A 133,247-nucleotide genomic window follows, 5' to 3' on the forward strand; every position below is an offset into this window, starting at 1 on the left:
GAGCGGTTGGGTTAATCAGAGCGGTTGGGTTAATCAGAGCGGTTGGGTTTATCAGAGCGGTTGGGTTTATCAGAGCGGTTGGGTTAATCAGAGCGGTTGGGTTTATCAGAGCGGTTGGGTTTATCAGAGCGGTTGGGTTTATCAGAGCGCTTGGGTTAATCAGAGCGGTTGGGTTAATCAGAGCGGTTGGGTTTATCAGAGCGGTTGGGTTTATCAGAGCGGTTGGGTTAATCAGAGCGGTTGGGTTTATCAGAGCGGTTGGGTTAATCAGAGCGGTTGGGTTTATCAGAGCGGTTGGGTTAATCAGAGCGGTTGGGTTAAATGCGGAAGACACATTTCGGTTGAATGCATTAGTTATAAAAAATCTTTGATTCAGTTGTGCAACTGATTAGATATCCCCTTTCCCTTTAACTCTGAACTTGGTTTCTTTCTTCATTCAGGCTCCTCTCCGGTCGTCACTAGTTACCACAGCCACAACGTCATAATTATGGCTAAACCTATTTCTACAATTGCTCTTCTTAAAATCTGATTAAAACCTGACCATAACCACACTGATAACCTTATTCCTAACCTTAAATTAAGACAAAGAAGCAATTTTAAGTTATCATGACTTTTTAAGATAGCCAATTTTGCACTTTGTGACTGTGGTTACTAGTGACAACCCTCTCCTCATTGCTTGCCTCGTGAGAGAGAGAACCCACATTTTCATGGAAAACAAGGTTATGTGTTAATAAAAGCAGTTTAGTTGTCCTATAAATCTAGCTAGAAGGATCCATTCTATAGCTAGCTAACAAAACTACTAACGTTAGCTGTAGTAGCCTAGCTAGCTAACGTTAAAAATGTAGACTCCCTGAATAAATATATTTGGCACAGGATAAAGATTAAAACGATCTGCTGAGGCTACGTGAGGCCAAGTAATGTTGGCACATTATTTTATTTCCACTGCTGGTGATTGTTCACAAATGTTTGTGGCGCAAATGTCAGTCTCAAAGTCCCAGTTCAGTCAAACTATTATGTATGTGTTTTATATATACAGTATATATATTTCCACACTATGAGTTAGGAATAATACTGTGAAAATTATGATAATGCCTTTTTAGTGTAAGAGGTGTTTGAAAGGCCTGAAATTTCAGCTTTTTCTTCTTGATCTGGTTGGCGGATCGCATCCAACTTTTAGGCACATACACTGCCACCTACTGTACTGGTATGTGAGGCCATTCATGGCCTACCTACATTACATTATTTGATACCAGTCTAAACTCTAACATAATCTCTACTCACATCAGTTACCTGCTTCTTGTTTATCTAATTGATTTGCTCAAACAGCGCAATTAGCCATGTGCTCACCTTCCTTTCACCAACCGTGAGGCCATTCACGGCATACCTACAATACATACTTTGATACGATACTAGTCTAAATTCCAACATAACTTCTACCCGCATCTCAACATTCTAAACTCTAATGTAACCTCAACCCACGTCTCAATGTACTTAAACCAACCTCAGCCTCCCAGTGACTTGGATTACAGGCACGCGCCACCGCAGCCGTCTGTTTCAGCCTGTTTTGGTGGGATGGAGTTTTGGCCTGCCAGGTGGTAAATTAATTAATAGACTCATAAGAAAGATTTCCAGAACTCTCTGCCAATAACAGCTACACTGAACAAAACTATAATCTCAACATGTAAAGTGTTGGTCCCATGTTTCATGAGCTGAAATAAAAGATCCCAGAAATTTTCCATATGCACAAAAAGCTTATTTCTCAAAAATTGTGCACAAATGAGTTTATATCCCTGTTAGTGAGCATTTATCCGTTGCAAATATAATCCATCCACCTAACAGGTGTGGCATATCAAGAAGCTGATTTAACAGCATGATCATTACACAGGTGCAACTTGCGCTGGGGACAATAAAAGGCCATTCTAAAATGTGTGGTTTTGTCACACAACACAATGTCACAGAAGTCTCAAGTTGAGGGAGCATGCAATTGGCTTGCTGACTGCAGGAATTTCCACAAGAGCTATTGCCAATAGAATGTTCTGAAACAAAGCTGAAAATTCCAAAGTTCTTTCATGGCCTGCATGTTCACCAGACATGTCACCACCCATTGAACCGTTTCGAATACTCTGGATCAATGTGTCAGCATGTTCCAGTTCCCGCCAATATCCAGGAACTTCGTACAGCCATTGAAAAAGAGTGGGACAACATTTCACAGGCCACATTCAACAGCCTGATCAACTCTATGCAAAGGAGATGTGTTGCGCTGCATGAGGCAAATGGTGGTCACACCAGATACTGACTGGTTTTCTGATCCACACCCATACTTTATTTTAAAGGTTTATGACCAACGGATGCATATCTGTATTCCCAGTCATGTGAAATCCATAGATTAGGGCTTAATGAATTAATTTAAATTGACTGATTTCCTCATATGAACTGCAACTCAGTAAAATCTTTGAAATTGTTTCATGTTGCATTTATATATTTTTGTTCAGTTTACATTGAAACCTGTCTGTCTTTTTTATTGTTCTAAGTCCACTGCTTAACATTGTGTGTGTATAGAGTGAAATTCATATTTAAAGATATTGTAACCATTCTTTGCAGAACGCTCAGCCCTGCTATAGTAGTTCACTAAACTACAGAGTATGTTGTCCATTGAAGTTGTTGTCTCTGGCTTTAAAAAAATATATTTTCAGAATGAATAATAAAGTTTGTGGTCGATTGAAATGGTCTAATCCACTTTAGGCCAGGAGTGTTTCCAATTCACATGACCCGACAAGAAAACCCCCAGCCCTATAATCATAGCACAGGTAATAATATTTTGTCATAGCCTACGAATAGGACACAGAGTTTTACCTGACCAGGTCATGAGGCCATGCTCCTTATAGGACACATCACTGCACTCTATACTCCTCTGTAAACTGGTCATCTCTGTATACCTGCCGCAAGACCCACTGGTTGATGCTTATTTATAAAACCCTCTTAGGCCTCACTCCACCCTATCTGAGATGTCTACTGCAGCCCTCATCCTCCACATACAACACTCGTTCTGCCAGTCACATTCTGTTAAAGGTCCCCAAAGCACACACATCCCTGGGTCGCTCACCTTTTCAGTTCACTGCAGCTAGCGACTGGAACGAGCTGCAACAAACACTCAAACTGGACAGTTTTATCTTAATCTCTTAATTCAAAGACTCAGTCATGGACACTCTTACTGACAGTTGTGGCTCCTTTGCGTGATGTATTGTTGTCTCTACCTTCTTACCCTTTGTGCTGTTGTCTGTGCCCAATAATGTTTGTACCATGTTTTGTTCTGCTACCATGTTGTTTTTCTACCATGTTGTTGTCATGTTGTGTTGCAACCATGCTGTGTTGTCATGTGTTGCTGCCTTGCTATGTTGTCTTACGTCTCTCTTTATGTAGGGTTGTTTATGTAGGGTTGTGTTGTCTCTCTTGTCTTGATGTGTGTTTTGTCCTATATTAATATTTTATATATATTTTTATTTTTAATCCCAGCCCCGTAGGAGGCCATTTGCCTTTTGGATGGCCATCATTGTAAATAGGAGTTTTTGTTCTTAACTGATTTGCCTAGTTAAATAAAGGTTAAATACTTTTAAAAAAATTAAACATGAAATCAGGAAAAACTCAAGCCCATTGAAAATAAAATATACATTTTGCCACACCACTTCTGAACCTGTGGTGTCACCTCTGCTAAGTACAAGTGGGGGGTGGGCCTTTTCTCTTTTGAGACAGAGTCCACAGGCAGCCGCGCCCGACCATGCAGGGAACGTGGGGGCCTTCCGCCGAGGTCGGAAGGGAAAGGAAGAGCGCACGGGGGAGAGGAGAGAGAGCCGAGGCTCCCTCTCAACACTCCCACCGAGCCGTCCTGCTCTGCACTTAGGTGCACGAAGGCGGCCTGCGACGCCCCATTCGCGGAAACCCGGGGATTCCGATTGATGGCAAAGCGACCCTCAGAAAGGCGTAGCCCCAGGAGGAACCTGGGCCGCAAGGTGCGTTCGAAGTGTCGATGATCAATGTGTCCTGCAATTCACATTAGTTCTCGCAGCTAGCTACGTTCTTCATCGACATACGAGCCAAGTGATCCACCGCTAAGAGTTGTACTCTTTTGTTTTGTTGTTTTATGCAGAGGCTAGTGGCTAGGCGGGGTTGGGGAGGTTGCCCTCCTTTCCCTCGTCCGCCCGCCCTTCGCCAGAGGCCACAGTTCACGGAGCAAAAAGGTTTGAGGTTGAACGAAAAGCATCCGGGTGCTCCGCCGCCGCCGTCGGAGGGGAGACATTAATCCTGCGCCGGGGCGCAGAGCGGTTGGCTAGGTTCCCGGAGCTGTGCGAGGGTCCTGGGCGAGACACAAGCAGCTTAATGTTGTAGACCGAGGCGGGGAGACCCGATTCACCGGCAACCCCCAAGCCCACAGGTGCGCTATGCAGCCGTGCCTAACGGGGAAAGGGGGGGTGGGCCTTTCCTTTTTTGTTCTCTATTGTTAATTTATTGTTCCTCAAGCAAGGCGGGAGGCCGATGACATCCGGATTCCCATCAGACCAACTTCTTGAATGCATCTTACTTGAAGTTCGCAGTTGTGTCTAAAAAACACTGTTTTGCTCAACCCTACTTTACTGTATTTACACTTGGGATATCGCTTTTCAACAGGGAAAGTTAAACAGTTTCTTGTGGATGGTAGGTGTTCAAGGAAGTAGCTTCACACTAGAAACTTATTTTCAGACCATTAAATTATAGGTAACGAGAATGATTCATCCTCTTCCACCATGCCTTCTTCCCCATAGAGAACTGGCAGGCATTCAAGGAAGTATCATCAAACTGGTAATTCCTTATTTTCAGACCATAACATTCAAGTTAACTAGACCGATTCATCCTCTCCCTCCACACCCCACCTCTCCTTCCTCCAAGCCATCCCACCCTTCCTTCTTTGTTATAGTATTTTTATCATCCTGACCAATGATGAAAATCTCTTTTGTTTTGGCTCTGGCTCGAAGGATCACAACAACCTCACTTCCACAATGTGTGACTAAGGTTTCTGGCAGAGCAGTCAGAGGTATTGTTTTTAAAATTATTATGATGACAACATGGAATTTCCTGATGACCAGAAAGGAAGGTGTGTATTTCTTGTGTATTGCAGTATCTCCAGTACAATAGGGATATTCTGAGGTGAGATCAGGCTGTTAGGACAGCTCTATGAGGTGAAAAGGAGACTGGAGTACCACTTTAAATGCACCTTTTTCTAGCAGACACATTGACAGGTGACAGCAGAGTTCAGTGGGATTGAGGCACATGCTAATTAATATGGCCACAATATTTTTAAACAGTGCCAGTGGGAACACACTAATGTCAGCGAGCTAGTAAGGATGCAAAGACTACAGAGTTACACATAGTATGTGAATGTGGTCAGGCACTGAACAATAAAACAACACGAAAGAAGAACATTTCTGCAGACTGAACAATAAAACACGAAATAAGATTATTTCTGCAGACTGAACAATAAAACAACATGAAAGAAGGACATTTCTGCAGACTGAACAATAAAACAACACGAAAGAAGAACATTTCTGCAGACTGAACAATAAAACAACACGAAAGAAGAACATTTCTGCAGACTGAACAATAAAACAACACGAAAGAAGGACATTTCTGCAGACTGAACAATAAAACAACACGAAAGAAGGACATTTCTGCAAACTGAACAATAAAACAACACGAAAGAAGGACATTTCTGCAAACTGAACAATAAAACAACACAAAAGAAGGACATTTCTGCAGACTGAACAATAAAACAACACGAAAGAAAGACATTTCTGCAGACTGAACAATAAAACAACACGAAAGAAGAACATTTCTGCAGACTGAACAATAAAACAACACGAAAGAAGGACATTTCTGCAAACTGAACAATAAAACAACACGAAAGAAGGACATTTCTGCAAACTGAACAATAAAACAACACGAAAGAAGGACATTTCTGCAGACTGAATAATAAAACAACACGAAAGAAGGACATTTCTGCAGACTGAATAATAAAACAACACGAAAGAAGGACATTTCTGCAGACTGAACAATAAAACAACACGAAAGAAAGACATTTCTGCAGACTGAACAATAAAACAACACGAAAGAAGAACATTTCTGCAGACTGAACAATAAAACAACACGAAAGAAGGACATTTCTGCAAACTGAACAATAAAACAACACGAAAGAAGGACATTTCTGCAAACTGAACAATAAAACAACACGAAAGAAGGACATTTCTGCAGACTGAATAATAAAACAACACGAAAGAAGGACATTTCTGCAGACTGAATAATAAAACAACACGAAAGAAGGACATTTCTGCAAACTGAATAATAAAACAACACGAAAGAAGGACATTTCTGCAGACTGAATAATAAAACAACACGAAAGAAGGACATTTCTGCAAACTGAATAATAAAACAACACGAAAGAAGTACATTTCTGCAAACTGAACAATAAAACAACACAAAAGAAGGACATTTCTGCAGACTGAACAATAAAACAACACGAAAGAAAGACATTTCTGCAGACTGAACAATAAAACAACACGAAAGAAGAACATTTCTGCAGACTGAATAATAAAACAACACGAAAGAAGGACATTTCTGCAGACTGAACAATAAAACAACACGAAAGAAGGACATTTCTGCAGACTGAATAATAAAACAACACGAAAGAAGAACATTTCTGCAGACTGAACAATAAAACAACACGAAAGAAGGACATTTCTGCAGACTGAACAATAAAACAACACGAAAGAAGAACATTTCTGCAGACTGAACAATACGGCAATTATTTCTTTCATTTATTGTTTCGTTTAGATTTTTGATCTGTGTACATTGAAACCTGTCTTTTAATTTTTTTCAAGTTCACTGCTTGACATTGTGTGTGTAGAGTGGAATTAATATTTAAAGTCATTGTAACCATTCTTTGCATAACGCTGGGAGGTGGGCCTTTCCTCTTTTGTTCTCTATTGTTAATTTATTGTTCCTCAAGCAAGGCGGGAGGCCGATGACATCCGGATTCCCATCAGACCAACTCCTTGAATGCATCTTACTTGAAGTTTCCAGTTGTCTAAAAAACACTGTTTTGCTCAACCCTCTACTTTACTGTATTTATACTTGGGATATCGCTTTTCAACAGGAAAAGTGAAACAGTTTCTTGAGAACGGTAGGCGTTCAAGGAAGTAGCTCCACACTGGAAAATTCTTAAATTCGAGAATGATTCATCATCTTCCACCACACCCCATGCCTTCTTCCCCATAGAGAACTGGTAGGCATTCAAGGAAGCAGGAAATTACTTATTTTCAGACCGTATAATTTGAGTCAACGAGTGTGATTCATCCTCTCCTTCCACACCCCACACCCCACCCCTCCTTCCCCCATCAAATCAAATCAAATGTTATTAGTCACATGCGCTGAATACAACAGGTGTAGTAGACCTTACAGTGAAATACTTACTTACGAGCCCCTAACCGACAGTGCAGTTTCAAAAAATACGGATAAGAATAAGAGATAAAAGTAATTAAAGAGGAGCAGTAAAAAGTAACAATATATACAGGGGTGTACCGGTACAGAGTCAATGTGTGGGGGCACCGGTTAGTTGAGGTAGTATGTAGATGTAGGTAGAGTTAATTAAAGTGACTATGCATAGATGACAACAGAGAGTGGGTGTGGAGAGGGGAGGGGGGGGGGCAATGTGAATAGTGGGTAGCCATTTGACTAGATGTTCAGGAGTCTTATGGCTTGGGGGTAGAAGCTGTTTAGAAGCCTCTTGGACCTAGACTTGGCGCTCCGGAACCGCTTTCCGTGTGGTAGCAGAGACAACAGTCTATGTCTAGGGTGGCTGGAGTTTTTGACAATTTTCATGGCCTTCCTCTGACACCGCCTGGTATAGAGGTCCTGGATGACAGGAAGCGTGGCCCGAGTGATGTACTGGGCCGTTCGAACTACCCTCTGTAGTGTCTTGCGGTCGGAGGCCGAGCTGTTGCCATACCAGGCAGTGATGCAACCAGTCAGGATGCTCTCGATGGTGCAGCTGTAGAACCTTTTGAGGATCTGAGGACCCATGCCAAATCTTTTCATTCCCCCTCCTGAGGGGGAATAGGTTTTGTTGTGCCTGCTTCACAACTGCCATGGTGTGCTTGACCCATGTTAGTTTGTTGGTGATGTGGACACCAAGGAACCTGAAGCTCTCAACCTGCTCCACTGCAGCCCCGTCGATGAGAATGGGGGCGTGCTCGGTCCTCTTTTTCCTGTAGTCCACAATAATCTCCTTTGTCTTGATCACGTTGAGGGAGAGGTTGTTGTCCTGGCACCACATGGCCAGGTCTCTGACCTCCTCCCTATAGGCTGTCTCGTTGTTGTCGGTGATCAGGCCTACCACTGTTGTGTTATCGACAAATGTAATGATGGTGTTGGAGTCGTGCCTAGCCGTGCAGTCATCCCATCCTTCCTTCTTTGTGATAGTCTTTTTATCATCCTGACCAACGAGGAAGACATCTCTTCTTTTGGCTCTGGCTCTAAGGATCACAACAACCTCACTTCCACAATGTGTGACTAAGGTTTCTGGCAGAGCAGTCAGAGGTATTGTTTTTAAAATTATTATGATGACAACATGGAATTCCATGATGACCAGAGAGGAAAGGTGTGTGTTTCTTGTATAATGCAGTATGTCAAGTACACTAGGGATATTCTGAGATGAGATCAGGCTGTTAGGATGGCTATTTTTTCAAAACATTAACATAGCATATTTTTGATGTCATGAAATTACAGGTGCCTCAGTCAGTCACATTGTATGGCCTCAAGTAAACAGAATTCTGTCAGTAATAAAGTTGCTTTTTTGGCTTGATTTTTCCTCCAGTTTGTCCTCCAGTGATTTTGGAACTTTTCCTGTTGAAAAGCAATATCCTAAGTATAAATACAGTAATGTACACACTCTAAAGGTAAACAAAATATGTTTTGAGCAAAATAGTGTTTTATAGACACATCTGCAAACTTCAAGTAGGACAGCATTCAAGCAGTTGGTTTGTTGGGAAGTCGTGATGTCATTGGCCTCCCCCCTTGCGTGAGGAACAATAGAGGAACAATAGAGAACAAAAGAGGAAAGCCACCCCCCCCCACACACACTTGTGCTATGTCATGACTTACTGTACCTGAACCACCTATTGAGATGTGCCCTTTGTTGAGTTAAACCGGTCGTTAAATGAGGTGAAAGGAGACTGGAGTGCCACTTTAATTGCACCTTTTTCTAGCAGATACATCAAATCTAATTGTATTGGTCACATACACATGGTTAGCAGATGTTATTGCGAGTGTAGCGAAATGCTTCTGCTTCTAGATTTGACAGTGCAGCAGTATCTAGCAGGTAATATCTAACAATTCCACAACAAAACCTAATACACACAATCTAGTAAAGGAATGGGATGAGAATATATAAGTATAAAATATATGGATGAGCAGTGACAGAGCGGCTAAGATGCAATAGATAGTAAAGAATAGATAGTGAAGGATACAGTATACAGTATATACATATGAGATGAGTAATGCTGTCACGCCCTGACCATAGTAAGCTGTTTTTTCTCTGTGTTGGTTGGGGCGTGATGGTGACTTGGGTGGGTCATCTATGGTTTTTGTATGTCTATGTTGGCCTGATATGGTTCCCAATCAGAGACAGCTGTTTATCGTTGTCTCTGATTGGGGATCATATTTAGGTAGCCATTTCCCTTCTGTGTTTGTGGGATCTTGACTATGTTTACTTGCCCGTCTGCACTATTTTGTATAGCGTCACGGTTCGTTTGTGCTTTAGTGTTTTGTTTTAGTGAGTTTTCAGTTTATTAAAAATATGTGGAACTCTACTCACTCTACGCCTTGGTCTCACTCATACAACGATCGTGACAAATGCAAGATATGTAAACATTCTTAAAGTGGCATTATTAAAGTGACTAGTGTTCCATTTATTAAAGTGGCCAATGATATCAAGTCTGTATGTAGGCAGCCGCCTCTCTGTGCTAGTGGTGGCTGTTTAACAATCTGATGGCCTGTCACATTGACAGGTGACAGCAGAGTTAAGTGGGATTGATGCACATGCTAATTAATATAGCCGCAATATTTGCAACCAGTGCCAGAGGGAACACACTGTGTGTTGCCAAAACTATACAGAGTTACTCATAATATGTGAATGTGGTCAGGAAGGACATTTCTGCAGACTGAACAATAAAACAACATGAAAGGACTTCCCTGTCTTCACTGATATTTTCAACCTCTCCCTAACCGAGTCTGTAATACCTACATGTTTCAAGCAGACCAAGAAAGCAAAGGTAACCTGCCTAAATGACTACCGACCCGTAGCACTCACGTCGGTAGCCATGAAGTGCTTTGAAAGGCTGGTCAGGACTCACATCAACACCATCGTCCCGTAAACCCTAGACTCACTCCAATTCGAATACCGCCCCAACAGATCCACAGATGAAGCAATCTCAATCGCACTCCACACTGCCCTTTCTCACCTGGACAAAAGGAACACCTATGTGAGAATGTTGTTCATTGACTACAGCTCAGCGTTCAACACCATAGAGTCCACAAAGCTCATCACTAAGCTAAAGACCCTAGGACTAAACACCTCCCTGTAACGGTTGTCCTCCTCCTCCTCTTCCGAAGAGGAGGAGTAGGGATTGGACCAAAGCGCAGCGTATGTTGAATCCATATAGATTTATTTACAGACGAAGACGAAACACGAAAAACACTTGAATAAACTACAAAACAAATAAACGATGTAGACAGACCTGAACTAGAGAACTTACATAAACACGAAGAACGCATGAACAGGTACAGACTACACAAACGAACAAACGAAACAGTCCCGTGTGGTGCACAGACACAAACACGGAAGACAATCACCCACAAACAAACAGTGTGAACAGCCTACCTTTATATGGTTCTCAATCAGAGGAAACGTCAAACACCTGTCCCTGATTGAGAACCATATAAGGCTAATTACCAATGAACCTAAACATAGAAACACATAACATAGAATGCCCACCCCAACTCACGCCCTGACCAACTAAACACATACAAAACAACAGAAAACAGGTCAGGAACGTGACACTCCCTCTGCAACTGGACCCTGGACTTCCTGACGGGCCGCCCCCAGGTGGTGAGGGTAGGTAGCAACACATCTGCCACGCTGATCCTCAACAACGGGGCCCCTCAGGGGTGCGTGCTTACTCCTGTACTCCCTGTTCACCCACAACTGCGTGGCCAAGCATGACTCCAACGCCATCATTAAGTTTGTCTGCAGACCGAACAACAAAACAACACAAAAGAAGAACAATTCTGGAGACTGAATAATAAAACAACACAAAAGAAGGACATTTTTGCAGACTTTAGCCTTTTTTGGGCTAGGAAACACAAAGGTCATGAACCCTAGTCTGTCAGAAAGGAGCTCTCCCATTGGCCTGTTTTTCCCCCCCTAACAATCTTTATGTGTCTATGACCCCACACTGGGGCTGCGTTCCAAATGGCATCCTATTCCCTACATAGTGCACTACCATATGGGCCCTGGTCAACAGTAGTTCCCTATATAGGGAATAGGGTGCCATTTTGAACAGACACATAGTCACACGGCTCAATTTGACAATGGAGGAGATGGTTAGGTCAGGTGCACTACCAGGAAGACAAACAAGGACTTGGGAAATCCACAGATTCAACAGTACTGTACATGTCCCTTCCTATAGAAGAGACAATGCTATCTCCCCATGGATCAGCATCTGACTTAGAATATGTGGACAACTACAAATACCTAGGTCTCTGGTTAGACTGTAAACTCTCCTTCCAGACTCATATTAAACATCTCCAATCCACAATTAAATCCATAATCGGCTTCCTACTTCCCAACAAAGCATCCTTCACTCATACTGCCAAACATACCCTCGTAAAACTGACTATCCTACCGATCCTCGACTTCGGCGATGTCATTTACAAAATAGCCTCCAACACTCTACTCAGCAAAATGGATGCAGTCTATCACAGTACCATCCGTTTTGTCACCAAGGCCCCATATACTACCCACCACTGCGACCTGTATGCTCTCATTGGCTGGCCCTCGCCTCATATTCGTTGCCAAACCCACTGGCTCCAGGTCATCTATAAGTCTCTGCTAGGTTAAGCCCCGCCTTATCTCAGCTCACTGGTCACCATAGCAGCATCCACCCGTAGCACGCGCTCCAGCAGGCATATTTCACTGGTCACCCCCAAAGCCAATTCCTCCTTTGGTCGTCTTTTCTTCCAGTTCTCTGCTGCCAATGACTGGAACGAATTGCAAAAATCACTGAAGCTGGAGACTCATATCTCCCTCACTAACTTTAACATCAGCTGTCAAAGCAGCTCACAGATCATTGCACCTGTACATAGCCCATCTGTAAATAGCTCAACCAACTACCTGATCCCCATATTGTTATTTATTTTTTTGCTCCTTTGCAACCCAGTCTCTCTACTTGCACATTCATCTTCTGCACATCTATCACTCCAGTGTTTAATTGCTAAATTGTAATTACTTCGCCACTACGGCCTATTTATTGCCTTACCTCCCTTATATTACCTCATTTGCACACACTGTATATAGATTTTTTCTATTGTGTTATTGACTGTACGTTTGTTTATTCCATGTGTAACTCTGTGTTGTTGTTTGTGTCGCACTGCTTTGCTTTATCTTGGCCAGGTCGCAGTTGTAAATGAGAACGTGTTCTCAACTGGCCTACCTGGTTAAATAAAGGTTAAATAAATACAAATAAAAAATAATAAAAATGGGGGAATTTGTCCCCAAATTTATCAGTCTGGCTCCCTACTGGCTCCTTTCTCTTTTGTCTCTTCTCAGGGAAGGACTAGGACCATACATTGTCCCGGGCATTGCTAATGCATCGTAAACATTTTTCCTAGAGGCCCCCACATCAGTCCATGTTTTGCTTGAGGCAACCATTATTAGCCCAATAATGATCATTCTGCACCAAAAAACGAATTAAGACAGACACACTGAGCTAAATATGGACTAGCCCATCTGGCTTTTTTTCTGAACTGCCCTATGGTCAGTCCGTTTCTGCTGTACACCAAATACACAGGCGGCTGGTGGCACCTTAATTGGGGAGAATGGGCTCATAGTAATGGCTGGAAAATATTAAATGGAGTGGTATCAAACACATCAAACACATTGTTTCCATTTGATTCATATCATTCCATTTACTCCATTCCAACCGTTATTATGAGTCGTTCTCCCATCAACAGCCTCCTGTGACCAAATACCTTCCTCACTCATACAGCTGTAAAGCTCTCTACTGGACCTTTTGGTACTTTGGGTAATTAGAATCATTGGGGTATTGAGACGTTCTTGTCATCATGAGTACAGAGCCTGGTGTCTGTGGAAGGAGAGAGAAAGACAGTATCATTTATCAGTGGAAAAGTCCAACCTCTCAATAAATTCACAATGGTCTTGTATTTCTCATAAGATAAAACACATGAGAGATGTTGAACCAAAGAGTCTGTTCTTGGATCAGCTCTCCTTACCTTTAATCAGTAAAACAAACAACAGCAAAACAAGTGTGGAATATATGTGTTTTTCTCACAGTAAAGACACCTCAAAGAATACATCAGCTAACAATAATCATGTTTTCATATATTTCATTGGAGTTTTTCCTTTTTTAGTGTAAGACAGAACAAAACATGCCTCCTGGTGGCAGACAAGCAGACACACATCCATAATAGACTAATAATAGTTCTACGGTTAGTTGGGGTCCTTTACCACACCACATCATTGGGTGCATCATGTCAGACCTATATAGGCTGTCGGAGATGCACCCAGAAAAAGAAAATATACAAATAATAATTCACCTGCTCACACCTAAGTGGCCCTGTTTGAATATCTGATTTTGTGATGGCATTATGCATAATATGAATACATAGAATACATTTCCTTGCCATCAAAAGTAGTTTTACACTGTTTACAGTTATTCTCCTAAATCCAATGACATGTGGATTTTTTAAATGTTTATTTCATGTTGAATTCGCCTTAGTTGACAACTCAACCAAATGTAAATCAAAACTAGACGTTGACTGATGTCTGTGACCAGTGGGGTATTTCAATAGTGAAAATAGGCTTATTCTCCTCCTCTCTTCTCCTTCATCTGCTATGCTGGTCTAAAAAGACAAGATTAGTGAAATCATTATGGAGGACTGATTTCAGCAGAATGAATAATCATACCTTGGTGGGTGCTTATTCGTTCTGTTTCACACATGTACAAGTGTTTATTATATGTATGTGTGAATTGGAAATGTGTTTTCTGCATATCCCAACTCCTCCTGAGACACACTCGGAGAGTGAGGTCACAGCCAGGGTCAGACATTATCAACAGCAACCCTGGAGCAATTAGGGTTAAGTGCCTTTCTCAAGGGAACATCAACAGATTTTTCACCTGTCAGCTCGGGGATTCAAATCAGCGACTTTTTGGCTACTGGCATAACGCTCTAACAGCTAGGCTTCCTGCTGCCCGGAAAGGAGTCAAATGAACCACAGTTCAAAATTAGCTACAGTGCATTTGGAACGTATTCAGAGCCCTTGACTATTTCCACATTTTGTTACATTACGGCATTATTCTAAAAAGAATTACATTGTTTTCCCCCCTCATCAATCTACACACAATACCCCATAATGACAATGTATTACAAATAAAAACTGAAATATTACATTTACATAATTATTCAGACCCTTTACTCAGTACTTTGTTGAAGCACCTTTGGTAGTAATTACAGCCTCGAGTCTTCTTGGGTATGACGCTACAAGCTTGGCAGACCTGTATTTGGGAAGTTTCTCCCATTCTTCTCTGCAGATCCTCTCAAGCTCTGACAGGTTGGATGGGGAGCTTCACTGCACAGCTATTTTCAGGTCTCTCTAGAGATGTTAGATCGGGTTCAAGTCTGGGCTCTGGCTGGGCCACTCAAGCACATTTAGAGACTTGTCCCGAAGCCCCCCCTACGTTGCCATGGCTGTGTGCTTATGGTCGTTGTACTGTTGGAAGGTGAACCTTCGCCCCCAGTCTGAGGTCATGAACACTCTGGAGCACGTTTTCATCAAGGAACACCTGTTCAACTTTCCCTCGATCCTGACGAGTCTGATGGTGCCACCACCGTGCTTCACCGTAGGGATGGTGCCAGGTTTCCTCCAGATGTGACACTTGGCATTCAGGCCAAAGAGTTTAATCTTGGTTTCATCAGACCAGAGAATCTTGTCTAGTATCACTGCTCTTGCTAGTATCACTGCTCTTGTTAGTATCACTGCTCTTGCTAGTATCACTGCTCTTGTTAGTATCACATTTTGACGGAAAGGAAATATAACCAATTTTCAGTGCGGCCCTACAGACCTCGTTTTAGACCAGGGCAAAATTAGTTCGACACCCCTGGGGAATAGCGGCTATGGGGATTTATTTTAAATAAAACACTTGTGCTGGACACTTCTGTGGTTAAGATGTATTCTAGGGTTCTTTTCATATACCTACTGAGTGTGGTGGTGATATGAGTGGGCTTTTCAGTACGAAATGATCAGGTACATATCTAATACTCATAAATCATCTGATATAGGACTGCAATTATTTTCTTCATAAACCCCACCTCAAATTTGTACCTCAAACAGACCATTTAAAAAATGCTTGTTATTTCTTCAGAGTATGACATCATACTCCTGAGGAGGATGAGCTGGCCAATCTACTCGTATGAATATTTTGAATGACTGGTACAGTATATCACAAAAGTGAGTACATCCCTCACATTTTTGTAAATATTTGAGTATATCTTTTCATGTGACAACACTGAAGAAATGACACTTTGCTACAATGTAAAGTAGTGAGTGTACAGCTTGTATAACAGTGTAAATTTGCTGTCCCCTCAAAATAACTCAACACACAGCCATTAATGTCTAAACCGCTGGCAACAAAAGTGAGTACACCCCTAAGTGAAAATGTCCAAATTGGGCCCAAAGTGTCAATATTTTGTGTGGCCACCATCATTTTCCAGCACTGCCTTAACCCTCGAGTTCACCAGAGCTTCACAGGTTGCCACTGGAGTCCTCTTCCACTCCCCCATGACAACATCATGGAGCTGGTGGATGTTAGAGACCTTGCACTCCTCCACCTTCCGTTTGAGGATGCCCCACAGATGCTCAATAGGGTTTAGGTCTGGAGACATGCTTGGCCAGTCCATCAGCTTCTTTAGCAAGGCAGTGGTCGTCTTGGAGGTGTGATTGGGGTCGTTATCATGTTGGAATACTGCTCTGCGGCCCAGTCTCCGAAGGGAGGGGATCATGCTCTGCTTCAGTATGTCACAGTACATGTTGGCATTCATGGTTCCCTCAATGAACTGTAGCTCCCCAGTGCCGGCAGCACTCATGCAGCCCCAGACCATGACACTCCCACCACCATGCTTGACTGTAGGCAAGACACACTTGTCTTTGTACTCCTCACCTGGTTGCCGCCACACACGCTTGACACCATCTGAACCAAATAAGTTTATCTTGGTCTCATCAGACCACAGGACATGGTTCCAGTAATCCATGTCCTTAGTCTGCTTGTCTTCAGCAAACTGTTTGCGGGCTTTCTTGTGCATCATCTTTAGAAGAGGCTTCCTTCTGGGACGACAGCCATGCAGACCAATTTGATGCAGTGTACGGCGTATGGTCTGAGCACTGACTGGCTGACCCCCCACCCCTTCAACCTCTGCAGCAATGCTGGCAGCACTCATACGTCTATTTCCAAAAGACAACCTCTGGATATGACGCTGAGCACGTGCACTCAACTTCTTTGGTCGACCATGGCGAGGCCTGTTCTGAGTGGAACCTGTCCAGTTAAACCGCTGTATGGTCTTGGCCACCGTGCTGCAGCTCAGTTTCAGGGTCTTGGCAATCTTCTTATAGCCCAGGCCATATTTATGTAGAGCAACAATTATTTTTTTCAGATCCTCAGAGAGTTCTTTGCCATGAGGTGCCATGTTGAACTTCCAGTGACCAGTCAGTATGAGGGAGTGTGAGAGCGATGACACCAAATTTAACACACCTACTCCCCATTCACACCTGAGACCTTGTAACACTAACGAGTCATATGACACCGGGGAGGGAAAATGGCTAATTGGGCCCAATTTGGACATTTTCACTTAAGGGTGTATTCACTTTTGTTGCCAGCCGTTTAGACATTAATGGCTGTGTGTTGAGTTATTTTGAGGGGACAGCAAATTTACACTGTTATACAAGCTGTACACTCACTACTTTACATTGTAGCAAAGTGTCATTTCTTCAGTGTGGTCACATGAAAAGATATACTCAAATATTTACAAAAATGTGAGGGGTGTACTCACTTTTGTGATATACTGTATATGCGCACACAATTCTGTTGTTGGGGTACGAGTACGACCACACCATTCCAATACAGAAAAGTTGCTTTTTGACGTACTTAATTACCCTTTTTTGGACAGAAAACTATTTCAATCATGAAAAAGGTTTCCATCCAACCTTTTTATGCGAGTAAAGTACATAGAACATGTCACGACAGGCCTGATGGAAACAGCACCTTTTTCAGGTAACTTTCCAAATGTCAACAAAACAAAATATGGTAGAAGAGGTGGGATCTTCATGTGACTGTAAAATTAATGATGTGAGAAATGGTGGTGGGAATGCCTTTTATGCGCAAATATTGATATAATAACCATCATATCGAAGTAAACCTGGAGTCACTTGATGATATTGTGTGGTCCTCCCACTACGACTCGGGAAAGCATACAGTTTATTAGGATACAGATGAAATAAGTTATGATGAGCTTCACAGGGTGGTGAAAGTGCACGGTGATGAGATTGATGCTCCTTTCTAATAAATCGATGGTCTTATTCTGGAGACATGATGATCGATGCTTGGCTGCCGTTTGATAAATACAAATAATCTTGCGTTTATCCATAATAAACTCATGGCTAAACCCGCAATCTATCTGCGAGCCGTTGGCTAGAGCGCATGTGCAAAGACCAGAGTGGGCACATTTGCTATATAACAGTTTTTGTGAAAAAAAAACGTCAGCAGAGTTGAAAATGCGATGGAAAATCCTTTCATCTGTCTTTTTTTAACCCCTTATTTTTGTTTGCACAAAACGACCTTTTTACTTCTATTTATTTGAATGGGTTACCTTCAGACCGTGACACTTGTGGGGGTTGTAGAGCAAAACGGAGAACACCAGTGTTCGTGTGAGTCCCATATTAGTTTGACATAGGCAGATGCAGTAGGTTGACATTTTGATCGTTTTTTTTTTATTATGTTACATAGACTCAAGGATTATAGATTGTATTCTTTATTCGGTACATGGGAATGTAACCGCAAAAGTTATTTTTATGTGCACTACCTCATCACGCACAGCCTTTCATTGTTTTATGCATATTTTAGAATATTAACATGAAAATCTGTCCCCAATTGGATGGAAACCTAGCTATTGTAAGTAATTATGTCATATTTCATAGAAATCTGGAAACACTGGACAGTTACTTAAGACTATAGTTCTCAACTATCACTCAGAAGTATTAGAAACAAACACCCAATTCATCACAAAATAATGGATAACTATAATATTGTAACGACCCTGGGTTTATAAGCGCGGAAATCGACTCTGCCGCTGGAGCATGCTTTTGCGGCACAGTCGATAGCGCGCCGGACCTCGGGCTAGGAGGTCGAGGGTTCGAGACCTGCTCCCTGCTGTTTCATTACATTGGTGTCGGAAGTGATCGGACCTCGCATCCACGACAGTGCGTGTGCTTGGCCGGTGAGCGCGTTCCTGTAAGACGTAAAGTCGCAAGCTAGCGCGAGGACGCGCTCTTTGAAAGGAGGGAGTAGTGTAACGACCCTGGGTTTATAAGCGCGGAAATCGACTCTGCCGCTGGAGCATGCTTTTGCGGCACAGTCGATAGCGCGCCGGACCTCGGGCTAGAAGGTTGAGGGTTCGAGACCTGCTCCCTGCCTGTTTCATTACAATATAAACAATGACAGAAACATCCAATTCATCACTAAATAACTGTAAACTATAATATAAACATGACAAACACCCACAGAAGAAAAGAAAGACAGTATCTTGGGAATAGTTTTATTGCAATGTTGATGGAACCTCATTCTTTAATTTCCTCCATCCATAAACTTTCTCATAAAATATCTCTATGTAGAAGTGCCATGATTTCAGACAGTCAGTCACCAGTAAAAACAGCCACCATAGTGAACAACACACCAACTCTTCCTCCTGTATCATACAATCCAATGCATTTATTGACTTAATTGAACTCAACTGACACAACTAACTTATCAATCAAAGCTTAATTTGCATTTTTAACTAGCTTTTTTGTCCATTCTTGTAGCTTGATCATTAACAAAGGAAATAATGTATGTCACACTCTTTGTTACCTGGAGAATGGAGCTGGCGAATGGCCACGGAAACACAAGTCAGTTCATAGTGCAGTCCAGACAGCAACACAAGTCAGTTCATAGTGCAGTCCAGACAGCAACACAAGTCAGTTCATAGTGCAGTCCAGACAGCAACACAAGTCAGTTCATAGTGCAGTCCAGACAGCAACACAAGTCAGTTCATAGTGCAGTCCAGACAGCAACACAAGTCAGTTCATAGTGCAGTCCAGACAGCAACACAAGTCAGTTCATAGTGCAGTCCAGACAGCAACACAAGTCAGTTCATAGTGCAGTCCAGACAGCAACACAAGTCAGTTCATAGTGCAGTCCAGACAGCAACACACGTCAGTTCATAGTGCAGTCCAGACAGCAACACAAGTCAGTTCATAGTGCAGTCCAGACAGCAACACAAGTCAGTTCATAGTGCAGCCCAGACAGCAACACAAGTCAGTTCATAGTGCAGTCCAGACAGCAACACAAGTCAGTTCATAGTGCAGTCCAGACAGCAACACAAGTCAGTTCATAGTGCAGTCCAGACAGCAACACAAGTCAGTTCATAGTGCAGTCCAGACAGCAACACAAGTCAGTTCATAGTGCAGCCCAGACAGCAACACAAGTCAGTTCATAGTGCAGTCCAGACAGCAACACAAGTCAGTTCATAGTGCAGTCCAGACAGCAACACAAGTCAGTTCATAGTGCAGTCCAGACAGCAACACAAGTCAGTTCATAGTGCAGCCCAGACAGCAACACAAGTCAGTTCATAGTGCAGCTCAGACAGCAACACAAGTCAGTTCATAGTGCAGCCCAGACAGCAACACAAGTCAGTTCATAGTGCAGTCCAGACAGCAACACAAGTCAGTTCATAGTGCAGCCCAGACAGCAACACAAGTCAGTTCATAGTGCAGTCCAGACAGCAACACAAGTCAGTTCATAGTGCAGTCCAGACAGCAACACAAGTCAGTTCATAGTGCAGCCCAGACAGCAACACAAGTCAGTTCATAGTGCAGTCCAGACAGCAACACACGTCAGTTCATAGTGCAGTCCAGACAGCAACACAAGTCAGTTCATAGTGCAGTCCAGACAGCAACACAAGTCAGTTCATAGTGCAGCCCAGACAGCAACACAAGTCAGTTCATAGTGCAGTCCAGACAGCAACACAAGTCAGTTCATAGTGCAGTCCAGACAGCAACACAAGTCAGTTCATAGTGCAGTCCAGACAGCAACACAAGTCAGTTCATAGTGCAGTCCAGACAGCAACACAAGTCAGTTCATAGTGCAGTCCAGACAGCAACACAAGTCAGTTCATAGTGCAGTCCAGACAGCAACACAAGTCAGTTCATAGTGCAGTCCAGACAGCAACACAAGTCAGTTCATAGTGCAGTCCAGACAGCAACACAAGTCAGTTCATAGTGCAGCCCAGACAGCAACACAAGTCAGTTCATAGTGCAGCCCAGACAGCAACACAAGTCAGTTCATAGTGCAGCCCAGACAGCAACACAAGTCAGTTCATAGTGCAGTCCAGACAGCAACACAAGTCAGTTCATAGTGCAGCCCAGACAGCAACACAAGTCAGTTCATAGTGCAGTCCAGACAGCAACACAAGTCAGTTCATAGTGCAGCCCAGACAGCAACACAAGTCAGTTCATAGTGCAGCCCAGACAGCAACACAAGTCAGTTCATAGTGCAGTCCAGACAGCAACAAGTCAGTTCATAGTGCAGTCCAGACAGCAACACAAGTCAGTTCATAGTGCAGTCCAGACAGCAACACAAGTCAGTTCATAGTGCAGTCCAGACAGCAACACAAGTCAGTTCATAGTGCAGTCCAGACAGCAACACAAGCCAGTTCATAGTGCAGTCCAGACAGCAACACAAGTCAGTTCATAGTGCAGCCCAGACAGCAACACAAGTCAGTTCATAGTGCAGTCCAGACAGCAACACAAGTCAATTCATAGTGCAGCCCAGACAGCAACACAAGTCAGTTCATAGTGCAGCCCAGACAGCAACACAAGTCAGTTCATAGTGCAGTCCAGACAGCAACACAAGTCAGTTCATAGTGCAGTCCAGACAGCAACACAAGTCAGTTCATAGTGCAGTCCAGACAGCAACACAAGCCAGTTCATAGTGCAGTCCAGACAGCAACACAAGTCAGTTCATAGTGCAGTCCAGACAGCAACACAAGTCAGTTCATAGTGCAGTCCAGACAGCAACACAAGTCAGTTCATAGTGCAGTCCAGACAGCAACACAAGTCAGTTCATAGTGCAGTCCAGACAGCAACACAAGTCAGTTCATAGTGCAGCCCAGACAGCAACACAAGTCAGTTCATAGTGCAGTCCAGACAGCAACACAAGTCAGTTCATAGTGCAGTCCAGACAGCAACACAAGTCAGTTCATAGTGCAGTCCAGACAGCAACACAAGTCAGTTCATAGTGCAGTCCAGACAGCAACACAAGTCAGTTCATAGTGCAGTCCAGACAGCAACACAAGTCAGTTCATAGTGCAGTCCAGACAGCAACACAAGTCAGTTCATAGTGCAGTCCAGACAGCAACTCCTAACACATTTTGAAATCAGATGTAATTTGTGAAAAGAAACAACTTCCACAGAGCAATGTCTTGAAAGTATACTTACTCTCAAATGTCTTTGAGGACATTCTTAAATAGCATATTCCTATAAAATCTTATTCATTTGCCATTCTTTATGTCCAAACCAGCTTTTTAGTGTAGTAATGTTATTTATGCTGGCTCAGGCAACATTAAACTGACCAGAGGTAGGCTAAGTAGTTTCACTTCCTGGTTGATACCTGTCATGTGATGTCACCTAATTCAGGGTCATATTCATTAGGGAACACCATAGTGAAACGTTTTAAAACATTAACAGAAATTGAAAACAAGTCCAGGTAGTCCCTTCACGTTTCAGTCTTTTCTCCCATTTGGTGTCTAATGAACACAACTCAGGAGACTCACTGGCATTCAAAGGTCTTTTGAGGGCTGATGTGGCATTTCTCTCCAACTGAAATCACACAAACATGCTTTAACAATTCACAGTCGTGACTCAACTCCAACGTTGTTATAAAACAGTGCTCTGTACAAACATATTACAGTTAAGGCATAAGGTTTTTCAAAAGCTTTGACGAGAGATGTTCTTGTCAGTTTATTTTATACTCTCCCAGAAAACACATCTCTTCACATGTCATCAAGGTTTTGTAACAACGCCACTATTTCTCATTCTGTGAATGGAAAAGACGTCAAAATGATACAGGAGAGACACACCGGTTGTGCGTTGGTATAATTAGGGGCAAAGTGAAGAATGCAGAGGAGACAGTTCAGTTAGCTGCCTGCCACATTCAATACATCAGAAACGTAGAAATAAAATTAACAGAATGGGTCGACCTCGTTAAAATCGTTGACTGTCAGCAATACTGTACATGTGTTGAGTCGGTACTGTGCAGTATGCTGCTTTAGGACCTAACACAAAATCCATATCTAGTTTGGTCATCAACGTCTTACGAAATACTTACGTGTCCATTCTAATCATTGTATTTCTATGCCTCATCTTTTCCTCCTCCAGCCAAAACTCTATACTAGCTCACTCTCATCTGTACCATGGCATTTAGTCCACTGCACACACTTTGATTTGTAGCGCTCTAGCATTATTCCAGCTTCACCACACAGACAACTCATTGGCTACGTTTAGACAGGCAGCCAAATTCTGATATGTTTCACTCATGTATTTTGACCAGATCAGCTCTGAAAAAGATCTGATTGGTCCAAAGAGCAATTAGTGAAAAACAGATCAGAATTGGGCTGCCTGTCTATCTGCACTACACCCTCTCTTCCATTAGTACTTCAGAGCCACCACACATAACGCATGACACCAGAGCATTACACTCAAATAGCTGTGTGTCAAATCAGTTTAAAAGCCTGGTGAATAAAAACTCTTTATTATATATATATATATTTATCTATACACATGTAAATTAACAACAATATTCATTTTCAATAAATACTCTGGTGGCTGTGTGATCACTCACGTACGTCATCATAATACCCTTTAAAAGTCCTTTCTGAAAATAAAATGGAAAGTAGGTAAGCGCCAGATGAGACATTTTTTTTGTAAATTGCATAGAAAAATGAGTGAAGCATAAACCACTTTATCAGTTCACTTGGTTGAGGCAGGGAACGGTAGGAGGCTTTTCAAAAAGCAGCAGTAACAGCAGCCTGGAAATACGTCCGCCAATATGAACTAGGGCACGGGGACTCCCTCTATAGGTCACACGATGTCGACTCCACCATCTCAGAGAGAGGACAGATTTAAAGTAGCCATCGGTGTGGTATTATTTGTTTCAATAGCCCACAACACACATCTGATTATGCCCTGCCTTCAAATATCAACCTTCACCAAGACGTCATCCGACTAAGCCGTCAGAACTTGCATCATGGCAGATCATTGACCATCAATCTTCTGTTGAGCCCACCCTTGATGATGTCACACCTCAAGACCTTATGGAGATCCATCTTTTCAGGATTGCTTGCTCACTCTGTAGCTCGGTCAATCTCAATCAGGCCTCAATTCATTGAGACAAATTAAAATGCAATATCAAACGTTGTACTTAAATCTTAGACTGCTGCACCCCCCCACCCATTTTCATAGGGGCTGGGGGGGATTCCCAACTGAAAAGTGGAAAGCGTTTTCAACATGGTGGAAAGAGGAGGAAAGGTAGCTTCAGAAACAGGAAGCTGAATGGAGAAAGAGTGTGGAAGAGAAAACAACCAGAGAAAGTGCTGTTGATCCCAGCTGATGTAAAGTCCAGAAAGGCAGGCTGGGAAAAACTGTCAGTCGGTGGCTTTGTTCTTCGTCTATCCCTCCCTCCTTCCATCGTTCTCTCCCTTTCGGCAGAGAATACTGGTAGGTACATCCTTGGCATGATTGGTCAGTTCATCTCCCCCTCCATGAGTGAGTCTCTAGGGCAGTGCCAATCAAAGTCCCCTCTGCCAGCAGGCGGGTATCACCGGAACTCATAGATGGGCATACTGTGTTCCCGGACGTGGGTGAGGTTTAACGACTGGTACCTGAAAGAGAACAAGGGGACCAAGAATGAGCAGCTAGCCAGTAGCCACATCCCTGTATGTTCACATCAGATCAGCATGCAAAACAACAACTGGTACAGAACCTAACTATCTATCTACTAAAGATGTATTAACATGACCTAGTATGCTTAGTACTAGCAACTATCAAAATATGTAATCAATCTGAATATCCCAAAGAGCCAAACTGTACAGTGCATCTATCAGATTTGAACAAGCCATCTAAAATATTGACACTCCACAGTGTGTCTGCATCCCAAATTGCACCCTATATAGTGCACTACTTTGACCAGGGCCCATAGGGTACCATTTGGAACACAAACTGTGTACCATTCAGAGCTTCTGTGGTAGTAGTAGCCCTCGATGGTGGCTGTGGACTTCTGGAAGCAGATATAGTAGAAACCAGCGAAGGACGCCCCGCTGATGTCTTTAATGGTGTGGTCCGGGACCAGGAACTGCTCCTGTAAGGTAGAGAACAATAAACAAACAGTCACTAGATGGCCATGTTAGAAAGGACAAAAGAGACAGCGGAAGGGTTCAAGTACATACAGGGAGAGAGAAAGAGAGATCAATGGAACGTCAGGTGATATTGGACTCACCTTCCACCTCATAAAGACAAAGTCACTGTTCTTCAGCTCTTCGTAATCAAAGTCGTCCAAGTTGAAGCTCTTTGCATACTGATAAAAAGCCTGAAACTTACCCTGGAAAGAAACAAAACAAGTGTTGTTTTAGTTGTACTTTTTCCTCAAAGACAATTAAAAACAGAAGTACTACGCTGCATCCAAGAAGTGTTTGTTAAAAAGAAGAACACCAGACAAATGACTACGCTTTAATGGGAATATGAAATGAAAGACATCGAGAGCTTCAAATAAATACCCAGTGCTTGCGGTCCACATCTTCGTCTGCATCCCACTTCCTGGTTAAAAAGGGCCTCTTTCTACTGATGATCTCTCCTGCGAAGAACGTGGTGAGAGTGGGATACTCCTGCGAGGAACAGAAACAGAACGTGGTGAGAGTGGGATACTCCTGCGAGGATCAGAAACAGAACGTGGTGAGAGTGGGATACTCCTGCGAGGATCAGAAACAGAACGTGGTGAGAGTGGGATACTCCTGCGAGGATCAGAAACAGAACGTGGTGAGAGTGGGATACTCCTGCGAGGATCAGAAACAGAACGTGGTGAGAGTGGGATACTCCTGCGAGGATCAGAAACAGAACGTGGTGAGAGTGGAATACTCCTGCGAGGATCAGAAACAGAACGTGGTGAGAGTGGGATACTCCTGCGAGGATCAGAAACAGAACGTGGTGAGAGTGGGATACTCCTGCGAGGATCAGAAACAGAACGTGGTGAGAGTGGGATACTCCTGCGAGGATCAGAAACAGAACGTGGTGAGAGTGGGATACTCCTGCGAGGATCAGAAACAGAACGTGGTGAGAGTGGGATACTCCTGCGAGGATCAGAAACAGAACGTGGTGAGAGTGGGATACTCCTGCGAGGATCAGAAACAGAACGTGGTGAGAGTGGGATACTCCTGCGAGGATCAGAAACAGAACGTGGTGAGAGTGGGATACTCCTGCGAGGATCAGAAACAGAACGTGGTGAGAGTGGGATACTCCTGCGAGGATCAGAAACAGAACGTGGTGAGAGTGGGATACTCCTGCGAGGATCAGAAACAGAACGTGGTGAGAGTGGGATACTCCTGCGAGGATCAGAAACAGAACGTGGTGAGAGTGGGATACTCCTGCGAGGATCAGAAACAGAACGTGGTGAGAGTGGGATACTCCTGCGAGGATCAGAAACAGAACGTGGTGAGAGTGGGATACTCCTGCGAGGATCAGAAACAGAACGTGGTGAGAGTGGGATACTCCTGCGAGGATCAGAAACAGAACGTGGTGAGAGTGGGATACTCCTGCGAGGATCAGAAACAGAACGTGGTGAGAGTGGGATACTCCTGCGAGGATCAGAAACAGAACGTGGTGAGAGTGGGATACTCCTGCGAGGATCAGAAACAGAACGTGGTGAGAGTGGGATACTCCTGCGAGGATCAGAAACAGAACGTGGTGAGAGTGGGATACTCCTGCGAGGATCAGAAACAGAACGTGGTGAGAGTGGGATACTCCTGCGAGGATCAGAAACAGAACGTGGTGAGAGTGGGATACTCCTGCGAGGATCAGAAACAGAACGTGGTGAGAGTGGGATACTCCTGCGAGGATCAGAAACAGAACGTGGTGAGAGTGGGATACTCCTGCGAGGATCAGAAACAGAACGTGGTGAGAGTGGGATACTCCTGCGAGGATCAGAAACAGAACGTGGTGAGAGTGGGATACTCCTGCGAGGATCAGAAACAGAACGTGGTGAGAGTGGGATACTCCTGCGAGGATCAGAAACAGAACGTGGTGAGAGTGGGATACTCCTGCGAGGATCAGAAACAGAACGTGGTGAGAGTGGGATACTCCTGCGAGGATCAGAAACAGAACGTGGTGAGAGTGGGATACTCCTGCGAGGATCAGAAACAGAACGTGGTGAGAGTGGGATACTCCTGCGAGGATCAGAAACAGAACGTGGTGAGAGTGGGATACTCCTGCGAGGATCAGAAACAGAACGTGGTGAGAGTGGGATACTCCTGCGAGGATCAGAAACAGAACGTGGTGAGAGTGGGATACTCCTGCGAGGATCAGAAACAGAACGTGGTGAGAGTGGGATACTCCTGCGAGGATCAGAAACAGAACGTGGTGAGAGTGGGATACTCCTGCGAGGATCAGAAACAGAACGTGGTGAGAGTGGGATACTCCTGCGAGGATCAGAAACAGAACGTGGTGAGAGTGGGATACTCCTGCGAGGATCAGAAACAGAACGTGGTGAGAGTGGGATACTCCTGCGAGGATCAGAAACAGAACGTGGTGAGAGTGGGATACTCCTGCGAGGATCAGAAACAGAACGTGGTGAGAGTGGGATACTCCTGCGAGGATCAGAAACAGAACGTGGTGAGAGTGGGATACTCCTGCGAGGATCAGAAACAGAACGTGGTGAGAGTGGGATACTCCTGCGAGGATCAGAAACAGAACGTGGTGAGAGTGGGATACTCCTGCGAGGATCAGAAACAGAACGTGGTGAGAGTGGGATACTCCTGCGAGGAACAGAAACACAGTAGCTAATCTTTTTGTTTATTGAACAAGTTCAGGTAAGACCCTTGCCGTTTGCTTTGGTTCCTAGAGAATTAGAGACTACGACCATGTTTCCTTCTCCGTAAGGACTTTCACTAACAAAAGAGTGTTTTAGTTATACACGGCACACTCACTTTATTTTTTTATTTAAATAGGCAAGTCAGTTAAGAACAAATTCTTATTTACAATGACGGCCTACCCCGGCCAAACCCTAACGATGCTGGGGCAATTGTGTGCCGCCCTATGGGACTCCCAATCACGGACGGTTGTGAAACAGCCTTTCTTACAGTCACACACATAAGTTGTCCAACAAAGTAGGTAAATATTACCAACTATTTTCTGGGTATAGACCTGAATACATGGATCTAGCTGTGCTCCCACTTACTATTATCATAATCTGACTCTACAGTCATGGTTACCAAGGTTCCTTTAGGAAGGGTTTCTGGCTAGAACACATGCTGGTGCAGTGACAAATTAAGTGTCACACACAAACAGCAATGCCTTTAGGCAACAAACGGAAGAACAGAAAAACTAAAACTGGGACAGACAACCTCAACGTATTCTCTTTTTCCGTTGCAAAATAATTTGCTGCGCTGTGTCCGATTGAATACGACCCAACTCACTGTAACACTATGCCAAGGTGCCAGATCAGTGGTAGGTAGCACCTTGTTAAGTAAACTAAGTGCACCATTTCCCTGAGCACTCCCTTTGAGTCACTCACAACTAATTCTCTAGGAAAACAGGTGAACAGGGCCAGAGAAGGAATCTGTGTAATTTACAAGGAGAGAGTGGGAAGAGCCCTGATATTTAGTGTTGCCAGTGAGAGAAAGTGCACAGCAATCACATTTTGTACCACACACCCTCTGAATTGTAGACATTGCTGTAAACAGACAATGCAGGCAGAGAGCTGCAGCACACAGGCCTGTTCTATGACTGTCTGTGTCTGTACCATTTTAGAGGCAGTCAGTCAGGCAATACATCCATGTAAGACTAAACATCCAAATACGGTATACAATGCTCAGACAAGACACTTTTGCAACGTAACAGATAGGCCTTCATACTGGTGTTGCAAATTGGTCAATAGATGGCTCTGGCTTGTTGTTTAGCATGTTGTCATAATGTATGCCATTATGTTTCACATTGGTTGGTTGTACCAGTATACATTTCAATTGGGGTTGGTAAGCTGCATTGCACTTGGCTTACACTGACCCCTGCCCTGATAAGTTCCCAAAAGGGGCTTAAAGACCCATGACAACATAATCACTCATTGCATGTGAGGGGTAAGGTAGAAATACACTGTATCTGACCCAGTTCTGCTCCACTTTACCTCGGTTAGGCCTTTGATCTTCAGGTAACCACACAGATAAGAGTCCTCCATGGTCACATGCTGCAGGAGACAAACAATCGCACAATGAGTGGTATTCAAGTGCAGTGGTCACAATGTCGGTTTGTGTGTGTACAACAACAACCCATCAGGTGCCTTCACAAATGACAACCAAGCTATTAACGAGTTCAGATATTTTCTGCGGTTTTGTCAAATGAATGAGCAGGCCTATTCAATAGTCAGCTGTCTGTCAATCTGGGCAAACACCAATGAAAATGCTGAATGCTAGCCACCTATGTAATTTAGCAGCTAGGCCATATGTTAACATAAATCATGCATGTGTATGCCTTTATTCATGTATCCAAATGTTTGCATAAACAAATGTTAATCTCACTGCCAGTTAGCTGGCTGTTCTCTCTTGACAACCCTAGGGGGCCCAAGAGGGCTTACTAACATTTACAGTCGATTTGAATGGGCCATCTAGCTGCTAACTACAGATTGCTTGCTGTCAAGCTTGTTAAACTAGTTTGTTTGCTAACTAGCTAGTTCACCTGGCTAGTTTGTTTGCTAACTAGCTAGTTCACCTGGCTCGTTTGCTAAATCGGTTGCTTGTCAGTGGTGGTTGGCAGTCAGTAACGTTAGCAGCAGCGACAAGACAACCTTACATGGTCAGCTAGTAAACATGCTATCCATTTTATCAAGCTTCTTAAAAGCAAGAGAATTTACCTGCAAAACGACCTCAACGTCATACGAGTTTCCTTTGCTCTTCTGATGTCCTCGAAACTGTGAACCGCTGTACAGCAGCGAAGTCGCTACCCCGGGCTGGTGCGTGTTGATCGGCGGGGGAGGGATAAGAGAGGCCGAGGATGTACGGGCCGCAGCGGTGCTGCTGCAGCACTCCGCTCGAACAGGCATGATGAGCGCTAATGCGTGCGTATCCCCGACTGCAACAGTCATGAACCACAGACTGAGGAAGCTCTTAATATGGATAGGGGCTACTGACCAGCAGTATCTAGAAGCCTGACAATTTACTATACTCCTCCCCGGCACTAGGATAGCTCACTCTGGACGTGTACTGGCTTTAAGAGAACTTCAACGTTTCTTTAGACAACTCAGAATCACCCTATTTGATTGGCTGGACATGTGCACTCCTCCTTTGAACGGAAACGTAATTGGATAGTCTTTCGAAGTGCATTCTGGGACATGAAGTTGCACATTTGTACGCTACTTTCCACTAGAAAAATCCATATGAATGATCAGCGTTCTTGCAGTTTTGTACTAAGGTTGAAAACGTATATATTTGGGCCCTACTTTCTATTCGTTCTTAAATGTATTGTAGAATACAACGATTATAATTAAAACATAACAACATGTTTAGTTGAATGGTTTTGGTTGGGTAGTGTATCACGCACGCACCCACACGCACAAACACGTAACACACACACAGTAGATGGCAGAGTTGTCCTAGAGAGTTGAAATATGAACCAGTTAGGAATAGGCAAACATTCCTGCCTGTTTCTGGAAATGAACACAAGGGAAATAACACTGAGGATTCATTAAAATAATGAACTTCATTTTGACACAATTCAATGTTCTTATAACCAAGGTTCATGGAAATAAGTAAGTATGAAAATAAGGGCATTTGCTGTATGCCTGAGGCTTGTGAATCAGTGTTAGGATGGTTTCTTCTGCTATATTTCCTTTCCCCTCTTCTTAATCAATGGTGCTCATGTTGCATCTCATCCAGCTGATCCCTTACGTAGTCAATGTAGTTGTGAATCTCTGAGATGCGCTTGCGATTCCGCTTCACCTCTTCATCTTGTACCTGCACGGACAGGTGAATAAGAGACAAAACAACAACAAATGAAAACACCCCAAGGTTAGAATATTCTTCATGGTGGAAAACTGGAAACTGTCATACTGAGTGTTTGTGGCAGTGCCTTGCCTTCCCCATAGAAATACAATGTATGTCATCCTATTTCAACGCATTCCCCATAGAAATAAAATCTATGTCATCCTATTTCCATGCATTCCCCTGCCTACCGATTTCATCAGAGCACTCATCCAGCTGTTGCAGCGCGTCATCAGCTCGTCCTCACGGTTGTCGATCTTCAGCAGGTGGTTGTCGTGGGAGGCGCTGACTGCATTGATCACTGTGTCCTTGTCTACAAACAGCTGCATGGGGGGACAGACAGACACTGTGTAATACAGATGAATGATGCAGGGTGAAATTACCCCAAGACACTGGGTCAGTTTTTCATTCTCAACATAATGGGTAATGTTAGGATTGAGGGAGGGAAAGCTGATCCGAAATCTGTACCTAGGGGAAACTTCACCACCAGTGGGATCAAGATACTGCTGAGTGCCACTGGGGACAGTGTTGCTGAGGTGCTACAGATCTTAATTTGACCCTGTTTCTCACAACAAGAAAATAATCCTGCAAAAACAGGAAATATTCATTATAATTTGGATTATAATTAATTTAAATGTTTTGTTTTAGTTGACATTTTTTTGTTAGGGCAATTACAAACTTTAGAAGACCTTTTAAACCTTGAATACACTACAATTTGCATTTCATGCTGCGCCGGTAAATTGTCTGTGACAACAGACTGATTAAATTAAGATAGCAGATCTCTAGTTTCAATAGCAGTGACAGTGGAAATGTTGTCAGAGAAGTGAGGGTGGAAAAGCAGTAAGAACAGAATACAGTTGGACTGTGCAGTGTGTTTGAGTGCAATATGGATGAGCATGTACACATACAATATTCAATCAAATTTTAATTGTCACATGCTTCGTAAAGGACAGTGAAATGCTTCCCAACAATGCAGAATACAATATGATGAGTGTGGAAGTGTGTGTGTGGCAAATGTGTGCTTGTGTGGAAGTGTTATGTGCAAGTGAGTGTGTTCAGTGCATTCGGAAAGTATTCAGAACCCTTGACTTTATCCATATTTTGTTATGTTACTTAATCCATTTTAGAATAAGGCTGTAAATAAAAAATCCTCATTAATCTACACGCGATACCCCATAATGACAAAGCAAACATTTAGCAAATTTATAAAAAATAAAACACAGAAATACCTATTTACATAAGTATTCAGACCCTTTAATATGAGACTCGAAATTGAGCTCAGGTGCATCCTGTTTCCATTGATCATCCTTGAGATGTTTCTTCAACTTGATTGGAGTCCACCTGTGGTAAATTCAATTGATTGGACTTGATTTGGAAAGGCACATACCTGTCTATATAAGGTCCCACAGTTGACAGTGCATGTCACAGCAAAAACCAAGCCATGAGGTCAAAGGAATTGTCTGTAGAGTGCAGAGACAGGATTTTGTCGAGGCACAGATCTGGGGTGCGTACCAATTTTTTTGGCCAGCATTGAAGGTCCCCAAGAACAGAGCTGCCTCCATCATTTTTAAATGGAAGAAATTTGGAACCACCAAGACTCTTTCTAGAGCTGGCCGCCTGGCCAAACTGAGCAATCAGGGGAGAAGGGCCTTGGTCAGGGAGGTGACCAAGAACCCGATGGTCACTCTGGCAGAGCTCCAGAGTTTCTCTGTGGAGATGGGAGAACCTTCCGGAAGGACAACCATCTCTGCAGCACTCCATCAATCAGGCCTTTATGGTAAAGAGGCCAGACGGAAGCCACTCCTCAGTAAAAGGCACATGACAGCCCACTTGGAGTTTGCCAAAAGGCACCTAAAGGACTCTCAGACCATGAGAAACAAGAACTCTTTGACCTGAAAGCCAAGCATCATGTCTGGAGGAAACCTGGCACCATCCCTACGGTGAAACATGGTGGTGGCAGCATCATGCTGTGGGGATGTTTTTCAGCGGAAGGGACTGGTAGACTAGTCAGGATTGAGGAAAAGATGAACGGAGCAAAGTACAGAGAGATCCTTGATGAAAACCTGCTCCAGTGCGCTAAGGACCTCAGACTGGGAGAAGGCTTCTCCTGGGGAGAAGGCCAAGACAACGCAGGAGTGGCTTCGGGACAAGTCTCTGAATGTCCCAGCCAGAGCCCGGATTTGAACCCGATCAAAGATCTCTGGAAAGACCTGAAAATAGCTCCCCATCCAACCTGACAGAGCTTGAGAGGATCTGTCTAAAAAACAGTTTTTGCTTTGTCATTATGGAATATTGTGTGAGGGACAAAAATAATTGAATCAATTTTAGAATAAGGCTGTAACATAACGAAATGTGGAAAAAGTCAAGCGGTCTGAATACTTTCTGAATGCACTGTATGTTTTGGAGTGTCAGTGTAAGTATGTGTGAGTGTGTGGGTAGAGTCCAGTGTGTGTGCATAGAGTTAAAAAGAGTTAGTGCAAAAAGGGTCAATGCAGATAGTCCAGGTAGCTATTTAGTTAACTATTTAGCAGTCTTATGGCTTGGGGGTAGGAGCCCTTTGATCCCAGACTTGGCACTCTGGTACAGTTTGCCGTGCGGTAGAACAGTCTATGACTTGAGTTGCTGGAGTCTTTGACAATATTTGAAAATGTTTGTGGAGATAAGAGACAGGGTTGAGAGGGGTAGGGAAACACTATTTAGGGTGCGTCTCAAATAGCCACCTATTCCCTATATAGTACACTACTTTTGACCATGGCCTGTAGGATTTGCTGTAGACACAGGGACTTTCTGACACTGACCATTCGGACATCATCTGGCATATCCTCCTCCAGCTCATTCTTGGCCACTCGCTCCAGGGTTGCCACAGCGATTTCCAGTAGCTTCTCGTGATGGTGGTTCTCTAAGTCTCGGCACTGGGCGAAAGTGGGTCTGTGTCAAGGAGACTTTGTCTGAGGCTGTACACTGTATATCAAGCGTGTCAGAGTAGGAGTGCTGATCTAGGATCAGGTCCTCCCTGTCCATGTCATCTTATTAATTGGAAAACTAATCCTAAATCAGCACTCTAACTCTGAGACGCTTGGTACATACAGACCCTGATTTGAATAACTGCATCAGTGCACTGTAACACCATTATATACACCATTATGAAATAAATACCTAAGGTAGCAAAGGATATATTCCTTGAACAACTTCAATGAATCCGGCAACCATGTCTGAAATGTTCCTCTCAAAATCTTTGATTATATCCTATGGAAAAAAAAGGAGAATAGTTATTGACATATGAATAACGTATCTCAAATTGAAATGTGTGTTTTGATATCAAATGGAAAATAAAAATGAATTAATTAACCACTCCAAACATTCTTCTATAAATGAGAGTTTCCATATGAACTCTTGCACGTGTACTATAATATACATCAACCGTGCACACACACACACACACACACACACACACACACACACACACACACACACACACACACACACACACACACACACACACACACACACACACACACACACACACACACACACACACACACACTCGGGAATAATTGATTTTCTCAAGGTGTGGAAAATGCTGTACCCAAAGATAAGGCGAATGGCTTCTATATTTAAAGGTTTAACAGACAGACAGACAGACAAACATATGCATATGGGGAGACAGACATGTTCCTCTGAGAGGTTTGTAGCAATCTGCCAACTTCCTCAAGGGCAGGCAAGCATAAATACTCTTGCTTATCTGTTGGTTCTCCAAGTGTTCCGGGCCCCTGGTCACAACATAAATCAACGTTGTCGAGACCACTTGGGTCAGAGTGAGCCGCATATTAAACGTCTCTATCATTTGAAACTCCCGATGGCTGAATTTATAGCCATTGGCACTTGGCCTCAGGGAGGTCATCTAGAGGTCACCTCGGATAACAGTTTCTGCGTTATGGGGCCTCCTAACTACAGGTCTTCACGGGCCAAAAGAAGTTGGACCTGTTCTGATATGGACCTTGGGCTTTCTCACCCAGACCCAATATGCATACATTTTTTTTATTTTTAATATGGAGACCCATTTTTTAAGCGTCTTTATTAACCGGAGCTGATAAAGCACGAGAGGAAAGGTGCCGCTGGTGAGGGAGTGACACAGGGAGCTGGGAGGGAGAGACGACAGACAGCAAACAACCAACAAGCCAAAACGCACTATAGTAAACAAATAGCTGCCATAGCTAGGTTATTTATCATGCAATATGATTACACAGTACCTGTTTTGACTGCATCAAACCTGGAGAAGCTAGCTAGTTAAGTTAGCTAACATTAGCTAGCTAGGGTAATTGAGGATGCAGTGCATGTGCTTTCTAATCCTTTAAAAAAATATATACAGTATATATTATTTTTTTATTTTTTAGAAATTGCATTGTTGGTTAGAGCCTGTAAGTAAGCATTTCACTGTAAGGTCTACACCTGTTGTATTCGGTGCACGTGACAAATACACTTTGATTTGATTTGATTAACAACAACTCCATTCATAATATTAAGTAGTAGTCTACCTGTTGGCTTTTGGTCGTTGTAGCCTATCCTTCTCCTTTAACTTTTAATTCTGTCATTTTAATTCCATCTCCCAATGATTACATACCTCCTAACTTTTGCAACACACAGAGGCTATATGACTGTAGCCTATTGACGCTTTGATGACTAATGATTGGTCAACAACAACAACTACTGCAGCAGTCACGTTCGGCTCTGTACGGGTCCTTCCAGACAAGTCAGTTAAAATGACACAGACCCAAGGCCTCCCGAGTGGCACAGCTCTCTAAGGCACTGCATCGCAGTGCTTGAGGCGTCACTACAGACCCGGGTTTGATCCCAGGCTGTGTCAAAGCCAGCTGTGACCGGGAGCATTGTCTGGGTTAGGGGAGGGTTTGGCCGGCCTGGATTTCCTTGTCCAATCACGCTCTAGCGATTCCTTGTGGCGGCCGGGAAACTTCGGTCGCCAGCTGGACAGTGTTTCCTCCGACACATTGGTGTGGCTGGCTCCGGGTTAAGCGAGCAGTGTGTCAAGAAGCAGTGTGGCTTGACAGGGTCGTGTTTTGGAGGACGCATGGCTCTCGACCTTTGTCTCTCCCGAGTCTGTAGGGGAGTTGCAGCGATGGGACAAGACTGTAAATACCAATTGGATATCACGATATTGGGGAGTAAAAGGGGTCAAAGTAAAAAATGTAATAACAAAAAATTACAAAAAAGGACACATACCCGAGACCCGTGACAATCATATGAGATCCAACCCAGACCCGTGACATTATTTAGAATTCTGGATCCACCCCTACTCGGGTCCCAGATCGGGTATCTGGTATGAGTACAGGTGGATCCGTAAAAACCTCTACTCCTAACCTCTTGGAAGTTATTCAGTTCAGATTTAAGGGCGACCAAGAATGTAGATCTTAACAACACACAGACAGACACACACACACCTCCAGCTGGTCGACTAGCTGCAGCTCCTGGGTCATGAGGCTGTCACAGAGCTGGTTAATCTCCTCGCTGCAGTGGTTCTGCTGGGCCTCCAGGAGACGTGTGTCTGTGGCCTGCTGCATCTCAGACATCACCTGTGTGTGTGGCCACGTGGAGATACACAACATTTACGTGTGATTTGCATGATTTTTTTGTGATTTGTAAGATTTATGTACAGTGGATTTGAAATGATAAAAATAGCACAGTTTTTGTTAAACTGTTGCTATCATGTTTGTATTTCAGCAGTTTGTTATACCATTATCCAGAGCCATATATTTCAGTCATATTTTTGAATATTGTTCTTATTCTAGACATTCAGTTACAGAGCATTATTTAAATATTCCCATGTAATATTAATGGGGCGCTAACATAGCTGCCATAGAATTTGAAAGTTTCATAAAAATACATCACAATGCTCCTTCTAGACATTATATTCCCCATGTTATTTTAATGCAGCGCTACCATGGCTGCCATAGAATGTTGTAGTGTCATGCAAATGCACATCATGCAGAAATCCTCAATTGCCAAACTCTCTAAAGAACATGGCTCTTACATTATCTATGTGTGGCCAAGAAGTTATTCAGTGCATATAAATACATTAAATACGTAATATTTGTTCCAAAATAATTCATATGAAATGTATTTTGACACTTATATCCCTCCATAGAGATGGGGCCGATAGGAGTCAGTTGAATTCTATGTGCCATATTCATATTTAGCCTCTGTTGAAGACCATTGTCCAGCCCAAGAACTACATGTACTTTGTTTTGTTTTTTATCATCTTTGAGATTAACTGTATAATGAAAAGCGCAAAATAAATGAAATCTATTATTATTATTATAATAAAGCATCTCAGAGTAGGAGTGCTAATTTGGGATTTTTTTTAAAGCTTTTAGATATTGATAAAGGTTTCATGGGCAGGGAAGAGCTGTAATTATAACAGTTTCCAATTAGACTTGCCAATTGGTCTTGTCACGCCCTGACCGTAGAGAGCTTTTTATGTCTCTATTTTGGTTTGGTCAGGGTGTGATTTGGGTGGGCATTATATGTTCCTTTTTCTATGATTTGTATTTCTGTGTGTTTGGCCAGGTGTGGTTCTCAATCAGAGGCAGCTGTCTATCGTTGTCTCTGATTGAGAACCATACTTAGGTAGCGTTTTTCCCACCTGTATTTGTGGGTAGTTGTCCATGTATAGTTGCCTGTGAGCACTACGTTGGCGGCACGTTTTCGGTTTGATGTTTATTGTTTTGTTGGTGACATCTTATAATAAAGAAGTATGTACGCTTACCACGCTGCACCTTGGTCTACTGTTTCCACCTTAGACGATCGTGACATTAAGATTAAGATCATTAAGATTTGTAGATCTGTCAGTCTGCGCTGAACTGATGCTCTCAAACGTTTCACTGTCAGTGCAAGTGAAAGCCGGTTTTGACTAGATGGAATGCCGCTAATATCAGAAGTTACTCTTCGTAGCATGTTAGGAGAACTTACGCAGCAGGTTAGGAGAATCAATGTAGCAGGTTAGGAGAATTAGGTTAAGGTTAGAAAAAGCATTATTGTTAGCAAAAATGCAAAAATTCTCCCCGACGCTGCTCGGATATGCACGTTTTGACGTCACTTTGACATTAGCGGCATCCCTTCTTGACATGACCGTAAAAGCTACAGTCCCATGATGCACCTGTCTTCTGGCTTTCTCAAAGTCTGCAGCGATCTGTGCTGCTCTCTGCTGGTTGTCGTCCACGGCTTCTCTGGAACAGTCAAAGAAGGACTTGACCTCGTCTTCCCTCCGGCTGCGCTGTGCCAAGCCAATCTCAAACACCTGCACACACAGCGCCACCAGGTGGCTCTTGTATGTAGGAACAGAGTCAAGGAAGGAGCCTTCGATGCAATAGTAGAATAATCGACTTGTGTTTTTTCCCAGTTTTTTTCTCTCCTTGAAATCCCTATCTTACAACAAGATATATCATTCTACTATTATTTCACCTGCATCTGCTTTTAGCCATCCATCAAATCAAGGGCCAGTTGTTGAAGGGAGAAGGCATGCTCCAAATAGACTGACACTGAGAGAACAGAGTATGGAGAAGGATATGTCTCTAGTAGTACAGACACTCCGGGGAGGTAGGCCAGCTTGGCTGCCTCTGCATCATCTGCGTACATGCTGTCAAACAGATATGGGCCGTTCAAGAGCTCCACAAAGGCATCCTGTAGGTAGGGAAGACAAACACACACACACACACACACACACACACACACACACACACACACACACACACACACACACACACACACACACACACACACACACACACACACACACACACACACACACACATATACACAACGGTAGATGGCAGAGTTGCCCAATGATTTCAAGCTCAATGCACACATGGATGTAGAATGTATGCTTTGCTCTGAATGTAGGTTTTTCGTAGGTTACCCTGTGCAACTGCAGCTCGTCCTCTTGCTCTTGCCTAGCGTCCATCGCCCTTCTCTCCTGGGCCTCATTGTGGCGCATCTCCTCAATGGCATACTGGTATTTTCCAAACGCCTGCTCTCGCTACATAAGGAAATACTTAATGTTCAATGCCCGCCCGAATGGTTGGTAGAGTAAGAAAAAAGCAAGGTATTCATGTATCCATACAAACTAATGGTATATCCAGTGCAGTGCTTGAAGAAAAATGTATACACTAGACCTTTGGAACTGTTTTCTTTAAATCTGTGGTTACAATATGGATGGGATGTGTAAAGGTATGGCAGTTCAGCAGTTTTGCGATTCTGCTTTTAGTATGGTGCTTATTCAGCTGTCTGATTCCCAGGGAAAACGTTTGTAATCCATGACTAACCGTTTTGTAATGCTCTCGTTTACATCAACGCTTTAATTCATCAGGACAGGAATGTTCCTGAGCCTAGGCATAAAAAAACTTGTGTTTTGTAAGACTTATGGTATGTTGGTGTGGATACAAGCACATATACAGTATATACTGTACAACCTTGTCAGCCCATTGGTTCTCCTGTGCCTGTCTAATAGGTGCCTGTCTAATAGGTACAGATCTAGGATCAGCTTCCCCTCCCCGATCCTAACCTTAACCATTAGTGGGGGGATTACAAGACTGACCCAATATCAGTGTCAAGGGGCAATTTCACCCTATTCCGTCACTCACTGTTTGTTCATCCAATAGCCTGAAGTCCAAGTAAACCAACTCTGGAAGGTAGGCAGCAACAAAGATCTTGTAGCGGTCCTCTTTGCAGATGGGGTTTCCAGCTAGGTTGAGAGTGCGCAGGTTCTTGAACTTTCTGAGGTAGATCACCTGGGAATCAGAGGATATGGTTGATTGCAATTCCTACAGTGTCCAGCAAACATGCAATACCAGCCCATACCATGAAAATAACATATTTTGTCACAAATAGTCTACAGTATACAATTGGAGAGTTTACATTCATAATTTGAAACATAAACAATAAATGTAGGTAGTGTATGAAAGTTACTCACATTTTCCAACTGAGCCAGGAAGTTGTTCCCAATAGAGAGAACGTGTAGGTTTAGGAGTGTGTCCATGTTCTCAATGACAGAGATTCTGTTGTTGTAGAGACTCAAGTCTTCCAGCTTCACCAGAGAATCCAACCCCTCGATCCCCTCAATGTTATTGAAGGACAGATCTAGAGGAGAAGAGGAGATAGAGAGAAAGATAATATTGGTCATTAGGCCATAATAGCCTTGTATCAGTGAAGAGCTTGTCTTTTAGTGAAAAACAATATAGTCATCTAGATCTAGCTATATACAGTTTAACACATACATTATCTGTCTAACATTTACTGTATGTGGAACATATTCAGGGTCTGTGAGAGACCTTTCTTACCTAGCCATTTCAGATTAGTGAGGCACCCCAGTCCTTCAATCTTCTCAATGATGTTATTGTCCAGTTGTAGCTTGGTCAGAGACGTGAACTGCCACAGGTGATCAATCTTCAGGATGTCTATGGACAAAAATTTAACAAATATGGACAAAGTAAGGAATAAAAACTATTTCCACTAAAACTATTGCCCTTCTCTCTGTGGACAATGGACATGACATGCCTGCACCAAAAAGTATGCAAATTAATGAAGAACATCAACATCTGTCAAATTTCTTACTCTTGTAGTCTAGGCGCAATTGGCAGACTTCGTCATACTGGATGCCCTCCTCCTTGGCAATCTGCCCAGCCTGGTCTTGAGGTCCTTGCTCCTCCACTGCCTTCTGCAGCAGCTCCTCGTCCACCAAACTGGGCTCTGCGGTATCATATAGCCTGCTCATCCTGCTAATGTCTCTGGATCCCCTGACTCTCTACCCTGTACTGTTACTGTGGAGAGAAGGGCAGCTCAATATCAAATGCTGTATTCAATACCACTGTCTGGCGGTGGTTGTAGGTTTAACAAATGTTTTTCTGATTGATAAACAGTGAGTCTCAGTGTCATCACAATCCTGCCAGGTACGTAGCTTTGTAGAGTTGAGTGGCTGTTTTGCAATAACAAATAAACACAAACTGTGTATAATGTATTTATGCTATGTTAACTCGCTAACGTTAGCTACGGTGGCTAGCTATAAATATTGTAAACAAACGTTTATATAGCTAGCTATAGTACAGTAACTTAACGTTAGCTAGCTAATAGTAGCTAGTACCTTTTCAGCAGCAACACAACACAACAAGCCAGAGCTGAGTAACCTAATTTCCGCTCAATTAAAAAGGTATCAGATTGCTCTCTCTCACAAGCTGCTGTGTTGAGAGACCACAAGAAAACCAAACAACAAAGTAATTTGAAAATAAATGTATGTTATCAGCCTCGTACCTTTCAAACTCACGTCTGCTGCGCAAAGATGTATACCGTTGCCTAGCAACCAGGCAGCAGGACTAGGCTTCATTGAACACGGAAAGTTGATAGCTAAACCGTTTTAAACCGTTTCACGGAGGATACAGATGCTATATGCGATTTGCGAACCAATGTAAGCATTACTATGAGGTTTCTTTGTGAATATTATGTACTTAAATTACAATTATTAGAATTAAGGGGATCATAAATGTTTATCTCTTCTAGTCAGGATCAGAGCAGTATTGGTCAGGATTTCCTGAATGATGCCATGTAACCCACAGTTTATCTAGCTAGTTTATCCCATCGAGTGCAGTATGTTAGAAATGATCAGGATATTCAGAATCAATTCACTCAAACAACAACAATAGTTTGATAGTACAGATTGTAGGGAAAGGTTTAAAGTAATTTCCCCAAACAACAATACTTTATTTTAATATTAATATATATATATATATATATATATATATATATATATATATATATATATATATATATATATATATATATATATATATTTTAAATGTAACCTTTATTTAACTTGGCAAGTAAGTTAAGAACAAATTATTATTTACAATGACGGCCTACACCGGCCAAACCCGGACGACGCTGGGCCAATTGGGGACTCCCAATCACTGCAGGTTGTGATACAGACTGGATACATAACATGAACAGTAACGTTAAAATCGATCACATCCAGCAAAGGCTTGGATCTTGTGTATAGAGTGTTGGTGGTGAACATACCCTGGATAGCTGCTAATTTTGATCGACAATAAATCCAGCCATACAGATTGATATCTCAGTTTTATCTTCCAATGTGGTTGCTCAGTGGGAGGGACTTGCAGATAATGCGCCTCTCTTCCAGCTTCTGTCATCTGTGGGTATTGTTTGTTGTCACAAAGATGGAGTTCTTACTGGGCAATCCGTACAGCACTCCTGTGGGCCAGTGCTTAGGTAAGTTACCAGCTATAGATGCTGTTTAATCAGGTCTTATTAAGCCATAATGTAAGGTTTGAATGTTGACTTACATGTGTTATTGTACGGCATTCAGAAGCGAGCTAAGCTAGCTAGCTGTAGCATCATCGACCAGCTACAGTAACCTTATAAATATCGGTTCGCGGCTAGCCCATGCAAACGTTAGCTAAGCTAACTGGAATCAGGGTGGCAAATTTGCTGAAAAGTACAAATTTGCTCCAAATGAAGGGAAATGATTTCACGAGGGAGTTTTCTACTGGATTCTCCTTTGTTTTGAAATGCAATGATACAACAGCTGGGTAACAGTTTTTCAGTTGAAATTGTTTATCAATGACGATGTGCGGTCTCATTTGCCAATTAGTGTTTTTATGACACTGACTAGTGCTTTTAAACTAATTAATGAATTCACATTCGAACAGTTGGTCTGTATTCTTTAAGCTCGTACACACACTCAGTGGTACAGGCATGAAATTGATAATGGAAGGGGATAAACGGGAAGATACGTCATTTGACCTTTGACTATGCTAAAAAAGGCAGACAAATCACAATGAGCTTTCTCACAAATACTGATGACACATTAGCAAAACACCCTTCAAAGATGATTCATTGTCAGTAACACTGAGTCATTGTAAATCACTTCTATTACAAGAAGATAGACTTGCATTGTCAACCACAGGCGGCTATGTTGCCAGCTTTTCTGTGATTACACAAACACAACTGACCTAGATTTTTATTTAACTTTTATTTAACTAGGCAAGTCGGTTAAGAACAAATTCTTATTTACAGTGACGGCCTACCAGGGAACAGTGGGTTAACTGCCTTGTTCAGGGGCAGAACAACAGATTCTTACCTTGTCAGCTCGGGATTTGATCCAGAAACCTTTCGGTTACTGGCCCAACGTTCTAACCACTAGGCTACCCGCCGCCACTAAACCGTGCCCAATATTTTTTACATGGGCTCCGTTGTTAGGATAGTAGTTTGGTTAGTTGGGATTGTAATGAATGGTGATGAGGAAGCTAGTCGACATCCCCCTGTAGCTTCCCTCAAAGTTCCCCCTTCCCCTTAGTGCCCTCCCTCCTGCAGCTCCTAAAGACATAGCTTTTTCCGGGCAGTTTCCTGCTCTGTCATTGGGACGAGGAGCTTCAACAGTGCTTATTTGGACTGAAATACTGACAAGTGTTTATGGGCATTAAAGGCATAAAAGAATTAACATGTTAGAAGCTCTTCTGTGTTCCTGATTAGCCCAATACCTAATGGAAGTGGCATTTTGTGTAGCCTAACCTGTTACTACCTTCAGGCTTTTATTTTCCACCCTGTCTGTATGGTTTATAGTAGCTCTGGTCCAGGCCTTCACATGCGAGTGAGCGTCAGTAAGCCACACATAATGCCCTGGACCAGAGCTAGGTTCATACTGAGGCCTTATACAGTAGGGCACGCAAAATATATGGATAGGGAATGCCTGATTTGATAGGCTTGGTCCACTGTGTAGTGTGCATAGATCTTCTATCTACTGTACTAATAACCATGACAGTTAGCTTTACGAACAGCTCTAAGGCTTTTATAATCACAGTCATAATATCTTAAGGCTCAGTTAGCCTAGTTTGTTTACCCCTGCAACAGGTGTAACTGGCTCAGTCTGTGGACATTTCTCCAGGCCCTGCTTCCGACCTGTGATTTGGGAGATAACAGAAGGATAATAACTGAGTGATCCCTGCGGTTGGGATTGGTCTAGATGTGGTAAAGCAGGAATAGTTTTTCACTTCTAGGTGAGGGGGGGTCTAGGCTATTTGACAACTTCTATAGCACCTCCATATTATAAGTTAAAGGTTAAATAAAAAAAATAGCGTTGTTATAGGCTTGCTGTTTAACAAGTGTGGACTTCTCAGTTCTGTGGCTATATACTCAGCCTTGTGTTTTATCACTGGTGATAATTTCCATAAGCATCATTGTCTCTTAAATAGTTGCCTGGGAGTCTCTGACTCTAAAACTTGATTATTTGGTCCCAAATTGTGAATTTTGGGCTCTTGTTTTTATTGATCGTATATATTTGTTAGTACTGCCCTTTTGAATGTAATGTAATTCATTTGAAATGTTGTAACTGTAATTTGGTTGAATGGTTCCTAACATTGCTTCAACTGTTGTTCTCAGGGCACCATTGGAAATGAGACCCTGGTCTCAATCGGTTCCCCAGGTTAAATAAAGGTTAATAATATAAAATGTAATACAAGGGACTGTTGCCAACCCCAGGTGGTGCAGACTGTGATAAAGTGTAGTCTGGCCAGAAGGTGAGTGTGGCTGGGCTGAGATAAGATGTGGTTGTGATGATTGGATGGGACTGGAATGAGGCTAGGTAGGACTTTACTGGGCCTATGTACCCTCAGGCAGGGACTGTGTCCTTCATTGATAGAGTCACTGATTATCTAACAGCACGTCTACATCCACAGCAAAACTATTGGATTGGCGATTGCACGAACAATGGAACATGGCAGAATACTAACCAGGGCTCAGTGGATAAAATAGTTAGGCTATAAATGTTTTATAAAGACATTAGCTACAACTATATCAATATCCTATGATATAAAGGTCTTTGTACAGTATTCTTACAGCTCAAGGCCGTTGCTACAACCATCATTATTCTATTTTATGAAGATCTTAGTACTGTACAGGGCATACAATTCACTTTTTGGTCCACCAGCCACTGTGGCAGGTAGATTTAAACAATAAGGCCCGAGGGGGTGTGGTATATGGCCAATATACCACGGATAAGGGCTGTTCTTAAGCATGACGCAACGCGGAGTGCCTGGATACAGCCCTTGCCCTTATTGGCAATATACCACAAACACCCGAGGTACCTTATTGCTATTATAAACTGGTTACCAATGTAATTAGAGCAGTAAAAATAAATGTTTTGTCATATCCGTGGTATACAGTCTGATTTACCAAGGCTTTTAGCCAATCACGGCTTTCAGCCAATCAGCATTCAGTGCTCGAACCACTCAGTTTATAATAAAAAATCTACCAGCCACTCAGATTTTTTCCCCCCTGCTAAAATTATACCAACAAAACACAAAAAAAAAACAGATGAGCATGCTTTGTAATGTTTCTAAAACAATACATGTATTATTAGTAAGAAATAATGTGTTATATTGTTTAATTTCATTTTTTTGTGACCTGAGTCATTATACCAAACTTTCACAGATGAGACAAACATTTTCACCTGCCCATTTAAGGGTGGGAGGTTACCGTGGCAGCGCGACTCGAGCGAGTCATGTTTGAGCCTGTGAGTCTGACTAGGAGAGGCGTTGTCTTCTCTTCCCTTGCAGTTGAAACTCAAACATAGAAAAACAACCTAGCCTGTAAACAACACAATATAAATGGACAAGGACAAGTCTCACTTCAGTAGACTTTCGGGTCAAGTAAATTAGACCAATCCTTATGCCTGCGCGAAGCGCTTCTAAAAATTAACTTCTAAAAATGCACCTTTCGCTCAGCTCTTCGCATGCACCCAGCCAGGCAGTGTTCCAGCGCAAGATGGAATAGGCTATATAGGATTCGTAGTTCATAGACTTAATTTACCAGCTATGAAACAAAACGGCAGAAATACTTTGAAAAAAGCTACTGGAGCATTTATTTTACTATAAATGTGATCAAACTTGACTTTTTATTCACAAATGCGAATGAAATGCTCGCACTGTGGAGCACTGACCACCTGCCAACGTGGCTGGTGAAATAGACATTTTACCCACCAATGACAAAATCTACCCGCAGGTGTTAATTTTAGGCCTTGGTACTGTATCCTTACTGCTCAAGGCCTTAGCTACAACCATAACTATCCTATGTTATAAAGGTCTTTAGTACTGTATCCTTACTGCGCAGTTGAGATCTTGTATAGCCTAACAAACTAGACAGAAGACAAGGTGGGGGGTAAGCTGTCCTCTCTGCATTGTCTCTGAGAGAATCTCCTAGGATGTCACCCAGGCAGATTGCACAAACAGTTTCCCATGCATTCAGTCCAGTTTCTCATGGTTAGGCATAGCTTTTTTCCGAAGATGAGATATCGATGTCTGAAGCTGATAATAGCCACAGTTTATCAGCCCCTAGTCATGCATCTGTGTGAAATCGAATGGGAACATATCATGGGTATACTCTGGAGGAAGGAAGTTAGCCTGGTTCCAGATATACAGTATTTGTGCTGCCTTATCAACTCCATTGGTCATCATGGTCACAATCTGGGACCAGGCTAGAAGGAAGTTGGTCTGAGGAGGTACAGAAGAAGGCTCTTTCATTGCTGTGAGTGTAGCCTACAGGCCAGGGTGTGGCCCCCTGCCCACTGCCCTGCTTTCCCAGCCAGCTTGGTGCCAAGTCATCCTAGATGGCCACCGCTGAACACCACCACACCAGCTAGGCTAAGTCACTACTACCATCATCATCATTGTCAGCTCAGAGAGCGGTCTGCTCAGGTCACTGCACACTGCCCAGCGAGCAGCAGAGTGGATCTTTAATATCTTTAGGAGCTACTAGCTTTAAATCATCTGCCCCAGTGTGTTATCTCTCTGGTTGAGTGCTCACTGTACTGTGCTGTCCATAAAGGCCTTCTGTCTGTCCGTGTGGATACAGTGCTGGTGGTGAGAGTGGTACCCAACACCACAGTACAGCAGCAGCAGGACAGGGGAAAGGGATCGGGTTCACTTCTCACAGAGGAAATGGGAGAGCACTCAGAGGCAGGGCAACAGAACAGGCAGCAACCCTGCTGATGAGGTTTGCATTGTGAATCTTAATTGTCCTTTCTCATTGCCTTAAGTGGCCTGACAGGCAGGGGGTGGACAGGATGAGAGAGAGAGAGGCTGGGTGGATGTTGTGTGTGTTAGCAAGTGTGTGTTTATGTTTTCAGTGTGTGTGCATGTTTATGTTGGGATGTGTGGATGGTGTGTTTATTTGCGGTGGGTGGATTGTGTGTGTGTGTGGCTTGAGGTTTAATACTCGTGAAACTACTCTGTCTTAGAGTACAGTTGGCCTAGATGCTGACTCCATCTCTTTCCCTTTAGCTGCTGAAGAGACAGAGAACCATCATAGAGGGAAAGCAGATAGACATCCTGTAGGAAACAGAACAATCTGCCTGCCATCTCCATTAGTGGAAGGGTTAGTGTAGCTAGCAGGCCCATGGGTTTGTCCCTAATGGGTTGGAGCACTCTCTGGTAATAAGCCCTCTATGACAAGATGTTGAAAAGAAGACTATAAGACAGAGGAATAGTTCGGTAACCATGGATACATGTTTGGGTCATAAAATGAGCCAATTTCAAATGTTTATCTCAGAGCTATGCATTAGTGGATTGAGGAATAGGGAGGGAGAGAGTGAGAGGGAGGAAGACAGACGGTGAGAAAAGAGGGATCTGAAACAGAGATTTGTGGAGTTGGCAGTGGATGGCACAGCCTCCCGCCTGTGTGGCCACGTGACTGGTTGTACTGGTTTCACTCCATGGCACTGGGACACTGTCTGGGGGTGGAGCCTGGGTTGAACTCGCACCCAATCAGTCTCTCTTCTATTTGCAAAGCTCTGGTTGTAATGTCTGTCTTGTTCCATGAATAGAGGCCTCAAAAAGGATGACTCTGAATAGGGTTGTTATGGTGACCATATTACCGCCACACCGGTGGTCATGAGGGCAGTCAAATTCCACATGACCGTTTAGTCACGGTAATTAGCCTTCTCCAAGCGCTGATGCTGCTGATTGTCATTAGCAAGTTTAGTAGGCTACTAACTGCCTGGTACTCAGCACTCTATTGTCCCTTTAATCACTCTGACATCGATGCAAATGTAATCGAAAATCGAATCAAACATTTCACGTGAGCTCATGTTGCGCAACATTTCTGTATGTTATACTATGCAATTGCGTGAGAAAAGAGATTTGATGGCCTCTTAAAAAGAGGAGGATCCCATCAGTTTTCTATAGGCAAGGCCTACTATATTTATTCATCAACTTTCCTAATATTAAGCACATTGACTATCTTTACAACAGGACTATAGCCTACCTGGCTGGCAGGAAAATTAACCATAGGAAAAGCATCCTACATTGCACTTAAATAGTGATAGATTACTTAATTTTTTCTGCCACTGTTTCGAAATAGGTGCATGATAATGGTCCATTCTAAATCAAAACAAATTTCAGACATATTATTTAGTATATGTAAAGACAAGATTAAATTAAGAATAGTCTGATGGGTGTTCAGACTATGGGTGATCAAATAGAGAATGACATTTCCCATAGAAGGAAAACCCCTTTTCGAGCAAAATCCACTTTTTGTCCACCCAGATACAAAAATCCCTCCCAAGAAACATACTGCAGATTGGTGGAAAAATATGTCTCAGATTTTTTTTAAATGTTTTTTTCTTTTTCTTTTTTAAAATTTTATCCCATTTTCTCCCCAATTTTCGTGGTATCCAATCGCTAGTAATTACTATCTTGTCTCATCGCTACAACTCCCGTACGGGCTCGGGAGAGACGAAGGTTGAAAGCCATGCGTCCTCCGAAGCACAACCCAACCAAGCCGCACTGCTTCTTAACACAGCGCGCCTCCAACCCGGAAGCCAGCCGCACCAATGTGTCGGAGGAAACACCGCGTACCTGGCCCCCTTGGTTAGCGCGCACTGCGCCCGGCCCGCCACAGGAGTCGCTGGAGTGCGATGAGACAAGGATATCCCTACCGGCCAAACCCTCCCTAACCCGGACGACGCTATGCCAATTGTGCGTCGCCCCACGGACCTCCCGGTCGCGGCCGGCTGCGACAGAGCCTGGGCGCGAACCCAGAGACTCTGGTGGCGCAGTTAGCACTGCGATGCAGTGCCCTAGACCACTGCGCCACCCGGGAGGCCCTATGTCTCAGATTTTGATTAAGAAACAAGAATAGAGTCTACAATAATCTCCCTAAAGTACAGAGGCAAGCATTGGATGTTTTAAAAAATGATTCCACTTTGATAGTGCATAATGCTGACAAGGGCGGAGCTGTGGTGTTGTTAAACCGTGATGACTATGTGAATGAGATCTGGGGACAATTGAACAATACTTTTTCTTTCAGAAATTGTCACGTGACCCTACACCACTGTTCAAAGATGAGATTCACTGCAAGCTGAAGTTTCTTATGGAAAGTGGAGACATTATGCTAAAAGAATATGAGTTCATGAAAGTAGACTATCCAATCAGGAGCGTCATTCCTGCCTTACCAAAAATCCACAAAACGACTGGATAAGCCACCAGGGAGACCTATTGTGGCCTCCATTGACTGAAAATATTTCTGCTTTTGTTGATTTCTTTGCATATGTACATGATTTTATGGACATGATTAACACCCTCAAGACAATGCACAATATGAATGGGGAGATGCTTATGGCTTGCTTTGACGTTGAATCACTGTATACTAATATCCTCCATCAGGGAGGCCTAGAAGCCATGGCACATTACCTCAGTCAACGACCCACTGGCACAGTAGCTTGCTGAGATTGTTTGAAAATGACATGTTCATTCAACAGAAGGGAACTGCTATGGGTAGTAAAATGGCACCGAATTATGCCAATCTGTATGTGTTTTTATTTTTTAGAAATAGGTCATTTTCTTTTTAAAATTGTAATAAATTTTACCCCCTTTTTTCTCCCCAATTTTGTGGTATCCAATTGTTAGTAATTACTATCTTGTCTCATCGCTACAACTCCCGTACGGGCTCGGGAGAGATGAAGGTCGAAAGCCATGCGTCCTCCGAAACACAACCCAACCAAGCCGCACTGCTTCTTAACACAGCGCGCATCCAACCCGGAAGCCAGCCGCACCAATGTGTCGGAGGAAACACTGTGCACCTGGCGACCTTGGTTAGCGCACACTGCGCCCGGCCCGCCACAGGAGTCGCTGGTGCGCGATGAGACAAGGATATCCCTACCGGCCAAACCCTCCCTAACCCAGACGACGCTCTATTCCAGGGCACAGCGGAGGATCTATATCGATTCCACTCCTCCATCAATACAAGCAGTGAACATTTGAAATTCACTGCTTGTGAAATACGTTTTCTTGACATTTTAAGTAAGAGGAATTGGGTTAGTACGGATCTATACAGGAAGCCGATTGACAGAAATTCCCTATTACGCGGAGACAGCTTCCACCCTACACCCCTAAAAAATAACCTCCCCATTAGCCAATACAGTCGCATACGTAGGATTTGTAGTACACGGAGTGACTACGTCAAACAAACCGACCATCTGGATGAGCGTTTCAGACAGCGGGGTTACCCAGAGGAATGGCTGCATGACGCAAGGGAACGTTATAAAAATATGACCCAGGATGACAGCCTCACGCCCAAACCTCTCCGCCATCCTAACCAACGCATTCAATGCTTCCTTCAGTACTCCCCACTTGGTAAACAGATCAACCACATTATTAAAAAACACTGGCACATCTTGAGCACTGATCCACAACTGGAAAAGACGTTTAAAGAACCCACGAGGGTAGTCTTCAGACGCGCCCCCAACACCAGTCAAATGGTGGTGAGGTCTGATCGTCCACCAGTGCCACGCAGTACCTTTCTAGACAATGTGCCGGGCGTTAACTATAGATGTGGCGGATGCACCAAATGTAACTTCACGAACAAATGCACAATGTTCAGTCACCCTATTACGGGCAAGGCCATTAAGATTAAGGGCATCTTTACATGTTCCACAAAACATATGATATACCTGATCAAGTGTATTTGTGGTCTATGCTATGTAGGAAAAAACACAACGAGCTCTGAAAATAAGCATAGCAGAACACAGGAGTAATATTAGGGCCCTTGACCAGAGAAACTCTGGCTGCTCATTACATGGAGTCTCGTCACAACATTAGCTCTTTGAGATACATTGGTATGGAACATGTTAAGACTCCTAGGCGGGGCGGAGATACTGATAATCTATTATTGAGAGGAGAATTGTATTGGATTCACCATGTGTACGATGTCTCCTAGAGGTCTGAACCAAGAGTTTGACATCAGACCATTTCTTACCTGAATATCTTACTTTACTTTGATTTGTCTTGCCTTCCAGGTTACTCACTTGGTCATTTTTTAAAGGTATATTATTTTCTGGAACCATTACATGTACTCATTGAATTATTAGAGATACACATGTTTTTTGCATCCACCATGCGTCATGTCCACAATGTGAGGTGAAATGTGTATATTTTGGGATGTGAACACTCAGTGTGTTTGACCTGATGAAGATTCGTTTCAGATTAAAGCGGTGAATTGGGAGCTTTAAAGGTGTGCAGGCCTTCTTGTTCTATACTAGAATCCTTTATTAGCCCAGCACCTATGTTTTTCAGGTTGTGCATATGACCACAAACTTTTCTATTGACAATATTAGCCTACCACTTGTGAATGATCTATTATCACTTCTCAAATCAAATTTTATTGGTCACAAACACATATTTAGCAGATGTTATTGCGGGTGTAGTGAAATCACTTGTAAAAGATGCCCAGCTTGTGTGCAGTAAGGCAAGAAACAGCACATGCCTTTTTTTGTGCTACTTTTTCAAATCATAGTCGCACACCTCATGTAGCCTATGTTTTGTTAAGGTTTGTATCACAACTAAAGTGGACAAATAACGCCTTAAAATGAAGCACATTCATCCGCTTTACAACGGGTGTAGAGCCTAACTGGTATACATACACAGCGCGTGACTTTCAAGTTGTAGGCTATGTGAGGAAACCAGGAGATGCTAAATGTGTTTGTTAATTAACGGTCAATTACCGTGAGACCGGCAATTATTTGCTTCCCAATCAACATCGGACAAAATCTCATGACCACAACAGCCCTAACTAGGTCTGGTCCTTTCCTTCTCCCTTTCATTTTCTTCTTTCTCCCTCCCTCTTTTCCTCTCTCTCCCTGCCTGTCCACTTTCCAATCCACTTGAGGAGATTTACGTGGGGCGTGCCAGTGGAGATAGCAGTGGTTAAGACTTAACACTTAATGCTCTGCTGTTCACACACTGGGCCTGAGCAGCTAAACACCGTGTCATGCTGTTTACCTTGGCTTCTCATGTTCTGACATGTTGTTAGCAGAATACTGTCTTTGTGTACACAGGAAATACATTATTTGAGTAATATTTAGATTAGAGAGGTGGTGTGTTAAACAAAAATTAAAGAAGAAAAGTGTGTGTGTTCTCATACTGTGTGTGGGTGTGATTTGAAAGGAGAGAAACAGACACCAAAAGCATTAGTCCTTCACACACAGTGGCCTCAGTGGTAGACTGTGTGATCTGACGGGTTGGAAGGAGAGGAGAGGTAGAGGCCAGAACAGGACACATAGCCCCAGAGAGAGGTGCCTGGCCTGGGCATGCCACACTGCTCTGAGCCCCTGCGCTGGAGGTGGAAATGTTCTGAGTGACTGAGCTAACCTAGAGCTAGTCGAGTCATCATGACTAACTTTTAAACATTTTAACTCTTAGCTCTGTGTTTTGACTCTAAATACCTTTAGCGCTTGCTGGCTCAGTTTCCTTATTTTCTGCCAGCCAAGAATAGGAGTGAGACTAGGTCTGTGTTCCAAATTACACCCCATTCTCAATGTAGTGCACTACTTTCGACCAGGGCTCAAAGGGAATTGTGTTCCATGTGGGACACACACAGTTCTTTAATCCTGTTTCATGGAGGGATGAATTCAGCACGGTAATTGGTCGACACCAGTGGTAGTGGACTTCCAGACGTCAGCTCAATTATGTCATTATAAAACTTCAATGTTACTGTGTTGAAAAACCAATAGCCCAAATCCTGTCACATGTTTCCCTCCATTACGTTCCTCTCTAAGACAATGCAGAGAACACCCGTGATTCTGTTTGAATAGGTTAAAATGAATCACACATGAGGTGATTGGTGAAATCACCACAGTGGAAGCCTTGCTCACACCTATCCGAGCATGTTAGATCATCAGACATCAAACCTGCGTCCAGGAAGGGAGGAAGAATGCATTTTTAACATCTGAAAATGCCTAGGCCTACACTACAGTTATCAAATGAGACACGTCAAGACAGAGAGATTGGCTTACTACAGAAAACCTGTTACTGTTATTTCTTTTTTATGTGCTTGGTTACACAACTTTTTCTCATGCCCACAGTAATGTTACATAAGCCATGGAGTTTAGGCTAATTAGTGCGGCTTGTTGAGGTAAGGGGACAGGTCACAGCGCAGTCAGACTGAAATATAGCCCAAGGCTTAGTGGACAGTGGGTTGGCAGAGTACTGACTCTAGGTCTGTTATAAAACCTGTTTTACATCTCCCATCTTGTCAATCAATCAATTAGGCCTCATTTATTTTATTTATTTTACATCAGCAGTTGTCACAAGCTGCCCAGCCTAGACCCCACAGAGCAGGATAAGCAGAAGTGAAAGCACCAGGTAGAACTCCCTAGAAGGAAGAAACCTAGGTAGGAACCAGTCCCAAAGGGGTGGTTCATCCTTTTTGGGCTGTACCGGTTATTCCTATGGGGTTAGGTGTTGCTCACCGCTCGTCTAGGGGAAACTTCCTACTACTTAGTGTCCTCCTTGGTCCAATGAGCAGGCTTGTTTACTTCCTGTTGTCTTTTCCAGAGAAGGCCACGGATGGCGGCCTGCAGGCTGAGGACTGGACGCTCAACATGGAGATCTGTGACATCATCAATGAGACGGAGGAAGGGTGAGCTACAGACTACATCAGAATACTCCAACACTTTCACCTGACTGGTTGACTGACTGACTGACTGAAAGACGGACGACTGACTGAAAGACGGACGACTGACTGACTGACTGAAAGAGACGGACTGACTGAAAGAGACGGACTGACTGAAAGAGACGGACTGACTGAAAGAGACGGACTGACTGAAAGAGACGGACTGACTGAAAGAGACGGACTGACTGAAAGAGACGGACTGACTGAAAGAGACGGACTGACTGAAAGAGACGGACTGACTGAAAGAGACGGACTGACTGAAAGAGACGGACGGACTGACTGAAAGAGACGGACGGACTGACTGAAAGAGACGGACGGACTGACTGAAAGAGACGGACGGACTGACTGAAAGAGACGGACGGACTGACTGAAAGAGACGGACGGACTGACTGAAAGAGACGGACGGACTGACTGAAAGAGACGGACGGACTGACTGAGAGACGGACGGACTGACTGAAAGAGACGGACGGACTGACTGAAAGAGACGGACGGACTGACTGAAAGAGACGGACGGACTGACTGAAAGAGACGGACGGACTGACTGAAAGAGACGGACGGACTGACTGAAAGAGACGGACGGACTGACTGAAAGAGACGGACGGACTGACTGAAAGAGACGGACGGACTGACTGAAAGAGACGGACGGACTGACTGAAAGAGACGGACGGACTGACAAAGAGACGGACGGACTGACTGAAAGAGACGGACGGACTGACTGAAAGAGACGGACGGACTGACTGAAAGAGACGGACGGACTGACTGAAAGAGACGGACGGACTGACTGAAAGAGACGGACGGACTGACTGAAAGAGACGGACGGACTGACTGAAAGAGACGGACGGACTGACTGAAAGAGACGGACGGACTGACTGAAAGAGACGGACGGACTGACTGAAAGAGACGGACGGACTGACTGAAAGAGACGGACGGACTGACTGAAAGAGACGGACGGACTGACTGAAAGAGACGGACGGACTGGCTGAAAGAGACGGACGGACTGGCTGAAAGAGACGGACGGACTGGCTGAAAGAGACGGACGGACTGGCTGAAAGAGACGGACGGACTGGCTGAAAGAGACGGACGGACTGGCTGAAAGAGACGGACGGACTGGCTGAAAGAGACGGACGGACTGACTGAAAGAGACGGGCTGGCTGAAAGAGACGGACTGACTGACTGATTGACTGGCTGGCTGAAAGACTGATTGACTGACTGATTGACTGGCTGGCTGAAAGACTGATTGACTGACTGATTGACTGACTGGCTGAAAGACTGATTGACTGACTGATTGACTGACTGACCGGCTGAAAGACTGACTGAAAGAATGACTGACTGACTGACTGACTGACTGACTGAAAGAATGACTGACTGACTGACTGACTGACTGACTGACTGACTGACTGACTGACTGACTGACTGACTGACTGACTGACTGAAAGAATGACTGACTGAAAGAATGACTGAAAGAATGACTGACTGAGTGAAAGAATGACTGACTGACTGACTGAAAGAATGACTGACTGAGTGAAAGAATGACTGACTGACTGAAAGACTGACTGAAAGATGGACGAACTGATTGGCTCACTGGCTGAAAGACGGGCTCACTGGCTGAAAGACGGGCTCACTGGCTGAAAGACGGGCTCACTGGCTGAAAGACGGGCTCACTGGCTGAAAGACGGGCTCACTGGCTGAAAGACGGGCTCACTGGCTGAAAGACGGGCTCACTGGCTGAAAGACGGGCTCACTGGCTGAAAGACGGGCTCACTGGCTGCCTTACTGATTGACTGAACAAGTCACTCGCACAAACACAAACTTCTTATCACACTCAAAAATAACATACAAAAGATGTGCACAAATACAATACAACTTTATTGTCCATTAGTTATAGTGAACAACAGACATTTGTCTTCTGCTCTGCTCTCAAACTCTCTACATGGCACACATCACACATGCAGTTGAGACAAGCACAGGGTCAAGCTGCAGTGCAGATAGAATGGAATGAGAAAATGTCCTTTTTTACTAATTAGCGTTAACTTTTCTTTGAGCTGAATGAGATAAAAGTTGTTGTTGACTCCTGAAATTGGTTGAGTGCTGTGACCTCTAGGAACAACTGGAGGGATTCAAACCTACAATTCTTTCCTCTTCCCCGAATCATTCTTCTGCTTCCCCTTTCTCTATCTTTTTTCTCTCTCCCTTTCTGTCTCTCACATTCCTCATGCCCACATGCACTCAGGCTTTGGCACACACACACACACACACACACACACACACACACACACACACACACACTGAGACTTTCACTGGCAGCCCCAGTTACTCTATTCTGCTTGACTGAACACTGGAGTGTCTTGTGTTCCAGTCACAGTGGTTAACAGGTCAGGTATGACTGTCTACTGGCTAGCTTTCTGAAGTCCTGGGAGAACACATTATTCAGTACAATCCAGGGGAAAAAAATGACCCATGTCTTTTGAGATATATCAGTCCCTCGCCTCCATTACAACTTCCACTGCCTACTTGAAGCGTTGTGTAATTTGAGTGTGAAGGCTACCAAGTAACAAATTACTATTGCCTTTGTGTATTGTGTTAGTGTAGGAAGTCAGACATGGTGACAACTGAATGGCATGCAGGCAATCATCTTTAGGTTCAGACAATGACATGCATGTGGAAGAAATGCCAGCTAGCTGCACTAATGCCACTTATCAGACAGATAAACATAGACTGCCTACCTGAAACTTCTGGAAGTGGAACTTTTGAGATGATGTAACACCCATGCACACCAGTATTCCCTGAGCTCCTCTCTTTCTGTAGTCTGTTTGTGTCTGAAAGCCTCAACTCCCTCCCATAGGATCCACTAGTGTCAGTGAGAGAGCATATCAGTGAGACTACTGCCTGAGCACTACTCCGTTAATGTTTTATCCACTGCATACACTCAGCCGTGGCTGTCACAGACAGGGATATACACACTCTCATCTCTCCTCTGAAACTTCACAGAGCTCCAGAGTTCAGAGAGAGGTTCATGGAAGCTCATTACCTCATCTGTAACACAGAGCTTTCTCTATTAAGATTAGCTTTGATCTTTCTATAGGGCAAACAGACACAGGCAGGCAGAAAGACAGATATAAACTCAGCAAAAAAAGAAACGTCCCTTTTTCAGGACCCTGTCTTTCAAAGATAATTCGTAAAAATCTAAATAACTTCACAGATCTTCTTTGTAAAGGGTTTAAACACGCTTGTTCAATGAACCATAAACAATTCATGAACACTCACCTGACGTTAAGACACTAACAGCTTACAGACGGTAGGCAATTAAGGTCACAGTTATGAAAACTTAGGACACTAAAGAGGCCTTTCTACTGACTCTGAAAAACACCAAAAGAAAGATGCCCAGGGTCCATGCTCATCTACGTGAACGTGCCATAGGCATGCTGCAAGGAGGCATGAGGACTGCAGATGTGGCCAGGTCAATAAATTGCAATGTCCGTACTGTGACAGGACGGACAGCTGATCGTCCTCGCAGTGGCAGACCACATGTAACAACACCTGCACAGGATCGGTACATCCAAACATCACACCTGCGGGACAGGTACAGGATGGCAACAACAACTGCCCGAGTTACACCAGGAACGCACAATCCCTCCATCAGTGCTCAGACTGTCCGCAATAGGCTGAGAGGCTAGACTGAGGGCTTGTAGACCTGTTGTAAGGCAGGTTCTCACCAGACATCACCGGCAACAATGTCGCCTATGGGCACAAACCCACCATCGCTGGACCAGACAGGACTGGCAAAAAGTGCTCTTCACTGACGAGTCGCGGTTTTGTATCACCAGGGGTGATGGTCGGATTCGCGTTTATCGTCGAAGGAATGAGCGTTACACTGAGGCCTGAACTCTGGAGCGGGATCGATTTGGAGGTGGAGGGACCGTCATGGTCTGGGGCAGTGTGTCATAGCATCATCGGACTGAGCTTGTTGTCATTGCAGGCAATCTCAACGCTGTGCATTACAGGGAAGACATCCTCCTCCCTCATGTGGTACCCTTCCTGCAGGCTCATCCTGACATGACCCTCCAGCATGACAATGCCACAACGCACAGAACAAGCAGTATGGCTGATTTCCTGCAAGACAGGAATGTCAGTGTTCTGCCATGGCCAGCGTAGAGCCCAGATCTCAAACCCACTGAGTACGTCTGGGACCTGTTGGATTGGAGGGTAAGGGCTAGGGCCATTCCCCCCCAGAAATGTCTGGGAACTTGCAGGTGCCTTGGTGGAAGAGTGGGGTAACATCTCACAGCAAGAAGTGGCAAATCTGGTGTAGTCCATGAGGAGGAGATGAACTGCAGTACTTAATGCAGCTGGTCGCCACACCAGATACTGACTGTTACTTTTGATTTTGACCCCCCCCCACTTTGTTCAGGGACACATTATTCCATTTCTGTTAGTCACGTGTCTGTGGAACTTTTTCAGTTTCTCAATTGTTGAATCTTGTAAATATTTGTATGAACAGAACATGTTAAGTTTGCTGAAAATAAACGCAGTTGACACATGAGAGGACGTTTATTTTTTTGCTGAGTTTAGAAGCTCAGATCTATGTGGTGATTTTTTTTTAAATGCCCAATGCAGCTGATTTTGATCTCAATGTCAAATCATTTATGGGTAAAAATTAAGTACATTACTGTAGTAATAGTTGTTAATTAAAATGGTAAGAAAGAAAAAAATCTATAGCTTTTTTTAGCAAAACTATTTCTCAAGCAAGAATTTTGCTAGGATTGTCTGGGAGCTGGTCTGAGAAAGGGCCTAATGGGAGGGGCTTAATGGGAGGGATATGTAACCTCAAAACTATCTGTTATTGGTTTGGAACTCTCTTTGTTATTGGTCTATTATTGTATACTGCTTAGTGATGTCACCAGGCAAGCCAAAACTCCATCCATGCAAAACCTGCAGATTAGAAGGTCCTGTGTAAATTATATTTTTAACCAGCAATTATAAGGAAATAACACAATTATTTCAAACTTTTACAGTGTTAGTTTTAACAGCTGTTGTACAATATGATACAAAAAACGGAGTGTGACTGCACTGTGCCTTTAATGAAGTGTGTGTGTTTAGACTGCCAGGTAGGTAACAATGTGTGGTTATTGCCCCACGGAGGAAAGATATTTACTGCTAGTTGCCTTGTGACGTCCTGCTACTGAGACCTGCGCACAGCGTCATACAAAATCAACAATGCTAAGATGGTTTAGGTCAATAAAAACAACGGGTTGAGTTGATAGCATGACCAAAGCCCTATGCTAATCCAAGAATGCCATGCATACTTTTACCTTACATTTTAAGATTAGCTGGTTAATCATAGAATGACTTACAGAACGCTAACAGGATATCTGTGTGCTTAGCTAAGTGTCTATGTGTTGTGTTCCTGCAGGCCTAAAGACGCCATCCGGGCGCTGAAGAAGAGACTGAGTGGGAACAGGAACTACCGGGAGGTGATGCTAGGATTGACGGTGAGACAGGCTCTACTTGGGATCCCAACGTTGACCCACCTAAATATTTTCAGATGAACAATAGAGGGTGTGTGGTGTTGAAAGGCCTGAAACATGCAGGTTACATCACTGATCATGTGTCCAAGTGCATCTGGAGATGTTTTGGAATGTCTTGAGCCCACAATCTGCTACCCAGCGGTAAAACCTGACCAATCAAGCAATCAATTAGAAATATTTTCTAAAGCCCATTATACGTCGGCAGTTGTCACAAAGCGCTGAAGACCCACCATTTGGAGAATACTGGATGAGCACACCAGCAGGGACAGAGAGCGAATCCGTCCAGAGCTAGGCCTAGATCTAAGTGATGCTTATTGTCTGAACTCACCCTCAACAACAACCTCGTCTCTGGGAAGAGAAACAGATAAATAGACATTTCACATTTAGAGCACACTTACCACATTTGCAAACACGCCTGCATGCTTAACTAGGACAGTGCTCTTATCTGTTACACTTGTTCTTAACTCCTGAGCTTCAAAAAGCCACCAACACACGTTCATGAATTAGCTGTCTGCTGTGTCTCACTGTGACTTCTCCCTCAGGCGATGTTTTTTTCTGTCTTCATATTTTATTTTGTTTATGTGGATCTTGATTTTCTTTAGCTGCATCAAAGCTCCTGTATTCCGTGTCAGATGACAGAAGTCAGCTTTTTATCAATATCTGAGCACACTTCTCTTCTTACAGGGAGTCTCTCTCTATCATACTTTCTTACTTCCTGATGTTTTCTCTCTCTCTCAATTTCAATTTAAGGGGCTTTATTGGCATGGGAAACAAAGGATATATGTAAACTTTCTGTTTTACCTCTATCTTTCCATCTCCAGGTGCTGGAGACGTGTGTAAAGAACTGCGGCCACCGGTTTCACGTCCTCGTGGCTAACCGGGACTTCATTGATGGTGTCCTCGTCAAAATCATCTCCCCCAAAACCAACCCCCCCACCATCGTACAGGACAAAGTCCTGGCTCTGATCCAGGTACAGCACATGATATCTATCTAAGAAACCCTGAGGTACTTTAACATCTGAGAGAAGTGGATAGGTATAACAACATGGCGAACATTTCACCAAGCCCATCAGAGAGCAAGGTGGAGCTCCAACCTCCCATCTCTCACACATTAGACAGAGAGCTGTAAGAGGCCAGGCTGCAGCAGTTGGGAAAACCCTACACCCAAAATGAGTCCAGACACCTCAAACAAACCTCTCTAAATACAGTGAGAGGAGGAGAGAGGACACCTTGTACCTGAGCAGCTCCAGGCAGGTAACCAGAGACTGAACACACACACAGGACTGAAGTCAGCAACTCAACACCTGGGCCCTCACCATTTGGCCTTCATCTATCCACTCCTCTCAGATGTCCACCAGGATGTAACGGCTCGGGGTTGTTTCCAGACCTTATTCTGTGTTTGTCTGTCTGTTGCCAGGCCTGGGCGGATGCCTTCAGGAGTAGTCCTGACCCGGACAGGCCTTTATTCTGTGTTTGTCTGTCTGTTGCCAGGCCTGGGCGGATGCCTTCAGGAGTAGTCCTGACCCGGACAGGCCTTTATTCTGTTTTTGTCTGTGTGTTGCCAGGCCTGGGCGGATGCCTTCAGGAGTAGTCCTGACCCGGACAGGCCTTTATTCTGTGTTTGTCTGTGTGTTGCCAGGCCTGGGCGGATGCCTTCAGGAGTAGCCCTGACCCGGACAGGCCTTTATTCTGTGTTTGTCTGTGTGTTGCCAGGCCTGGGCGGATGCCTTCAGGAGTAGCCCTGACCCGGACAGGCCTTTATTCTGTGTTTGTCTGTGTGTTGCCAGGCCTGGGCGGATGCCTTCAGGAGTAGTCCTGACCCGGACAGGCCTTTATTCTGTTTTTGTCTGTGTGTTGCCAGGCCTGGGCGGATGCCTTCAGGAGTAGTCCTGACCTGACAGGGGTGGTCCATATTTATGAGGAGCTGAAGAGGAAAGGCATAGAGTTCCCCATGGCTGACCTGGATGCTCTGTCACCCATCCACACACCACAGAGGGTGAGACCCAACACGCATCCACACACCACAGAGGGTGAGACCCAACACACATCCACACACCACAGAGGGTGAGACCCAACACGCATCCACACACCACAGAGGGTGAGACCCAACACGCATCCACACACCACAGAGGGTGAGACCCAACACGCATCCACACACCACAGAGGGTGAGACCCAACACGCATCCACACACCACAGAGGGTGAGACCCAACACGCATCCACACACCACAGAGGGTGAGACCCAACACGCATCCACACACCACAGAGGGTGAGACCCAACACGCATCCACACACCACAGAGGGTGAGACCCAACACGCATCCACACACCACAGAGGGTGAGACCCAACACGCATCCACACACCACAGAGGGTGAGACCCAACACGCATCCACACACCACAGAGGGTGAGACCCAACACGCATCCACACACCACAGAGGGTGAGACCCAACACGCATCCACACACCACAGAGGGTGAGACCCAACACGCATCCACACACCACAGAGGGTGAGACCCAACACGCATCCACACACCACAGAGGGTGAGACCCAACACGCATCCACACACCACAGAGGGTGAGACCCAACACGCATCCACACACCACAGAGGGTGAGACCCAACACGCATCCACACACCACAGAGGGTGAGACCCAACACGCATCCACACACCACAGAGGGTGAGACCCAACACGCATCCACACACCACAGAGGGTGAGACCCAACACGCATCCACACACCACAGAGGGTGAGACCCAACACGCATCCACACACCACAGAGGGTGAGACCCAACACGCATCCACACACCACAGAGGGTGAGACCCAACACGCATCCACACACCACAGAGGGTGAGACCCAACACGCATCCACACACCACAGAGGGTGAGACCCAACACGCATCCACACACCACAGAGGGTGAGACCCAACACGCATCCACACACCACAGAGGGTGAGACCCAACACGCATCCACACACCACAGAGGGTGAGACCCAACACGCATCCACACACCACAGAGGGTGAGACCCAACACGCATCCACACACCACAGAGGGTGAGACCCAACACGCATCCACACACCACAGAGGGTGAGACCCAACACACACACACACACACACACACACACACACACACACACAGAGCTCTACTAACTAACTACATGTTGTGTTCTCTCTACAGAGCGCTACTAACTAACTACATGTTGTGTTCTCTCTACAGAGCTCTACTAACTAACTACATGTTGTGTTCTCTCTACAGAGCTCTACTAACTAACTACATGTTGTGTTCTCTCTACAGGGTCTACCAGAGGTGGACCCAGCTGTACTAAAGTACAAAGCCCCCATCCAGCCCCTCGCTGCAGCCACAGCCACCCTCCCCAAGCCTGCAGCCGCCCCGGCTCCGGCCCCCGCCCCCCTCACCCCCGTCCTACAGATACCACACATCCCCAACGTACAGGGCCCTATCACCGCCAACCCTGAACAGGTGAGGATAAAGATGGCCTCTGACAGCTAATGTTAAACTACTGCCAGGGTCATGTTCATTAGGCCCAAAACGGAAAAGAACTGACTGGATGTTGCCCAATAAAAAAACAATTATCTCCTGTCCTGAGGGTTGCGTCAAAGAACTTGATATGCATAATACGGGAGTGCATCTCACTAATGTTAAGTGGCATCCCCTCTCCTCTCTTCCCTTCCTCTCCTCCCCTCTCTTCCCCCTACTCTCCTTCAACTGCACTGGTATGACATGATATGTGAGAACCATACTGTATGGCACTTGTTTTCACCTATCAAGTTCTAATAGGTTAGTGAGGATGAAGGAAAGGATATTAAAAGAATTGAGACGCATCCTGTAGGCCTTTATGCACAATCTTGGGCCCTGTTTGAAAACTCAATATACATCCTTCCTTCCGTCCTGGGTGTTATCATATTGTATTGGTCACACACACATGGTTAGCAGATGTTAATGCGAGTGTAGCGAAATGCTTGTGCTTCTAGTTCCGACCGTGCAGTAATATCTAACAAGTAATCTAACAATTTCACAACAACTACCTTATACACACTGATCTAACATGCGTAGATGGGCAAAAGCAAGAGTGCCTCCACTTAGCTTTGATCAGATCAGGGAATACTTTCTCTCTCTGACCCTTGACCCCTGTGTGTCCTCCTCAGATCGCCCGGCTGCGCAGTGAACTGGACATTGTGAGGGGAAACACCAAAGTGATGTCAGAGATGCTGACTGAGATGGTGCCTGGACAGGAGGACTCCTCGGACCTGGAACTCCTTCAGGTCAGAAAATGGACTACACCCAGCATAAAAATACAATTATAGAACATTGACTTGAATGGGGATGCCCATTCTATTAATTATATTTCTATAACTCCAGGTCAGATACTACATCCCCATAGAAATATAATTACACACCATTTTTCAACATTTTTGCTGATGCTGGGCCAATTGTGCGCCGCCCCATGGGTCTCCCGGTCGGCCTCGACAGAGTCTGGACTCGAACCCAGGATCTATAGTGGCACAGCTAGCACTGCGATGCAGTGCCTTAGACCACTGCGCCACTTGGGAGGCCCTCAGAATTCCACAACATTGACTTGCATGGGGACATTCATTCTAGTAATTCTATTTCTCTGACGCCCCCTCAGCCTTATCCTACTAAAAATATGTCACTGGTCCTAACTGTGGAAGCTTTTCATCATTGAGAATTTGAGACAGCTGGGTAGTGCACACAACATAAAAATAAAATAAAAGAGCACTCCATCTGTTTATTTTTTATTTTTTTTTACCCCTAAATACAAGTTTAAACGTTCCCTGCCGTAGTCACCCTGCTGCTCAACTGAAATGTGTTGGAACTCATTTAGCCCACTAGGGGGAGTAGTACCACCACAGTACCACCACTCTAGGGGGAGTAGTACCACCACTCTAGGGGGAGTAGTACCACCACTCTAGGGGGAGTAGTACCACCGCTCTAGGGGGAGTAGTACCACCGCTCTAGGGGGAGTAGTACCACCGCTCTAGGGGGAGTAGTACCACCGCTCTAGGGGGAGTAGTACCACCGCTCTAGGGGGAGTAGTACCACCGCTCTAGGGGGAGTAGTACCACCGCTCTAGGGGGAGTAGTACCACCGCTCTAGGGGGAGTAGTACCACCGCTCTAGGGGGAGTAGTACCACCGCTCTAGGGGGAGTAGTACCACCGCTCTAGGGGGAGTAGTACCACCGCTCTAGGGGGAGTAGTACCACCGCTCTAGGGGGAGTAGTACCACCGCTCTAGGGGGAGTAGTACCACCGCTCTAGGGGGAGTAGTACCACCACTCTAGGGGGAGTAGTACCACCACTCTAGGGGTAGCACCACCACTTTAGGGGAAAGGGGGATACCTAGTCAGTTGTACAACTGAATGCATTCAACTGAAATGTGTCTTTCTCATTTAACCCAACCCCTCTGAATCAGAGAGGTGCGGAGGGCTGCCTTAATCGACATCCACGTCTTCGGCACCCGGGGAACAGTGGGTTAACTGCCTTGTTCAGGGGCATGAAACAGATTTTACCTTGTAGCTCAGGGATACAATCCAGCAAACTTTCGGGTTACTGGCCCAACGCTCTAACCACTAGGCTACCATCACTCTAGGGGGAGTAGTACCACCGCTCTAGGGGGAGTAGTACCACCGCTCTAGGGGGAGTAGTACCACCGCTCTAGGGGGAGTAGTACCACTGCTCTAGGGGGAGTAGTACCACCATAGTACCACCGCTCTAGGGGGAGTAGTACCACTGCTCTAGGGGGAGTAGTACCACCATAGTACCACCGCTCTAGGGGGAGTAGTACCACTGCTCTAGGGGGAGTAGTACCACTGCTCTAGGGGGAGTAGTACCACTGCTCTAGGGGGAGTAGTACCACCATAGTACCACTGCTCTAGGGGGAGTAGTACCACCATAGTACCACTGCTCTAGGGGGAGTAGTACCACTGCTCTAGGGGGAGTAGTACCACTGCTCTAGGGGGAGTAGTACCACTGCTCTAGGGGGAGTAGTACCACCATAGTACCACCGCTCTAGGGGGAGTAGTACCACCACTCTAGGGGGAGTAGTACCACCGCTCTAGGGGGAGTAGTACCACCGCTCTAGGGGGAGTAGTACCACCATAGTACCACTGCTCTAGGGGGAGTAGTACCACTGCTCTAGGGGGAGTAGTACCACTGCTCTAGGGGGAGTAGTACCACTGCTCTAGGGGGAGTAGTACCACCATAGTACCACTGCTCTAGGGGGAGTAGTACCACCATAGTACCACCGCTCTAGGGGGAGTAGTACCACCATAGTACCACCGCTCTAGGGGGAGTTGTACCACCGCTCTAGGGGGAGTAGTACCACCGCTCTAGGGGGAGTAGTACCACCACTCTAGGGGGAGTAGTACCACCGCTCTAGGGGGAGTAGTACCACCGCTCTAGGGGGAGTAGTACCACCGCTCTAGGGGGAGTAGTACCACCGCTCTAGGGGGAGTAGTACCACCGCTCTAGGGGGAGTAGTACCACCGCTCTAGGGGGAGTAGTACCACCGCTCTAGGGGGAGTAGTACCACCATAGTACCACCGCTCTAGGGGGAGTAGTGCCACCACTCTAGGGGGAGTAGTGCCACCACTCTAGGGGGAGTAGTACCACCATAGTACCACCGCTCTAGGGGGAGTAGTACCACTGCTCTAGGGGGAGTAGTACCACCACTCTAGGGGTGAGGAGAGGGGAACAACAAATATTACTGTACTTGCTTAAGTGACAGTTGGTGTAGGGTGAAGTTGTCCCTGGATGCTGATCTTGTAAAAATTAACAAGTAATTAAAAGTAACAAGTAATTAAAGAGCAGCAGTAAAATAACAATAGCGAGACTATATACAGGGGGGTACCGGTACAGAGTCAATGTGTGGGGGCACCGGTTAGTTGAGGTACTGTGTACATGTAGGTACAGTTATTACAGTGACTATGCATAGATGATAACAACAGAGAGTAGCAGCAGTGTAAATGAGGGGGAGGGGCAATGCAAATAGTCTGGGTAGCCATTTGATTAGCTGTTCAGGAGTCTTATGGCTTGTGGGTAGAAGCTGTTTAGAAGCCTCTTGGACCTAGACTTGGTGCTCCGGTACCGCTTGCCGTGCGGTAGCAGAGAGAACAGTCTATGACTAGGGTGGCTGGAGTCTTTGACAATTTTTAGGGCCTTCCTCTGACACCGCCTGGTATAGAGGTTCTGGATGGCAGGAAGCTTGGTCCCAGTGATGTTCTGGGCCGTTCGCACTACCCTCTGTAGTGTCTTGCGGTCGGAGGCCGAGCAGTTGCCAAACCAGGCAGTGACTGAGGGTGTGATAGATGTATTTTAATCAGGTGACCTTTCCACTGTTTTATGAGGTGACTTTAGGTAATACAGTTAAACTGTGATTCAATAAATAAAATGTAGGTGTTGTGATTTCTCTTACTAAGTAACACAACTGAGTCTAATGATGGACATGTATGGTGGCTAGAGACCTGCTGGCTAGAGACCTGTTTGAGAGAATTCTAGTCATCCACCTTCTGAGAGACAGACTCACCTTTCCATCAGTGATGCCCTGTCCTCACATTGTGTTTGTGTGTGTAGGAGCTGAACAGGACGTGCAGGGCCATGCAGCAGCGGGTGGTGGAGCTGATCTCCCGGGTCTCCAACGAGGAAGTGACAGAGGAGCTGCTGCACGTCAACGACGACCTCAACAACATCTTCCTACGATACGAGAGGTAACGCACAGACATGGGCATGACAATACACACACACACACACACACACACAATTAGGCTTACTCTACTTCTTAGGCTTACAGCTACACAAAGTCCACTGGTGAACAAGGATATCTGCTGTGACATGATGTTGCATGTGGAGCACATTTTTCCAGCAGGCCCTACAGGAACACAGTTAAACATCTTAGGCCTTGGGGACCTAACTGGATATACACTTCTATTAAAGATTCCATGGTCTCAAAAAGTCAAAGCGATCCGTTCATGTTGTTTTATAGATGATGTAAATGTATGATTGATGCCAATGCCTACGTGTTCTTTACGAGGACTTGTGGTGTGTTGCAGGTATGAGAGGTACCGGTCGGGTAGAGCGGCTCAGAATAACGGGGTGAGTTATCTCACTGATCTATACATCTATGAACAACTCAACAGGAGTGGAGATTAATGTTACTATCTGTCAGTTTGTTGTGATCACCAAAGCACTCTACTCACGCATGCTTACTTTACGCTGACACTCCAACACACACACACACACACACACACACACACACACACACACACACACACACACACACACACAGGCACACTGTTGCCACACACACACTTCCACATTTCCACACTCATCACATACACTGCTGCTACTGTTTATTATCCTGTAGTCTAGTCACTTTACCCCTACCGATATGTACATATCTATCTCAATTACCTCGTACCCCTGCCCATCAGATTGGTACTAATAGCCCATGTATTTAGCCAAGCTATCATTACTCATTGTGTATTTATTCCTCATGCTACAATTTTGTTATTATATTAAGAATTTGTTATATTCTGTGTTGTTTGGAAGGTAAGTAAGCATTTCACTGTTAGTCTCCAACTGTTATTTACGAAGCATGTGACAAATAATATTTGATTTGCTTGTCTGATTTGTTTCAGTCCATTCTCTATGTATTTTCTGAAATGCGATATGATTTAGATTTGTCAGTGTTTGTGGTTGATTTGCTGCATGTGTATAGCAGTTTTCTGTCTCTGTGTGTTTCTCTGTTTCTCTGTGTCGTGGTCAGCTAATGGAGGCAAGTATGGCAGCACTCCATTCTATCCCAGCTCAGTCTTGAGATGAATAGAGTCAATGAGGAGAATGTTGAAACATGTCTTACTACTGTCACGTATGGACCTTCCTATTGGACCATACCACATGTTCACATGGAACCTTTTATATAGTGCTGTTGTTCCAGAGAACTAGAATATTCCCTCTCTCTCTCTCTCTCTCGTAAAGCCCTCTGCTGTCCGTAGTCTAACGTAGAGGACAGTGATGTGTTGGACTAGTAGACATCTCCATTACCTCCATCCATCCTCCTACCTCTGTTAATTTTCTCTACAGAAGCCACCGCTGTGTGTGTGTTGACTGTGTTCTGTTGTCTCCCTCCAGATGCTGAGTGAAGCCACAGAGGACAACCTGATAGACCTAACGCCAGGCTCGCCCGCTGTGGTCAGCCTCCGAGCCACCTCCACACCCCCGTCCAGCATCCCCCCTGTGACCGCCCCCAGGGCTGGGGCTACAGCCTCCCCTGCCCGGACCCTGATCCAAGACCCTACCTCTGGTCCCTTAACTCTGTCCACTCAGCTCGCCGGCCTGGGTAAGGATGGGGAATGGTTCAATAGGAACATAAATGATACTCTGTGTACTATATACAAATGCACCAGATGCTAGGTACGCTATACTGTAATGATGCATAGCCCATAGCAAGCAACACACCGCCCATACATGCAGCCACACACACACACACACACACACACACACACACACACACACACACACACAAGGGCAGTGGAGTGTAAGAAGGTTTCTAATCAGAGCTCTAATGGGAAATAAGCCCTGCTCTATAAGTCTCTGTAAATGACTCCTCTGTTAGCCTGTTAGCCTAAATGATGTTGCTGCACTCCATGGCACTATGCTCTGGCTGAGGCCTGAGACAGAGAAAAAGGGGGAGAATATGCTCCTTTGCGCTACAGCGCTGGCGTCTCAAATGGCACCCTATTGCCTATATAGTGCACTACTTTTGACCAGGACCCATAGGCAATAGGGTGCCATTTGGGACACACACACAGTGAGTGGAGTTTGAGAGGTGCTTCTGAATGATGATTGATTCTAGAGGACTGGTGCAGGATGATGACTGTCGTTGATTCTAGAGGACTGGTGCAGGATGATGAATGATGATTGATTCTAGAGGACTGGTGCAGGATGATGACTGTCGTTGATTCTAGAGGACTGGTGCAGGATGATGACTGATGATTGATTCTAGAGGACTGGTGCAGGATGATGACTGTCGTTGATTCTAGAGGACTGGTGCGGGATGATGACTGTCGTTGATTCTAGAGGACTGGTGCGGGATGATGACTGTCGTTGATTCTAGAGGACTGGTGCGGGATGATGACTGTCGTTGATTCTAGAGGACTGGTGCAGGATGTTGAATTATGATTGATTCTAGAGGACTGGTGCAGGATGATGAATTATGATTGATTCTAGAGGACTGGTGCGGGATGATGATTGATTCTAGAGGACTGGTGCGGGATGATGACTGTCGTTGATTCTAGAGGACTGGTGCGGGATGATGACTGTCGTTGATTCTAGAGGACTGGTGCGGGATGATGACTGTCGTTGATTGTAGAGGACTGGTGCGGGATGATGACTGTCGTTGATTCTAGAGGACTGGTGCGGGATGATGACTGTCGTTAATTCTAGAGGACTGGTGCGGGATGATGACTGTCGTTGATTCTAGAGGACTGGTGCGGGATGATGACTGTCGTTGATTCTAGAGGACTGGTGCGGGATGATGACTGTCGTTGATTCTAGAGGACTGGTGCGGGATGATGACTGTCGTTGATTCTAGAGGACTGGTGCGGGATGATGACTGTCGTTGATTCTAGAGGACTGGTGCGGGATGATGACTGTCGTTGATTCTAGAGGACTGGTGCGGGATGATGACTGTCGTTGATTCTAGAGGACTGGTGCGGGATGATGACTGTCGTTGATTCTAGAGGACTGGTGCGGGATGATGACTGTCGTTGATTCTAGAGGACTGGTGCGGGATGATGACTGTCGTTGATTGTAGAGGACTGGTGCGGGATGATGACTGTCGTTGATTGTAGAGGACTGGTGCGGGATGATGACTGTCGTTGATTGTAGAGGACTGGTGCGGGATGATGACTGTCGTTGATTCTAGCGGACTGGTGCGGGATGATGACTGTCGTTGATTCTAGCGGACTGGTGCGGGATGATGACTCTCGTTGATTCTAGAGGACTGGTGCGGGATGATGACTGTCGTTGATTCTAGCGGACTGGTGCGGGATGATGACTGTCGTTGATTCTAGAGGACTGGTGCGGGATGATGACTGTCGTTGATTCTAGAGGACTGGTGCGGGATGATGACTGTCGTTGATTCTAGAGGACTGGTGCGGGATGATGACTGTCGTTGATTCTAGAGGACTGGTGCGGGATGATGACTGTCGTTGATTCTAGAGGACTGGTGCGGGATGATGACTGTCGTTGATTCTAGAGGACTGGTGCGGGATGATGACTGTCGTTGATTCTAGAGGACTGGTGCGGGATGATGACTGTCGTTGATTCTAGAGGACTGGTGCGGGATGATGACTGTCGTTGATTCTAGAGGACTGGTGCGGGATGATGACTGTCGTTGATTCTAGAGGACTGGTGCGGGATGATGACTGTCGTTGATTCTAGCGGACTGGTGCGGGATGATGACTGTCGTTGATTCTAGCGGACTGGTGCGGGATGATGACTGTCGTTGATTCTAGAGGACTGGTGCGGGATGATGACTGTCGTTGATTCTAGAGGACTGGTGCGGGATGATGACTGTCGTTGATTCTAGAGGACTGGTGCGGGATGATGACTGTCGTTGATTCTAGAGGACTGGTGCGGGATGATGACTGTCGTTGATTCTAGAGGACTGGTGCGGGATGATGACTGTCGTTGTGGACATTTAGATCTCATCTATTTTACTCTCTTCCCCACAACCCCCTTTACACCCTCTCTCAACTCTTCCTTTCTTTTCTCTCCTCTGCCTCTCTCTCTGCGCCTCTCTCCTCCCCTCTCTCTCTCTCAGATGTGGGTGGGGATAGTGTCAGTGGTACCCTGTCCTCTCTGTCGGGCCACAACCCTGGAGACGACTTTGACATGTTTGCTCAGACCAGAACCAGCTCTCTGGCAGATCAACGCAAAAAGTATGGCTTTGCTCTCCCCTTGGCTTCTAGAACCACTTCCAAACTTCTAGAACCCTGTTACATTGGATTTGCAGCTTTGATCCTGTCGGACTCGGACTGCTGTGTGTGCAGGCTTTTGGTCACAGTCCCGCAATGGCACACCTGATTAATAAAATCTATTTATCATAGTCTTCTAGTTAAACTAACATCAATGTAATCTGGTATGTTAGAACTGGGCTGGAACAAATCCCTGCAATATGCTGTCCCCCAGGACCAGAGTTGTGAATGTGGTGTTGTCCATTCCTGTTCTAGCCACTCTCAGCCTTCCAGAACCATCTCCATGCCACATATTGGGACGGGCTCTAACTTGTTCTTTCTGTGTGTGTGTGTTGTCAGTGTGAAGTACGAGGACCCTCGAGCCCTGGGTGGGCTTGCCTCAGCTCTGGACGTCAGACAACAGAACGCCACTGGAGGGGTGAGTGCACCAAAGCATGCTGGAGGATGTAGTTTAGATTTACATCCCCCCCACAATGAAGTGTAGAGTGTGGTTGCCGTGCTGTTAAAATGGCTGATAAGGTTTATCTCTCAGCTCATGGTCTCCTCTCTCTGCATGTGATGGCCTGTAGTGTGATGTTAGTTGACCTGCTCTCTGTACCACTAATGGCACCCTATTCCCTATATAGTGCCCTGGTCAAAAGGTAGTGGAATAGGGTGCCATTTGGGATGCAATCTCTGACTTTCCAGGAGTAATACCAGATGAATACAGTAGTAGACCATGGCTAGCCAGCTCTGTATGGTGAACTACACTGTTGGAGTAACAAGCACATACTACCGCATGGCTTGTAGTCTAGTATAACTAGGTATTCTAAAGAGCTACATGTAATGCTCTCTCTAGACATGTTAAAGTAAAAACTCCCATTACTTGGTCATTCTGTCATTCCTCAGTAGTGTTTGGTGTTGTTTTTTCCTCTTGTCTTCGTCATTGCTCTCTGTAAGACAGTATTTTGTCACGTTATGGGTGTCAAAGGTCATAGGAAACCATGCTATTGAATTCCACTTTTTTCATGTCACCTTTTCTCCTTCAAATTCCTTCAAATTGTCAAAACTTGTATTTATTCTTTCCTCTTCTTGTACCACAGTCAGTCAGTACTAACAAGGCACTTTGTAATCAGGTTCTACACCTGTAAGGCCAGACATAAAGTATTATGAAATCTAAACTCTCTCTCACACACACACACCGATTACACACACCGATTACACACACCCTTCACCCTCCAGTGCCAGTTGAGATTGCCTCAGATGGAATGCATCTGCCAGTCTGGGGTTCAGTGATCAGCTGAGTGTACAAAGTTCAAACTATCCTTAATTTCTTCCTCCTTTCCCCATGCGTTCACCTTTTAATTGGAATGATTCTGTATTTTTCCTCTCGTTTGTTACCCCATCCTTTCCTCTCCCCATCGTTTCTTCAGTCTGGGTTGTTGCATTGCATTTTATTTCTCTGTTTCCTCTCTGTGCTCTGTTGCTCTGGTCTGGGGCTTCCTCTATCTATCTTCTATCTTGTGTAAGGTGTTGTTCTGTTGTTGATTCAGCTGAGGGTCATAGGGGATGATAACCCAGAGTTGGAGCTGCCCATAGACAGCTGGCTTATTACCCAAGGAATGGTGAGGACTCCATCCTCAGTGTCCTCCCCCTATGTCCAATCACCCCATCATCCATATCCCCACTTACACTGCTGGCACCCTCGTCACCATCCATCCCCCCCTGACAATCCATATCCCAGCACTGCTAACCAGCTAGCGCCAACAGTAGAATGGAGACACGTTAGAAAAAGCCAGACTCCTTCAATTGTACAATACCCACACAATGATGAATAAATAAGCTGTTAGAATCTTCATTTGTCCTTGTGTTATCTGAAAGGAATCAAAATTCCTAGGACCTCTGAGCTGGTGAATCTGAGTTGTTATGCATATTCTGAATACAAACACACACCTACCTACTGTTACAAATGCGGACTCCCTTCACTCTGTCCCTCTTACTGTTGGTCCTGGTCCTCTCATCCTCCCTTCATGGATGACGTGAAAGGTCTGCTTGGTCCCCAGGGCCAGGTGTGGGTTTTCATCAGTCACAAACAGTTGATGTCTAACAGTCACACACTAAACCCAGGAGAGGTACAGATACTTTACTGCTGCACAACAGGGGTTAAGTTGCCATGGCTGTTGACATTATAGAAATATAATCACTGGAACAGGAATCCCCATTCAAGTCAGTCAGTCTAGAATGGATAGACCGGTGGCCATTTTAAAAGGGATTCTATTTCTATGGTTGACATCAGATTTGTTGTCAACAGTATCATTATTGCTGATTCGACCTGGTTCAAACGTCTGTGTAGCGAAAAGTATCCTCATCTCTGTCACATGCATTGTCAAGCTAACGGTCTATAGATACATTTTATTGAACTACACTGAACAAAAATATAAACGCAACATGCAACAATTGCAAAGATGTTACTGAGTTACAGTTCATATGAGGAAATTAGTCAATTTAAATAAATTCATTAGGCCCTAATCCATGGATTTCACATGACTGGGAATACAGATATGCATCTGTTGGTCACAGATACTTAAAAAAAAAAAATGGGCCTCAGGATCTCTTCACAGTATTTCTGTGCATTCAAATTACCATCGATAAAATGCAATTGTGTTCGTTGTCTGTAGCTTATGCCTGCCCGTACTATAACCCCACCGCCACCATGGGGCACACTGTTCACAACGTTGACATCAGCAAACTGCTCGTCAACACAACGCCATACACGTGGTCTGCGATTGTGAGGCCGGTTGGACGTACTGCCAAATTCCCTAATAAGACATTAAGGCGGCTTATGGTAAAGAAATTAACATTAAATTCTCTGGCAAAAGTTCTGGTGGACATTCCTGCAGTCAGCATGCCAGTTGCACGATCCCTCAAAACTTGAGACATCTGTGGCATTGTGTTGTGACAAAACTGCACATTTTAGAGTGGCCTTTTATTGTTCCCAGCACAAGGTGCACCTGTGTAATGATCATGCTGTTTAATCAGCTTAGGACCAACACATGGGACAAACAATTTACATGTTGTGTTTATATTTTTGCTCAGTGGAGATAATATACTAAACATATTTAAAGACAACTAGCATAGTAGTCCTGTTTTAAAACGGAACACTAGTGCATTAACCCATTTAACATATTAAACCTATTAGCTACAATACTGTTGATTATCTGACGCATTGATTGCTGTTGTGATTGGTATAAAACTGTTCCATATTGTACCATACTTTATTTATTTCAATTATGGTCCTTCTATGTCAACCCTGTTGACCATGGTGTGTCGACAGCTGCTCGTCGAACATCTCATTCTGAAATCATGGGCATTATTATGGAGTTGGTCCCCCCTTTGCTGCTATAACAGCCTTCACTCTTCTGGGAAGGCTTTCCACTAGATGTTGGAACATTGCTGCAGGGATTTGTTTCCATTCAGCCACGAGCATTAGTGAGATCAGGCACTGATGTCGTGCGATTAGGCCTGGCTCTGTCGGCATTTCAATTAATCCCAAATGTGTTCAATGGGGTTTAGGTCAGGGCTCTGTGCAGGCCAGTCAAGTTCTTCTACACTGATCTCGACAAACCATTTCTGTATGGACCTTGCTTTGTGCACGGGGGCATTTTCATGCAGAAACAATAAAGGGCCTTCCCCAAACTGTTGCCATAAAGTTGGAAGCACAGAATCGTCTAGAATGTCATTGTATGCTGTAGTGTTAAGATGTCCCTTTACTGGAACTAAGGGACCTAGCCCGAACCATGAAAAACAGCCCCAGACCATTATTCATCCTCCACCAAACTTTACAGTTGGCACTATGCTTTCAGGCAGGTAGCATTCTCCTGGCATCCACCAAACCCAGATGGTGAAGCGTGATTCACCACTCCAGAGAACGCATTTCCAGAGTCTAATGCGGCGAGCTTTACACCACTCCAGCCGATGCTTTGCATTGTGCATGGTGATCTTAGGCTTGTGTGCGGCTGCTAGGCCATGGAAATCCATTTCCTTAACCTGCCGACAAACAGTTATTGTGCTGACGTTGCTTCCAGAGGCAGTTTGGAACTCGGTAGTGAGTGTTGCAACCGAGGACAGACGATTTTTACGCACTTAAGCTCACAGAACGGGACTGCCGAGTGCTGATGTGGCCTACCACTTTACGGCTGAGCTGTTTTTGCTCCTAGACGTTTCCACTTCACAATAACGACACTTACAGCTGACTCGGGGTAGCTCTAGCAGGGAAGAAATTTTACAAACTGACTTGTTGGAAAGGTGGCATCCTATGACGGTGCCACGTTGAAAGTCACTGAGCTCTTCAGTAAGTCCATTCTACTGCCAATGTTTGTCTGGAGATTGCATGGCTGTGAGCTTGATTTTATACACCTGTCAGCAACGGGTATGGCTGAAATAGCAGAATCCACTAATTTGAATGGATGTACACATACTTTTGTATGTCAACTTTGTTGACCATGTTCAATGTTCAACAACCGGAATCTGTGAATAAGGCTTAAAAACAATACATTGTGAAGTTGCTCGAAAGGAGTTTAGCTAGCTAGACAGCGAAAGTCCATATGATCTGACTTTCATATCATTATGCAGATCACGTGACTCTGTGGGGAATTCCCTTACAGTAACTCACCCTCTGTTTTACCTTTGAGTGAGTTTTCTATCTACCGCTAGTGACCTAGTGTATGGAGCATCCTACACAACAGTACCTGTTGATGTTTTCCTTTCTTGATTCTTTGTTTCAACATCTCTCGTCAAAGTCCCAAAAGATCTAATAGAATCTTTAAGAGCATGAGATGTTTATGTCCTTCTCATATCGGTACACAACAGTGGAATTTGATCTGTTAGAATCTAGATTCTAAAGACTAGATTGTCGATATGACATCAGTGAATGCAGATGCCTGGCAGCTTGAACATGATCTCTTCTCCATCATAGTCTTCTGCTCTCAACACCACTAGTCTGTGTAACTTCTCAGTATCTCCTCTTGGATCTTTGTGATCAGCAACCAAAAGGAGATCGGAAGAGATCGGCTAGGATTCAGTTACATCGTGACACGGATGTTTTAATTAATGGTTCAGGTTAGGATCTGGGGAAGGTAAACTGATCCTAGATCTGTGCATATGGGTATACTTTTACCCAGAACCATTAAACCAGGAGTGTAAGCTGATCCTAGACCTGTGCATATAGGCAAATGTTAGGGCAGCCTTCATGACCATTGACCCGTCTCCTATCAGTCCTGATTGCTGGTACTGTACCCTGAGTCACTGCGACCTCCACGTGACACACAAACCATGGCATCCACCCTCTCACCTTCTCCTTTCCATTCTCACTATCACTGCATGATGTCATGCAGCCAGCGTTGCTCATGCTCTGTGTGTGCTTGTGTGTCATTATGACATTAGTCCTCATTCCCAGTCTTCGGTGGTCCCTGTGTTTTTGCAGGTTTGTCCTTCCAACAAATTATTGAATCACGTGAATTGGCTGATCTGTTAATTGACTAATGACCTGGACTAATTAACAGTGTTACATAACTTCCATGCCTACTCATTAGAACTAACAAGGACAAAATAAATACCTGGGAAGTGGTCTGGGACCAGAGTTTTCCCAGAATTCTGACCATGTGATTTGACCCAGGTAAAACTCTGGGCCCTGGTTATTGCCTATGAACTGGTAATTGCCTATGAACTGGTAATTGCCTATGAACTGGTAATTGCCTATGAACTGGTAATTGCCTATGAACTGGTAATTGCCTATGAACTGGTAATTGCCTATGAACTGGTAATAGCCTATGAACTGGTAATAGCCTATGCCCAGGGACCCAATTCTTTTTTTTTTTGTTGGTGCTTTTTTCCCGGTCAGGTCATGTAGTCAGCTAGAAATCCTGTCCCTATGCATAATAAATCAATGAGTTGAACATGATGAAGGAACCTGCACACATAGGGACTGTCTGAGGACCACTGCCATGTGTCTGCTGTTCTCTTCCTCTGATCTTGGTTTTGGTTTGATGGCTTTGTTTTTGTTATTTGTAATTTTCCTCTAAGAGCCTCCGGTGAATCTTTTCTTATTGTTTTTCTTTTGTTTTTGTTGTTTCTTTGTTCTGTTGTGTTGTTGGGTGGGTGTGGCGGTGGGTTTATTATTGTGTGGCTTTGTGCCGTCCGCTGGGTTTGTCCATGGCTTTGCTCCATAGATCCCCGTATCGCAGTCCTCTGTCATGGATGACATAGAGGAGTGGCTCTGTGCTGATGTGGTGAGACTTCTTTACCTTGATTTCTCTCGCTCTCTTCTCTCTCTCCTCTTTTCTCTCCTTTCTTTTTCTTTAGTCACATTTCTATCCATCTCACGTAACCAGGTAGATCACATGTAGTGTTCTAAACTTTAGTTGACCATCTTCCATCCATTCATTATCTGACTAATGGTTTTCCACCAATGATGAGAGTGATATAACAGTGACCTATGAGATGTACTAAGTCTATCTCCCACATGCTACCATAATGCTAATCTAGAGAATCTATTGGAGTGGAGAATACAACCTGCCTGTCTAAAGATGACATTGGTACTGTATCATATCACACCACACCAGGTGATGCTACAGTGGTTCTCCCTGATGAATGTGAAAGGTAGTCACAGGTCCTGTTGTTAAAGGGATATAGCAGAGTAAACAGGTTCTGAAAAGTTGGATGGACAAGTGGATGGATCTATTGAAGTATGGTGGAAGCATGGGTCCATCACAGTGGTGGAAAGTACATGTTCTTGAAGTACCTCAATGTCAGTACAAAAGCACTGTGTGAGAGTGACCTCCCTGAGTTGTGAATGGTGTCCTGTAGGAGTCAGGAAGGTAAGTAGCTTAGTCAACTTGTACGTAGGGTTGTAACATGTCAGTAACTTCCCCAAAATCCCCTGGTTCTCAAGAAATCCTTGTTGGAAGATTCCTGGAATCAAGAGGAAATCTGTGAATTCTACTCCGAGATTTAAGGAAAACAAGGGGGTTTTGGGAAATAATTTTGCAACCCATTCTTATACAATACCTAAGGGACTCCTAACAATGTCCATTTACTGTAACTCATCTTGGTGAGTCAATGGTTGTGTGATCCTCCTGGCAGACTTGCCCACAAATGTTATGGATTCACTGATTTCCATTTCTTCTCCTCTGAATAGAAAGGCGATGGTTTAGATGGTGAGGAAGGGGTGACGAGTGAAGGTATGGATGGATTCAGGGCACTAACACTTGATACTGTGCATGTCTCATGTAGAAGGTCTCATTAAATGTGGCATAGATTCAGTTTCTTAATTTGTGTGTCAAAATTCTCTGATCAGCTCTTTAGTACTTGATATATTAGGCTGCGTTTACACAGGCAACCTAATTCTGATCTTTTGCCACTTAATTGGTCTTTTGACCAATCCAATCAGATCAGAATTGGGCTGCCTGTTTAAACGCAGCCTTTGTGCTGTTATTCTCAATCCTGCTCCTGGAGAGCCGCAGAACTGCAGGCTTTTGTCTCAGCTTAGTACCATCAGACCTGATTCAACCAATCTACTGATCTTCAACACATTGATTGGCTGAATCAGGTGTTTCACTGCTGATGTGGGGCATAAACATGCAGTACTGTGCCTCTCCAGAAGGTGCAGCAATAAGGATCTCTACGCAAAAAGTCAACAACTGACTAACCATTTTTATATGTCCTGCTGTTAACAGGGGTTTTCTCTCCTCTTCCTCTAGAGTTTGATAAGTTTCTGGAGGATCGAGCGAAGGTGGTCGATTCCTTACCATCGCTCCCTGGTGATGAGCATGGTCCCCCTCTCAGCGCCCCCAGCGGCACCCGCAAGAAGGCTGAACGGACGGAGGATGCCCTCTTTGCCTTGTAGACTCTCCCCCAGGAAACCTCTCTCTCTGAGGCATCTACAGTACCTTAGGTATCCCCCCTCCGACCCACTTGCCCAATCCGCCACCCCTGCCAAGCAGCAGTGTAGCTACTGAACTGAACACCAATCCTCCTCCTGCAGAGGACCATGCTTGCTGTCCGCCTGCCCAGCCGCGTTGCATCATGTATTACTATTGAGGTTTCGATCCGTCTGTCAGTGTGGGACATGTCTGCCGTCTTGTATCTCATCTGCAGCTAGCTACCCTAAGGAGGATATAACCTAACATTGTGAGGAGGAGGATAAAATGACAAAACCTCGTCTCTATGTTCCTCTGAAGGTGTGAAGGTTAACAGAAAAAATCCTTCTGAAAAAGCAGACCGAGGATATAGTCTATACAAACAGAGGAGTACTGTGTTATTTTAATAAATGTAGCTTATGAATAATTTATGAATGTATTATTTTAACGGTTTGTACTGTACTATGTACTAGCGCTGCACTATGTAGGTGCCTCTTTTTCCTTTTTTTACTCATGTTCCTTTTTAGGTTTCCTTAACCCTTTCATTACCCATTCTACAGTTGTGAAATGTTGGTACAGGGAAAGGCAATGCATGAGGAAAGACTACTGTTTGACAGACTCCATGCTAGTATTACTCAATTATGGCACAATAGTTCTGCAGGGCCAAATGGCAAACATTACTTACCTGTATCTGTCTGTTTCCACATTTCAAAAGGGAGAAGGAAAGAATATATATAGCTGTAAGCAGCCATGTCAAGGTTCGAGCCCTATGGCACCACAGCAAATATCTGTCACACAGCTTTTATATTTGCTTTCCTCTTTGAAAAGCTGTTGTCAACTTCCCTCCATGTTATATTGTGTGGTGTGTACATACTGTAGGGGAAGGAAAGGGTCCAAAATAGTATTTTCAATCAGAACCTAAGTAACACCAACCAAATGTTTGTGATCGATAGTATACAGGGGGTACCGGTACCATACATTGACTCATTACCGCTACCCCTGTATATAGCCTCGTTATTGTTATTTTATTGTTGCTCTTTTATTTTTTACTTTAGTTAATTTAGTAAATATTTTTCTTAACTCTTATTTTTCATAAAACTGCATTGTTGGTTAAGGGGTTGTAAGTAAGCGTTTCATAGTAAGGTCTACCTACACCTGTTGTATTCGGCGCATGTGACAAATGGAATGTGATTAATACTACCACTACAACGGTAAAACAGCCGTATGAGTTGCAGCAGTGACGTTCCACTCTGGTACTACCTGTACACTATGTAAGTGTAGCGATTTTGAGTTTGTTCTTCCAAAGAGGTTTTAATGACAAACTAATTTAGTAATTGTTTATCAGAGGAGGTTGGTGGCACCTTAATTGGGAAGGGCGGGAACGTGGTAATGGCTGGAGCAGAATAAGTGGAAAGGTATCAACAACATCAAACACATGGTTTCCATGTGTTTAATGACATTCCATTCACTTCTTTCCAGACGTTATTATAAGCCGTCCTCCCCTTAGCAGCCTCCACTGGTGTCTTCTAATATTGGGCTATTCTTCAATGTTTTCCTTCCCCTTCTACTATGATGAGACCAATTTAATGAGCTTTATGCACTTTTGGACCCTTGAACGTTTCAGTATGTTTATCCTTGTGTTAATAAGATGGGAACTGTTTTTATAGGACACAATACATTTTCTTAGACTAATTGCATATGATTTTATATCTTTATGAAATTTCAGCCCTTTTCTGCTCTACAAAGCACACTTTACAGACAGTCGTAAATAGAAAAACTGACACTCCTGATATGGAAATTTAAAGGAAAAGTGCAGATGAAATATGGCACTGAAAATCGAATCAAATTGTAATTTTATGATGGCGTATTGGTAGCATACTTCACAGAAAATAGTTATTGCAAACGCTTATACATGTAGTTATTGTAAAAATTTTTTTACGTATGTTTACATAAATATATGTATAGACATCAGAAATATGTGAGTATTACCTGCAGTACATGTTTAAAAGTCAAACTGAATTATTAGCTTTTGTGTAGGTCGCTAAGTCGAAAGGCTAACTCGTTAATGTATTGTTTGGTCTCCTGGTTGTATATGTACAGTAATGTCATGCAGGAAAATAAATTCCTCCCAAATCCTTTCTACTTTGGGGAAGCTCCCCTGCTCTCCTCTCTTTACTCATACATGTGTGGAACAGAAATAGGTTTGGATGTGCTTCGGAAGGATGACCAAAAACGTTATTTTTACTGTGTTTTATGTATTTTTACTGTGGTCTGAATTGTTTGGTAAAGCTTCCTGTCTTTTATTTTTGAGGATTACAGTGGGTGGTAGCTGTGGGCTGTCACTCTGCTAGTGGGACTGCCCCTTTTAACCTGTTAACATTCTATTCTACTTTGCTTACCTACAATAGGTTCTGGAGTTAGATGAGGGCATAACATTCTCTTCCTGTTGTCAGGAAAACATGGGCTGTAGACCTTTGAGGCAAAAGAGGTTTGTTCTTCATTTCAACTCTTATGCCAGTACTTTTCAAAGTTCATGCTTATAAAGCTTCTACAATTAACACCAAATTAATAACGACAAAACGCCATGACGTTTCACTTCAATAGGAACTATGTGTTTACTTGCAAGTATCCTTATATACTTAGCAAAATTACATGTATTATACTGTAAATGAGATACTCATTTAAATAAAATGTAATATTTGTAAGAAAAGATCTTACTGTATTTTATTGAAAAAACATCTGCTTCCAGATAAAACATTATTTGTAACAATCATTTATAAATGTTGGAGGGTGATATTAGAAAGAAGTACATTATTTGTATGATTTGTCTTGGGCATTAATGTTTGTGTTTTAGAATACTGTAACAGAATAAACTGTTATTAATGAGCTTTAACTCTGTTTCATTCTTGTCCTATTTGGTCTTGTATTGCTTTAATTACACCTCTTATGAAATAGTAGCAGACATTTTACAATAAACAGCTGCTGTTCCTCTTATGTCTTAAGACTGGACAAAGCATAGAGATGTTTCAACTGTCTTAAGACTGGACAAAGCATAGAGATGTTTCAACTAAGATCCTTTGTTACTGAAAAAATGTAACATCTCACTTGATCATTTAAACAGTTGATTTCTGTGTCACTTAAATGTTTTTATTTTATTTATTTTTAACCAGAAAGAGTTCTATGTATATGCTTACTCTTTTATGGCTGTCCTCCGATCAAATGGTTGTGTGAACCTGTTGGGTTGCTATGGAACATGTGAACCTGTTGGGTTGCTATGGAACATGTGAATCTGTTGGGTTGCTATGGAACATGTGAACCTGTTGGGTTGCTATGGAACATATGGACCTGTTGGGTTGCAACAGGAATGAGCTACTGGACATTGTAACCCAATGTATCTCTTCACTACCTGCAAAACTGGTTGAAAATATTTAATTTCAACAGCTAAACTAGTTTAAATGTTTTTTCAACCAGTTTTGCTCACTGAGTATGGACATGGGGGAGCTGGAAATGGTGTCCTCCGGTGTTCTGTTGAGGAACAGCTGTTTTTCCTGACTAGGAAAGGTTCTGGTCTAGACTAAATGGTCAGGAGAACTCTTGTCCCACCTGTATGATTATGTGGGTGTTCTATGGCTGTGCTGTTCTGCAATTCATTACTTTGGTTTCAGCTTTCTATTGTGTGACCTGATTATGCACGTATTAACCAATAAAACACTAGCAACGTGTGACCTCTACCAACAATTTGTTTGTGGTTATTTTCTTGTGTGTGTATTACATTTGTCCTTGCGATGGAGTTAGTATATGAAATATGATAGTGAACACGCATGGTAAATTCAGGCAGAGACAAGCTCATGGTTCAACCTGGAATAGTGGCCCACTGAGTGATGCAACGGACTCACTTCTTGCACCATGTTATTCATAGCACTGCATGTTTCCCCTGCCCCGAACCTTTCCCCTTATAGTTATACCTCCACTCCCATGCCAAGGTAATTGTTTCCTGTTGATGTCCATGCAGACACTCCAGATGTATTAACGCAACATGCAACAATTTCAACGATTTTACTGAGTTACAGTTCACAAAATGAAAGTCAATTTTTTTATAAATAAATTAGGCATAATCAATGGATTTCACATGACTGGGAATAGAGATACCTTAAAGGTAGGGGCATGGATCAGAAAACCAGTCAGTATCTGGTGTGACCACCATTTGCCTCATGCAGCACGACACATCTCCTTCGCATAGAGTTGATCAGGCTGTTGATTTTGGCCTGTGGAATGTTGTCCCCCTCTTCAATGGCTGTGCGAATTTGCTGGATATTGGCGGGAACTGGAACATGCTGTTGTACACATCTATCCAGAGCATCCGAAACGTGCTCAATGGGTGACTTGTCTGGTGAGTATGCAGGCCATGGAAGAGCTGGGACATGTTCAGCTTCCAGGAATTGTGTACAGATCATTGCGACATGGGGCTGTGCGTTATCATGCTGAAACATGAGGTGATGGTGGTGGATGAATGGCCTCAGGATCTCATCACGGTATCTCTGTGCATTCAAATTGCCATTGATTAAAATGGAATTGTGTTCGTTGTCTGTAGCTTATGCCTGCCCAATACCATAACCCCACTGTTACCATGGGGCACTGTTCACAACGTTGACATCAGCAAACCGCTCGCCCACACGATGCCATACATGCTGTCTGCCATCTGCCCGGTAAAGTTGCAACCGGGATTCATCTGTGAAGAGTGCACTTCTCCAGCGGGCCAGTGGCCATCGGAGGTGAGCATTTGCCCACTGAAGTCAGTTACGATGCAGAGCTGCAGTCAGGTCAAGACCCTGGTGAGAATGACGAGCACGCAGATACGCTTCCTTGAGACAGTTTCTGACAGTTTGTGCAGAAATTCTTCAGCTGTGCAAACCCAGTTTCAGCAGCTGTCCGGGTGGTTAGTCTCAGACCATCCCGCAGGGGAAGAAGCCGGATGTGGAGGTCCTGGGCTGGCGTGGTTACACGTGGTCTGTGGTTGTGAGGCCGGTTGGACATATTGCCAAATTCTCTAAAATGACGTTAAGGCAGCTTATGGTAGAGAAATTAACATTAAATTCTCTGGCAACAGTTCTGGTGGACATTCCTGCAGTCAGCATGCCAATTGCACGCTCCCTCAAAACTTGAGATATCTGTGGTATTGTGTTGTGTGATAAAACTGCACATTTTAGACTGGCCATTTATTGTCCCCAGCATAAGTTGCACCTGTGTAATGATCATATTGTTTAATCTTGATATGCCACACCTGTCAGGTGGATGGATTATCTTGGCAAATGAGAAATGCTCACTAACAGGGACGTAAACAAATTTGTGCACATTTGAGAGAAATAAGCTTTTTGTGTGTATGGCCATTTTCTGGGATTAAATTTTTTCAGCTCATGAAACATGGGACCAACATTTTACATTTTGATTTTTGTTAAGTATAGATCCTCCTGGATCTCCCTGACTGAATACATTGCACACCCATAGACCTCTCTATTGGATCTATGCTGATAACTGACTGCTCCTTTGGCTGCCTGTTGAGCATCACACTGATCTCCTGGTGTGTTGCCAGATTCAAAAGAGCATCATGTCAGTCAGGACAACAATCGCCCCAGGCAACAAAGGCAGTCCTGCTGACAGCAGGCCGGGCCCCTATATACTATATCTCTCCTGCTCCACTGCTTGCTATTCAACATCTAGTTTGCAGCTGTGCTACTGTCGGTTGTTGACCCATTTCTTTCCAGTACCACACCTTTGTTGTGCCCCCTTTGTGTGTGCTTGTGTTTTGGTGAGCTCACACACGGCTCACATGTCCTACTACAATCCACATATCGGATAATTTGATCAAGGTTATTATTGCTGATTATTGAATGGTCATTTAGAGAGCCATTACTTTGTGTTAATTGCTTAATTACCATGGTTTGAATAATATTTGTTTTTGTTATTTATTGTTTGAAGAAAATGTTGTTTGCTTTGAGTTTATAATACATGTCCTTGTCCAACCAAAGGGGACTTCCATGAGCTTTGTTAAATCAACCCTGTTAATCTCGTCTTGCCCTAAAAGTTTTGAAGCCGCACTGGCCACTGTACGTATGTCCCTCCGTATATTTAGCCTGCTCCCCCTTTCCCTCCACTACTCCAGGAGAAATACATGATGTAACCACGGGAGCCAAAGTCGTGATGTCAGATCACCCCACTCGGTTTCCGAGTTCCCCATTGGTCGATTTCTCTGGTTCTACTGGCAGAGTCATCACTACGGGCCACACAAGCTTGAACAGGTGTTAGCCCACCCCTGCTTGGCGTTGATTGGCTGTTAAGGACAAGGCCATAATAAACATACCCATGCTGTTGTTTTCCAGAGGACAATACCATTTTCTCTACTATAAAACGTCATTAATGCATTATATAAGTGCAGACCACGAAACAAAACAAATATTAAAAACATGACATGATATTTCCACGTTCAATTTATGTATTTGGCACTTGAAGAAGCTTATTAACTTTGGATATGTATTTCCCCACAGTGTTCATCCTACATTATAGTAGTTTTCAAGGAACACTGCTTTTTATTCTTTGCAATAGCCATGCACAAACGTAAAACCATGGACATACTGTATTTCGTCCTGGAGTTGCCAGTCAAAATAAGTATGAGACCAGGAGGGGGAGACAGAATTCACAGGTGGTCGGGGATTGGCTAGAACAAGTGTCACTCATTAAGCGCTCTGTAACTAGCTAGCAAAGCATGTGGATCCTCAATGAGCACTGTTTAGCGTGAGAAGTGTGCCTCTTGGGCATCAATATGAAGACAGAAGAAGGCACTATTTGACAGATCAATAACAGAATTTGAGTTTATCTCACTGGAATTATTGCAAATGTAGCTAGATACACAAACATCGATTTAAGTGGAAATCGTACATGTTTAGCCACAGCGAGTTAGCTAACCATAACGAGACAGCAAAAATGAACTTGTCTTTTGACGATCAGTCACTGGATAATCTGGATCCAACCATATCCCTAAATGACCCCAGCGATATTGACACGGCTCTGCTCAATGACATTGATGGTAAGAACGTTAAGCTTACTAGTAAGCTAGCTAGCAAAACGGACAACTTGAACTTGGTAACGCGTTAGCTAGTTTTAGCTAACTATCCATAGCTAGTTAGCTATTGTTGTTGCGAATGTTAGCTAGCTAGCCAAACAAGTGACAGCAATAGCAGCAACATATACATGAAACAGCTTGTACACATAACGTTACTGAGTGAGGTACCATTAACTACGAATAGGCACCCAGTGAGAAATGTTGAATGTTGTACAGCTTAGTTAGCTGTCATGTTAGCAAGTTAGCTAACTAACATTAGTTATGACCTTAAATCAAATGTAAGAGTTTTGTATTTGACTCAAACAGTAACGTTATGTGGTAGTAGGAGAAGGAAGCCTTCTCACAGGGTCGAGGAGAATCCTAGCTAACCTTATGGAACTAGCTAGCTACTGTCTGAGTTCGGTGTTTGTTTTTCTGTTGTTGCTGCTCTCGTTTTTGCGTTTTGGTTCTGATCGAACTCTAGACACGTTTGTATCTGCTATTTTGCATGACATTGATAAGTTAAAACAATGTGCATACTAGACGAGCTGATATTTCACTGCTAACTTGTGTGTGATGAACGGAACAGACGCTAGTTACAATGTGCCCCGCCCCCTCCAACTTGTCCTACTGACGTCACGACGAGGTTAATGTCGAGCATTCCCTGTCGGGTTCATTTCAAGAGGCGTGAAATAAGTCTATAACATGAATCATGATCTGATGGTTGCTTTTTTCCCATCCATTTATAAATCATATTTATGTATGAATGAATCATATGTTGCAGTCTTATTAATAAAATGTTAATCGTTTATATTTAAATTAGTTACATTATATCGAACCTAGTTACGTTAATGCATCAGTGCATTCAATTAAATGGTGTCTATTCGATTCGTTGGTGATATTAACTAATGTTATTTGTCAGTATAATCAATGGTTGTTTGCCAACAAGTGCTCTGCTGCAGCATCTCACCCTTCATTGATTCCACGCATCCACCCTAAAAATTGACCGAGAGTAACCCAGCACTAAATTGTCCCATAGTAACCCCTTCTCATTGAAACCACAAGTGCTTCCTCTCTTTCTATCTTGGGGGCTGGTCTGCATTGCAAGTGTCTGAGGCACTTTCTGATTGGTCGGCAGCAATCACCTCATACAAAACATTGGTTTACAAATCCAGGCTAGTCAGACTGGTGTGGCAGTGCAGACAGAGAGCAGAAGCAAAGGCAGAAGCATGAAGTGTGTTCCGTTATTACTGGACCTAGTCCTTATAACATATGACTATTAGCTTGATAATTGGGTCTAAGATTAAACAAAATGGTCTTTCTCCTTGCCAGGGAACAGCCTCCTCACTGTGCTGCCTGAAACTCATTTGGGATAGCCTAGCCTACAGCCTATTTCTGTTGGAAATCCAGAAGAATAAGCTATACTGTACTAACGAAGGTTTCGCATAGACAATAATTGTGAGCATCTCTAGCTGATGAAACAAGTATCCTATACAGTGTATTACCATAAAACACGTCCTGTTGTATTAATATTATTATTAGAGAATAAGGTTTTCAGTGTGAGTAATTAACTTGTTACTATTACTCCGTTCTAATGTAAAGTGCTACCATGCCATGTTTACGTGGAGGGTGCATTTTCATCAACACTCAATTCTTCTTGCGTCTCCATCCTCACCTACTCAGGGTTGTTGTCCTTTTGACAGGCCGTGTGCATCATAATGCTGTGAATAGTAGTGAAGTAGCTGCAGGTCTGGGATGGTGTGACTGTGATCATAGTGTCTATTGTGTTGCCTGTCTCGCTGTGGCCCTTTTGGAGCCCATTAGAGTGGCATAGAGCCAGTCTGCTCTGCTGCAGTGGCCCCATAATAACGGCATTACTGACCACTGACCAGGACTGCACTGAGCTGGCCCCATTTACTGTCCTGCTCTACTTCTCAGATCAGGGCCCATATCCACAAAGTATCTGAGTATGAGTGCTGTTCTAGGATCAGATCTTTTGTGTTCATGATAATCTGATTCATTATGATCAAAACTGATCTTAGATCAGCACCTACTCTGGGACACTTTGAGCCCAGTTCTTGGTGTTTTCTAGTTGAGTTAGGGCAGAGATTAAGTGACCCATTACCATGTGGTGTGGTGAGAGAGATGGGAGAAATGCTCTGTCAGTCAGTCACCCAATGGTTCAAGTCTTAATTTAAGCTTTTAGTTGACAATCATGAAACGCTCTGATTGGGTTACAGGGTTTTATCTCTGCTCCATTTCTCCTGATTTCTGTGGCAATGTCATGGTTAACAAGGCATCCCCTGTCTCTCTCTGTCTCTGGTTCTCTCAATCTATGGAGTACTCTGACTATATCCCCATCTCTCCTCAGACATGCTGCAGCTCATCAACAACCAGGACATGGTGGAGTTCAACCAGGACATGGCGGGTCTCTTTGACCCCCCTCAGTTCACAGGGGACACCCCTACCCAGGACCTCCCTGCCCTCGGCCTGCCACACTCCATCCCCTCCCCTCCATCCACCACATCCTCCTCCATCCTGAGCAGCAGCCCCCACCTTGATGCTCTCCTGGGGCCCCCCATCATCCGTAGTTCCTCCCCCCCAGACAAGGCCTTCCACCCCCCCACCTTCCAGCAGTCGCCCCTGGCCCAGGTCACCACCTCCACCCCTGTACCACTACCCAGGCCGCTGCCAGCTCCCCAGCAGGGCTCTCCATCAGCCCAGGCTGCTCAGGGTCTCAGGCAGCCCAAGGTGGACCTGCCCCTGCCGGTCCTCTCCCCCCCAGCCCCTGTTCCAGTCCAGCTTCTTCCCCCAGCCTCCTCCCCCCATACTGTACCCGGCCAGAGCCCCGTGTTCAGCGCCGCCCCCCAAGCCCTGTTCACCTCTCCTGCCCCCCAGCAGCCCCAGGCCCACGCCCAGCAGATCCGGATTAACTACAGCACCCAAAATGGCTACAAAGGTGAGGAACAGATTGTCTCCATTCCTCTGTATTAATAGTTGAAATGCTGGTAGTAGATGGATGAGAGTCTACAATAGCAGAAAATAAGGCCAAGGGAGCAAACGAATGCAAGGAAACTTAAAACTGAGTCACTCCCCCTAATCCTAACCCCTTCCACGTGGAGATGAACCATAGCTATTTTAATGGTTGTAGGGGTTTCCCCATGGCCCTCCCTGCTCAGCCCCGTCCTGTCAGATAATAGGAGGGAGGGACCCCACCATGTGCTGTTAGTAGTAAAGCCACATGATCGTTAAGACTGTGTTATTTATGATGCAGAGCAGGGCCATACTGTTGTGGCTGGATGAGAGCAGAGCATGACTGGAGGAACAATTTACATATGCTCACACTCCTACTGTCTCACACACTCTCACACACACTCTCTCTCAAGGCGAAAGGTAGGGACTGAGAATGGACACTGGTATACAAAGCACAAACACTCACTCCCTGAAGAAAGCCCACTTGGTGTTATGTTATGAGGAGGTAGAGTTGTGTTCTATGGTGCAGTAACAGTAGTAGTTCAGCGTGTTTCCAAAGGAGAGTCAGTGGGTTACTCAACAACCTCCGCTGACTGTCAGTCAGAATCCCAATCTAATACCCTTTGGTCAGAGTGAAGGACCGTCCCTGAGGATGAGAGAGGGTGTTTTGTCGACACTATCTATGAGCCACATTCAGATATACACACCTTTCCCGCGTTGCATACCTGTGCAACATTGTCCCTTTAACAGTGTTATGAAACTACAGTAAGAGATCTGCCCCATGCAGCCATGCCCCAGCATTACAAACCTACTGACTCTGTGTAGACCAATGTCTTTATGTTACACACACTGCCTGCTACAGTCATCATATCGTATGTTTTCTAGAGGTCAAAGGTAATTCCTACAATGATAATCCATACTGTTATCGGTCAGTGACTCAAGTGTCTTTATACGTACCGTAGTGTACACTCCCAGCTTCAGCCATTATCCCATAATGATATCACTCACCAGGGGGAAAGGTGATACATTTTTTGCGTGGCTTAGTAGTGTATGTGAACTTTGGCCTCGCCAAAGACTTATGGTGACAACAGTTTATATGGTGTTTTAGTTTTACAGCTTGAACTCTTTCAACCACAATTGAGTCCATACTAGCAGGACGTTTTGAACCGAGAAACAAATATTTAAGTAGTCCCTCCTTGTTTCAGGCAGTTTTCTTCCGTTTGGTGCCTAATGTACATGACCCTGATTTATTTTTCTAGCTGTCAATCATCAAGGAGGCCCCGCCCAGCCCATGGTCAGCCTGTCGTCGTCCCCTACCAACGTTCAGCCAATGACCATCCAGGCTCTGACCACCACGGCCCCCCTCCTGACCACCTCAGCAAGCCACCCAGCTCAGACCATCGCATCACACCACATTCAACAAGTTAGTTTGTTCACCTGGAGTGAGTGCGTGTGTGTGTTATGCTTGATGAGACTCATTAACCCTAAGAATATCACCACACCAGAAAAAAATGATTTGTTCTTTGCATTCAAACCTATTATTTTACTAGTATTTGTTTCATTTCTAATTTATTTCAATGGAACAGAACTGCTCCCTCAGGCTTATAGTCTAACCCTCCATCTCTCTCTCGCTCCTCCTCCTCCTCTCAGGTGTTGCTCCAGCCCCAGTTTATCAAGGCTGAGTCTCTGCTGCTGACCACCCTGAACCGTGACCCCTGTATGGTCACTACTGTGTCCTCTCCATGCATCACCTCCCTGGCCACCACCACATCCCAGAGCACCCACTCACTGCAGGTAGGAACCACATCCTAGAGCACCCACTCACTGCAGTTAGGAACCACAGCCCAGAGCACCCACTCACTGCAGGTAGGAACCACAGCCCAGAGCACCCACTCACTGCAGGTAGGAACCACAGCCCAGAGCACCCACTCACTGCAGGTAGGAACCACCACCACATCCCAGAGCACCCACTCACTACAGGTAGGAAACACATCCCAGAGCACCCACTCACTGCAGGTAGGAACCACATCCCAGAGCACCCACTCACTGCAGTTAGGAACCACATCTTAGAGCACCCACTCACTGCAGGTAGGAACCACATCCCAGAGCACCCACTCACTACAGGTAGGAAACACATCCCAGAGCACCCACTCACTGCAGTTAGGAACCACATCCCAGAGCACCCACTCACTGCAGGTAGGAACCACATCCCAGAGCACCCACTCACTGCAGGTAGGAACCACATCCCAGAGCACCCACTCACTACAGGTAGGAACCACATCCCAGAGCACCCACTCACTGCAGGTAGGAACCACATCCCAGAGCACCCACTCACTGCAGGTAGGAACCACATCCCAGAGCACCCACTCACTGCAGGTAGGAACCACATCCCAGAGCACCCACTCACTGCAGGTAGGAACCACATCCCAGAGCACCCACTCACTGCAGGTAGGAACCACATCCCAGAGCACCCACTCACTGCAGGTAGGAACCACATCCTAGAGCACCCACTCACTGCAGGTAGGAACCACATCCCAGAGCACCCACTCACTGCAGTTAGGAACCACATCCTAGAGCACCCACTCACTGCAGGTAGGAACCACATCCTAGAGCACCCACTCACTGCAGGTAGGAACCACATCCTAGAGCACCATATTGTGTGTAACAGTGATAACACCAAGTAAAACTGAAATGATAACTTAAAACACAAAATATAAATATCCATTAACAAACTTCTTATAGCTTAGACTAATTTCCACTTCCTGAACACATACTACTTAAATAAAAAACATGGCCTTTTCTTACTAAAACGCAAAAGTAAAAATGAAATAAATACAGTAGTCTTTCCACCATATAGTCAGACACATTCTATTCACAGGCTTGTACACAGCACAGAGGTTGTAGTAGCAGGTAGGAGCCACATCCTAGAGCACCCACTCACTGCAGGTAGGAACCACATCCCAGAGCACCCACTCACTGCAGGTAGGAACCACATCCCAGAGCACCCACTCACTGCAGTTAGGAACCACAGCCCAGAGCACCCACTCACTGCAGGTAGGAACCACCACCACATCCCAGAGCACCCACTCACTGCAGGTAGGAACCACAGCCCAGAGCACCCACTCACTGCAGGTAGGAACCACCACCACATCCCAGAGCACCCACTCACTGCAGGTAGGAACCACAGCCCAGAGCACCCACTCACTGCAGTTAGGAACCACAGCCCAGAGCACCCACTCACTGCAGGTAGGAACCACCACCACATCCCAGAGCACCCACTCACTGCAGGTAGGAACCACATCCCAGAGCACCCACTCACTGCAGGTAGGAACCACATCCTAGAGCACCCACTCACTGCAGGTAGGAACCACAGCCCAGAGCACCCACTCACTGCAGGTAGGAACCACCACCACATCCCAGAGCACCCACTCACTGCAGGTAGGAAACACATCCCAGAGCACCCACTCACTGCAGGTAGGAAACACATCCCAGAGCACCCACTCACTGCAGGTAGGAACCACATCCCAGAGCACCCACTCACTGCAGGTAGGAACCACATCCCAGAGCACCCACTCACTGCAGGTAGGAACCACATCCTAGAGCACCCACTCACTGCAGGTAGGAACCACATCCTAGAGCACCCACTCACTGCAGGTAGGAACCACATCCCAGAGCACCCACTCACTGCAGGTAGGAACCACATCCCAGAGCACCCACTCACTGCAGGTAGGAACCACATCCTAGAGCACCCACTCACTGCAGGTAGGAACCACATCCCAGAGCACCCACTCACTGCAGGTAGGAACCACATCCCAGAGCACCCACTCACTGCAGGTAGGAACCACATCCTAGAGCACCCACTCACTGCAGTTAGGAACCACATCCTAGAGCACCCACTCACTGCAGGTAGGAACCACATCCCAGAGCACCCACTCACTGCAGGTAGGAACCACATCCCAGAGCACCCACTCACTGCAGGTAGGAACCACATCCCAGAGCACCCACTCACTGCAGGTAGGAACCACCACCACATCCCAGAGCACCCACTCACTGCAGGTAGGAACCACATCCTAGAGCACCCACTCACTGCAGTTAGGAACCACAGCCCAGAGCACCCACTCACTGCAGGTAGGAACCACCACCACATCCCAGAGCACCCACTCACTGCAGGTAGGAACCACATCCTAGAGCACCCACTCACTGCAGTTAGGAACCACAGCCCAGAGCACCCACTCACTGCAGGTAGGAACCACCACCACATCCCAGAGCACCCACTCACTGCAGGTAGGAACCACAGCCCAGAGCACCCACTCACTGCAGGTAGGAACCACATCCCAGAGAACCCACTCACTGCAGGTAGGAACCACAGCCCAGAGCACCCACTCACTGCAGGTAGGAACCACCACCACATCCCAGAGCACCCACTCACTGCAGGTAGGAAACACATCCCAGAGCACCCACTCACTGCAGGTAGGAACCACATCCTAGAGCACCCACTCACTGCAGGTAGGAACCACATCCCAGAGCACCCACTCACTGCAGGTAGGAACCACATCCCAGAGCACCCACTCACTGCAGGTAGGAACCACATCCCAGAGCACCCACTCACTGCAGGTAGGAACCACCACCACATCCCAGAGCACCCACTCACTGCAGGTAGGAACCACATCCTAGAGCACCCACTCACTGCAGTTAGGAACCACAGCCCAGAGCACCCACTCACTGCAGGTAGGAACCACCACCACATCCCAGAGCACCCACTCACTGCAGGTAGGAACCACATCCTAGAGCACCCACTCACTGCAGTTAGGAACCACAGCCCAGAGCACCCACTCACTGCAGGTAGGAACCACCACCACATCCCAGAGCACCCACTCACTGCAGGTAGGAACCACAGCCCAGAGCACCCACTCACTGCAGGTAGGAACCACATCCCAGAGAACCCACTCACTGCAGGTAGGAACCACAGCCCAGAGCACCCACTCACTGCAGGTAGGAACCACCACCACATCCCAGAGCACCCACTCACTGCAGGTAGGAAACACATCCCAGAGCACCCACTCACTGCAGGTAGGAACCACATCCTAGAGCACCCACTCACTGCAGGTAGGAACCACATCCCAGAGCACCCACTCACTGCAGGTAGGAACCACATCCTAGAGCACCCACTCACTGCAGGTAGGAACCACATCCTAGAGCACCCACTCACTGCAGGTAGGAACCACATCCTAGAGCACCCACTCACTGCAGGTAGGAACCACATCCCAGAGAACCCACTCACTGCAGTTAGGAACCACATCTTAGAGCACCCACTCACTGCAGTTAGGAACCACAGCCCAGAGCACCCACTCACTGCAGGTAGGAGCCACATCCCAGAGCACCCACTCACTGCAGTTAGGAACCACAGCCCAGAGCACCCACTCACTGCAGGTAGGAACCACCACCACATCCCAGAGCACCCACTCACTGCAGGTAGGAACCACATCCTAGAGAACCCACTCACTGCAGTTAGGAACCACATCTTAGAGCACCCACTCACTGCAGTTAGGAGCCACATCCCAGAGCACCCACTCACTGCAGGTAGGAGCCACATCCCAGAGCACCCACTCACTGCAGGTAGGAGCCACATCCCAGAGCACCCACTCACTGCAGTTAGGAACCACAGCCCAGAGCACCCACTCACTGCAGGTAGGAACCACCACCACATCCATCCATTTTCCTGAAGAAAAATTGTCCAAAAGTATTTTTATGGTAGTGGAAGAATACAAAGTATTATGGTATATAGGACATAGTGTCAAACATACTGCCTGTTGTTTGAGGGGAAAACAAACTCAATATACTTGATGATGACTAAAACTGAATGGAAACTGTGTAGAAATGATCTTGGACCTACATTCATACAGTTCCCTCACTGTCCAGCTCACTAATGCAAAATTCCCCAAAATGATGGATAGAGAACAGTTTCTTGCAAATTTTGACGGCAATGGTATCTAACACATTTTCATTGCGGCCCTCTGGACGTCGTTGAAAACCGAATCCCCCCCCCCCCCCCCCCCCCCGGGGCAAATGAGTTTGACACCCCTGATCTAGATGCTACTTTAGTGATTGTCTTCTTAGAAACAATGTCTCTCCTCCCTCTTTCTTCCTCCATCCATCCCTCCCTCTCTTTCTCTCCTCCCTTTCTTCCTCCATCCATCCATCCATCCCTCCCTATCTTTCTCTCCTCCCTCCCTCACTCTCTTTCTCTCCTCCCTCCCTCACTCTCTTTCTCTCCTCCCTCTTTCTTTCTCCATCCCTCCCTCCCTCCCTCTTTCTTTCCTCCTCCATCCCTCCCTCCCTCTAGGCTCTGATGAGTGGTGGCACCTTCCTGACCACAGTGCCTGTGATGATGGACTCTGACAAGCTGCCCATCAACCGTATCACAATCAGCAGTAAACCTATGGGCCTGCCCCCCAAGGGCGAGAAGCGCACTGCCCACAACGCCATCGAGAAGCGCTACCGCTCGTCCATCAACGACAAGATCCTTGAGCTTAAAGACCTGGTGGCCGGGACTGAGGCCAAGGTATTAATGTTGGAAATATATACGTATATTTAAAAAAAAAAACATTACATTTACAAAATATTATTTGCAACATACATTTTAAGCAGGAGATTCCCATTGAGATACAGTAGAGCTTTCAAGAACTGAATCAGCTGACAGAGAAAAGTAACTGGCTGTGTCCGAATACCCATACTAGCGTACTACATTCTGCATACTCTTTTAGGCTGATCTAGTAGAAGTCACTCGTCTTTTCCGACTCGAGTGTTTGACAACAGCTGATAATCAGATAAATTCACGCGCTGTACCAAAACGAACGAATGGCAGGAGTCAACGCAATCGCATATTAGATGACTCATTTGGAGTACTATTACATTTTTTCCCAAATACTATACATTATATATATTTTTGCATACTGTTTAGTATGCTAGTATGGGTATTGGGACATGGCCACTGTTTTGTTTGTGGATTCCAATATCAAGATGTTAATGCTGTTCGTATTATATCGAGGGAAGCTCATTGGTTGCGTTCAAATGCATACTGTTTATCAGAGGCTCTTAAAATCTTGCATTAAGTTTGTATTTTCCTCTGCCTAGCAGCTCAACAAGATGTTGTATTCACCTTTTTCTTCTGCTAAGCAGCTCAACAAGTTATTGTATTCACCTTTTTCATCTGCTAAGCAGCTCAACAAGTTGTTGTATTTACCTTTTCATCTGCTAAGCAGCTCAACAAGTCGGCAATTCTGAAGAAGGCGATAGACTACATCCGCTACCTGCAGCAGTCCAACCAGAAACTGAAAAAAGAGAACATGGCCCTGAAGATGTCTGCCCAGAAGAACAGTGAGTGGTTCTTCTCCCTGCCCTGGCTCTTCTTCTCCTTCTATGCTGCCCTTTCCTCTCTTCCATCCTCCCTTTATCGTGATCCTATTGTTATTCATTATGAAGAGAAGGTTTCTTCATGGCTAAATCTTTTAATTGCTTAAAGAAGTGGTTTGTGAAATGCAGTAATTTTCTGATAGCTAGTGCTGGTTGTGCTCGAATCAAGAGCTAGGCCCGTATTCATAAAGCGTCTCAGAGTAGGATGGCTGATCTAGGATCAGGTTCCCCCTCTCCATTATGATTTAAAGGCTAAATTGATTCTAGCTCAGCACTCTGAGACACTTTATGGATACAGATATAGTTGTCATCAGTGTGATGAGGTTGATCCTTTCTTTCTCTACCTCTCTCCTCCTTCCTCTCCCTCCTCTCCAGAGTCTCTGAAGGACCTGGTTGCCATGGAGGTGGACGGCCCACAGACGGACGTAAAGAGTGAGCTACCCACCCCTCCGCCATCCGACGTGGGCTCTCCCACCTCCTACTCCCACTGTGGCAGCGACTCAGAACCCGACAGCCCCATGGGGGAGGACAGCAAGGTGGGTTTCACAACCTGAGACGTGAAAACTCACTGAAAAGCATTGAGTGGAGCCAGTCAGGATACTGGATGTTACCCGTAACTAGGGTTGAACTTTTTGGGGAATATTCAGAGGTGGAAACTTTCCGTGGGAGTTAACGGAAATATATGCAAATTAATACCATTTAAATGTAGATGTTTTTTGCATTGGATATATTTACCATATCATATGGAGACAAACATAAACCTTTTACCTTATCATAAGTAGACATAATTGCAAATGATTAAATCCTTCCAATAGAAAAAAAAAAACTTTAATTAAATGAGTTGACTCTTCACATGGGATGATTTCATTGAACAACAAAAAGGGAATATTGAATGATCCCCAATGATCCATGGCATATCCCAAAAATGTTTTCAACATACATCTGTAAAATGGTAGTCTAGAAACTAAAGCCTTGGTTATCTTCCTCTCAGGCTTCCGTGTTTCTCCCTGGACCTCCTCAATGTCCACCTCTTGAACATCAGACTCTGAGGCCTCATCTTCACTGTCACTTTCTAACCTTGTTGAGGATGGCTCGTTGTCAGGCTCAAAGCCTCAAATTTGCCCGGATGGCCACCAATTTTTCAACCCTTGTGTTGGTCAGCCTGTTGCGGGCTTTGGTGTGTGTGTGTTCCCAAACAAGGATGTTGGTGGGATTTGGAGGATGATGGAGGCAACAGGGGAAAGAGCCTCAGATCCACAAAGTCCCTTCCACCAGGTGGCTGATGAGATATGCTGGCACGACTGCCATATTGCATCTCCATCCCAAAGCCCTTGCTTGGAAGTGTACTTCGCCAGACTGCCAACAACCTTGCCCTCATCCAGGCCAAGGTGGCGAGACACGGTAGTGATGATACCATAGGCCTAATTGATCTCTGCACCAGACAGGATGCTCTTGCCAGAATACTTGGGGTCCAACATGTATGCTGCGGCGTATATGGGCTTCAGGCAGAAGTCTTCACGCTTTTTGATGTATTTCAGAACTGCAGTTTCCTCTGCTTAGCGCAACAGTGAAGTGGGCAGGGCAGTACGGATTTCTTCTCTTACATCTGCAAGCAGAGTCTGAACATCAGACAGGATGGCATTGTCTCCCTCAATCAGTGCAATGGCTACTGCTATAGGTTTCAGGCTGCTTACCACTCTTCCAAAATACATCATCATGGAGGATCCTCTTGATGGGGCTGTCCATATTGGCAGACTGTGATATGGCTTTTTCTTGGAGAGACTCCTTCCCCTCCAGGAGACTGTCAAACATGATGACAACACCACCCCAACACGTGTTGCTGGGCAGCTTCAATGTGGTGCTCTTATTCTTCTCACTTCTCTTAGTGAGGTAGATTGCTGCTATAACTTGATGACCCTTCACATACCTAACCATTTCCTTGGCTCTCTTGTAGAGTGTATCCATTGTTTTCAGTGCCATGATGTCCTTGAGGAGCAGATTCAATGCATGAGCAGCACAGCCAATGGGTGTGATGTGAGGGTAGGACTCCTCCACTTTAGACCAAGCAGCTTTCATGTTCGCAGCATTGTCGGTCACCAGTGCAAATACTGTACCTTCTGTGGTCCAAGGTCATTGATGACTGTCTTCAGCTTATCTGCAATGTAGAGACCGGTGTGTCTGTTGTCCCTTGTGTCTGTGCTCTTGTAGAATACTGGTTGAGGGGTGGAGATGATGTAGTTAATTATTCCTTGCCCACGAACATTCGACCACCCATCAGAGATGATTGCAATACAGTCTGCTTTCTCTATGATTTGCTTGACTTTCACTTGAACTCTGTTGAACTCTGCATCCAGCAAATGAGTAGATAATGCATGTGTGGTTGAAGGGGTGTATGCTGGGCAAAATCTCTTCCAGTACACATTGCCTGTGAGCATCAGAGGTGAACCAGTTGCATACACAGCTTGAACAAGACATTCATCAGCATTTCTCTGACTACGTTCCTCCATTGAGTCAAAAAAAACTTCTGATTCCAGGAGGACCATGAGCTGTCGCTATCGATAAGGTGTCTGATTCAGAATTTTCACCTCGAATAGAAGTAGTGGGACTTTTGTCAGAGGTTGCTTGTTGTGAGGGAACTTTATGCACTTGGCCAGATGATTCTGCATCTTTGTTGCATTTTGCACGTATGATTTTGCACAGAATTTGCCAATGTACACAGCTTTTCCTTCTGCATTAGCTGCAGGGAAATGTTTCCACACATCAGATAGTGCCCATGGCATTTTCCTGTAAAGATTAGAAAAAATACAATTCCAAGTACAGATAAATAGTTCAGCAGTTATTAAACAACTCCGTTGTAAGATAAATGTTTTAAAATGAAACATGTATGGAAACAGGTGAATTAACACTCCTCAGTTAGCAGGCTCAAGCAATTAAAACCCACATGGTAGCAGAAACTAACTAGCATAAATTGTTAACAAGTTAGAAATGATTTAAACACACTTTGCTGTAGGATACAATTTACTAGTTAACAAAAAATAATGTATGTCATATAAAATATATTCACCCCACCCAGTATTGTAATCAAAACTTATCAGAAAGCATGTAGTCCTTGGCTTCATGTAGTCCTTCACATTAACTCCCCATGGAAAAATTCTGGAAATTTACCGGAAAGTTTCCGACCCATTGCAACGCTACCCGTAACTAATGCTTCTCGTGACTTTGAGAAAGGAGCTTGAAAGATGTTGGACTTCTCTGCTATAGTTACATAGAATAGAACGCTGTGAAAGGAAATGGTAATTCTCTAGCAACATACATCCTGTAGCAACGTACATCCTGTAGCAACAAGGCTGGAGACAAACTTAAACAGAGAAGCTAAACCGTTGTTTTGTTCAATGGCTAACCATTGGTGTCTTCAATTATCATGTAAAGTAAACTTATGATAATAAGTTATAGTTCGTAGTTCTAACTCCCTGATTACAATTCTAGTTCCAGTTCCATCTCTGCTTGCTTTAGTTCTAATTCTAACCCTGACTTCTTGTGTTCTGTCCTCTCCCGTCCAGCCGGCGGTCAATCTGATGGACACGTCCTCGTCCACCCCGGGCAGTGCTGGCATGCTGGACCGCTCCCGCATGGCGCTGTGCACATTCACCTTCCTCTTCCTCTCCCTCAATCCCCTGGCTGCCATGCTGTGTGGAGGGATGGGCTCCAGCACCACCTCTAACAACCATGCAGTGCATCCTGGGACAGGCAGGAACATGCTGGGCCTAGACAACGCAGGTATGGAGGGAAAGAGGGAGGGTGGCGGAGGTGTGTATCTGTGTGTCTTACTCCTAGTGAGTTCATCTAATACTCCCATGTGTATTTTCTAGTATGTCCATCTCTTCTTTGTCTGTGCGTGTGTTTGTGTGCGTGTCTCCAAAACTCATTATGTGTTGTTGTGTGTCCAAAAGTCATTCTGTGTGGGTGTCTCAAAGTCATCCTCTCTCTGTGTTCTCCTAGCTGACTCGTGGGGCTGGATGGACTGGGTGCTACCCACTCTGTTGGTGTGGCTGCTGAATGGTGTGCTGGTGGCTGGGGTTCTGGTCAGAGTGTTGGTCTATGGAGAGCCAGTCACCAGGCCTCACTCTGGATCCTCCGTGCTGTTCTGGAGGCACCGCAAGCAGGCAGACCTCGACCTGGCACGGGTGAGAATATGGAGAATGTGATTTCGTCAAAATGGCATCCTATTTCCTATATAGTGCACTACCTTCCAAAGTAGTGCACTATGTAGGGAATAGGGTGTATGGTGTTCACTCACTGCTATACAGTGGTTCTTCCTTTTAAAAGTTGCAAGCTTATGCCGCGACCGTTAGTGGTAGATGGTGGCATTCTGTCATTGCACCACACTATCACAAGGGGGAGTTAGAACGCTGATCTATCGGTAGTCTAAACTGTGGCACAAATTGACTGTCTTTTCCTAAATTAATGGAAGCGTTTTCAGTCTGAGAGTCTCCTCTGGCACTAGAGTCCTGCATCTGGCAACAACAAAAAAACTGTCGGTGTGCCTGGAGTTAAGAGAGTACTTGGGTAAATACAATGGGGGACTTACACTTGACATGTGGACTGACGATTTTCCCAAAAATAGGCAAGGTGGGCTTTTGGTTTCTCTCACTCTAAACGCAGAAATAAATATTTCAAAATAACAAAACTGGCATTATTTACAAATTATTAAGAATGTCTCACCCCATGTTCAAGAATGGCCTTTTTCCCTTAATTCTGATTATAACCGCTCACTTTCAGTTATTTGAAAATAAAATAATCTCCAAAATATCGTTATATTGTGGTTAAACTCAAATATTCGAATATACTAATTGATAAAAAATAAAATGTTATTAATTGGAACCTTTATCAAGTGGAAGGGGGGAAAAGTAAGGAACTTGTCTGTCGGCCCTGCATTAAAGACCAAAATTGGTTAAAGAAAATTGTGATAAATAAAAAATATATACCAGTTTCATTTAAGGACCAAAAAAATGACAGCTGTGCCATATAGATTGCAAAATAGTTGGGAAAATATAACGTTTTTTTTAATGGTAACTGTGTTAATAAAAAAAAATGACATTGCGACCAAAGAGAACAGATGAAATGGACATAGTTTTCATCAAACCAGCTTGTTTCAATGGTGCAACACGTTCCAGGGTTAGGACTGTAACCACCAGAGGACTTGAAAACAATGGTTCCATAACCTACTGCAGGCCTAAAACCTAAGGGTTTAACCTTCTGAATTAATGATTATATTGAAGATAGAAGCCGCCTCTTAATGAGTACCGAGAGCCCATCTGTTATCCAACGATTATTGTTACTATTAACCCTGCATTATAATTATATAAAAGCCCCTTAGATAGTAGATAACTTGTTTTTCACAAGGGCTATTAGCAGGACAATAGACATGATGTGGTCCCAAAAACACCTCTCTGACACAGGGTCCAGCATATCTCTTGATGTCATTGAATGTCTCGCCAGCTTTGATCCATGTCTGGTCCTGCAGGACGCAAAGTTCTTTGTTTGTCAGATGAATCATTGGGTCGAAACTACAGAACAGTACAAAACAAGAGAACACACATGGTTAATGTTCTGAGAAAAAAAAATATATAGTGTCTCAAGTTTCTTCAACTGTCTTCTGACTGATTTAGAGCGATGTTGATGTTGTGCGATGATGCTAGCAGATTCCAGATTGCCTTTGCCGATCGCTCATCATCTTCAACCATCAGTGAGTCGATGGCTTGAATAGTCTCGCTGGAAATGGAATACAATGTAAAAATGTGCAGCATACAGTAAAGACCAACAGTCAATTTATTTAAGCATTATTTTTAGCATCATTAGGCCTACTTTACAGTATTGTAGCCTACTGTACCTGTTCATTATCCTGGGCTTTCGTGTTTGGCGTAACACCGGCAAATAGCACTGCCCGTGACCATAATCCCCAAGTCAAACAGTATTTTACCGACATGTTTAAATATTTAAGACTCCTTTCTCTTCTCTGTGCTGGAGTTCTTTTAAGTCATCAACCCCTGATGGGCCATCAGCAGGACAACAGACTGCGTTGTTTTCTAACCTCATCTGGATGGATCCATAACTAATTACTATATGAATAAATATCACTGAATGACAGAAATATTGGAATAAAGTAGGCTAATGAAGGCAACAAATTGTTGCTTACTGGAATACCCAAAGTCATCCAATTGTTATAAGAGGATTTGAAGCAGTAGCCTACCCGCTGTGGTCAACTATTTCAGCACCGTTTCACACTCCTCTGAGACAAGCATGGGGACTGGACTTGATAAATCAATGAGATTTTTATTTTCACTGAATCTCTGTTTGGGTATTGGTTAGCCTGCAATTAGGGTGTGGAAATGTTAGGATTATTTTGCTCTTCACTCGCAGTCACTTAGTAGCCTACTCCCGACCGGTCACGTTGTACAGTGCCATATTCTCCTAACGGAAACCCAGAGGGTTTTGTTTTTCTTGGAATAGAAACACCTTAATATTCATCAAATTAATTAAGCTAAATTTCTTATTCAATCCCGTGTACTATGTTCTTACAAAAACGGTTTTAAATTCTCTAGTACAGCCAATATTAAAAACAGTCAATGCTTCTCAAAGATGCCCTCTGGTGGTCAAACTAGCACTAACTAGCATTAATGGCAACAATGGCTGACACTTAAATAACGTGCCATAGAATTCTGCGGCAGCCCGCAAGCTGTGCTGCAGTGCAACGTAACTTTTAAGAAGAACCACTGTATAATGTAGATAGAAACGGGGCAATCCAAGAGGTTGCTATAAAATGAATGTCAAAACATAGTTTATGTCATTATAAATTACACAATGAATCATTAGATTGTTCTCTACAATATAACCTTAATAAACTTGTACATGACACCGTTGAGGAAAATGGAACGTTCATTTGCTGTGACCATTTAGACTACACCGCTGTAGGTTGTATCTCTTTTACATTTGGTGTTGTGAGGTGGAATCATTTGGAGGTGTTTCCACTGGTTAGACCAATCAAAATCAATTGGATACCTTTGTCATTTTCAACTCCAGATCCTTGTCTTTCATTGCGCCTATAACTGATCAATCTACATTGAGAGGGGCTGTTTCTATGGCGATTTAAAGGGAGAAGACTCAGAAATACACAATGAAAACAGGAACAGATTGTCTTCGTGGAGGGTGGATATTGAAATTCAGTCTTTTAGCTTTGTAAATAAATGTATATTTAGACCCCATTTTTTGTTTTGTCTTCAGCGGATTCCATTTAGAAAACGCCGATGTCAGTTAACGTTTGAAGTTAGCGCCGCTCTGCCGCGAAGCAGCGCCACAGAGTTCTATTGAGCAGTGACCACTTTTTGATCATGCCTGTGATGACATTCCATTCACGCTAAACATGCTACATTCTCAGAGTAAATCGTTGGTAACCTTTGAACCATATATGGTAGAGGCATGGGGTTTGGACTATTGTTTTTCTGACAGAATTTTTTATTGGATGGACATATTTCTATAAACCTTAAATTAATTAAGAATTGTATGGGTGAACAGTCAGAAGCTCATGAGGTCAACAAACACACACACAAACACACACCCATCCCCGCCACACACACACACCCCTTCCCCCAAACCTTCCATACTTACCCACCACTCTCACCCCCCTCTCTCCCTCCCCCAATAGGGAGACTTTGCCCAGGCCAGTCAGAACCTATGGACCTGCCTCAAGGCCCTGGGTCGCCCCTTACCCACTTCTCAGTTGGACCTGGCCTGTGCCGCCCTGTGGGCCCTGCTCCGCCTCTGCCTCCAGCGACTAGGGGTGGGTCGCTGGTTGGCTGCCAGGGCCGGGGGGCTCCGCGCCAGGGGGCTCCGGGAGGATGCGTGCAAGAGCAGCCGCGACGCTGCCCTGGTCTACCACCGCCTGCACCAGCTGCACATGACCGGTAGGTGGAAATTGGAAACTGGACTTGGCCTGTGGCTCAAATGCTAAGGGTAAGGCTAACCTTGTCTACTCATTCTGAGACAATGTTACTAGCTAGTTGATTGATATGATTTAAGTGTCATACACCTACCGGTACCCAGCCCACATGGGCTTACAAGACACTACAGAACAAAATAACATTTGACAAATTATATGCATACAGTGATCATTGCCGGTACAGCTACTATCTAGCTGCACTACACACCCGGCTACCATCTAGCCGCCCTACACAACCGGCTACCATCTAGTCGCGCTACACAACCGGCTACCATCTAGCCGCGCTACACAACCGGCTACCATCTAGCCGCGCTACACAACCGGATACCATCTAGCCGCGCTACACAACCGGCTACCATCTAGCCGCGCTACACAACCGGCTACCATCTAGTCGCGCTACACAACCGGCTACCATCTAGTCGCGCTACACAACCGGCTACCATCTAGTCGCGCTACACAACCGGCTACCATCTAGTCGCGCTACACAACCGGCTACCATCTAGTCGCGCTACACAACCGGCTACCATCTAGCCGCGCTACACCAACAATACATTTCTCCTTCTCCTCCAGGCATTATGAACAAACTGAGCAATCTCAAACATGCCCTGTCTGAAACAGAATTTAAGCCTCCGCTCGTCCCGTAACCAGAATACCTCAGGGTTGTCACCAACATGTCCCTGCTTGCCCCGTAACTAGAATACCTCAGGGTTGTCACCGACGTGTCCCTGCTTGCCCCGTAACTAGAATACCTCAGGGTTGTCACCAACATGTTCCTGCTTGCCCCGTAACCAGAATACCTCAGGGTTGTCACCAACATGTCCCTGCTCGTCCCGTAACTAGAATACCTCAGGGTTGTCACCAACATGTTCCTGCTTGCCCCGTAACTAGAATACCTCAGGGTTGTCACCAACATGTCCCTGCTTGCCCCGTAACTAGAATACCTCAGGGTTGTCACCAACATGTCCCTGCTTGCCCCGTAACTAGAATACCTCAGGGTTGTCACCAACATGTCCCTGCTTGCCCCGTAACTAGAATACCTCAGGGTTGTCACCAACATGTCCCTGCTTGCCCCGTAACTAGAATACCTCAGGGTTGTCACCAACATGTCCCTGCTTGCCCCGTAACTAGAATACCTCAGGGTTGTCACCAACATGTCCCTGCTTGCCCCGTAACTAGAATACCTCAGGGTTGTCACCAACATGGCCCTGCTTGCCCCGCAACTAGAATACCTCAGGGTTGTCACCGACGTGTCCCTGCTTGCCCCGTAACTAGAATACCTCAGGGTTGTCACCGACGTGTCCCGTAACCAGAATACCTCCGGGTTGTCACCGACGTGTCCCGTAACCAGAATACCTCCGGGTTGTCACCGACGTGTCCCGTAACCAGAATACCTCCGGGTCGTCACCGACGTGTCCCGTAACCAGAATACCTCCGGGTCGTCACTGACGTGTCTCAGATCCTCATACAGAGGGCAATAGAACAAACACTAAATGGATTCAGATTTCCCCAAGATCACACAGAAGGTACATTCTCTCCTCTGCAGTACTACTGTCCAATACAGAGTTATCCACTAGCTCCCTACTCCTACACACTTTATGTAGACCTGAGAGGAGTGGATACGTGTTTTCAGGAGTCTTTGTCTGGAAGACCTGTGTGTTTTCTCTGTTTGTTCATCCAAGCTGTCTATAATCAACGTGTGTGTGTGTGTGTGTGTGTGTGTGTAGGTAAGCTGGGCGGTAGCCACCTGTCTGCGGTTCACATGGCTCTGAGTGCTGTAAACCTGGCAGAGTGTTCAGGCTCCTGTCTCCCCGTGGCCACGCTAGGAGAGGTCTACGTCTCTGCAGCCCTACGAGTCAAAGCCAGCCTACCCAGACTCCTTCACTTCTCCTCCGTGAGTAACCGAGTTTGGTTACCAAGTGGTGTGTGTGTTTGTGAGAGAGGGGGAGAGAGAGAGGCTATGGCTATAATGTGTGGTTTGTTGCTCAGTGTATCGTGTGTGTCGGTCTCTTGTGTCTCTACCTCTGTACTCACTCCTGTATCTCCATGTCTTTCTCCATCCCCAGCGTGTGTTCCTGAGCAGTGCCCGCCAGGCGTGTCTCTCCTCCAGTGGCAGTGTCCCCCCAGCCATGCAGTGGCTCTGTCACCCTCTGGGCCACCGCTTCTTTGTGGATGGGGACTGGGCCGTCCGCAGCACCCCCAAAGATAGCATCTACAGCCAGGCAGGGAACACAGGTCAGTACTGTAGACACACCTGCTGCGCTGGCGGAACTAGAAGCACAAGCATTTCACTACACCCGCAACAACATCTGCTAAACACGTGTATGTGACCAATACCATTTGATTTGACCACCCCACACACTGTCTGCGTCCCAAATAGCACCTTATTCCATGGTAAATAGTGTACTACTATTGACCAGAGCCCCTCAGAAGAATGAGCATTGAGAGGCTCTACAGGTGGACAGCTTGTGTCTTTATGAAAGGAAGCACCTGTCATGGAAACTGGTTATGATGAAAGCAATATGGGCAACACATGTTTTCATTGTCTAAATTGGTTGCCATGACTATGCTAACCCTAATTCTTCTCTCTCTCTGTCTCCGTAGTGGACCCCCTGGCCCAGGTGACCCAGGCCTTTAGGGAACACCTGTTGGAGAAGGCTCTGTACTGTGTGGCCCAGCCCCGCGGGGAGAAGACCCCCAGTGATGGAGAGGGGTAGGTGCAACACACAGCCAAATAGTGTTCTCAGGTTATCTTCACAAGTCTTAAAAGTTGCCCTTATCAATCCCACAGAATTTTAGCCAGTGGTGGCTAAAGTTAGCTGACGTTTCTAGTGGCTGTAAATAAATATTTTAAAAAGGCCCATAGACTACTTTCAGGGCGTGGAGAACCATCTAACATTGAGTTTGTAAATACAGAATGTTAACTTAATTTATTTATATTTTAGGCCTTATTTTGTCTTAAATTGTCTACAATCTCTTTTTGAACAAGACTTTTACGTGTGTGTTCAAGGAGAACTAATTGTCTTAAAAGTACTTTTAACTAACTACAGTCGAAGTCGGAAGATTACATACACCTTAGTGAAATACATTTAAACTCTGTTTTTCACAATTCCTGACATTTAATCCAATTAACAATTCCTTGTCTAAGGTCAGTTAGGATCACCACTTTATTTTTTTGAATGTGAAATGTCAGAATAATAGTAGAGTGATTTATTTCAGTTTTTATTTCTTTCATCACATTCACAGTGGGTCAGAAGTTTACATACACTCAATTAGTAATTGGTAGCATTGCCTTTAAATTGTTTAACTTGGATCAAATGTTTCGAGTAGCCTTCCACAAACTTCCCACAATAAGTTGGGTGAATTTTGGCCCATTCCTCCTTACAGAGCTGGTGTAACTGAATCCGTTTTTAAAAAACCTTTATTTAACTAGGCAAGTCAGTTAAGAACAAATGTTTATTTTCAATGACGGCCTAGGAACAGTGTGTTAACTACCTTGTTCAGGGGCAGAACGGCAGATTTTTACCTTGTCAGCTTGGGGATTCGATAGTGCAACCTTTCGGTTAATAGTCAAACGCTCTAACCACTAGGCTACCTTCCGCCCCTACCTGCCGCGGTTTGTAGGCCTCCTTGCTCACACACGCTTTTTCAGTTCTGCCCACACATTTTCTATGGGATTGAGGTCAGGGCTTTGTGATGGCCACTCCAATACCTTGACTTTGTTGTCCTTAAGCCATTTTGCCACAACTTTGGAAGTATGCTTGGGGTCATTGTCCATTTGGAAGACCCATTTGCGACCAAGCTTTAACTTCCTGACTGATGTCTTGAGATGTTGCTTCAATATATCCACATAATGTTCCTCCTCATGATGCCATCTATTTTGTGAAGTGCACCAGTCCCTCTTGCAGCAAAGCACCCCCACAGCATGATGCTGCCATCCCCGTGCTTCACGGTTAGGATGGTGTTCTTCGGCTTGCAAGCATCCCCCTTTTTCCTCCAAACATAACGATGGTCATTATGGCTAAACAGTTCTATTTTTGTTTCATCAGACCAGAGGATATTTCTCCAAAAAGTACAATCTTTGTCCCCGTGCTCAGTTGCAAACCGTAGTCTGGATTTTTTATGGCGGTTTTGGAGCAGTGGCTTCTTCCTTGCTGAGTGGCCTTTCAGGTTATGTCGATATAGGACTCGTTTTACTGTGGATATAGATACTTTTGTACCTGTTTCCTCTAGCATTGGCACATGGTCCTCTGCTGCTGTTCTGGGATTGATTTTCACTTTTCGCACCAAAGTACATTCATCTCTAGGAGACAGAACGCGTCTCCTTTTTGAGCGGTATGACGGCTGAGTGGTCCCATGGTGTTTATACTTGCGTACTATTGTTTGTACAGATGAACGTGGTACCTTCAGGTGTTTGGAAATTGCTCCCAAGGATGAACCAGACTTGTGGAGGTCTACAATTCTTTTCTGAGGCTGATTTCTTTTGATTTTCCCATGTGTGTGTTCCTCAGGGAGAACTAATAGTATTTTAAATACTTTTAACTAACTAAGCTGTGTGTGTGTTCCTCAAGGAGAACTAATGGTCTTTTAAATACTTTTAACTAACTAAGCTGTGTGTGTGTTCCTCAGGGAGAACTAATGGTCTTTTAAATACTTTTAACTAACTAAGCTGTGTGTGTGTTCCTCAGGGAGAACTAATAGTATTTTAACTAACTAAGCTGTGTGTGTGTTCCTCAGGGAGAACTAATGGTATTTTAACTAACTAAGCTGTGTGTGTGTTCCTCAGGGAGAACTAATGGTATTTTAACTAACTAAGCTGTGTGTGTGTTCCTCAGGGAGAACTAATGGTCTTTTAACTAACTAAGCTGTGTGTGTGTTCCTCAGGGAGAACTAATAGTCTTTTAACTAACTAAGCTGTGTGTGTGTTCCTCAGGGAGAACTAATGGTCTTTTAACTAACTAAGCTGTGTGTGTGTTCCTCAGGGAGTATGCGGATGCTCTGGAGTACCTTCAGCTGTTGACTAGTGCATCAGACGCTGCTGGAGCCAACACCCAGTCCTTCGCCATCAGATCCAGCATGGCTACCGTCACTGGTATGACTCCTGGCCTTATATTTATATGTCTGTATGCTGTGGTCCGAGGTTCACCTCTGCAGTTCAGGCACACTACTGGGTGTCTCAGTTAGGGTGTACTTGGCAGTGTATCTGTAGTCTAAAGTGGCTCTTCTTATCTCCTTTCCTTCAGTCACACTGATCTTCAGTAACATGTGGGTATCTTCTGACATTGCTTCCACTGATCCCTGTGTTGTCAGATCAGTGCAATCAAAGACAAGGAGAGGAAGCCACTCTAGACTGTTGAGATGCCCCCTCAGATAGCCTCGCTCCTTTCGGCACCTCTCTCTCTCTCTCTCTCTCTCATTTTCTCTGAGAGGAGATGGGAGGTTAAAAGGTCCTCTGCAGCACTCCATCTACCAGTCCTGTCAAGCCTCTAATCATCTTGAAGAAGTAGCTAGAGAAGGAAGAGTGTTTGAAAGGAGACTTTTCTTGGCATGGTGTTAGATTGCCCAGTCAGCATAGCTGTGTGTGAGTGTGCATTTGATTGGATGTGATTTATTAGGATCCCCATTAGCCGACGCCAATGGGAGCTATTCTTACTGGGGTACGACACATAACCAAAAATACATTACAGACAAAAGACTTTACATTTTAAAGTGTGTGTGTGTGTGCGTGCGTGCGTGCGTGCGTGCGTGCGTGCGTGCGTGCGTGCGTGCGTGCGTGCGTGCGTGCGTGCGTGCGTGCGTGCGTGCGTCTATCAGTTACACATACGTCAGTACATACACACAAGAAGTAGGTCACATGGGGGAGAGGCATTGTGCCGTGAGGTATTGCTTTATGTGTTTTTTGAAAGCAGGTTTGCTGTTCACTTGTGCTGTATGAGATGGGAGGTCCATGCACTCATGGCTCTGTATTATACTGTACGTTTCCTAGAATTAGTTCTGGACCTGGGGGCTGTTAAAAGACCCCTGGTGTCATGTCTGGTTCGTTGTTGGCATTTCCTGCCTAAGTTTGCCCACTTTGCCAATGAAGTAATCATTAAAATAACTGGCAACATCAAATGGTTTTGTGATAAATCTGCCATCTGATTTGATGAAAGCTGTGTTGGCCCAATGTTAAGCACAGGAGGTCTTCTCCCTTGGAGGGATGTGTCTATCAGTATAGCTGCAGTATTAGCAGGTTGTGACCATGCCAGAGGGGAAACATGCCAGAGAACAGATTGAAACTCAGGTGGTCATCAGCAGCTGGATTTGATCATGTGTGAAATGGAGAGAGATAAAGGAAGGGATATGTGAAACGGAGAGAGATAAAGGAAGGGATGTGTGAAACGGAGAGAGAGAAAGGAAGGGATGTGTGAAACGGAGAGAGAGAAAGGAAGGGATGTGTGAAACGGAGAGAGAGAAAGGAAGGGATGTGTGAAACGGAGAGAGATAAAGGAAGGGATGTGTGAAACGGAGAGAGATAAAGGAAGGGATGTGTGAAACGGAGAGAGATAAAGGAAGGGATGTGTGAAACGGAGAGAGATAAAGGAAGGGATGTGTGAAACGGAGAGAGATAAAGGAAGGGATATGTGAAACGGAGAGAGATAAAGGAAGGGATATGTGAAACGGAGAGAGATAAAGGAAGGGATATTGTCTGTGTTTCAGCATGTCTGGATAGTCCCACATAGATGTTCTAAAACTGTCAACATCATGTCAACTAACTATCCTCTAACCTTCAACCTACATTTAAACCTAGCCCTAAACCTAAACTCTTCCCTAAACTTAACCCTAGGCCTCACCCAAAACATAACCCTTGCCCTTATCCTAAACATAACCCCAAACTTACCCCTAAACATAACCCTGAACTTAACCCCAGCAAGAGTTACAGTTGATATCTCTAGATCAGCTACAGGAACTATCCAAATAATAACCTGTCTCTGTGTGTATTTTCTTTATTGACATCTGTCTGTGTGTAAACCTTGTCTGGGACCTCCAGGCTGTGACCTTCATTCCAAATGGTGGTCGTCGGTTGCCGTGGTGATCATTAACTGGCTCCAAGGAGACGACGCAGCGGCCGAGAGACTGTACCCCGCCGCCGAGCACCTGCCCCGTAGTCTACAGACTGCAGAGTGAGTGTACACACACACACACACACACACACACACACACACACACACACACACACACACACACACACACACACACAGCCGAGGGACTGTACCAAGCTGTAGTAGAACATTCCAGAGTGACATACAGATTACCCCACACACACACACACACCTCCCCAGTTTTTCTCCACCACCTTTCTGAAAAGGGTTTTTCATGTGTCCTCAGGAGTCCGTTGCCCAAGGCATCTTTGAACACGTTCCGAGCAGTGCGCGCCATGCTGACCAAACCAGAGAACTGTCAGCTTAGTCTGAGCCACAGTGAGAAGGCCAGCGGCCTGCTGAGAGACAGCCTCAACCTGGGACCACACTGTCACAGCAGCAGCCTAGACAAGGTACACACACACACACACACACACACACACACACACACAGCAGCTATGGCCAGAGCTGTGGTGCATTGTAGTTGCATTGCATGTGTCTCTCAGCTGGGTGCAATGTTCCTGCAGTGCAAGACAGAGCTGGGCCCCAAACAGCACAGTGGACAGGAGACATCAATACACCCTGACACACTGTTACTGCCTTTCAAACTAATATCATTTTCAATACCTACACCATAAGGTTTGCTTCTCTCTCTGTCTCTCTCTCTCGGTCTCTCTCTCTCGGTCTCTCTCTCTCTCTCTCTCTCTCGGTCTCTCTCTCTCTCTCTCTGTTTCTCTTTCTCTCTCTCTGTTTCTCTTTCTCTCTCTCTGTTTCTCTCTCTGTTTCTCTCTCTGTTTCTCTCTCTATGTCTCTCTCTCTCTCTCTGTCTCTCTCTCTCTCTCTGTCTGTCTCTCTCTCTGTCTCTCCCCAGGTGGTCCAGTTGCTGCTGTGTGACCTGCTGCTGGTGATGCGGACCAACGTGTGGCGTCTGCAGCAGAGCTCCAGTCCCGGGGGTCTCTCCTTGCAGGCCTCCCCGGCCGAGCTGCACGGCTTCCAGCAGGACCTCTCCTCCCTCAGGAAACTGGCCCAGAGCTTCAGGCCCGCCATGCGCAGGGTAGGACGTGGAGGAAGACATACACATGTAGACACGGGCACATACATACAGGTTCATATAGGTAGATTTCTGACTCCTCACTCATCAAACACTGTTCTCTCTCCTCTCCTCACTCTCTCAGTTGTTTCTTCATGAGGCAACCGCCAGGCTGATGGCTGGGGCCAGTCCCACGCGGACACATCAGCTCCTGGACCGCTCGCTCAGACGCAGAGCCACCCCCGGAGCAAAGACGGGTAACTGCAGAGAGGGGTTTTTGTGTGTGAGAAAGGTTGGAAGTTCTGTGGGTTTTGAGTGCCTTTTTTAAGCCTTTCATAACGAGGTTGAAAGGGACACGGATGCGATATGAGTGTTATCTGTGTAGTATCCCTCTCTGTATCCCCCACAACTCACCTGTGTGTGTGTGTGTGTGTGTGTGTGTGTGTGTGTGTGTGTGTGTGTGTGTGCGTGTGCGTGTGATTCTACAGAGGAGTGTGAGATGCGTCCTGGCCAGAGGGAGCAGGCTGAGGCGGTAATGTTGGCGTGTCGCTACCTGCCTCCCTCCTTCCTGTCGGCACCGGGGCAGCGGGTGGGCATGCTGGCGGATGCAGCCCGGACACTGGAGAAGCTGGGGGACAAGCGCACCCTTCACGACTGCCAGCAGATGATCATTAAGCTGGGCAGCGGCACCACTGTCACCTCTGCCTAGACTATACAGAGAGAGACAGACCAGCCCCCCCCCCTCTCTCACACACACACACACACACACCCACACACGCACGCACAAATGGATGAAGGAGGTTTTTGGCATTTGGCCTGCAGCTGACGAACAGACATACAGACAGTCTAACTAGACATTGAGAATCATATCAGGCATACAGACAGACAAATAAACATACCTGACAGTTACCTGCCATTAGTTTCATATCACCTGTCAGTAGACAGCTCTCAGAGTGACAGTTTAGCAGGGGAGGACTTCACCCCAGTAAAGTGTTGCTATTGACATTGTTGACATGGTCTGTCATGTAAGCTAGTCATCATCCACCAGGATATATAGGTTCACGGTTCTGTTTCTTTTCTATTCCCCTGCGTGAAATGCACTGTAGTGGCGGAGTGTGTCCACTGGGTGGGGTTCTGGCGCCCTCTGCAGGACTGAAGGTGTGATGGCTGGGAATGTGTGTGAGAGAGGGTGAGAGAAGGGGAAAGGTTTTTACCTGCAGTTATACACTACTAGCCCCATGTTTTGATTGGACGATGCACCTTACAAAGCGAAGCACTCTGTTGTGATTGGTGTGTTTAGACAGTGGCTGTCTGTCTGATTGGCTGCGGTGGGAGGAGCAAACTGCGTTGGGACAGACTGGTCTTTTTGAGGAGCACAACATTTCAGGAAAAAAATAGAAATATATCGTATAGAGCAGATGAGTTTCTCTATCATGTTGAAAAGAGGACCATGACAGATCTATACATTGTGTTTCTATCTGCGATGGTCTGAAATGTTGCATCTCTGTCACGTCTTTTAATCTGCACTGGCCCAGAGGGGCTGTATTTGAGGAGTTCTGTAATATTGTGGCTTTTCCTTTTCATATTATTTTCTTTATTGTTGTTGCTGTGTATATATTTTACAGTGTATTTATAATCTGTCTTTGATTTGTTCTGCTGATCAGTATTTTCCATTGGCCGGGTGATCATTATTACTTTCCACCCTCATTGTGTAGCATAGGCAGAGGCTTGGGGTCCAATGGGGAGTATGGATTCATCCCAAATGGCACCCTATTCTCTATATAGTGCACTACTTCCTATAGACCCTAGTCAAAAGTAGTGCACCACAAAAGGGAATAGGGTGCCATTTGGGATGTGTTACTTAACCTATGTTTGTTGCCATAGTTGGTAAGTGTATCAAAAAAGGGGACAGTGTCCATGTGCTTTTGGGGCAAAGGAGTGTCAAAGACCACTCAATATTGTCATCAGACTCATGTGAGCGTTTGCACTGTTGCGCAAGGTGTGTGCTGCCATTATGATGATATCAGAAAGAGTTGCAGGTGAGTCCTCGAGCGATAGGCTCCAGTCTAGGGTTGAGCTGCCGGGTCACCCATAACACAACATTGACTTTAATGGGAATGTCCATTCTAGTAATTATTTTTCTATGGTGGTGACCCCCCCCCCCCCCCCCCCCCCCCCAAGTCACTCCGTTCAAGACCAATAGTTTACAAAAGAGCCCGAGTCTCATCTAGTATTTCTAGAATTCATGATTTAATTGACTCTTGTTATTATCATCTCTTCTTCAAAAGAAGGCCTGTAGCGAGGCTGACACACCCTCCTGTAGTCAGGCCCCTGGGTCCTGTTCACTAGGCCCCAAATGGAAGAAAATAGTTTGTTCTTGTCCAATAAGAAACTGGCATTTTTGTTTTCCGTTGCAAAACGTTTTTCAAACGTGTGCTCCTTTTGAACAGGACCCATATGTTAAAAAGACAGAGTGAGAGAGTTGTGTGTGTGTACAACCCTGTTCCAGAACCACAGTTTTTGTTTTCAGAAGACTGTAAAACCCCATTTGGTTCTTTAGCATGCTTTTGTTGTGTTTATCCTGTAATAGTGTATCATTGTAAATGACTGACTGAGGGACACTGGACTGATGATTCCTTCCCAGTGTGTTGGGTCAGTCTGTGGTGTGACTGTGTTAAATCATCGCAACCATATCTGAACATGTAGTATTATTATTATTTTGTTTCTTAATCAACATATTCTTTCCTTCCCTGTCTTTCTCCTTCTTTGCTTATTGGTTTATTCCTGGATATGTAAATAAAAATACAATTTTGTAAGGAAATGCCTCCAGGTCTCTTGTGGTGCTTTGATGGGGGGATGGGGGATGTGGTTGATGTGGGGGGGGGGGGGGGGGGGGGTGGGGGGGGGGGGGGGTGGTGAGAGAAACTGAAACTACCAAACTGTTGCTAGTCCTAATCCCTGATCCTACAAGAAAATCTGATGTTCCCTTGAGCAAGGCACTTAACCCTAATTGCTCCAGGGTTGCTGTTGATAATGTCTGACTCTGGCTGTGACCCCACTCTCCGAGGGTGTCTCAGGAGGAGTGGGATATGCAAAAAACACATTTTATTTAACCTTTATTTAACTAGGCAAGTCAGTTAAGAACAAATTCTTAATTCCAATGATGGCCTAGGAACAGTGGGTTAACTGCCTGGGTTAATTTACACATGCTATTATTACACACGTGTATATGTGTGAAATAGGACAAATATAAGCACCTGCCAAATAAATATTATAAAAATGTCAAAATGAAAACTAATCATGAAAAACTATTTAGTAAACTGAAATAAAATAATTAACAAACCCGTTTGAAACCATAGTTTCAGTATAGTGCTATCTTTGGCTCCAAAACGAACTAAATAAAATAAAAACCATCATGAAAATCTTTTAAAATGTTTTCGGGCAAAAATCCATGCTTTTTGGGGTTTGTCACGCTGCTGAATCTGGCGGGTAAATGCGTCCAGGAGATGGAGATGTTGTGCATTGCTGTCACCATACTAGAGTATGTGACCGGAGCTGGAGCGGAGCTCGCCCAATTTGACTGGAGTGTTGCGCGAGATTCCCAAAGGCTGGGGCGTCCAATTTTGCTCCAGTGCGGCTCAACAAGCGCTCACTTTACGAGCTCAGTGCATGCATGGCCCAGCATGCATTTGTTGTCTACTTGTGTGCTGCTACAGCCCCTTGCTTTAGTTACTGTCATGGAGTTCACTACATATGTTCGTAAAGAAACTGATAAAACACACAGGTGAAAAATCAAGGTGACTTACAAAGATGAGGACAAGAGCAAGAGAGGGATTGCGGACATGTAGTGTCCACAACTAATAATCAATGTGGAATCTGAAAAGATACGTATCCCAAAATCATGATGGTGTACTTATGTGCACATGCTAGCAGAAAGGAACGAGGTGGGTAGATAACTGTCATTGTAGCAAAGTATTTATAAACACAAGATAAGATCTCTTATACGTTTCGTTCATTTTTGTTCTATTATCTATACAATAGGCCATAATTGATTTTGGCCCTGGCATATTCCCATGTTCAAGGAGCTTTCGGTTTTGATTTGGTTATTTTGCCTAAAAAACCTTTAGGCCTACCTATAGACATTATTTTTAACAACTCTGCATCTCTGCCCAACCTGGCAAGAGTGGCCGAAAGGTTGTTTAGCATCCCCAGTGGCTCTGAAAGTTTGGAGAGGGTATTCTCCTCTGCTGGCCGGCTCTCCAGACATCATCACACGAGCCTGAAGCCACGGACTGGCAAAACTCATGTTTCTAAAAATGAATTCAAAGACATTAATAAGTCATTTTTCGTTTAATTTGTATTTCATTCTAAGTAAGTCACAGCCTATATGCGCAATTTATAGACTAATGATTTAATACAACGAAATGTTGTTTAAAAACGGAGCGCTTTATGTCCCTACCAGCCGAGTGTTACACTCACACATGCTTCAGAAATTTCTTTGTAGGCTATAGCCTTGAAATAATTGAAATAACATAGACTAAATAATTCATTTTTGCTCCTTGTCTCCTGACCTATTTAGAGTGTTTATATGATGTTTAATAAGACATGTAGCCTAATTGAAATGATGTGTGTTTCTTACATTCACCGTTTCATGTTTATTCAAATACGTTTCATTCAAATCCATATGGTTTGGTTTCAATACTTCAAAACCAATTGGTAGGTCCAGGTTTCACAAAAATAGATGGGTGTTGATTGGAGTGAATTTGGAGCGGCAGTTTGTTTCTTCCTGTGAGCACACAGCAGTTTTTAGCAGAGGGTGGGAAAGGACATGGAGCACAGAGTGGTGGACAAGCACCAGTCCATAAGAGAGCGAGAGGATTTCCAACCACAACTCCGCTCACTAGTGGTATTGTTGTTTCTGTCTTATTAACATATTTTGATGAGTGTCTTACAGGAGGCTATATTAAGAGTGCCTTACCAATTTAACTGGTATGTGGTAGTAATGCCCCATCAATTTAAAATAGGGGACAGATTAGAGTGGCAGCAAGTCTTAAACCTTTAATGCTTGAGCATTTTTCCATGTCTTTTTTAAATCTGTTTTGCCCTGTAGTCGCTGTCAGTTTGGAAAGACATGCTCCTGAACTTTGGCGATTACAAGGATTTTTAAATGTCTCGCTTTGGGCTGGATGTGTCAATGTGTAGTTCATACATGCCGAATTAGTCTTACCTCAATTGGCCACCAAATTCCTAGTTTGAAAGCAACTGTTTTTCCTAGAACTGTGCTGCACAATTTTTCCTACATTTCCCCCCACGTGGGCCAGCCCCCTAGCAATTAGAGTTATAGCCTGTGCTTGACTTGGACTGAAATAGGTGCCAGTACTCATTTCGGGTGCCGGTTTTGTTTACATTTATGTGCAGGAACTCCACAATACTGTTGAGATAATAAGGAGGTGCAGGAGCTCCACAATACTGTTGAGCTAATAAGAGGTGCAGGAGCTCCACAATACTGTTGAGCTAATAAGAGGTGCAGGAGCTCCACAATACTGTTGAGCTAAGAGGTGCAGGAGCTCCACAATACTGTTGAGCTAATAAGAGGTGCAGGAGCTCCACAATACTGTTGAGCTAAGAGGTGCAGGAGATCCACAATACTGTTGAGCTAAGAGGTGCAGGAGCTCCACAATACTGTTGAGCTAATAAGAGGTGCAGGAGCTCCACAATACTGTTGAGCTAATAAGAGGTGCAGGAGCTCCACAATAATGTTGAGCTAAGAGGTGCAGGAGCTCCACAATACTGTTTAGCTAATAAGAGGTGCAGGAGCTCCACAATACTGTTGAGCTAAGAGGTGCAGGAGCTCCATAATACTGTTGAGCTAATAAGAGGTGCAGGATCTTCACAATACTGTTGAGCTAATAAGAGGTGCAGGAGCTCCACAATACTGTTGAGCTAATAAGAGGTGCAGGAGCTCCACAATACTGTTGAGCTAATAAGAGGTGCAGGAGCTTCACAATACTGTTGAGCTAATAAGAGGTGCAGGAGATCCACAATACTGTTGAGCTAATAAGAGGTGCAGGAGATCCACAATACTGTTGAGCTAATAAGAGGTGCAGGAGCTCCACAATACTGTTGAGCTAATAAGAGGTGCAGGAGCTCCACAATACTGTTGAGCTAATAAGAGGTGCAGGAGCTCCACAATACTGTTGAGCTAATAAGAGGTGCAGGAGCTCCACAATACTGTTGTAACGGCTGTCGTCTAGATCCTCCTCCTCCTCAGACGAGGAGAGGAGAGAAGGATCGGTGGACCAATACGCAGCAAGGTATGATGACATAAAGAAATTTATTGAAAGACAAAGACGAATACGAAAACACTTGGAAAATTACAAAATAAGAAAACGACGTAGACGAAACCTGAACATGAACTTACATAACTACACGTAGAACTCACGGACAGGAACAGACTACATCAAACGAATGAACAGCCAAACAGTCCCGTATGGTACAGACACGGACGACACAGGAGACAATCACCCACAAACAAACAGTGAGAAACAACCTCCCTATGTATGTCTCTCAATCAGAGGAGAACGAAAACACCTGTCTCTGATTGAGAGCCATACAAGGTCAATTAACCCTTTAACCCAACATAGAAACACAACACATAGAAATGCCCACCCAGCTCACGCCCTGACCAATAAACACATACAAAACAAGAGAAAACAGGTCAGGAACGTGACAACTGTTGAGATAATAAGAGGTGCAGGAGCTCCACAATACTGTTGAGCTAATAAGAGGTGCAGGAGCTCCACAATACTGTTGAGATAATAAGAGGTGCAGGAGCTCCACAATACTGTTGAGCTAAGAGGTGCAGGAGATCCACAATACTGTTGAGCTAATAAGAGGTGCAGGAGATCCACAATACTGTTGAGATAATAAGAGGTGCATGAGCTCAGCTAATAAGAGATGCAGGAGCTCCACAATACTGTTGAGCTAATAAGAGGTGCAGGAGATCCACAATACTGTTGAGCTAATAAGAGGTGCAGGAGATCCACAATACTGTTGAGCTAATAAGAGGTGCAGGAGCTCCACAATTCTGTTGAGCTAATAAGAGGTGCAGGAGATCCACAATACTGTTGAGCTAATAAGAGGTGCAGGAGCGCCACAATACTGTTGAGCTAATAAGAGGTGCAGGAGATCCACAATACTGTTGAGATAATAAGAGGTGCAGGAGCTCCACAATACTGTTGAGATAATAAGAGTTGCAGGAGATCCACAATACTGTTGAGATAATAAGAGGTGCAGGAGCTCCACAATACTGTTGAGATAATAAGAGTTGCAGGAGATCCACAATACTGTTGAGATAATAAGAGGTGCAGGAGCTCCACAATACTGTTGAGATAATAAGAGTTGCAGGAGCTCCACAATACTGTTGAGATAATAAGAGGTGCAGGAGCTCCACAATACTGTTGAGCTAATAAGAGGTGCAGGAGCTCCACAATTCTGTTGAGCTAATAAGAGGTGCAGGAGATCCACAATACTGTTGAGCTAATAAGAGGTGCAGGAGCTCCACAATACTGTTGAGCTAATAAGAGGTGCAGGAGCTCCACAATACTGTTGAGATAATAAGAGGTGCAGGAGCTCCACAATACTGTTGAGCTAATAAGAGGTGCAGGAGATCCACAATACTGTTGAGATAATAAGAGGTGCAGGAGCTCCACAATACTGTTGAGCTAATAAGAGGTGCAGGAGCTCCACAATACTGTTGAGATAAGAGGTGCAGGAGCTCCACAATACTGTTGAGATAATAAGAGGTGCAGGAGATCCACAATACTGTTGAGATAATAAGAGGTGCAGGAGATCCACAATACTGTTGAGCTAATAAGAGCTGCAGGAGCTCCACAATACTGTTGAGATAATAAGAGGTGCAGGAATTCAAGAACTAGAACATTTGAGGTGCCGGTACTCCTGCCCATGTCAAGCACTGGTCCTAGCCAATGAGCTTCAGCCCTTTGCCATTTGAGTGACAGCTAGCAAGATGTGCACACACAGCACAGCGAGAGAGAGAGCAATGATGTGGTGCACATATCTGCCCATACTATATGTGACGTAGTACGCAATATTCGGCGACCACTTTTGTCTTGTGAATGCATCTTTCAGAATTACAGGCTAAAAAGTATACAAACGTACTGCAGAATCTCTTTAAAGTCTCTAGAAGTGCAAGTAATATAAACCACCAAATATGTATTGATTTGATGTAATGTATAAACACCTGACCTTTCAGCCAACCTGCTTCTACCAATTCCATGTAATTACAGTACACTACTGTGAAATACAAACCCCATCTCCCCTCAATGAATTTCATTCATTCATCCAGTCAATTATTCACACATTCATCATTCTACGGTATTATACTGTGTCATTACACAATACTTGCTTTGATACTGTGTTTAGATTACAGTAGGTGTACTTGTCACGATCGTCTAATGAATTAACGAACCAAGGCGCAGCGTACGTAGAGTTCCACATGTTTAATCAAATGAAACTCACAAAAACAACAAAGAAGAATAAACGATATGTGAACCTCAAGCAGTGCTCACAGGCAACTACACAGAAACAAGATCCCACAAAACACAGTGGGAAAATGGCTGCCTAAATATGATCCCCAATCAGAGACAACGATAAACAGCTGCCTCTGATTGGGAATCATACCAGGCCAACATAGAAATAAATGAACTAGATCACCCACCCTAGTCACACCCCGACCTAACCAAAATAGAGAATAAAAAGTCTCTCTGGTCAGGGCGTGACAGTACCCCCCCCCAAAGGTGCGGACTCCGGCCGCAAAACCTGACTCTATAGGGGAGGGTCCTTGTGGGCATCTAGCGTCGGTGGCGGCTCCGGTGCGGGGCGAAGTACCCACTCCGCTCGTGGATTTGCCAGCATCGGTGGCGGCTCTGGTGAGGGACTTTGCTCCTGCCCAGACCACGGGTTCGAGCCGGGTAGAACGCCGTGCCCGGACTGGGCATCGGCGCAGAGGAGGGCCCCGGCCATGGAGCTGTGTTGTACGCCGCACCCGGACTGGGCACCGGCGCCGAAGAAGGCTCCGGCCATGGAGCTGAGTTGACCGCCGTGCCTGGACTGGGCACCCGCGCAGAGGAAGGCTCCTGCCATGGAGAGGGACTGGACGCCGTGCCTGGACTGGACATCGGCGCAGAGGAAGGCTCCTCTAAATATGATCCCCAATCAGAGACAACGATAAACAGCTGCCTCTGATTGGGAACCATACCAGGCCAACATAGAAATAAATGCACTAGATCACCCACCCTAGTCACACCCCGACCTAACCAAAATAGAGAATAAAAAGGCTCTCTATGGTCAGGGCGTGACAGTACTGCAATATGAAATACAGTAACTTACTTGCCACTTTGCTGCCTGTAAGTTACTGTCAAATTCACAGCAAGCCCTTTACAGTGTAGCTATCACTAGCTAACAGGGAAACATGTCATTCTTCTTACATGTACTACTAAAGTTAAAAAGCATTGGATTGGTGTAAACATGGTTTAGTGTGTTTACAACATATTTTTTGCACCAGTCTCAGCGCAATTTCTTTTTCTTCACATTGAGATTGACTTAGAAACCGAACCTAACTTATGACCTGACCCATGACCTTATGTACTACTGCTGATCCAACGCATGCTTTCTGTCCTTAACACTGAAACTGAAACTAAATCATATAACAACGAATAGAAATATGTCGATACAACTAAAAATAAATAATAACTAGCAAGTCAGGTCTGAAAATGAACTGAAACTAAACTGAATTTAAAATAGAAAGCAAAATTCTAGAAATGTACATGAATATAAAAAACCTAAACTATAATAACCTTGGTGTGTGTACTGTGTGTGTGTGTGCACCTTTGTGTGTCATGACGTGCCTATTCTTACATCTGTATTTCTGTCCTCACAGTCTGTCATTAATGATCACCAATGTGTGTCTGTGTGTCAGTGCAGATTTGGAAGAAGATGACAAAAAAGAACAGTCCTTGGTCTGGGCAGCATTGAAAGGTGCTGGTATATTTGACATTGGCGTTACAAAAACATTTCACACAAATTGATGCTGTAGTGTCATCGATTCAAACAATGAAAACATGAACAATAAAAAAAACTGCATGCTCAACTTAGAACGAGTGACATTCCCAAAAGTCTCTTTTTTTAATGGATTCTTTTAATAACATTTTTATAAGCAATAACATATTCATTTTATAGAAAATAAACATCTCTAGGAAATACTATACACAATTATATTAGTACATCACATCTTACATTTAAACCGCGTCAAATACTTATATACACCATTAAATAATGAGAGCATCATAATCAAGAATCAGAAGAAGAGGTTTGTGGTGGGATGCTTTGCTCTTGTCTGTAATGTACGCCCTAATACTGTATGTGTCCACTGATATGAAGTACTAAAGTACTGTACACTATATCCTAAAGTAGTACTGAAGTACTGTACACTACACCCTAAAGTAGTACTGAAGTACTGTACACTACACCCTAAAGAGGCTGTCTGTGTGTGTGAGAATGCTGCAGTAAGGGGAACAGGCTACGCTACTCTGAGTGCCACATACAGAAAAAGGAATGAGAGAGACACACTTGATGTGGAGTCAGAAAACTGAAACATTCCGAATATGGACACCGTACAACAGTCAAGGTTCCCCATTTAATGGGGAGGACTGTGTTACTGTACGGTGTCCATATTATGACATATTTGAGTCTCTGTACGGTTGATTCAGCTCTATGGTGCTGAGAACTCAAGTCGTATAGGACTAAGAATCTATTGGAGTCGAATCCTTGTTCATTTTTATGGAGCCAGCAGCCTTTGGTGATGGAGATGATGGACAGAGATATTGATGAAGAACTGTGGTGAGATGAGATGACATGACGTGTGAGATGATGCGGGCCGGGCCCTAAGCCCTGACCTTTAACCTTTATGGTGATGATGTGGCGTCTACTGTACATCATGTTGTATGAGCACACGGCTGAACTTCGACTCGGTGACCCCCAGAGTTTTGACTCCCCCCAATATCCAAATTAGCACACTGCCCACTTAGAATGAAGCAATGTATAAGGCATGCATTCTAAGTAGTACGCTAGTGTGAATATTGAAACCTAGATTTTTATAAAAATGTTTAATTGAACACAAAGCGGGACAGATACCAACGCTGACTCAATGGTGTCGTATAGCCGTAATATGCACATCAAAATACATACCGGAAGAAGAGCGTTATATTAAAATACCGTCATTTTTTCTTTCTGTCAATATCAGAATCATATTTAGAATCTGTTAAAGCACGCAATGTACAATTTTTATAACACTTAAGCGCACATCGAGATACATCCAGGGGAGGGGCGGCTTCTTTTGACGCATGACATCTTGAATTGGAACACGCTCGTTCCCTTCCTTGTACAAGCACACACACACACAGTTGATGTCACACACACACCGCGACCTGGAACTCGGACAGCATAGCCGGAGGGGGCCTATTCTGGCCAATCACAATCCACCAGGTGTCTAAAAATGATAGCGACCGTTCCAGAGGCAGAACAGTGCAGCGTGAATTTAAAACAGCTCCCTGTCTCGCCCCTTCTCTCTCCCCCACTCTCTCTGGAGGGGTGGTCTCTAAGTAACCATGGCTGCCAGGTGTCTAGACTCCAGACACAGACAGACAGGGCTGTGAAAGACTCTCTCAAAACACCGCAGTCCGTCTGTCCGTGAAGGAGACTGTCTATCAGACAGACAATGCAGTCTCTCTCTCTGTCTCTCTGTCTGGTGATCAGGGGTGGCTGAGATAAAGCAGTGCCGTTGCCAGGGGTTACGGGGGTTGCTCTGAGGGACCTGCTGTCTAGTGTCTGTATTGCTGCCATCGGTGGTGCCTCAGAGGATCCCCAGCCATCCCCATTGGCCGATGCGTCTGTCCGTCATAACGTCTCATCATGACTCATCATCATCAGGTTTGGTTGGGGGGATGTCCTATCTGTCTGTCTGTCGTACTGCATAGGTGATGCTCACTGGGGCTGGGTAGTGCTCTATTTTACAAAGCCTGGAAGACAAAGACAAATTATGTATGAGGGCGATTGGTGTTCACTTCAAAACAAGTGCACAAAGATAATGTTATATATGAAAAAAATTAATATTGTGCTTTTGAGAGTGTATGGATGATCTGTGTGTGTTGTGTCATACTGTCTGCAGGTTCAGTAGGTCTCTCTCTCTGGACATATGTACTCATGCCTGCTGAAATAGAACGCACCAGCACTCACAGCACTGCAATGTGTGTGTGTTATTTTCCATGGCCAGCGCAGAATGGGACCTTTAATTGCCATGGTCACTGCAAACATGAAAGCTGCAGTGTCTGTGTGCCTGAGTCTCTGCTCTGAGCTAACATGAAAGCTGCAATGTCTGTGTGCTTGCGCGCTGGTGTGTGTGTGTGGTTGTGCACTACTGTAGACATGAAAGCTAGCTGCAGTGTGCGTGTGGTTGTGCACTACTGTAGACATGAAAGCTAGCTGCAGTGTGCGTGTGGTTGTGCACTACTGTAGACATGAAAGCTAGCTGCAGTGTGCGTGTGGTTGTGCACTACTGTAGACATGAAAGCTAGCTGCAGTGTGCGTGTGGTTGTGCACTACTGTAGACATGAAAGCTAGCTGCAGTGTGCGTGTGGTTGTGCACTACTGTAGACATGAAAGCTAGCTGCAGTGTGCGTGTGGTTGTGCACTACTGTAGACATGAAAGCTAGCTGCAGTGTGCGTGTGGTTGTGCACTACTGTAGACATGAAAGCTAGCTGCAGTGTGCGTGTGGTTGTGCACTACTGTAGACATGAAAGCTAGCTGCAGTGTGCGTGTGGTTGTGCACTACCGTAGACATGAAAGCTAGCTGCAGTGTGCGTGTGGTTGTGCACTACCGTAGACATGAAAGCTAGCTGCAGTGTGCGTGTGGTTGTACACTACTGTAGACATGATAGCTAGCTGCAGTGTGCGTGTGGTTGTACACTACTGTAGACATGAAAGCTAGCTGCAGTGTGCGTGTGGTTGTACACTACTGTAGACATGAAAGCTAGCTGCAGTGTGCGTGTGGTTGTGCACTACTGTAGACATGAAAGCTAGCTGCAGTGTGTGTGTGGTACTGTAGACATGAAAGCTAGCTGCAGTGTGCGTGTGGTTGTACACTACTGTAGACATGAAAGCTCGCTGCAGTGTGCGTGTGGTTGTACACTACTGTAGACATGAAAGCTAGCTGCAGTGTGCGTGTGGTTGTACACTACTGTAGACATGAAAGCTAGCTGCAGTGTGCGTGTGGTTGTGCACTACTGTAGACATGAAAGCTAGCTGCAGTGTGCGTGTGGTTGTGCACTACTGTAGACATGAAAGCTAGCTGCAGTGTGCAGTAGTGGAGGATGGAGGATGCAGCTGGCCAGTGAACCGGCTCCTGTGAAAGACAAGGTGGGAACGCCTACTAACTACACTGGTGTGGTGCTTCCCCCCTTTTCCTCGGCAGTCTCTCTCTCTCTTTCTATTTCTCTCCCTCCCTCTCTCCTTCTCTTTCTGAATCTCTCCCTCTCCATCTCTATTTCTTTCTCTTTCTGAATCTCTCCCTCCCTCTCTCTCTTTCTCTTTCTGAATCTCTCCCTCCCTCTCTCTCTTTCTCTTTCTGAATCTCTCCCTCCCTCTCTCTCTTTCTCTTTCTGAATCTCTCCCTCCCTCTCTCTCTTTCTCTTTCTGAATCTCTCCCTCTCCATCTCTATTTCTTTCTCTTTCTGAATCTCTCTCTATTTCTCTTGCTGAATCTCTCTCTCTCTCCCTCCCTCTCTCTTTCTCTTTCTGAATCTCTCTCTCCCCCTCTCTATTTCTCTTTCTGAATCTCTCTCTCCCCCTCTCTCTTTCTCTATCTGAATCTCTCCCTTTGTCTCTCAGTATTCTCTTTCTCTTCTGTCACTCTCTATATTCTCTCTCTTTCTCTCTCTCTATATGTAGTCTCTGTCTCCCTTTCTCATTCTCTTTGTATCTCTGAGTCTCTCTGTGATGTAACGGCCCGCTGCTCTCCTTTTGTTTCTACACATCTGCAGAGAACACAAAAACAGCCTCTGTTTGTCTCCTACTGTGTGTGTAATATGTGTTGTGAGTGTGTGTGTGTGTGTGTGTGTTTGTGAACATTCACAATGTTCATATGTTTTTGTGTGAGTTTGCACAATATGTGCCTGCTGTTTGTGTGTGCCTGTGTATATGTCTGCCTGTTGTGTGTATGCGTTTGCCTGTATGTGTGTGTGTGCCTGTGTGTGTGTGTGCCTGTGTGTGTGCGCTTGCCTGTGTGTGTGTGTGCCTGTGTGTGCCTGTGTGTGTGTGTGCCTGTGTGTGTGTGTGTGTGCCTGTGTGTGTGTGCCTGTTGTGTGTGTGCGCTTGCCTGTGTGTGTGTGTGTGTGCCTGTGTGTGTGTGTGTGTGTGCCTGTGTGTGTCTGTGTGTGCCTGTGTGTGCGTGCGCTTGCCTGTGTGTGTGTGTGTGTGCCTGTGTGTGCCTGTGTGTGTGTGCCTGTGTGTGTGTGTGCCTGTGTGTGCCTGTGTGTGTGTGTGTGTGTGTGTGCCTGTGTGTGTGTGTTTCTGTGTGTGCAGCGGTTCCCTGCCCATGTGAGATTGCTCCCTTCCTCCCTCCTTTCCTTCCTCCATCCCTCCTGCTGGTGTCTGTGTCTGTGTTGTAGAACAGTGAGAGGAGGAGAGCAGAGGAACAGAGAACAGAGGCAGAGTTCCATGGGGGGGGGGGGGTTGTGCCTGGGATTGTGTCTGTGTATCTCTACTGCTCTCTGATTAGGCTGCTCAGTCTGCTAAATTAGCATCGCACAGACCCACCAGCCTCTCTCTCTCTCTCTCTCTCTCTCTCTCTCTCTCTCTCTCTCTCTCTCTCTCTCTCTCTCTCTCTCTCTCTCTCTCTCTCTGTGCTTCTATACGTGGGAGGGGAAGAGAGGAGGGAGGGGGAAGGATATAGGGACAGGAAAGGAGAGAAGAGAGAGAGGGAGGGAGAGGGGAGGGGAGGTGGAGTGAGAGGGGAGGAGAGGTGGAGGGAGCGAGGGGAAGGCAGGGGGTGGGCGTGATGCTTTTTTGATCAGCAGCCAGATTTTCACCCTTGTCTGTCAGTCTACACAGAGGAGAGGAGAGAGGGATGGGGAGAATAGAGGAGGGAGGGAGGGGGAGAGTAGAGGAGGGAGAGGAGAGGGGTGAGGAGAGAGGAGATGAGAGAGAGGCTGCTGCTTCAATGCACCGCTGCTCCCTGCTGAATGTCAGTACCCCTCTCTCTCCCCTCCCCCTTCCATCCATCATTGACCTTCCTGAAGAGTGCAGTGTGGCAATACCGCCGCCAGATGGCGCCTCCCATAAAGAAAACTGCAACCTTGGAAATCCAAACAAAACAGGAAGAGTGGGCTGCTAATGTAATCACACTCCCACTTTCAGTCATAACAATGCACAGCGTGGCTGACTAATGTTTTCCGAGAGGTGCAGTGTGAGAGGTAGCTAGTGGGATAAAGTGTAGGATGATTTGCCATTTTGTCAAGGTCATTCGTAGGACTCCCTGTGCAGTCATTTAAAATGAACAAATGTAGCAGATGACATCTTAATGTGCATAGGGCTTCATCCCAAATGGCACACTATTAACTATGTAGAGCACTTCTTTTGACCAGGGCCCTATATGGATGTTAATTAATGGGCAACATACATTCCACAACAGTAACATTCTTGTTCCTATGCATAGAATGTGTTTGTCATTAGAACATTGGGTGCCGACATGGATGATAGTCAGCTGAACTCTGCCAACCCAGTTGGAGCTGGGTTCCTATCCTATGTCTGCTACCCTTTTAGCTTGGTGCTGAACGCTCTATTATGGTCTGTGTTTAGTGATGGGAGGGAATCGACAGGCTGACCTCCAGCCCTGCAGAATGCTGTGTGAGACCAATCAGTGTTCAGTGTTCAGGTGGCGTTAACAGTGGTGTTAGTGGACTGGCCAGTCAATAGTGCTCAGCGCCAGGCAGAGATGCCTGATAGGCTGTTGCCACGGGAGATGCAGAGACACACGACCTTGGTTACACAAATCCTCTGTCTCTGTCTGTGTCCGACTCTCTCTCTGTCCATTTATGAGTGTGTGTCTGTCTGTTTATGTGTGTGTGTCTGTCTGTTTATGTGTGTGTGTGAATGTCTCTCTAAATCTCTTTTTCCTTACTATCTGTCACTGTCACTATATGTCATTCTCTGTATGTCTGTCTTTCTGTCAAAAACTGAAATTGAATGTATTGTAATATCACAATATTTTTTAATTCCTAACCAGAGGGGCTAGAGAGATGGGAGTCTTGGATTATAGGAATGTTTACGGAGACAAAAGTAAAATTATTCTGATGTGTATCGTTCTGTTCTCTCAGGGTGGGTGAGTCTCCAGGACAAGCCAGGAAAGTACAGAAGAAGCCAAAGAGCCCTCCCACTAACAGGTACAGTAGAGAACAGTGCTGCCCCCTACTGACTGCACATAAGTGGCTCTGACTGTCTCCTATACTTCACATCTCTGACTGTCTCCTATACTTCACATCTCTTACTGTCTCCTATACTTCACATCTCTTACTGTCTCCTATACTTCACATCTCTGACTGTCTCCTATACTTCACATCTCTGACTGTCTCCTATACTTCACATCTCTTACTGTCTCCTATACTTCACATCTCTGACTGTCTCCTATACTTCACATCTCTGACTGTCTCCTATACTTCACATATCTTACTGTCTCCTATACTTCACATATCTTACTGTCTCCTATATTTCACATATCTTACTGTCTCCTATACTTCACATATCTTACTGTCTCCTATACTTCACATATCTTACTGTCTCCTATACGTCACATCTCTGACTGTCTCCTATATTTCACATATCTTACTGTCTCCTATATTTCACATATCTTACTGTCTCCTATACTTCACATCTCTGACTGTCTCCTATACTTCACATATCTTACTGTCTCCTATACTTCACATATCTTACTGTCTCCTATACTTCACATATCTTACTGTCTCCTATACTTCACATATCTTACTGTCTCCTATACTTCACATCTCTGACTGTCTCCTATACGTCACATATCTTACTGTCTCCTATACTTCACATCTCTGACTGTCTCCTATACTTCACATATCTTACTGTCTCCTATACTTCACATATCTTACTGTCTCCTATACTTCACATATCTTATTGTCTCCTATACTTCACATCTCTGACTGTCTCCTATACTTCACATATCTGACTGTCCCCTATACTTCACATATCTTACTGTCTCCTATACTTCACATCTCTGACTGTCTCCTATACTTCACATCTCTGACTGTCTCCTATACTTCACATCTCTGACTGTCTCCTGTATTTCACATCTCTTACTGTCTCCTATACTTCACATATCTTACTGTCTCCTATACTTCACATATCTTACTCTCCTATAATTCACATCTCTGACTGTCTCCTATACTTCACATCTCTGACTGTCTCCTATACTTCACATCTCTGACTGTCTCCTATACTTCACATCTCTGACTGTCTCCTATACTTCACATCTCTGACTGTCTCCTATACTTCACATCTCTGACTGTCTCCTATACTTCACATCTCTGACGGTCTCCTATACTTCACATCTCTTACTGTCTCCTATACTTCACATCTCTGACTGTCTCCTATACTTCACATCTCTGACTGTCTCCTATACGTCACATCTCTGACTGTCTCCTATACCTCACATCTCTGACTGTTTCCTATACTTCACATCTCTGACTGTCTCCTATACTTCACATATCTTACTGTCTCCTATACTTCACATCTCTGACTGTCTCCTATACTTCACATCTCTGACTGTCTCCTATACTTCACATCTCTGACTGTCTCCTATACGTCACATCTCTGACTGTTTCCTATACTTCACATCTCTGACTGTTTCCTATACTTCACATCTCTGACTGTCTCCTATACTTCACATCTCTTACTGTCTCCTATACTTCACATCTCTGACTGTCTCCTATACTTCACATCTCTGACTGTCTCCTATACTTCACATCTCTGACTGTCTCCTATACGTCACATCTCTGACTGTTTCCTATACTTCACATCTCTCACTGTCTCCTATACTTCACATCTCTTATTGTCTCCTATACTTCACATCTCTTACTGTCTCCTATACTTCACATCTCTGACTGTCTCCTATACTTCACATCTCTTACTGTCTCCTATACTTCACATCTCTTACTGTCTCCTATACGTCACATCTCTGACTGTCTCCTATACTTCACATCTCTGACTGTCTCCTATACTTCACATATCTTACAGTCTCCTATATTTCACATATCTTACTGTCTCCTATACTTCACATCTCTGACTGTCTCCTATACTTCACATATCTTACTGTCTCCTATACTTCACATATCTTACTGTCTCCTATACTTCACATATCTTACTGTCTCCTATACTTCACATATCTTACTGTCTCCTATACTTCACATATCTTACTGTCTCCTATACGTCACATCTCTGACTGTCTCCTATACTTCACATATCTGACTGTCCCCTATACTTCACATATCTTACTGTCTCCTATACTTCACATCTCTGACTGTCTCCTATACTTCACATCTCTGACTGTCTCCTATACTTCACATCTCTGACTGTCTCCTGTATTTCACATCTCTTACTGTCTCCTATACTTCACATATCTTACTGTCTCCTATACTTCACATATCTTACTCTCCTATAATTCACATCTCTGACTGTCTCCTATACTTCACATATCTGACTGTCTCCTATACTTCACATCTCTGACTGTCTCCTATACTTCACATATCTTACTGTCTCCTATACTTCACATATCTTACTGTCTCCTATACTTCACATCTCTGACTGTCTCCTATACTTCACATCTCTGACTGTCTCCTATATGTCACATCTCTGACTGTTTCCTATACTTCACATCTCTCACTGTCTCCTATACTTCACATCTCTTATTGTCTCCTATACTTCACATCTCTTACTGTCTCCTATACTTCACATCTCTGACTGTCTCCTATACTTCACATCACTTACTGTCTCCTATACTTCACATATCTTACTGTCTCCTATACGTCACATCTCTGACTTTCTCCTATACTTCACATATCTTACTCTCTCCTATATTTCACATATCTTACTGTCTCCTATATTTCACATCTCTGACTGTCTCCTATACTTCACATATCTTACAGTCTCCTATATTTCACATATCTTACTGTCTCCTATACGTCACATCTCTGACTGTCTCCTATACTTCACATATCTTACTGTCTCCTATACTTCACATCTCTGACTGTCTCCTATACTTCACATATCTTACTGTCTCCTATATTTCACATATCTTACTGTCTCCTATACTTCACATATCTGACTGTCTCCTATACTTCACATATCTTACTGTCTCCTATACTTCACATATCTTACTGTCTCCTATACTTCACATATCTTACTGTCTCCTATACTTCACATATCTTACTGTCTCCTATACTTCACATCTCGACTGTCTCCTATACTTCATATCTTACTGTCTCCTATACTTCACATCTCTGACTGTCTCCTATACTTCACATCTCTGACTGTCTCCTATACTTCACATATCTTACTGTCTCCTATACTTCACATATATGTGTCTCCTATACTTCACATATCTGACTGTCTCCTATACTTCACATATCTGACTGTCTCCTATACTTCACATATCTTACTGTCTCCTATACTTCACATCTCTGACTGTCTCCTATACTTCACATCTCTGACTGTCTCCTATATTTCACATCTCTTACTGTCTCCTATATCACATCTCTTACTCTCCTATAATTCACATCTCTCACTGTCTCCTATACTTACATCTCTGACTTGTCTCCTATACTTCACATCTCTGACTGTCTCCTATACTTCACATATCTTCTGTCTCCTATACTTCACATATCTTACTGTCTCCTATACTTCACATATCTTACTGTCTCCTATACTCACATCTCTGACTGTCTCCTATACTTCACATCTCTGACTGTCTCCTATACTTCACATATCTTACTGTCTCCTATTCACATATCTACTGTCTCCTATACTTCACATATCTTACTGTCTCCTATATTTCACCATATCTTACTGTCTCCTATATTTCACATCTTACTGTC

The 133,247-nt window shown here is 44.7% G+C and overlaps 4 protein-coding genes and 1 non-coding gene across 8 annotated transcripts; 2 read left to right on the forward strand and 3 right to left on the reverse strand.

Annotated features, from left to right (window-relative positions):
* Positions 1-3,962: 3,962 nt before the first annotated feature.
* Positions 3,963-4,115, reverse strand: LOC120045276. Its single transcript, XR_005476696.1, has one exon. It is a non-coding gene; the product is annotated as a 5.8S ribosomal RNA (ribosomal RNA).
* An 18,517-nt stretch (positions 4,116-22,632) lies between these two features.
* On the reverse strand, positions 22,633-30,152 carry gid4 (GID complex subunit 4 homolog). Its single transcript, XM_038987687.1, has 6 exons — positions 29,793-30,152; positions 29,070-29,129; positions 25,456-25,563; positions 25,179-25,280; positions 24,910-25,040; positions 22,633-24,564 (listed from the first exon to the last, which is right to left on the reverse strand). The coding sequence occupies exons 1-6, from the start codon at positions 30,021-30,023 to the stop codon at positions 24,501-24,503; spliced, it is 696 nt and encodes a 231-aa protein (XP_038843615.1). The 5' UTR covers positions 30,024-30,152; the 3' UTR covers positions 22,633-24,500.
* Positions 30,153-30,524: 372 nt separating this feature from the next.
* On the reverse strand, positions 30,525-56,829 carry drc3 (dynein regulatory complex subunit 3). Its single transcript, XM_038987704.1, has 13 exons — positions 56,664-56,829; positions 40,543-40,748; positions 40,269-40,385; positions 39,902-40,068; positions 39,573-39,719; positions 38,849-38,968; positions 38,501-38,613; positions 38,090-38,264; positions 36,375-36,506; positions 34,094-34,164; positions 33,717-33,840; positions 31,110-31,241; positions 30,525-30,891 (listed from the first exon to the last, which is right to left on the reverse strand). Exons 2-13 carry the CDS (start codon positions 40,700-40,702, stop codon positions 30,784-30,786), a joined length of 1,566 nt encoding a protein of 521 aa, XP_038843632.1. The 5' UTR covers positions 40,703-40,748; positions 56,664-56,829; the 3' UTR covers positions 30,525-30,783.
* On the forward strand, positions 42,116-80,470 carry LOC120042932 (TOM1-like protein 2). 3 transcript variants are annotated; one of them, XM_038987700.1, is made up of 14 exons: positions 42,116-42,207; positions 53,823-53,907; positions 59,351-59,429; positions 60,287-60,436; positions 61,327-61,461; positions 62,758-62,943; positions 63,630-63,746; positions 67,074-67,207; positions 67,550-67,592; positions 68,631-68,838; positions 71,326-71,443; positions 71,819-71,897; positions 78,654-78,696; positions 79,192-79,463. In XM_038987700.1, the coding sequence occupies exons 1-14, from the start codon at positions 42,156-42,158 to the stop codon at positions 79,359-79,361; spliced, it is 1,599 nt and encodes a 532-aa protein (XP_038843628.1). In that variant the 5' UTR covers positions 42,116-42,155; the 3' UTR covers positions 79,362-79,463. The 3 variants fall into 3 exon arrangements, with proteins under 3 accessions (XP_038843628.1, XP_038843629.1, XP_038843627.1); XM_038987701.1 differs by having other exon boundaries at positions 79,216-79,463; XM_038987699.1 differs by lacking the exon at positions 78,654-78,696 and having other exon boundaries at positions 79,216-80,470.
* Positions 80,471-86,135: 5,665 nt separating this feature from the next.
* srebf1 (sterol regulatory element binding transcription factor 1) lies at positions 86,136-115,825 on the forward strand. 2 transcript variants are annotated; one of them, XM_038987708.1, is made up of 19 exons: positions 86,136-86,455; positions 88,842-89,429; positions 90,703-90,866; positions 91,094-91,237; positions 95,787-96,005; positions 96,703-96,820; positions 97,232-97,392; positions 100,417-100,633; positions 100,856-101,040; positions 104,559-104,817; positions 106,577-106,743; positions 106,916-107,084; positions 107,454-107,562; positions 109,832-109,941; positions 111,880-112,012; positions 112,218-112,383; positions 112,842-113,024; positions 113,146-113,257; positions 113,489-115,825. In XM_038987708.1, the coding sequence occupies exons 1-19, from the start codon at positions 86,308-86,310 to the stop codon at positions 113,707-113,709; spliced, it is 3,573 nt and encodes a 1,190-aa protein (XP_038843636.1). In that variant the 5' UTR covers positions 86,136-86,307; the 3' UTR covers positions 113,710-115,825. The 2 variants fall into 2 exon arrangements, with proteins under 2 accessions (XP_038843636.1, XP_038843645.1); XM_038987717.1 differs by having other exon boundaries at positions 96,706-96,820.
* The last annotated feature ends 17,422 nt before the right edge of the window (positions 115,826-133,247 follow it).

The sequence above is a fragment of the Salvelinus namaycush genome, chromosome 3 (genome assembly GCF_016432855.1).
Source record: "Salvelinus namaycush isolate Seneca chromosome 3, SaNama_1.0, whole genome shotgun sequence".
NCBI lineage: Eukaryota > Metazoa > Chordata > Actinopteri > Salmoniformes > Salmonidae > Salvelinus > Salvelinus namaycush.

What these genes read in the sequence shown, in the direction of transcription:
- gid4 (XM_038987687.1), bottom strand. Translation starts at nt 30,023, where the DNA reads ATGACTGTTGCAGTCGGGGATACGCACGCATTAGCGCTCATCATGCCT. An exon ending in ACGTTGAGGTCGTTTTGCAG is followed by an intron (nt 29,130 to 29,792) that starts GTAAATTCTCTT and finishes TGTCTCCTGCAG; the next exon opens with CATGTGACCATGGAGGACTC. An exon ending in ATGTGGACCGCAAGCACTGG is followed by an intron (nt 25,281 to 25,455) that starts GTATTTATTTGA and finishes GTTTCTTTCCAG; the next exon opens with GGTAAGTTTCAGGCTTTTTA.
- drc3 (XM_038987704.1), bottom strand. Translation starts at nt 40,702, where the DNA reads ATGAGCAGGCTATATGATACCGCAGAGCCCAGTTTGGTGGACGAGGAG. An exon ending in TCCTGGCTCAGTTGGAAAAT is followed by an intron (nt 39,720 to 39,901) that starts GTGAGTAACTTT and finishes TCTGATTCCCAG; the next exon opens with GTGATCTACCTCAGAAAGTT. An exon ending in AGCTAGTCGACCAGCTGGAG is followed by an intron (nt 34,165 to 36,374) that starts GTGTGTGTGTGT and finishes TTTTTTCCATAG; the next exon opens with GATATAATCAAAGATTTTGA.
- LOC120042932 (XM_038987699.1), top strand. Translation starts at nt 42,156, where the DNA reads ATGGAGTTCTTACTGGGCAATCCGTACAGCACTCCTGTGGGCCAGTGC. An exon ending in ATCTTCCTACGATACGAGAG is followed by an intron (nt 67,208 to 67,549) that starts GTAACGCACAGA and finishes GGTGTGTTGCAG; the next exon opens with GTATGAGAGGTACCGGTCGG. An exon ending in GAGCGGCTCAGAATAACGGG is followed by an intron (nt 67,593 to 68,630) that starts GTGAGTTATCTC and finishes GTCTCCCTCCAG; the next exon opens with ATGCTGAGTGAAGCCACAGA.
- srebf1 (XM_038987708.1), top strand. Translation starts at nt 86,308, where the DNA reads ATGTTTAGCCACAGCGAGTTAGCTAACCATAACGAGACAGCAAAAATG. An exon ending in TGGCCGGGACTGAGGCCAAG is followed by an intron (nt 96,006 to 96,702) that starts GTATTAATGTTG and finishes TCATCTGCTAAG; the next exon opens with CAGCTCAACAAGTCGGCAAT. An exon ending in CAGCATGGCTACCGTCACTG is followed by an intron (nt 109,942 to 111,879) that starts GTATGACTCCTG and finishes TGGGACCTCCAG; the next exon opens with GCTGTGACCTTCATTCCAAA.